Below are 124140 nucleotides of genomic sequence, written 5' to 3'. Positions count from 1 at the left end.
GGCGGCGGGAGGGGGTGACGAAGCTCACGTAGATTTTCGTAAGCACAAGCACCACATAATACAAGTGCCGCCATCTAGGCAGCTAGCGGTAAAGCGTGATCGATCGGGTAGAACCACGCTTTGGATAGTCGCGGTAATTAGTAACTAACAAACTCCAAAGGTGGCGCCATCCCAATAATTCATTAGCATCCTATTACTAATCCGCGCGTAACCAAACTTAATGCCGCTCCTGGGCACTAGGAGTGGGTAATATCGGTTTTGCCGCGTATCGAATCGTATCTATATATCGAGGATCAATATCGGATATTGAATCTATATATTTTCTGAATCTATATATTGATGGATGCTAGTAGATTTTCTCGATTCATGATATTTGAGATTTGAAACGATACGCTGATATAATATCGTAGTAGATATAGATTTAAGTCAACGTTATACGGTTGGTTTTCTGATATCAATTTATAATATGATCATAAAGTAATAAAAAGAACATGAAAATAAAAATATCAAAAAAACTTTCCTTCATGCTTTTACCAGGCTTAGGACTGGCTACATTATTTTCAGTTTTTAGTATTTTGTGTCTTAATTTAAAATTACAAAATATACCAAAAGAGTGTAGATTTCAAAAGTTTAATACAAACACAAGAAATAAACTCAATTATTTGGATTCAACTAAAAATAGAAACTCTGCCATTGCCGGTCCCAAGCCCGGATGCGAAAAGAGGAGGGTTGAGTAGAGCTGGACATTCCTACCGTAAAACGTCAACGCCGAGCACTGGGCGGCGGGAAACAACCCAGCCCCCGGGTACAACCAGAGACCCGGAGCGGGACCAGTTTGCCGTGAAGGACTAAATCTCTTCGAAATACTGATGTGGAAGGACGTGGGAACCCACCACAATTACATCCCAAGAGAGTCATGGACAGAGAAACATTTGAACTGTTTCAAGGCCATGACCACGACCCTCAGTAATGAGGAAACCGACGCAAGGAGGAAAAATAGAAAAACGTGTACTTTAAAAATCAAACACAAAAAACTTTTAAGTATTTATAAACACTTGTCCAAAAATTCTAGTTCAAGGTCAAAGCGCGTGAAATTAAATTCAACGATGCAAATAGGCTATACTGCATTCAAGTTAGGGTCGAAAATTGAAACTTCTTTCCTTAATTGTATCCTGCTGATACGTTAAGAATAATCTACAGACATATGGCCTTAAATATAAGGTTTACAATTGTATGGATAATGCCTGTTTCTGTTTCATTCATCACATGATATCCCTATCGTGCGCTCACTCACTCTGGCCGATTCGATACGAACCAAACGAATATTGCTGATATTAACGAATCGGTACGATATGCCGATGCGCATCACATCGAGCAATATCGTGTATCGGCTGATATCGAAATATAGATTTCGATTCACGAATCGGTCCGATATGGCGATGCGCATCACATCGAGCAATATCGTGTATCGGCTGATATCGATATATAGATTTCGTGCGGGGCGATATCGGATTCAACGATATTGCTGCGATATATAGATATTGAATCTATATACGATTTATATCACCCACTCCTACTGGGCACCGGAAAAAAATCCGCCCCAATACTGGAATTTTAGCTAAACTTATAGTTTATATATTTTATTATTCAAAATTAAAATAACTAATTTATTGCGGAAACTCCAATAACATAAATTAATATTTGTTTTTTTCTAACAATTATAAATTTTGACTAAGGGCGACTTATATTACATAAAAAAAACTAACTAAATTTCTTTAATTACAGAATATAGAAAAATCGATTATTATTTTAAATCTCCAAGGAAATAAATTGATTAAATCATTTTGATTATTAATTTTTACCAATAGTGCCAATATTATAATTCACAAATAATGGATGAATTGAATTTCTTGATTTATCAATTAAAAAAAAATTACTTTCAAAAATTTCGTCGCCCTGGACACTTGCCCCGACTGCCCCTTGTGTAAATCCACCACTGCGTGTGAATTTTTTAACGTTTTCGATAACGTAAAAGTTAGCTCACATTTGTATGGAATGGGATCGTATGCCTACGTTTGCCGCTAGGGGCGCTGTTCCAACTGCATACAAAGTTGGGTTAACTTTTACGCTATCGAGAACGTTAAAAAACTCGCACTAAGCACACAGCTCTGTTACGTATGAACTCTGCTCCGGTGCCGCGTGTGACGATGGTAAAAACGAGATGATGGGGTCATCTCAAACAATTCTTGAGACTATATTGGTCTTTTTTCCAAGTACACATAGATCAATACCCCGGTGGTCACCACACGAGGGGACCGCGCTAGTAGCTCCAAGCTATCCATTGCATAGATAATTCATATAAACAAGTTATAGATAAGCCACTCGAGCCCTCAACAAAAATGTTTACGGACGTCGGCCACTAGATGGCTTTGCTTCGATTAGTTCCCTATTGCTCCTGTAGACAGTGACATATTACCTATCCTAAATTTTATTTTTAATGAAGGATATTGTAAATTTTCAGAAACTACAAATTGACAAAATTTAATCAATTTATCTATAACAAATAAAGACTTGTATGTTTTTTTACTTTTTTTATTTTTGTGTTTAGTTGTACAATAATTAAATGTCTTAACCTTTAACAACATATAAGTTTAGGGGCATCCGCTACAAGATGTCGCAAGTTTCCATACAAAAAAATATTTATCTTAAAGTATCGCAGTTTCAGAGCCCTGATACATTGTATACATACAATATTACAAAACTGTGAGGAGAAACTTTGTGGGTCGCGATTGCAATCTAGTGGTAGATTCTGCGAAGCACTGCTCTTGCTAGGGCTAGTGTTAGCAAATACTCTCAGGTTGAGCCCATGAGCTCACCTACCCGTCCAGGCGTAGCTGCAATAACCTCTTAGGCCACCAGTAAATAGGTAGAAAGAAAAACACAAAGCAAAAATGAAAACACATAAAAAAAAAAACATAAATTATTTATTTATTTATTTCGCATTATAACATTTTATTTTGTCATTAGCACTTATAATTATAATCTGTGACACCGAGTCCCGAACGCTTAAGAATAAAATAAAACTTAACTTAAATAATATATATTTTATAAAATCATATACAAACAAACAAACAAAAAACATTTTTACCGTCAAAATTTTGTCTCCAATAATTACTTATTATATCGAGGGGTGTAAATCTATTTGGTTTAAGAGATATATTTGCAACTTTACAGGAGAGAGCCAATTTAAAGTTTAAAATTTGGAAAAAATATCATGCATAACAAGAAAACTTCTTCAGCTATTTTTTTGAATGGAGTAAACTTAATTGAAGTCCAATTAAAAACATCGAACTGTTGATGCTGATACCAAATAAAACGGACCTTTAATTACAAAGATAAATGTCGCGTATTATATATAGTGCGCGCGGAACTAGTTGGCCACGCCTTAGGGGTGAGGGGGCGGGTTACCTACTACTCGTAACGCATATGAGATTAGACAGTGATGACTAAATAAAATAAATAAATAAATAAATAAATAAATAAATGAAATCTATTAACATAAAAATGAATTGCTGTTCGTTAGTCTCGCTAAAAGTCGAGAACGGCTGGACCGATTTGGCTAATTTTGGTCTTGAATTATTTGTGGAAGTCCAGAGAAGGTTTAAAAGGTAGTTAAATACGAAAATGCTCGGAATTTAATAAAAATAACAATTTTGTTTTCCGTTTGATATGTCCCCCGTCGGACGGATTCCTTTTGTTTATTTTATACAAAAGTTTATTTCTTTTATTTATCGATTGAGGCACTACAAAGTCTGCCGGGTCAGCTATAATAAATAAAAAACAATCGAACTTTTAGAACTTTATAGTGTACCTTAACCTTTATAGTGTACCTAATTATATTGTAATTAATAGTAAAATAAACCAAAAACAAATTAAGTATATATAATTACTCTGACATATCTTCTGAATCACTTGATTCAGAATCATCTTGTAAGATTATAATGATTTCGTCCATCACAATATCAAATCTCTCATCAGTAATGACAGCAAGCGCCCCCGCCCTCCGTCCTACCCCTCACATACCTAAGGCGTGGCCAACTAGTTCCGCGCGCACAATAAGCGAAATGTCGCTTAAAATAAATAGCCCCTCGATATATAATATTGTATTGTATTAATGTATTTGTGAATTCCCTCCAATATTGAAATTAAACAAATTCTCTTTCATATTATTACACCGTAACAAGACGTCTTAGACATAATATATTTGTTGTTAGCGGTTAGGGTGGTAGGGTGAATGAAAAAAAAAAGAGTGAATTTTGTTAGCTTGATATATCGCACCTTTAGAATCAAAGTGACATCAGTTTTATGCTTTGAAAAACTTATAAACGTGTGCTCGGTCAGTTTTTTTTTTTTTTTTTTTACATAATTAAAAAATGTGAAATTTAAATTTTAGTTAGCAAAAGGACAAAGTACACTTTCCGTCTCTTTAAAATCAAACGCATACCTTAAAGTTTAGTCATAAAATCAAATTGATAAATTAAAATTCCTCAATTACCTTTTTGGCTTGTATCAGAAAACAAGAATTTTGGATTAAGCCACAATAAGCCACACAATTGAGCCAATTCTAAAGGTGCGATGTATCTATTTTTATATACTGCAATCCTTTCTATAACGCGGTACTTTTATAACGCGTTTTCATATTACGCGAATTAAGTCCCCCGTATAACACGAGCATTACCCTATATAACGCGGGGATTTCCGACATTCATATTTCTGTACTGTGAAATTAATAATCATTTGTACAGTTTATATTATTACTTCGCGTACCTTTGCACATGTCTCAATTGTGTTATTACAAAAATAAATTATTTTATTAAATTTGTGTATTAAAAAAAAAACGATTAAAAGTTTAACGCGATCAATCCTTTACACGTAACGCGTTATACGAGGTAGTAAAACCGCGTTGTACGGTAATACCCATATAACACGGAACCAATATACCGCGTTATAGGGGGGGTTACTATATATCTCTAAGTGATGGAATCTATGAATGTCTTGACAATTAGCACACGCGTCACGAACTCATGACCGATACAATAGCAAACCCAGGTCCCTTAGTAACAGAAACCGACATAATTACTTCACTGCGCCGCGTAGGACACCGGTGACCTACACCGCAATCAAAGTGTTGAAGAAAGTTACTATTACATAAAGGCGCAAGTGCCTGTGTCTGCTGAAAAGCGTCCCAATACAAATCGACCTCACGTCTCAAGGTCATTATTACTATGATCTCTTTATACCCTAGTACAGAAATAAAAATTACGTTACAATTTTCTATAAATAATTTAGAGATTTAGAGTAAATTTTGTCTAACAACACACGAAGCGTACTTATTCATAGACACAGAGAATCAAACGCGCGATCCGATAGCTCACAAAGCACAAACAACAATGTCCCTTCTAAAAAAATATTAAAAAAAAAAACATTTGTACGATGAAGCAACACGAAGATACAAAAACAAATTGAATAAAAAAAAAACATGGAATGACAGATTCTTTTCGATTTGACAACCGCGGCTGTCAAAATGACGCGTGAAGTTTGTGACTGTCAAACTAGCGCGACCAGAGCGAGGCGAGGCGTGGGCAAGGATGTCTGTACATAAGGCGTAATGAGACGTTTTCAAAATCGAAGATCAGATATTTCGAATTTTGCTCAAGCATTAAAAACAGCTGACGCTGCGGTCAATTACCGGGGAAGTCCCGGCTAAAGTTTAATTTCGGACGGGATTTTAGAGTACCCTGTACATACACGAATTGACCGGGCGCGAGATACCTACGTATTATGTTCAATAATATACAAATGTACTAATATGATACAATAATACTAATATGATATAATAATTATTATAGAATATATTATAAATTTTGAGAAAATTTTATAATATATTCTATAATCTTTAATCTAGAAGTATTTTAGATAATTCATTAAAATTTTAGTCTAGTCCGAGATTGAGAAATGAAAAATTATTTTCCTTGAATATTATGCATAAATATTACGTTTCTCTCTGACGGTGGTACCTGCTCGGAGAAATACGGCGGATAATCTCGCTTCGATATCGGGTCACCGTTTAAGCAAACGGATATCAAAACTGTGGTTACGAAAAAAAAAAAAAAAAAACTAGCCACACCATACCAGCTCTGTAAGCTTAGTGCGAGTTTTTTTAACGTTCTCGATGGCGTAAAAGTTAGCCCCGTATTTGTATGGAGTTGGATCGTTTGCCTACGTATGCCGCTAGGGGCGCTGTTCCAACTCTATACAAAATTGAGTTAACTTTAACGCTAGCGAGAACGTTAAAAAGCTCGCACTAAGCCCACTGGAATAAAAAGTGTTCCCCCCTGTACCCCTGTACTACAATGGTATTACATTCGCTCTGATCGCGCGCGTCACTTCGAAATTCATAGAAATAACGTTGAACAAATTGATTTCCTATTGACACTACTCATCTCTGTTCACACCCTGGGATCGACAGCGGCAACCTCACACTCAAACTGAACGACGAGGATTCCGCGAGGGAAATTGTATCAGAGTACAGATTAGTGGATATCGTGAAGATATTAATCAGTAACTGTGAAATACTAGGTAAGGTATTGTTAAATATCTATGGAATATTAGTGTGCGTTGTAGTTAAATATTAGTGCGAGTCACAGTCACGTACCTGTGATGTACTAGTATAAATCAAAGTATCTGTGATATATTAGGACAAATCACAGTTACGTACCTGTGAAATATTAGAGTAAATCACAGTTACTTATCAGTGATATACCAGTTTATACTGATTTATATCAGAGTTAAGTATCTGTGACATATTAGGGTAAATCACAGTTACGTACCTGTGAAATATTAGGATAAATCACAGTTGCGTATCGGTGATATACTAGGCACTACTACAGTTAAGTATCTGTGACATATTAGGGAACAACATGATGTATTTACCAGACATTATTCTGAACACAACCAAGAGATTTTTTCGACACTAGAGGCCTGGTCCGAACCGCTTTGAGCAAATATCGCTTCCTACGCAAATTTATTTCAATATTCTTGTATTTTCCATGGAATTTAGACTATTATTCTTAGACATAATATAATAAAAAAAAAAATCATATCAAAATTGATTCAAATCATGGTGCTACAACGATTCTGCTGTTGTCATTCATTACGCGCACATACAACGCGGTCTCGACCGAGGCCGAAAGAATAAACTAGTATTACAACACATAAACAAAAATTTACATTCCATTGCGGGCTCGAAGTCTGACGCTGTGACGTCACAGTTGTACTTATAGGTCGATGTTCTCGTGCAAATCATTCAACATTACTTCTACGTTTGAAACACAAAATACAACCGGCTCGTTTAGTTCAGAGGCGACATGTAGGTGATGTCGTCCCACGGATGACGGTACAGAGGCTGCTTCATCCTCTTCTGGTCCAAGTAATGTCCGACCAGACCTATCGTGCGACCCAGGACGAACAGAGCGTTGATTGAGCCCATCTGAATATAATTATTGCCTTCATCTCTGAAATTGACAAAAACAAAAACATCAATATAGAGGTCACACATGGACAACAATATTTAAATTAATACATGAAGCAGCATCATTTTCCATAAAATTAATAATATAAATTAAAATAAGACATGACCTAAAAGTCTTAGTTACCAGGTTATAAAATCCCTAAAAACCTAATTAATATTGTATGTCTTTATTAATATTTGCCATTTACACTTTATGTAGTCTTGGCGAAATCTGTGATTATAGAAGTATAATAGTCTTTGACAATAGAATCATAATAATGTACAAACTTATAATTTCAATTAATTATAGTCAATAAAATTCAATTATTATAAATTCAATTATTATTAAGTTATAAATTCAATTATTTCGACGATTGGGGGACCACTAGTATCATTAAAGACAAACATTAATAACCGATTCGCAATTTGACCACAGACTTAGGCAATAACAAACGTTTGACAATTGACAATAAACAAAGAGTATAAACATATATATATGTATGTGTTGTGTCAAATGTATGATAGTGTGTGTAATGTTTTTTTTTATTGATTTAATATATTCTTATCTATTATTCTCTATAAGTGTGAGATATCTCATACTCCTCCGTCCGCATTTTGCGTAAAAAGGAGTACAAAGTTTTTGCTTCACATATTAATACATATATAGATTACAGTCGTAATCTCGACTACTGCAGATAAGGCGGGGGGTTGGGGGGAATCGTCGAGTACTTACTGCGTGAAGAGCTGGCAGTGCCGGAACAGGTCGACCATGGCAGCGGCCACGATGCCGTCCACGTTCAAGATGAGGTTCGGCTTCTTCCTGGTGGTGATGGCCTCCACGTCGAGCGCGTACCGGGTGACCGGCCACGCGGGCCAGCGCGCCGTCACGTACGCCTTCAGCTCGCGCACGCGGGAGTCCGGGTTGTTTATCGACTTTACCCTGCAACCGAGACAGAACTAGGGATGATCGATATTAGCAAAACATCGATATTTTTGATAAGAAATAAAACTGTTCATTTTATTTTATTTTTTATTTTTATATTGCTTAGATGGGCAGATGAGCTCACAGCCCATTGGTATTAAGTGATTACTGGAGCCCATAGACATCTACAACGTAAATGCGCCACCCACCTTGAGATATAAGATCTAAGATCGCAGTATAATTACAACGGCTGCCCCGCCCTTCAAACGAAACCGCGTTACTGCTTCACGGCAGAAATAGGCGAGGCGGTGGTACCTACCCGCGCGGACTCACAAGAGCTCCTACCACCAGTAAAGAGTACGCGATCTGGAACGAGCAATGCTGGAGGGAGTCAGTCACCTGTGTCCAATGCCCATGATCAGCTCTCCCTTAGCCCTCTTCTCGTTGACGAACTCCTGGGGGTGCTGTCCCTTGTCGTAGGCGGCGCAGAAGTCGGCCGCGGCGCGGTCCAAGGCCCCACCGAACCGGTCGCCCTGAGACACACAGACAATCATGTAGATACATAATAATATAACGATATGGAATACTTCAGAATGAATCACTACATAGCATAAAACAAAGTCGCTTTCTCTGTCCCTATGTATGCTTAAATCTCTACGCAACGGATTTTGATGCGGTTTCTTTTTAATAGATAGGGTGATTGAAGTGGAAGGTTTATATGTATAATAACATCCATTAAATAGTGGAGAATTCAATAATAAATTACAGTTTCCGAAGCGAAGCGAGGGCAGGTCGCTAGTAAACAATAAAAGGCTTATGTAATTGCGTTTTCTGTTTTAAGTATTGTTACGCCGGTAAGGGTAACGCCATCTATCGCCGAATAGCCGAAGCGAATGTCAAAGGATCTAGTAACATCTAGAACGCTCGAGAATTACAACACCATCTATTATCAAATAGCGAAAACAAACATCGAAAATACTCGACTTGTGAGGAATGTTCTCGATAATTCTAGGGATGTGGTATCGACTATAAAAGCGTTGTCGAGATGGCACGCAGTCAGTAACCGGAACTACTCGAAGCGAAATAGCGAAGCGGAAGAAGTGAATTGAGAATTTTAAAGTACTAACGATGGTGAGCAGGCCGCTGACGACGGAGGAGATGAGGTCCTTGCCGGCGCGCGCCGTGACCATGGTGTTGTGCGCGCCGGACACTGCGGGCCCGTGGTCCGCGGTCACTATCAGCACCAGCTCGAAGAACCGGCTCGCCCACTCCGGCAGCTCGCGCTGGAACCTGCCGCGGGACACGAGCACTATACAAGCAACTTCAGAGACGCGTTTCTGGTATGATATACATTACTAGTAAACGATAACTTATTGATATCTGTCACGACCCTTTTGGTGTTAAGGTACCCACGAGTGCGGGCTCACAAGGACAGCTATCCGGTCACATATTGTCATTCTGTTTTTATCTTACCTATTCGTTGGTAGCGTAAGGGGCTATTCCAGATACGCCCGGACGGGTAGGTGAGCTCACGGGCTCAACCTCAGAGAATTTGCTAACACGAGCCCTAGCAAGAGCAGTGATTCGCAGAATCTACAACCGAATCAGAAACGTGACCCACTGAGAAGATCCGGCGAGAACCTCAGTGGGCTACATCGTCTATTTGATGCCAGTTTCTCAGCCAACCACAGAGTCTTCTCCGTAAGTCTCATTCAGAGGACATTTCTGACGCAAGTTCCACTTTATATTTTCTAAGTAAATTCTGTAGCTCGTACCCTATTCGCTTATCATTCATACGCTTTTATAATTATCAACACATGCAACATTATAAATATGTTTACGGTGAGATTAAAATTAATTCTCAATTCATAATAACGATTGCGTTTTGTTATGCGAATAAAGCGTCTACGATGATTACATTACGAGATATATTGAATAATACATATTATTGTTTGTATTGAATTATCAGTTTTGTTTTTCCTAATAAAATTCGTGGTTGGGAGAATGTTCGAGAATTAAACACATTAGGGTTGTACATTGTGCACATTAGTGTAGTTTTTGCGGTTTTCGTAATAACTCGTAATAATTTAATTATGAAGTCGACGTGGATAAGACCGGGACGTAAGTGGGCTGTATCTGTGGAGTAAATTACAGGGCTTACAGGGTGCGTTTTTATGCTTTTTATCGTGATAAACCGTATGGGTGGCAGTAATGTGTTTCGTGTGCTGCCGATGTATTGTAAAAATTGAAACTTTAGACCTCGTGTCTCAAGGCAGTGTACACGTTGTAGATGTCTATGGGCTCCGGTAACCACTTAACACGAGGTGGGAAGAAACTATTGAGTTGCATTGCAAGCAAGTCGTCGTGGCCTAAAGGATAAGACGTCCGGTGCATTCGTGTTGAGCAATGCACCGGTGTTCGAATCCCGCTGGTACCCACCAATTTTTCTAATGAAATACGTACTTAACTATTGTTCACGATTGACTTTGACGGTGAAGGAATAACATCGTGCAATAAAAATCAAACTCGCAAAATTTTAATTTGCGTAATTACTGGTGGTAGGACCTCTTGAGAGTCCGCACGGGTAGGTATCACCACTCTGCCTAATTCTGCTGTGAAGCAGTAATGCATTTCGGTTTGAAGGGTGAGGCAGCCGTTGTAACTATACCGAGACCTTAGAATTCATGTCTCAAGGCAGTAGATGTAGATGTCTATGGGCTCCGATAACCACTTAACACCGAGTGGGAAGAAACTATTGAGGCGGGTTGCGAGCGTCAATGGTCACAGACACACTGCACATAGGACAATGGAAGTAGTTAAACAGTTGGGCCCAGCACTGCGCGAGGGGTCTCACCACAGCAGGCTGATGGTGCCGCCGACCCCGAGCTGCCTCTCCAGCACCTGGGAGATGGGCACCCCGCAGTAGCTCAGCTCCTGGCCTCGCTCGTCGCATATCGTGCTGATGAAGGCGGCCGGCTTCCGGATTATACCCAACTTCTGTAATTCACATTCAAATACGTCATGTAAAGCTATACTATACTATAAAGTCAATAAAAATTATCTAGAACAGTGATTCTCAACCACTGTTCCGCGGTACTTTTGTGTGCCGCCAAATTTCAAAAGTTTTTAAATTGTAAAAGAAAAATATTTTAAACATGAATATATATTTAAATCCACAAGAAAAAAATTATAGTATATTTTAGTTTATTTCGTATATTAAAATTTTTTGATAAACTATTTATGCAGTGTGTTGTAGTAAGTAAATAATTATTATCTTTTTTTTTGTGTGCCGCCAAATTTTGAAATCGTTAAATATGTGCCGCAACAAAAAGAAGGTTGAGAATCACTGATCTAGAAGATTGCACAAAGTGGGAATGAGTTGCTCGCTCCGGGCATTTCAATATTGCAATAATTGTTACGTTATAATACTCATTGTAAAAATGAATATTAAAATAAAATATAAAATAAAAATAAAATATAAATCTAATATTAAAAACAAGACATGCCCGCTGAGTTTCTTACCAGTTCTTCTCAGGACGGAGGCTAGTTCTTGTGAATTGGCGGTAGTTCTTTTGACGTTCAACAAGTATGTACTTTCATTTGTGTTGAATAAATTTTTTTTGCACACCTATCTGCAGGACCTCTTATGAGTCCGCACGGGTAGGTACCACCATCCCGCCTATTTTTGCCGTGAAGCAATAATGCGTTTCGGTTTGAAGGGCGGGGTAGCCGTTGTAACTATACTTGAGACCTTAGAACTTAACACCAGGTGGGCTGTGAGATTGTCCACCCATCTAAGCAATAAATAAAAAAAACTGGACAAATAAACTGGAGGTTCCAACTGACCCGAGCCCAATCGTAGTCCATGGGGACCTTGGGCGGTTCCACCTCCTCCTTGACGATGATCTTGCCCTCGTCGACCAGCCTGCGGTAGACCTCGCCCACGGCAGCCCCTAGGCCGTCGAAGGAGTCTGGGACGGTGGCTCCGTAGACCTTCAGAGCCTCATTCTTGACCGCAGCCTTCTCAACGGCGGAGCCGGCCAGCGAGCCCGCGTGTCCGAACTGGACCTCAGACGTGAACATGTCTGCGGATTAAGGACCCGTCAATATACTATCACTTGGAGTCGAAATATTGAAGTCGTCATGGCGTAAAGGATAAGACGTCCGGTGCATTCGTGTGTAGCAATGCACCGGTGTTCGAATCTCAGGCGAGTACCGATTTTCCTAATGAAATACGTACTCAACAAATGTTCACGATTGACTTCCACGGTGAAGGAATAACATCGTGTAATAAAAATCAAACGTAATTCGTAATCAAGCGTAATTACTGGTTGTAGGACGTCTTGTGAGTCCGCGCGGGTAGGATAGCAATGCATATGCAATAGGTAGGAATGCATTTCGGTTTGAAGGGTGGGGCAGCTGTTGTAACTATATTAAGAGTTGGAACCTTAGAGCTTATATCTCAAGGTGGGTGGAGTCTTTACGTTGTAGATGTCTATAGGCTCCAATAACCACTTAACACCAGGTGGGCTGTGAGCTCGTCCACCCATCTAAGCAATAAAAAAAAAAAAAAAAAAAACTAAATCTAATTAGAACGCTTAAGGTAGACTTTCAATCATACTACCTCCATTTAACTATGAAACGTTATGTCTACAATAATCGAGAACATTTCCGATAGTACTAGTCGTTTCGATATACGTTTTCGCTGTTCAAAAACAGATGGCGTTACACGTCTCGAACGTTCTCGATATTACTAGTTGTTTTGATATTCGTTTCTGCTATTTGATGACTTTTTTACTTCTTGATGAAAGATTAACCAAAAGTTTATCTTGAAAATGTCGTTAGCACAATTCAGGCATCTGTCAGTTTGAAATTTGTCATAGCCACATATCATTTGATCTAATTGATCAGAGAACAATGAGTCTACAGGTTTAAAGGCGCCAAAGATGTGTTAGTTTGTGTGCGTGCGTGTGTGTGTTGAGGGTCAATGATATTAATGAGGCTCAATTATATACTATGATAATGAAATAGGCAACACAATGACGGACTGACCGGAGCAAGTTCCTATGCACCAGGCCACGAGGGGCTTCTTGATGATTCCGTCCCTGATGGCCTTGCAGACGTGGTACTCCTCGACTCCCCCCACTTCTCCAAGCAGCACCAGCATCTTCACTTGCGGGTCCGCTTCGAACCTAATGAGAAATATTAATGTGACAGAACTCATTATTTACCAGGGATGACTCTGTATATACGCGGGTCGCAACGCGTAGTATGGGGGGTTGAATTAAGAAGTACCATCTCAGTGTATTATAAAGTATACGCTAAAAGGGAACCAATTAAGGTGGCGCCACAGTAGCAAATGGAAGGATTTTAAAAACACCCTCTTGCTTCGAAAGCACCACTGGCCATAGTAGAAAAATTGTGACGATTTAAAATGTCATATATGCGCTTACATATATTGTACTAGATGTACCCGCCCGCTTCGCTGTACATTTAAAATTAACATTATTATTTCGGTGAGCCTTTCAACAATAACTTGCTGTTTACAGGACAATTTTTTCAACTTATCCCCATAAACAAGATGGTGCTTCTTAGTTTTATCCTCTATGCTAGCTACATAGTAGGACATTACATGAATCGAACGTCAATGTCACTCGTATGAAGAACATGCAACCTGTCAGTTGTCAAACTTATAAAACGTCAATATCAACGCAGGTTGATTGTATGTAGTCTATGAATAAAGTGAGTGGCGGGAACGCGAGGAGTGAAGTTGTGTGATTTGTCTTATTTTGTCTAGTTAGTGTTTCTACAGGTTTAAATGTATAATAACAGTGGTCTATTATACTGTTTAGTATCTGTGAAAGTGCACAAATGTGGGAAAATGAAACAAAGCCACTTGACGTAGCTTTTCGGGATCCTCCCCAAAAAGTCCACTGAAAAAAATCTCAGTAAATGACCACCATTTTGACCGATTCTATTATATTTGTGTGCATGTGCAGGGTAGGTACGATACCAGGATGACCGTACCTGAGCAAGTGGTCGATGAAGGTGGTCCCGGGGTAGCGGTCGCCCCCGATGGCGACCCCCTCGCACACGCCGTCCGCGTCCTTCGACAGGATGTTGTTCAGCTCGTTGCTCATGCCTCCCGAGCGGGACACGTACGCCACGCTGAGGACGAACACGCACAATATTAAGAATTTCCGAAGTCAAACTTCTTTAGGCGCGTTGAGAGTAACTCCCGGTTATGGAATGAGCTCCCCTCCACGGTGTTTCCCGAGCGCTATGACATATCTTTTTTTAAAAGAGGCTTGTGGAGAGTATCAAGCGGTAGGCAGCAGCTTGGCTCTGCCCCTGGCATTGCTGAAGTCCATGGGCGACGGTAACCACTCACCATCAGGTGGGCGGTATGCTCGTATGCCTACAAGGGCAATAAAATAAATAAAAACTCGCGACAGATTCGTTACGGCTAGAGAGAAAAGATACAATTTAGGACGGGCGAGAGTGAGAAAATAGACAGAGCGTCTCAAGAATCGAAATCGACCGTGGAGAAAGGGAAATTTAGGTCGTTTTTCTTATACACAGCATTCCCTATTACAAGATAAATTTTATTTAAGGGTGAAGAAAACAACAAAAGAAGTTTCACTTCTTTCACGCACACCATTTTTTTTTAGTGTTAAATTTATTTTCACATATTTAGGATGTTTTTAAAAGGGCCCTATAAAATACTTTAACTTAGAAAAATAATATAAAAATCAATGCTAAATTCACAGCACACAAAACGTTATACTTGGCGCTAAGAGGCGTCAGGTGGGCCGTATGCTCGTTTGCCTAGAAGAGCAATAAAAAAAAAGTATTTTTGTAGTACTAAACTTTTGTATATAATATAAGGGGTCGGAAGAGGACCTCACGATACGACATGAGGTCGAAGTCACAACTTTATTTTCACGACCTCACAGTAGGCATGAGGTTCGCAGTACGGTATTAGCTTAGAAGACTCTAGTGCAGGTCACTTACCTCCCAGGCCGGTACAGTTTGCTGTCAATGATATTGTCAATCATGCCAGCCGTGTTGCCGATCTTGAAGCAGCCGGGTTTAATGCCTCCCACAGTGGCAGGCCCGATTATGTTCACCTGAAAAACAATTAATATATTAACATATTAACCCTTTGCACCGTCGGCTCGTCGACTGTACTATATATGAATGAGGCCGTCAGCGCAAAAGTGACCTAGCCCACAATTTATATTCGTGCTTATATATTGCAATTTATTTAAATTATGTAATAACACTTTTGATGTAAAATCTGCCCATCCCGAGTTTCATCCGTAGATAACAGATGATTTTGTAAACCTCATTTTAGCGCGTATTTTTTTGCCTACATAGTATTGTAAAGGTAAATTCGAACCTCATTATCTCCGTACTAACCATGGTAAGCTGAGACCACTTTTGCGCTGACGGCCTCATTGAGAGGCAAACTGATGACGTCATTTTTACATACATTACTGGTGGTAGGATCTCTTGTGAGTCCGCGCGGGTAGGTACCACCACCCCGCCTATTCCTGCCGTGAAGCAGTAATGCGTTTCGGTTTGAAGGGCGGGGCAGCCGTTGTAACTATACTTGAGACTTATATCTCAAGGTGGGTGGCGTATTTAGGTTGTAGATGTCTATGGGCTTCAGTAACCACTTAACATCAGGTGGGCTGTGAGCTCGTCCATCTATCTAAGCAATAAAAAATAAATAAAAAAAACACATCACACACAGTCGAGTGCACTCACCCCTCTGACGTCAGCGAGCTTGATGATCTTCCGCGTCATGTTCTCGGGGATGCCCTCCGCGATGATGACCACGGTGTTGATCTGAGGGTGCTGCATGGCCTGGAGACGGAGACGACAGTGTGCTCGTGATTGATAACTCATTTAATTCGGAGGGGAGGGTGGGTTGGGGGGTGGGGGGTGTTACTGCAGATTTACTCGGGGCTCGTGTGTGATCCAACCCCCTCGTGGTAGCCTAGGTCTCAGGGAAACCAGGAAACCAGCACGAGGGTCCAGTCGAACACGTGCCGCCATTGCGCGACGCAGTGACGTATTTCATTAATAGATTATTATTAGCTTATCCCTCACCACGGATGACCACGTCGCATCGCCTTAGGATTTTTTTAAAGGGATTTTATGACCTGGTAACTAAGGCCTTTAGGTCATGTCTTATTTTAATTTGTATTCTTATTTTTTAGTGAATGAATGATATTCATATTTAGAATAGAAATTTAGATGAAAAATGATATGTAATATGGGATGAAATATAATCTCAGTAAAATGGTGGTCATTTACTGAGATTTTTTCAGTGGACTTTTTGGAGGATCCCGAGAAGTGATGTCCAGCGCCTTTGTTTCATTTTCCCACATTTGTGTGCATTCACAGATACTAAACATTTAATAAACCAACGTTATTACACATTTAAACTTGAAGAAACACTAAATAGACAAAATAAAACAAAACACACAACTTTAATCCTTGCGTTCCGTCAAAAAGTCCCGCCACAGATTAGTTTCGAACAACGCTACTAATGTCGCAGTACCTGCATGGTGCTGTCGTAGGCCGAGCGAAGCGAAGCGAAGTTGACGAGTACCGTCGCCTCCTGGTGCTTGCGCATCGCCACGTCCATGTCCGAGAACACTGGAATCAGAACGAGACTCGTGACGTCGCCGCACGACACGCGGGCACGCGCGCTCCGAACGGGAGACCTAACCCCATTCATTCGCCGTCGTGTTATCATGTAACATATGACGTCATATGTGGGTAGTCTTTGCATATTATTGCCCGACCGTTAAAAGATACGCGTTCAGAATCGAACCGACAATATTACTTTTAAATGACGTTCTGTTTATAAAGTTTATTGTTAACTAACAAACCGCCCAGACTTCGCTCGGATAATAGAAATTTTTTCAACAAAATTATCTATACGAAAATAATCAGCAAAAAAGCTTTTGTTCAATTTAAAGATAAAAAAAGCTTAAAAGCTTTATCAAATGACATTGACTCCGTGGTGCAGTATTTACCATCCCTGACTGCTAGATTGAGGGTCGTGGGTTCGTTACCCACATCCAACAAACATTCCTGTATTAATAACTTTTTTGTTTGATTTTAATTCCATCTTTATTTTAGTAAAGTAAATAAAATCGATATGATAAAAAAACATTCTCAATTTTTTCATGTTAAATTTAATCTTCTTTCGAATTAATCCGTCGATTGTTTTGACCTCAAATGACGTCATTTGTAAGTGAGCAACTTTACGACTTGAGTTAAAACAGGCAGCTTTTTATACTAAAGGCAGGCAGGGCGTATTTTGAGCCCGCGCGGGTAGGTACCACTACCCAGACATCTCCGCTCACCCGGTATGAAGACTTCCTTGTTCCCGAAGTAGTACTTCTGCTTGTGGTCCGCCGTGAACGGGTACACGATGGCGACGACCGAGGGCTCCGAGCGCCGGCAGATGTAGTCGAAGTCCAACATGCCCTGGAAACGAGACGGACGGGTTAATGTTGTCCATGGACATCACCGTACAAACTCCCATAGGGGGCCAGTCATCATCATCATAAGCCTGCGGCAGTCCACTGCTGGACATAGGCCTCTCCCAAAGCTCGCCACTGAACCCGATCTTCGGTTCTAGGGGGCCAGTGCGAGTTGCATTTTACGATTTAGATTTATAGACCTCACGTCTCAAGATGGAACGTGTCTCATTCGCCGCACAGCTATGCACAATGATGGTCTACCCACATTCTATGTCCGGTCTAGGTGAGTTTTCCAAATTGATTTTTATTTCCAGAATCTTCAGGATTAAGCGTGCGATGCTGGTGACGAAGTCAAGTACATGAGAAGCAAATTAGCCGAGCGTGGCTTTTGGGACTTTCCCCTAAAACCTCACCACTAAATATCTAACACAAGCTTTTGCCCGCGACTTCGTCCGCGTGGAATAGTTACTTTGGCATAACGCTAAATTTTACGCCCACTTCATTTACGTAGAAAGTGAAGATATTTTTGAATTATAGAATATTAAGGAGCTATTTAAACCCCTATTTTGAAACATTCTTTATCGGTGCTCCACTTGTATTGGTCTTACCGTGATGCTATATAGCCTATAGCCTTCCTCGATAAATGGGCTATCTGACACTGAAAGATTTTTTCATATCAGACCAGTAGTTCCAGATATTAGCGCGTTCAAACAAACAAACTCTTCCGCTTTATAATATTAGTATAGATTAATCTGGGAAACGTTTAAATTTGATTTAAAAGTCCATAGTTTAAAAAAAAATAACACTGACCTGTATGGCCCTATTCTGCATGCCCCATATGATGGCCTTCGTTCTGTCGCTGAAGAGGGGCATTGAGGTGGAGACACCCTGCCCTAGGTCCAGTTTGGTCGGGGCCTGGGAGCAGATCAGGTCGAGCAGGCTGTGGGTCACGTCAGGCAGGTCCAGTTTCGGAGCCGGCTGCGGAGGACGACAAAACTTATTAATACGCTTTTATTAGCTTGAGACGTATGTATGTTTGTATGTGACGGAATCTTTGAACACGATTTTGAAACCCCTTCAAAACGTCGGATTAACTCGAAATTTGATATATATACAATATTTAGAAAAAATATTGAAAAAATTGAAATTCAACTAAAAAATTATAAAAATAAAAAAGCAAATGTGGTGTCGTGGGACACCAGGTAGGAACGAAGTTCCTTCGGCTAATGTAGAATCGACAAAATTTGCAAAAAAAATAATCGTGCTCAATTTTATGTAGGTTTTCTTGATTTTTCTCTTAAATTTTGCTGATTTGTTTTTATTTAAGTATAGGAAAGTATTTAGGAAATTCAGTATTTTAGGAAATAATAAATTACGTAAAATAAAAATAAAATCGTAATTCAAATTATCAATTAAAATAACAAAATATGTCTCTTTATTTTTGTTTGACAACATAAAATTACATAGAAATAGTTACAAAATAGAGAGAGAAGGGATGAGAGAACGAAAAGAAAGAGGGAGAAAGAGAAAGGTATTATACACTACTCGCTTGTGTATACGACTGTCGCGCCTGCGCACGTCTCATTTAACGGTTTTATTCCACGGATTTGTTCTTATGGTTTTACTATCACATTTTTTTCAGTTCGAACTTCGTTCCAATAATACTTTAAAAACTAACTAACAAAATACGCTTTTATAGAAAATCCAATTAAAATAGAAAATAAATGTTGCAAAGATAATTAATATTAAAAATATCACATGTTAAAGCCTTTAAAGCACTCTCCTGTAAAATTAGTAAGTTTTGAGATTATACAGTTTTAATGCGAGAAGACGATATTAGTATAAATTTAAGTTTAGTAAGTAGTATTGTTGATATAAGTTGTCACCGGGACTCACCGCGGGCTGCGGCCTGGGCAGCTGCTTGGGCGCGTAGTCGAGCTGGTGCTCCTTGGGTATGGGCGAGTGTCCCAGCGCCAGGCCCACTATGGACGTCATGTTCGTCTCCGGACCGAACACGTACAGCGGGATGCGGAGGCGTTGGCCCACTTCGCGCATTTGTCTGTAACCAAGCCGAACGGGATATATGGCTTCATAATGTAATATCGCTTGATTCGCCGCGTGCGGGTCAGTCGCAACAGCTACCTGCGACTGTTTGCCTCGCGGATGGATCTGGACTGTCCAATAATGCAACCTTGGACATGTCTGCATGTTGAGCACTCTGGATCCAAACCAGCTGCTGCAGCTGCAGGTTAGGGTATTTTCGATTTTTTGTTTTGAAGTTGTTGTTATTGTTTTTATTTAATTTGTGTACTCTATGTGAAATGTTATCGTTAATGAGTATAATATGGATGCAAAAAGTGAAATAAATACGTGGCTAATAGATCGGTTCTATTCTTCTTTTTTTTCATTGCCGCCACCTTATCCCACTATGTGGGGTCGGCACAGCGAATTTTTCTTCCATTCTCTTCTATCAGCCGTCATCTCAACACTCACTCCTCTTTCTCTCATATCGTCATTCACACACTCCATTCATGTCTTCATCGGTCGACCTCTTCCTCCTCTATCTTGCACTACTGTTTCCATACATCTCCTAGTCACATGCATCTCCTCTCTATGCATCTCATGTCCATATCACGCTAACCTTCCGCTCTTTAAGTTCATTTCTATTCTACGAATACATTTATCACTGTCGTTTATATTAGCCTCTTATGACGTCACACGTAACGAAATTGCAGAGGTGTGTCAGATGTGATCTCGTCTCGATACTTGCAGGATAAAATACAAACATACATTGACGTAGGGATGATCGATATACATCGATGTTTGGCTGGAAAAAATCAATGTGTAACCATCGATGTTTTGGTTCCTTTTTTACTGGTGGTAGGACGTCTTGAGAGTCCGCGCGGGTCCCGTCCCATCACCACGCCTATTTCTGCCGTGAAGCAGTAATGCGTTTCGGTGTGAAGGGCGGGGCAAACGTTGTAACCATATTGAGACCTTAGAACTTATATCTCAAGGTGGGTGGCGGCATTTACGTTGTAGATGTCTACGGGCCCCACTAACCAATAAGCAATAATCATAAAAACTGTCCATGGAAATCATCACACAAATCCCACCAGACCTTGAGACGTTGGATCGGTAGAGGTTCGCTCACCTGAGTCCCTCCTGGTAGTTCGGTCCCCCTCTCCTCACGAAGATGGTGACGTTGTACTGCTTTAGGGCGTCCTTGTACGTCTCTATGGCGGTGATGATCCCGCGGAAGGTGTCCGCCACGTTGGTGAAGTTGGCGATACCGCCGCCCACGATCAGTACCTGGAGGAGGGAACACACGCTGGAGCTTAAGGACCGATACCCCACCCCCCGGATTCACCCCGGATGGCTGAATTTTAGTGATGATGTCCATGGACTCTTGTGACCGGTAAACGCTTTAGAGCTTACTACGCTAGTCTAGTTCATAAAAAAAAGAAATATGACAGAGACAGAGTCATGAGTTCTAAAGTATAAGTTTTTTTACCAGACAACGGCTACTCCTGTCTCACACTTAAAATTTATTGTTGTAATATCGTCGTAAATTTATTGCTTAATAACGTCGCTTGTTTCGTGTGGAAGCTAGTACGCACCTTCCCGTCGGGATGCTTCTCGCGGCACATGAGGCTGAAGATGGTCTTCGCGTAGTCCGCGGTCTGCGTCTCCGTGGGCGCGCCGGAGTACTCCCCGTAGTTGGCCAGGTCGTGGGCGCCGCCCAGCGCGCACACCGTGTCCGTGTACACCACGCTGGCGCCGCCGCCCGCCACCATCGTCCACACGCGACCAGACTTGTTCAACACCGTCAACTACAAGGGGGAAAAATCATACCACACGATCCAGTATAGTCCGGCCACCGAGAGATCGTTTCAATTTTTTTGTACACACTCTCAGAGGACGGACTATAACAGTTGAAATGCAAAGCCCAAAGCCGGCTAGCGGCACACGGTCATTACTTACAGTCCGTTCACTGAGAAGTCGCGAACTTAACGACAACAAATTAAGATCGTTTGAATTTTGAAGTTTCAAAATTATTTTGATCATCTTTTTTTACATACCCTCAGAAGACGGACTATAATAGTTGAAATGCAATGTACAAACAGAAGATCTAATCATCAATTTTCATCGATATTTTAAACAAACACTATTAAAATGAAACTTCTAATGCGACTTCCAACAAGGTTCCAAACGTTTAACGCTACGCGTAGCGTCCAATATTTTAATGAAGCTTTTTAAAAAAAAAAATTCTTTTTCTTTAAAATATATATTAATAAGATGTTGAAGATGTCGCATCTCTTATACACAGCATTCCTTATTACAAGAGCAATTTAATTTAAGGATGAAAAATGAAGAAGACCACAATACTACACATCGAGAAAGAAGTTTCACTCGCACCGTTTTTTTTAATTAACGATTCTTCTTAAACCGTTATCTAGTTTTAATGTTACAATGCATTCGAAAAATTTGTTGATACTCTCATCGAGTTCCAGTAGTACGAGCAAAGACTAGAAAGAGGGTACACAGATTTATCTGCTCCGAGCATCCTACCCGCAATTTTCAGTCACCTCATGAGCACGACCCTTTCAAGGCGCCAAAATTACTCCAATTAGTTCCAGAACGCCTTCTATCGCACATCGTCGGCACTAACTGGTTTAACTTCGCACAGATTATGAACAAACAGTACTCATGTAGTGTCTATGGAGTCTGATTAACCACTATTAGACATCTTCTATAGCTCTCGATGTAATTTTTTTTTAATTGCTAGATGGTTGGACGAGCTCACAGCCCACCTGGTGTTAAGTGGTTACCGCAGCCCATAGACATCCAAAACGTAAATGCACCACCCACCTTGAGATACAAGTTCTAAAGTCTTAGTATAGTTACAGCGGCTGCCCCATTCTTCAAACCGAAATGCATTACTGCTTCGCGACAGAAATAGGCGGGGCGGTGGTACCCACCCGCGCGGACTCACAAGAGGTTCTACCACCAGTAAACCTGGTTACCACTATTAGACACCTTGACCCCAGGGCATACGAGTCACTCAGGGCTGGACTAACAAGGAACTAATACAATAAACCGTATTCCACCTTCAGACTGGCCCCGCTCTTGGCGTCCAGGTCGGCGATGTGCGCCTCTTCAGGGTAGGCGTCCCTCCCGAAGGGCGGAGGGAACGTGACCTCGCCCCAGTTCTTCGCGCAGATGAAGTCCGCGGTCTGGTCCAGTTTCGCGGCCAGGTCCAGCAGGTATATCCTCTCGTTGGTGACCACCAGCGGATTGATCTCCATGTACGTGAAGTACAAGTCGATGTAGACCCGGTATAGGGACACTATGAACGTCGTCAGGGTCCTGGGAAAGAGATGATCCATGTATATATTGTATACTAGATTTTACCCGCGACTTCGTCCACTTGGAATAGCCCGGTCACAGCCCTCGTCGAACCCGTCGCTTGCGACGAAGGTCTCGACTAGTAAATTAACCCACAGACACAGCCCATTGAGTTTCTCGCCGGATCTTCTCAGTGGGTCGCGTTTCCGATCCGGTGGTAGATTCTGCGAATCACGGCTCTTGCTAGGGCCAGTATTAGTAACTCTTCCGGTTTGAGCCCCATGAGCTCACCTACACACGTTAGGGCGAAGCTGAAATAGCCTCTTAAGGCTATCAGCATAGGTAGGAAAAAAAAAGTGGAATAGTTCACAAATAGTGCTTCATTTTAGAACAAATTTGGTCAACATAAAAAACGTTATCGTGAGAGCCAACCTTAGCATATATAGACATATGCTGTCGCGGACTTTTTTTTGGATCTTTTAAAAGGGGAACAATTCTGTCATACATTATTTTAGCGAAACTTTAATCGTTTCTGCAGCGCACGCAGCGGAAGCTCTCAAAAGGGAAAAAAACTCCGGTTTTTAAACATTCTTTATTGGTGCTCCGCTTGTATTGGTCTTACCGTTATGCTATATAACCTAAAGCCTTCCTAAATAAATGGGCTATCTAACACTGAAAGAATTTTTCATATCGACCCAGTAGTTCCTGATCTCAGGAACTAGTTTGTTTGTTTGATCTTAGCGCGTTCAAACAAACTCTTCAGCTTTATTTTTATTTTTTTTTATTGCTTAGATGTGTGGACGAGCTCACAGCCCACCTGGTGTTAAGTGGTTACTGGAGCCCATAGACATCTACAGCGTAAATGCGCCACACACCTTGAGATATAAGTTCTAAGATCTCAGTATAGTTACAACGGCTGCCCCGCCCTTCAAACCGAAACGCATTACTGCTTCACGGCAGAAATAAGCAGGGCGGTTGTACCTACCCGTGCGGACTCACAAGAGCTCCTACCACCAGTAATAAATAATATTAGTATAGACTAGCGTATCCTTTTTGTTGGTAATTGTTTAGGTGGGTGGAAGAGCTCACAGCCCACCTGGTGTTAAATGGTTTCCGGAGCCCATAGACATCTACAACGTAAATGCGAGCTGTGAGCTTGTCCACGAACCTAATAAATAAATAAAAATATGTCATTGTAATTAAAGGTCCATTTTATTTGTATTAATATCAGTATACAATACAGTTAGATACTTTTTATTGAACTTCAATTAAGTTTACTCCGTTAAAATAGTTGAAAATTTTTTTTTTGTCATTTTTTCCATATTTTAAACTTTAAATAGCTCTCCTGTCAAGTTGCAAAAAAGTCGCTTAAACCAAATAGGCTTTCACTTGTCGATATATTTTATAGGTAACTAATACAATATACATGTAAACATCGTATATTTATCTATGTATGTGCGTGATCAATAACAAAAAACTATACCTTTTAGTAGATGGAGATTTGACGTTCTTCAACAAAACCCTCTCGACTTCTTCTCCCGTCGGGAAGGTGTCCACGGGCACCTGTCAATCAGGCTCCTCGTTAAAAACCTTCCTTAGATAACCAACAACTACCGTACCAAGTATTAAATCGATCAGGCAAACGAATCGATGCACCGGTCGGATTCGATAAATTTTCAAAACATCGATATTACATACTGTATGCGCGCGAGTTCATATCCAACGGGGCCAGAGGCGACGCGCGGGGGGCAGGTCGCCCCACCTTCGCTCGCCTCCCCGCATTTGTCTGACGTCGAGTGTTGTCCGTGACGGTTGTGACGCGCGCTTATCGATATCGAAAATTTACGCTAACGCTATTGTATTATTTAACCATGACTACTCCGCTTCCAACAAGTTCAGGTAGAAAAAAACCCTACTAAAAAAAGATACATACTGATTCCGACTCTGATCTGTCGGTTGTCTTTTCATCTGATAAGTGATTGAATTAGATTTTAATAAATATTTTTCTCTGTTAGAAATAAATAAGTAATTACTTATCACATTTATTTTATTCCACAAATTGCAAAATTACCTTAAGTTACATTAAAACCAAATTGACAGCTGTTGACTAAATCGGTAGTTTTTTTTTCCTACCTAATCTGATAGCCTTGAGAGGCTATATCAGCGTCGCCTTAACTAGTAGGTGAGCTCACGGGGCTCAAACCTGACGACGTTGCTAACACGAACCCTAGCAAGAGCCGTGCTTCGCGGAAACTACCACCGATCGGTAGTTATTATCGACATTACCACAATTAACTAGGTCACAGCACTACCGCATTCCTCAGGACGGGACATGAACTCGCGCGCCTGCTGTACAGTCGCACATCGCTCACCTCTAGTCGAATGGCCAGAGCGTCCACGTCTCCGACGTCGACCCCTCCCTGGTGGTGGAACAGGATGGTGTCGGAGCGCCGGCCCGACTGTATGCACAGGTACATCTCGTCGCTCTGGAAACATAACGAGTTAATTAGAACTACAAAGGGTTCTCTGGAACGGACATACCTTCTTAGCGTTCGAGATGTTAACATATAAAAGACGGCAAAAATTGGAAAATGTGCATATGTGTACTTGTGTGTGCGTGTGTGTTGTGTGTGTGTGCGTGTGTGTTGTGTGTGTGTGCGTGTGTGTTGTGTGTGTGTGCGTGTGTGTTGTGTGTGTGTGCGTGTGTGTTGTTTGTGTGGGCGCGTGTGTGTGTGTGTATGAGTGAGAGAGAGAATGATCTGTGTGTTTGTTTGGAGCATAGGGGACTATTCCAACTTCATGCGGAGCAGTAGCAGAATTGCTAACACTGAACAAGCACTTAGCACTAGCTAACACTTAGCAAGAACAGTGCTTCGCTGAATCTACCACCGGATCAGAATCGCGACCCACTTAGAAGATCCGGCGAGAAACTGAATGGGCTGTGTCTATGGGTTAATTCACACTTCGACTCCTACGAAGAGTTCGACGACCTGGGTCGGATATGTAGTTAGCGGTGTCCACGATAAGATGGTTATCGTGTCACGCTGCTTTTACAAAGTAGCGTTCTGACGCTTCCTTACGTGTCGGCTCTAAGTTTAAGTCGTCGTGAAGATTTTTTTCCACTAAAACAATTAATGTACCACAACACTACTCCATCATTGATTGACCAGTACAGCATGCTTCAGCCGTAAACATCATTAGGGTTGTGCGTCGAGTTAAATAAACAAACAGACATAGGGTACTCTCACCGGTTCGTGTTTGACGAAGGGCTCGACTATAAAGTGCCTCAGCCGCCCGACGCAGGCCCCTATCGTCTGCTCCTTGGCCATGTGCTCGCCGAGCCAACGCCGGACCTCCGCCGCAGTCTTGTTCACGCCGACCAGACCCAGTTTGCCGCGACGTTTGATCAGCTGGTCCGGCTTTACGACCAATTGCTGAAACGGGACGGCGATAGTGTTTTCGTTTCTTTCTAATACTGGTGGTAGGACCTCTTGTGAGTCCGCGCGGTTAGGTACCACCACCCTGCCTGTTTCTGCCGTAAAGCAGTAACGCGTTTCGGTTTGAAGGGTGGGGCAGCCGTTGTAACTATACTTGAGACCGTAGAACTTATATCTCAAGGTGGGTGGCGCATTTATGTTGTAGATGTCTATGGGCTCCAGTAACCGCTTCACACCAGGTGGGCTGTGAGCTCGTCCACTCTACTAAGCAAAAAAAATATTATAATTTCGTAGATGATTTTTTTCACCTACCTATGCTGATAGCCTTAAAATGCTATTTCAGCTTCTCCTTGACGTGTAGGTGAGCTCACGGGGCTTAAAACGGAAGTGTTGCTAACACTAGCCCTAGCAAGAGCAGTGCTTCGCAGAATCTACCACCGGATCGGAAACGCGACACACTGAGAAGATCCGGCGAGAAACTCAGCGGGCTGTGTCATGGGTTAATTTACTCGTCGAGCCCTTCATCGCAAGCGACGGGGTCAGCGAGGACGGTGACTAGTAGATGAATGGTACACACATGCAAACTGCCGACTTGACTTCGCAGGTCCATCGCATGAGTAACCTTCCACGCGGTCTGGTGTCTTCTACTTTGGCCCTAACGACAAGGCGCTTTATGGAGTTATTTCCTCGCTTGAAGAAGTGGCTATTGCTCGTGAGGCACATAGCGTCTGCCCACAGCCATAATACTTAATGAGGACCACGACCGCTCTGACAAGTGATACGGCAAGGAAAAACAAAAGATGAATCGACACGAGATCTAAGTTCTAGAGTATAATGGCGATCGCAATAGTGCTTCAACAGAAATAAGAGGGTTATTTAGTGCCTACCCGCGCGGGCTTACAAAGCATCTTGTGACGTTGTAAGGATACCTTTATTTTGTGATCACGTACATGTGTTATCCTGTTGGAATTCACGCAGGAGAATTATAATGTAAGGGCCAACGGTCTAAATTATGAAGAGAAACGCACTGCGAATGAATGCAGCGGGTAGTAGAGGATGAACCTTGCTCCGATGGCGGGTAGTACGATCGTGAAAAAGACGTCAAAGACATATCCTTAAAAATGCACAAGACTGTATTCAAGATTCCGTAGACTACAATACAAAGACAAGACAAGACAATACAAAAAAAAAACTCGCAGTTCCGTCACGTTGGCATTTCTGTATATAGCACAGATTACATCGCAGTATAGATTAAATACGTAAAGTATATTCTGTATAAGTCTTGGTTTTCATGTCGATTTATTTAGATCGCTGAAACTTTCATTCTATATCGGTGGTAGTCATTACGACTTAAAAGCATCTATAAAAGCTTATTTAAATAAAATAAAACATGATTCAAATTTACAAAAACTGTTATTATTTTATTTTTTTATTGCTTAGATGGGTGGCCTAACCTAGACTGATGTTAAGTGGTTACTGAAGCCCATAGACATTACAACGTAAAATGCGCCACCCATCTTGAGATATAAGTTCTAAGGTCTCAAGTATAGTTACAACGGCTGACCCACCCTTCAAACCGAAACGCATGACTGCTTCACGGCAGAAATAGGCAGGGTGGCGATACCTACCCGCGGGAACTCACAAGAGGTCCTACCACCAACCAGTACAGTGTTAACTTTCTGTTGGAATTATGAACAAAAAACTTAACGTGAAAACGTAGATAACTTTCTTGACAAATATTTTATGTAAAATCGACGTAAACATACCTCCTTCGAGAGCCATGGGTTTTTCCCCAGCTCATCCTCCCACACTGTACTCTGTTCGAATGTGGCGAACCTGCATGGTACCAGAGCCGTACCGGAGGCTATGTGTCTGAAACGTAAAAAAAAAAACAAAACCTCGAGATACGTCGACACATTTTTTTAATCATGTGTGTTGTTAGTGCAAGTTTTTTAACGTTCTCGATAGCGACAGTTGGAACGTTTGCCGCTAGGGGCGCTGTTCCAACTGCATACAAATTTGAGTTAACTTTTACGCTATCGAGAACGTTAAAAACTCACACTAAGCACACTGGTCAGCCCTTTCCCTCAGTCGCCTTTCGACATTCACGAGGTGAGGTAAGGCGATGGGTCGTTTCGGCGGGAATGCGAGAAGCGACGTTGCTTGAATTGTTTTATTTCGATAGTTTAATGTTTCTTCAGATTTAAACGTATAATAACTTATTTTAAACGTTTAGCATCCTGTTAAGTGCGAAAAATGTGGGAAAATGAAACATTACCTCCGGCTCTTCAGCTCCATCCGAAAACTCCACTGAAGTCTCAATAATTAACCACCATTTTACCGAAACATTATTTTAGTCTCAAATATATCAGTTTCTTTTCGTTACGCTCCACTTGCCATATTATGACAAATTACCTATGTAGGTATATGTTTAATAACTGAAAATCTATACAAGCTCGACGTTGGCCAGAATGGCATTACAAGAAACAGATTGCCATATTAAAAAAAAGGAGAAAATGAGGGCGTTATTCAAGACTTATAAGCATTCACATACGTTCCTAACGAAGCCAATGACATGGGCCACTCTCCATACATTGCACGGCTCACTAAACGAAGTTCAAGGACAGTAATGAAATTAAGTTTAAATAACAGACTATATACTTAGTCTGGCCATAAATACTGTTACAAAGGAAAAAAAAAATCTATTGCAAATAACATTTATTACTTTTACAGTGTGTTAGTATAATACATAAATATAAAACAATTTAAAGTATAAAAAGCTTATTCGAAGTTGTCTCCATTGGCTGCAATACAGTCCTTTAAACGTTGAGGCCAGTTATCAATAGAAGCACGCACTCTTTCCATGGGAAAATTTTTCACTGCCAATCGTACGGATTGTTTTAGGGACTCCAAATTATCATGGCGTTTAGAGCAAGCCGTACTCTCTAAAACTGACCATAAATCATAATCCAGCGGATTAAGATCGGGACTAGACGACGGCCAGTCTTCAGCTCTGATGAAGTCCGAAACGTTCGTTTCCAACCAAGACTGCGTAGACCGAGCTTTATGACCTGGCGCCGAGTCTTGCTGGAAGGACCATTCGTGATTATTATAAAAATTTCTCATCCGTAAACAAATTTTTTCTATGACCTCCCTTTGCGTACCGCTTCAGTAGTTGTTTCGATTTTACCACCCTGTTTTCTTTTAAATTATCAGTTAAGAAATGACCAGTACGTCTCTTATAGGCTGCAAGTCCTAAGTCATATTTTAAAATACGCGACATAGTTCTAGGTGCTATCTTCATCTCCCGAGATAAAATATTTTGCTTTCGGACAGGATTTCTTCGAATTCTTTCCCTTACTGCTTTGACCACCTTTTTCGTACGAGCACTACGTGGACGGCCAGATCTTTTTCTGTCACAAACAGAGGAGGTCTCATTGCACCTATTAATAGTCCGGTACACAAACATTTTACTAATACCAAGCGTATGGAGAGTTTTAAAATTTGCATTTGGCTCCATACCTACTTTGTGTAATGCAATCACAGCGATTCGGTTCTCTTTATCACCCCACTCCATTTTAATATCGCAAAATATTGTACAATGTATTGGCGCCAAAATGAGAAAACTCAATGAGCAATCATATAAAAATGACAGATTCCAAATTCAAATGTAATATTTTGTTTATTTTTAATTGTAACTATTTATGGCCAGACTAAGTATATCCCTTTTATCATAAAAACAAATTAAAATCAATATAGTTTTTTTTTTAGGAATGAAGGATTACTGGTGACCCGGTGTCCTTTCCAGTTTCATCAGGACAGGTGGGCGAGCAAGACAAGAGGGGTCGTCGTACCTCCTGACGGGGGCACGGAACGGGCCTCGGGGCACATCCCACTGCCCGGGCTGAAACTCCCTGCCACATAGGGCAGGGGTGAAGTAAGTGCAGGGAGGACTGGGGAGAGGTACGCTGTTCGCTGCGTGTTCGGCGGCAATTTACATCTATTGTTCGGCTGCAATTTACATCTATAGTGGGCGAGCAAAGACTCAGCCTGAAGGGGTGGGATTTGCTAACAGCTGCCTGAGCGCCTCCGAAGAAGACCTAGCAACTCAAGAGTAGCTGCTTCGCGAATGAATCTACTACCGGATCGGAATCGCGACCCGCTGAGAAGATCCTGCGAGAAACTCAGCGGGCTGATGCATGAGTTAGGTTACACGTCGACCTCTTTGTCGAGTTTGACGAGTACGGTTACCGGGGTCCCTAAGCCAGCTCCTAGTGTTAGAGCTGAGGGCGTCTAATGCAAAGGTTATTGGATCTGATGGATCCGTAAGGACGTGTCTAGGGCGTAGACGGTGACTGGCTGGACAATATTGTTCATGGGGATACAGAGATATTTAAAAAATAAGATAAGAATTTTAGGTTATATCATATGATTTTGCTGTCAATATACTGACACTAACATCATCATCAGCTTAAATATTATTTATATTACTATACTTTATGACACAGACCTAATTCAATGAACGCCAAGACTTAATTTTATGCACCACAAAATATAATAAGCAGGTATATCGCAACGAAACACTTAATAAAATCCACAATGCGCACTAGTGCGAAAACGACTGATCAAATGTAAAACGTCAATAAACATTAAACAAGCGTAGTTCTTTTTTTTTGCTTAAGATCAATAATTATTCATCCATTTATTCTACGGATTTAAAAGTATAAAAATAGATTTTTGTTTAGATATAATATTTTATATTAATTTTAAAAGCCATTAACTAAATATGTTAATATATTTTGCTAGTTTTTTGCAATATAATGTTTTTTTAAGAATATTTAATTTGAATTGTTTAAAATATAAAAAAAAATTACCTAAAATTTTCCTTCAATATTATCAATGTAGCTTAGTCACGCTTCTTTTTATTTATGATTTTAATTATCCCACCATTAAAATATCTTTAAATTTTATAATAATTGTGTAAAAATGAAATCTTTTTTTCTATAGATATTTCATTAATGTCCTTGAGAGCACGAGTAGCAGGGCCGAAAATGGCCATGTCCTTTGTCAAGTACGATGCCAACGCTTGGATGGGAGTGATGCTACCCCCCCCCCTTTCTCATCCCCCGACCCTCGCGTAGATCGGCTTAGCTCATAGCGTTATCACTCAGCGAACTACTCACCTGTTGATCAGATCCTTTCCCGTTGCCTCGTAGATAGCTTTCGACGACATCTTTTATTTTTGAAAGAATTTATAAAAATAAATAAACTACCACAATAATAATAATTGTAACCCTTCGTCAGTTTTCACGACATATGGCCGGTCGAGATCTGTGAACAAAAGAACAGAATGACATAAGTATTTATTTTAGTGGTCCCCGGTAGTCGAAAATAAAAAAATACAAAATGTGTGCAATTCACACGTGGTAGAAGTGAAACTTTCCAAAATTAAAATACAATTATCCTAAACGTCTTAAGTATATGTAAAATTTTGTCATTAGTAAATAATTGTAAGGTAGCGCCCTCTGTGAATTGATATTTTAATTTCACGTATAATCCTAAATTAAAATTAACTACAAGAGCTTTCATACACACGTTAGTATTAAAAAATCTCACAGATGGCGCTGTATTAAATAGTATGTATATTTCTGTCTCATTCTTTGCTGGCTTCATCCTACACATTTTTGTATTTGTGTCTCTTACCTGTCGTTTTTTCCGTTGCATCCGGTTTGAAATCACAACGATTCTAAAGAAGTTTTCACTTCAAAATATATTTTTTATTGCTTAGATGGGTGGACGAGTTCACAGTGGTGTTAAGTGGTTACTGGAGCCCATAGACATCTACAGATTAAATGCGCCACCCACCTTGAGATATAAATTCTAAGGTCTCAGTATAGTTACAACGGCTACCCCGCCCTTCAAAGCGAAACGCATTACTGCTTCACGGCAGAAATAGGCGGGGTGGTGGTACCCACCCGCGCGGACTCACAAGAGGTCCTACCGCCAGTAATTACGCAAATTATAATTTGGGGTCATGATTTTTATTACACGATGTTATTCCTTCACCGTCGAAGTCAATCGTGAACATTTGTTGAGTACGTATTTCATTAGAAAAATTGGTGGATTCGAACACCGGTGCATCGCTCATCACAAATGCACCGGACGTCTTATCCTTTAGGCCACGACGACCTGCAAACACAACACGCGACTTTGTAGGAACGTATCTACCGCGTTATAGGAGGATTATCGGTACTTAACTCACGAATGACTTCCACAATGACGTCATGACGTAATAAAAACTAAAACCGCATGACTTATAATCATCGTTATTACTACATATGAGTCGACTATTATCAAAGCCGGCAATCTGACTTTTGGACAATGATTAGTAAATCAGAAAAACGAATGATTGACTTTGTATTCCATTGGCAGTCACAAAACTCTTCGGAACGACATCTTAGATAAATAACAGGTTAACTATTAACCTTTATTTAATGCAGGTTTTGAACCGTATTCTTTGAAGGAGACGATTATATTCAAATCAATCTGTATTGACATATCAATAAATTTTTTTTGTCCAAATGCACAGATTGCCACCTTTGATAATAGACGACTCATATATAGAGAAGCATAATAAATCTCGAACCTCTAAGTGAGTGGCGACATTCACGTAGTAACGATTACACGGATCAACACCAAATTTGACTTTGAATGCAAAACATAAAATTTCGATATTTTAAATCGTAATTAGACGGGAAAAAAATACATGGCATGAAACAATTTACTTTTGAATCTATATATTAATACGTGAAGCAAAAACTTTGTATCCCTTTTTACGAAAACTGCGCGGACGGAGGAGTATGAAATTTTCCACACTTATAGAGAATATAGAGAAGAAGTGCACAATGCTAATATTTTTTTCAAATAATGCATAAAAGATACCTACATTAAATCAATAAAGAAAACATTACACACACTACATACCATGTATTTGACGCACACACGCATGCATACTATTTGTTGTCAAACTTTTGTTCTTGACGTCTGTTGTCAAATTAAGAATAGATTAAATATTGTTTGCCTTTGTTAATATTTTTTATAGTGTAGTCTTGGCGAAATTTGTGATTATAGAAGTATAAAATACAATCATAATAGTGTACAAACTTACAATTCCAATTAATTATAGTCGAATTTCGACTACTGCAATTGACAACATATGAAACAAAATGCTTCAGCATCGTATTTACACTTTCGTGACATTTTATGTTTCTCTGGGCTTGTACAAAACACCTGTCATTGTTTATGACTGGAGTGCCATCTAGTGGCAGTGTGTAAACGTAAACACCCCACTCTCATAGCGCGGTTTTTTTTGCAAGTATTAAAATTAATTAAAAAATTTGAAAAATGAGTATTATTACTATAACTATCACAAAAGCAAACTTTATACCAAAAAAAAGTATTTTATTTTCGTTTTTGTGAATAATTAACCGGAAAAACCTAATAAACGTTAGGACAAAAAACGATATTTTTTTTGTAGAGTTGTGTCGGTAACTAATTATATTAACTCCAGGGAAAAGACGACTCACTCTTATTTGCAACAACAACAAAAAAAATTAGTGATTTTCAGAAAGATGGTAGGTAGGCAGCGGCTTGGCTCTGTCCCTGGCATTGCTGACGTCCTTGAGCGACGGTAACCACTCACCATCAGGTTGGCCGTATGATCGTCTGCCTACAAAGGCAAAAAAAAAACACGCGGCAGTGTGATCAGCATCAATAATATGCTGTCGTCTCTGTTTTACTAAAAAGCGAAACATCCGTTTTCCTTCCGTCATTATAATTATAGATTCCCGCACCATTGTTTTAGCAGGACGCGTAGGTACAGAAAAAAAAAAACATTATAAGTTTGTTTTTAATAAAACAATTAACTACTTTTCGATTTGATATCATGTTTACAATTATCATAATAATTTCAGATTTTTCGCATAATTCAAAGAGTTCTCAACCGTAAATGAACATTTATAAAACACCAAAAAAATAGGGAGTCCATCACGAAGAAAAGTTTGGAAGCTTGTAGTATACATTTAATAGATAATACATTTTTATTTTATGACAACTCAACATAGGTCATTGACACGACATCCAAAATCCAACCCACCTTAAGAATCTCAAGTCCAAATTTAAAAAAAAAATCCAATTTTTTGTAACGCCAAAATTGTAATGAAATATTGAAATAGAATTTTTTTTTTCTTTTTTAATATGTACGTAAATTTAGTGTATGCGCTTGATTTAAAAGAGATGAAAAGAGTACTTTATCCTTTTCTAGATTAAAAGAGATTGTTTAATTTTACAAACCGTTATAAAATACATCGTATCTTTAGAATTGAAGTGTCGTAACCCAAAATCCTTGTTTTTATGAAACGCCAAAAATATAATTCAAGAATTGTAATTTTTTAATTTTTCGATTTGAATACTTTGAAGTACCTACAAGTAAGAGAACGTTCGCGCTTTCTGAAGTAAAAGAGACTTTATTTTTATAAACTGATAGAATACATGTTTATAAATCGTTCAAAGTATAAAACACACTTTCATAAAGTTTTTAGTTATGGCACTACAATTCTAAAGATTTGACTTGTAATAGGTAGGTTTATATTACTGTATAGGTATATATTACTTTTTATTGCAAAAACATTAAGCACAAAGTGTACACATATTTTAACACACTATACAAACACGAAAATACATAAGCGGCTATAATACGAATTCGCGAAATAGTACTATGTAATAAATAATACAAATGAAAAAAAATTAATAAGAACGTGTCGCGCGAATCTCGTCGACGCGCGGCCAAAGCGGAGAGACGCGCTCTGATTGGTCGAGAGAAGTGGTGTGGCATCGGACGATGAAATCACACGAGAGTCGAACACGCTTCGCTCGTACGGCGTTCGAATTTTGAAACAGAGTTCAGAGAAATTACACACTTTTGGAATGTAAAAAAAAAAAAACGCGCGAAAATTTCACTAACTTCACTTTGAATATTTCTTATTTCTATAGGTACAGCGAAGTAAATATATTTTTTAACTACTTTGGCCAAGGATCTCGTTCCCAGAGACATCGCCAATGCATATCTACACCGACTTTGGCACATGAGATCGAAGGCTCACTAGTATTGTACAGTTGTCCCACTATATAAAACTGATAGGCAAGCTTTTTTTCCTACTTATTCTAGTAACCTCGAGGGATTACTCCATATTCACCCAACTAGTAGGTGAGCTCACGGGGCACAAACCGGAGTGTTGCTAACACTGGCCCTAGCAAGAGCAGTGCTTCGCAGAATCTACCACCGGATCGGAAACGCGACCCACTGAGAAGGTCCGGCGAGAAACTCAGTGGGCTGTGTCTATGGGTTAATTACTCGTCGAGCCCTTCATCACAAGCAACGGGATCGCCTCGCGTGAATGGGCCCTACATACGTTTTTTTAGCACTTAGACAAAGGAGGAAAGCTAAAAAATGCATCCCCAAAGGAGGATTAACATCTTAAGGGTAGCTAATTCGTGCTGCCAGCAAATTGGAATCGCGACTCACTTATAAGACTGAGAAACTCGTCAGGCTAAGTATACTATAGTGCAAAGTGCCTTAGCACAAGTAATTTATTAAGATTTATTAATCTTTACGGTAGAGTTGTAATTAACAGTTGTGCTAACACATCTCTGTTGGCTTAAGTGTATGAATGCACTCACACGGCTAATGTTAGGATATCGTCACGTTATGGAAGGTCGAGATAAGGAGAATTTAGTGAGTTTCTTACCGGATCTTCTCAGTGAGTCGCGATTCAGATCTGGTAGTAGATTCGGCAAAGAGCTGCTTACCTTTTAGGACGCTTAAAGAAAAGCGGCTCTAAATAAAATAACAAAATATTTATTTCATGTATAAATGTACAATGCTTTTCGTTAAAGGGGCGGGGATCATGGCCTCCTAGATTTCGTCAGTCGCGCATGCGCGTGACGTAACCAAATGTTTAACCACATTAGGGCTAGTGTCAGCAAATTCGTCAGATTAGAAACCCGTGAGCTCACCTCCTGGCTTATAGCGTATGTAGGAAAAAAAATAAGGTGTCCACTTGTGAGCTGCAACATACACCTTAAAAATCCACCAAACTATAGTAGCGTAGCAAATAGTGTGATATGTACCTTATGTAACGGATATACACGGAGTTAGTCTGGCGAGTTGAGCGACTGAATATAATAAATTTTGACATTAACATTGACATTACCTCACCTGCTACAACGGTACTACCCTATAATATACGCATTAATCAGAAAAAGTTTTTATTTAAATATATTTATTTTAGACCGGTATATGAATATATTAACTCTACTTTCGGAGACTTATAATGGAGAATACTAATTAGGACTTTTTACTCGGATTACTGACTAGACGGATTTGAAAAAGATAAATGAAGAATACTAGAGTTGGCGTTTTTTGCCTCGAACTATAAAACTAGATACGAAAATGTGAAAACTTAAGATTTGGCTGTATGGCGTAGTTCAATTGCCTTTTTCTTCGAGAAAAACCCTACTACTACTACTTAATTAAATTTATATATTATTATATAGTATGGAAAATTTAGACCTGTTTAAGAAACTAATTTAAATATTTTCAAAATATTCAATGTAGTTAATTTTTGATAATCAATTGGGAATGCTATCGCTTATCAAGGTGATGGTTAGTGATATAAAGAAAGCGGAACCGGATAAACTTATTTTGAGCCTTATACAGAATATATAAATATATAAACTATAGTATAGTTATTATTATTATTAAGGGATTTTATGACCTGGTAACTAAGACCGTTGAGTCATATCTTACTTTAATTTACGTTTTTTTTTTTAATGAAAAATGATAATATGAAGTGAAATGAAATGAGATTCGATGATACGGGATGAAATATAATCTCAGTAAAATTGTGGTCATTTACTGAGATTTTTTCAGCGGACTTTTTGGAGGATCCCAAGAAGTTAGGTTCAGCGGCTTTGTTTCATTTTCTCATATTTGTGCACTTTCGCAGATACTAAACAGTTAAGAACCACCGTTATTACACAATTAATCCTGAAGAAACACTAATTAGACAAAATAAAACAAATCACACAACTTCACTCCTCGCGTTCCCGCCAAAAGTCACTATAGTATAAAATCTGTTTGAATATATAGATTATAGACTGTTTAAAATATAGTCACATTAAAAATTGTACTAATTTTCAATAGAATATTCTACGTTACAAGTCGCGCCATCATTCACAAAACGAACGAACAAACATTCATTAATTCAAATAACAATTTCAAGAAATCCGTTTAATATTATGTATTTTCAACTAAAGTAAAAACAATAGGACGGTGGCCTTCGTTTGACGTTTGCGTTACGTCAACAATCAGACTGTTTGTTTGTGATGCCGTGGCCAGTGTTACATCAAATCCGGTAAGATGTCTTTTGAGGCTTATTATGCAAGTTAACTGCATAATTTCAGTGAGAACGTTATTAATACGCGTGAATTGTTTTTGTTGTGATGTAAACGTGAAAGTGGAGTAATGGATTAATTGACTGTACATTGCGGGTTGAAAATATTAAAAAAAAAACCAATTAAATCTGTGTAAGCTGTCGCCGTTTTAAGATTTATTATCAAGATTTACTACTAATAGAAGCGCGATGCTTACAGCCACGCCAGAAATAGCTAGGTACATCAGCAGTAGTTTTCGCGCTGATAAACAAAAAAAGTGCGTCATGTACCTACGTAAGCTGAAGTTGTTAAATCACACAGCCACAACTTTTTGAAGTTATACTTCTTTAGGCGCGTTATGAAAAATTGATGAGAGTGAAATTTTACGATGCGCGCGCACCGTGACACAAAATTAACAGAAATGAAGTTGCCCACTAAATCGCTCATTAAGGTGAGGAAAAAATGCTACCAACAAAACAGAAATGGAACCTCTGCTAGTGGCGCATGTCGGCACGCACGCCGCCTCTGTTCACTGTGTATTTATATTTATAATATTTATCCACATGCTTTGAGTTTCTACATTTAAAACACGTGTTTTCATTTTGATTTCATTATACAAGTGCGAATTTTACATGTGGGTCTGAATTATAATCAGAAGTGATTTAAATTGAATATTTAAATCAATACTAATTAATATTAGAAAATATTTGTGAAAAAGCTGTGCTCATCAACCTTCCTGAGTGCTCCAATACAATTGAGGTTAACTATCCGTATGTATTATTTAGTAATATAAATGATAAAATTATTATTTGATATAATTCATACTAAATATTAATAAATTATTAACGTTAAATATTTATTATTAATTATTTAATATTTAAAAAAAAAAGAAATAAATGTAATAAAAATAAAGTATAACTTTTTACGCGCGTACACAAGTACACGCACCCTTTTTTTGTACATACCCAATTTTACGTGCATACTCTGTGCACTAATATCTGTTGTTTATTTTTTTGTTATTGACACTTGTTATTTGGCCAGAGTTACATAAGCAGTCCTAATTAATTATAAGAGTATCGATTCGTTCGCCGTCGGTAAATAAATAACAAAATTCACAATGTGTGACAATTGAAATTGAGTTTAACTCGATAAACATTAATGATTAATTTCGACAAACAGTTGTCGTATTGTGTGCGTCTTGCGATGTTGATACAGTTGTCGCCTATAAACTGTTGGCTTCTCGCCTAATTCATAATTAGCTTCGCTCGCGACTTCGTCCGCAACAGAATGCAATTTTATATCAAAACAAAAACCATAAGACGATTCAGAGAGTAAAGTAAGATCAGTTGGAATTACGCTTACTAGTGGTCCCGCAGTAGTCGAAATTCGACTATAATTAATTGAAATTGTAAGTTTGTACATTATTATGATTCTATTTTCAAAGACTATTATACTTCTATAATCATAAATTTCACCAAGACTACACCTATAGAAAAATATTAATAAAGACAAACAATATTTAATCTATTCTCAATTTGACCACAGACGTCAAGAACAATTTGACAATAAATAAATAGTATACATGCGTGTGTGCGTCAAATACATGGTAGTGTGTGTAATGTTTTTTTTTATTGATTTAATGTATTTTTAGGCACAATTTAAAAAAAAATATTAACATTCTGCACTCCGTCTCTATATTCTCTATAAGTCTGGGAAATTTTATACTCCTCCATCCGCGCAATTTTCGTAAAAAGGGATACAAAGTCTTCCCTTCACGTATTAATATATAGATTACGCCAAAAAATTTTAAATGTCCAAATTTCAGAGACGAGTAAAAGTAAAAACAGATTTCCTTTGAAAATGAGTTTAATTTTTATTTTTACTGCTTAGCTGTGTGGACGAGCTCATAGCCCACTTGTGTTAAGTGATTACTGGAGCCCATAGACATCTACAACGGCTCAGTATAGGTACAACGGCTGTCCCACCCACCCTTCAAACCGAAACGCATTACTGCTTCACGGCAGAAATAAGCAGGGTGGTGGTACCTACCCTCGCGGGCTTACAAGAGGTCCTACCACCAGTAATTTATAATTTTGCGGGTTTGATTTTTATAACACGATATTATTTCTTCACCGTGGAAGATTTATGTCCCTTAGAAATAAGGTGACACTCTACAAAACTTGCATACGCCCCGTCATGACCTATGCAAGTGTAGTGTTCGCTCACGCGGCCCGCATACACTTAAAATCCTTCCAAATCATTCAATCCCGTTTTTGCAGGATAGCCGTCGGAGCCCCGTGGTTCGTCAGGAACGTCGACCTCCATGACGACCTGGACTTAGAGTCCATCAGTAAGTATATACAGTCGGCGTCCATGCGCCACTTCGATAAAGCGGCACGACACGAGAACCCTCTCATCGTGGCCGCCGGTAACTACATTCCCGATCCTGCGGACAGAATGGAAAGCAGTCGACGTCGCCCAAAACACGTCATCTCGGATCCTCCCGATCCACTAACGGTGCTTTTAGGTACTTCAAGCACCGGTCACCGTTCTCGTCGAACCCGTCGCTTGCGACGAAGGGCTCGACGAGTAAATTAACTCTCAGACACAGCCCACTGAGTTTCTCGCCGGATCTTCTCAGTGGGTCGCGTTTCCGATCCGGTGGTAGATCCTGCGAAGCACGGCTCTTGCTAGGGTTCGTGTTAGCAACATCGTCAGGTTTGAGCCCCGTGAGCTCACCTACTAAAGTTAGGGTTACGCTGACATAGCCGCTAGGGCTATCAGCTTAGGTAGGAAAAAAAAAAAAAAAAAGTAAATCGTGAACATTTGCTAAGTACGTATTTCATTAAAAAAAATTGGCACCCGCCTGCGGGATTCGAAAATCGATGCATCGCTAGATACGAATGCACCGGACGTCTTATCCACGTCAACTTCATAATTAAATAATAACGAAATTACGAGTAATTACGAAAGCTACATTTTTTGCGGTTTTTTATTACGACACATACCGTAATTCCTTCACCGTAGCAGTAATTCTAGAACATTCCCCCAAGCTAGAATTTCATTAGAAAAAAAAAACTGATAATTCATTACAAACAATAACATTATCCAATATGTCTCGTAATGTAATCATCGTATGTAATACGCTTTATTCGCATAACAAAACGCAATCGTTATTATGAATTGAGAATTAATTTTAATCTCACCGTAAACATATTTATAATGTTGCATGTATTGATAATTATAAAAGCGTATGAATGATAAGCGAATAGGGTACGAGCTACAGAATTTTCTTAGAAAATATAAAGTGGAACTTGCGTCAGAACTGTCCTCTGAATGAGACTTACGGAGAAGACTCTGGTTGGCTGACAAACTGGCATCCAATAGACGATGTAGCCCATTGAATTTCTCACCGGATCTTCTCAGTGGGTCGCGTTTCCGATCCGGCGATAGATTTAGCGAAGCACTGCTCTTGCTAGGGCTAGTGTAAGCAAATTCTCTCAGGTTGAGCCCGTGGAGCTCACCTACCCGTCCAGGCCTTAGCCTTAGTGAATAGGTAGGGGAAATAAAGGAATGTGTGCTGCTGCTACGGTGGTAATAAAAAAAAAGCAAGAATGCTTTTACGAGGTTAGAACAAGAAACATAGGTTAACCATTGTCGAGGACTTTTTGGCGGGAACGCGAGGAGTGAAGTTGTGTGATTTGTTTTATTTTGTGTATTTAGTGTTTCTTCGGGTTTAAATGTGTAATAACGGTGGTTTATTAGCTGTTCAATATCTGTATAATATCTGTGTATCTGAAAGTGCACAAATGTGGGAAAATGAAACAAAGCCGCTGGACGTAACTCCTCGGGATCCTCCAAAAAGTCCACTGTAAAATCTTAGTAAATGACCACCATTTTACTGAGATTATTATATTTCATCCCATATCATCTCATCTCATTTCATTTCATCCCAGTTGATTAATGTCTCAAATTAATCATCCTCATTTCGTTTCATTTCACTCCATATTATCATTTTTCATAAAAATAAGAATATCAATTAAAATAAGACATGACTTAAAGGTCTTAGTAACCAGGTCATAATTACCCTTTAAAAAAAAAAAAACCATTCTCGAAAAACTCATGCGATCGTATACGCAGAGTAGAAGATAAGAGGAGTAACACAAAAGCAAGAGCGGAAGTCTTTGACTCGTCATCATCACAGTCGGTTACTTTTGGCAGTGCAGTCGCGGTCATGTGGCATCCTTGTTTATTAAAGCCTTGACAGCTGTTCTCAATAGTCTGCGAACTGGGGCTTGGCGCACGCACTTGTTAAACGGGGTTTTGTAAGGATTTTCACTTGATCAGTCCAGCGTATGGGGCTTCGTCCACGATGTCTTTTACCGTTGACCCTATCCTGAACAACAAGTTTCTCGATAGACTCTGCTGGCCGTCGCGACGCGTGTCCAAGATATCGGAGAATCTTGGATTGCACATTAAATACTATAGTCCCATAATCCCATGCCTTTGATGTTTGAAGTGTGAATATGAAGTCAAATATATGGGCGGAGGTTGTGTTGGCACGGGAGAGTATCGCAGAAACCAAGTCTTTGTTTTAAGAGGATCGCGTTCGTAGCCTAATCATTAAGACGTCCGGTGTAGCCTCTATACGAGTGATGCGTCTATCTAGACGTTAAAATATAAAAAGGACCGGCACCAAAATTCCTCCATCGGTACGACCCCGAGACGTAACCAAACATAACATAACAAAATTGAATCTGGAAAATTCATTACGCAGCAAGAACGACATGAGGTCATTTGGGGGTTAAAATACAACTACGTATGTATAACCTTAAGCTTCGTGACGTAAAAAGTATACGCGCTATCTTAAACTTTACTAGCTTTTGCCCGCGACTCCGTCCGCGTGGAATAGTTACTTTGGCATAACGCTAAATTTTACGCCCCACTTCATTTACGTAGAAATTGAAAATATTTTTGAATTATAGAATGTTAAGGAGCTATTTAAACCCCTATTTTGAAACATCCTTTTTTGTATATTTGTATTGGCCTTTCCGTGATGTTATATAGCCTATAGCCTTCCTCGATAAATGGGCTGTCTAACACTGAAAGATTTTTTTAAATCGGACCAATAGTTCCTGAGATTACCGCGTTCAAACAAACAAACTCTTCAGCTTTATAATATTAAGTATAGATTTACCGATTTAAAAGATTAAAAAATACTCTGGCAACAAAGACTTTATTTTGGGATTTATTACTGATGTCTGCCTACCTTCAGACACAGGATTGGCTCCTCGATTTCTCTCTTACAGTGGAACTATGATATGAAAGCTGTATAGCATCAGGATGATTGATGTAAAGCTTGTTACAATGCAATTAACTAATCTCAAATCACGGTTCTTTCAAATAATCGAGGCAATATCTTATCGACAAATGTAAATACGAATGTAATTAATTGAGGACAATAAAATAATACAAAAGAGAACGATTATCGTTAACTAAAACACTGATTTCTATCAAATTGATTTGAATCGATTAGTTTTGTAAACTGATTTTTTTATTTTTTAGAAATGTCAAGATCTCTGAACCAAAGGAGTATTTTCTTTAATTTTCGTGTGTCGTAGTTTTTTTTTTTTTTTGAAGAGCTCTGATCCTAAGGAGTGTTTGTTTGATTTTCGCGTATCGTATTTTTTTTTTAGAGGTTGTCAAGGACCAAGGTTTTCTTTTTTTTCTTTTTCGCATGTCGTAGGCGTAATTATAACTACTCTTACGGTTAAATCTCGTATTTTTATTGTAATTATTAGTTTAGTCATTGTCTTTATTAGTATTGTCATTATTAGTCATGTCATTGCGTTTCTTGTCATCAATGATGACGAAAACTGTAGAGTATTCCGAAACTTCGGAAATAATCTAAAGACAATTAAAAAAATATCGAGAGATTGAATATAAATCAATTTAAAACTACAGCGGGTGGTCCTCTAAATGAGAGTAAGTAAAGTCCAACACTACATGACGATTACGACCACTCTCATCAAGAAGAAAACTACTTACTATCGTTTTTTATAGCCACATAAGACGTCATACTTAATAAGCAACCGTTCCACATTGTGTCGTTACAATTTTTTATTTTTTATTTTATATTATTTATTGGGTACCAACATGTTATACATGAGCACAGGACGTTACAGGTAACATATACATTGATCTCACACTAAATGCTAAATAAAAAATAAAAATTACAGGTACCGACTGCAAGCATTGATAAAAAAGCGGCTCGTTGTATATAAAAAAAAAAAAACCTATATACATATAACAACACATGAAAATCTCACATCATTACACATTTACTACCAAATACGCAATTGTTTAATTGAAAAAGCCCACTGAGCAAGGCTGTTAGACTTCTCGTCTTAAAGTTTTAACATTCCAATCGCCCGAATTAAGCACATACATGTCTAGAACAAACGGTTCTCAGACTCGAATAACGAATCCGATTCAATACGTACTACTAACAGAGCCCGTTGAGAACGTAAATTCAAGTTCAACAGAAAATAACATAATATAATTTTACAAAATGAAAAAAATATATTAAGACACCATCAATGTAACCAATTAAAGATGCATTATTAATAACTCAATGACTATAGGTCATATCTTGACTAACAGAACATAATTTAAAAAAAGATTTAAGAAAATGTGCGTCTTGGGACGCCAGACAGAAATGATAAGTTAAACTATTTCAAATTGAAATTGTTCAACTGGAGAAAAGCTTAGGATATTACTTAAATGTATATATTTTATCTATATATACAAAAATTAATTGCTGTTCGTTTGTCTCGCTAAAACTCGAGAACGGCTGGACCGATTTGGCTAATTTTGGTCTTGAATTATTTGTGGAAGTCTAGAGAAGGTTTAAAAGGTAGATAAATATGAAAATGCTCGGAATTAAATAAAAATAACAATTTTGTTTTTCCTTTGATTTATTTTGTTTGTTTTAAGTTTATTTTATACAAAAGTTTAGGTATTTTATTTATCTATTGAGACACTACGAAGCCTGAAGATTTAAGGATATGTGCGTCTTGGGACGCCCAACAAAAGTGATAACTTAAACCAATCTAAGTAGAACCATTTAATATTGAAATTGCTCAACTGGAAAGAGCTTAGGATATGTATATTAAAGGATAAGACAACCGGTGCATTGGTATCGAGCGATACAACGGTGTTCGAATCCCGCAGGCGGGTACTAATTTTTCTAATGAAATACGTACTTAACAAATATTCACGATTGACTTTCAAAATCGGTTCACCCAGAATAAATACTTACAAATTAACACTCGCATTGAGAGAGAATCCCTCTGTTCTTTAGTCCCGTAGATACAAATATCCAACTCTGACCCGCTTTTTTCGACCGAAAATCCAACAACCATTAAATATTTAATCGGTAAACAAACTCCGCGTTGCTTGTTGTGAATTTACATAGAATTACGTCCGGACCGTCCGTCGTGGGGTCAAATTCTTGCACCCGACGACAACTCTGCGCGATATTAATGAAAATTCTATAACGTCAGAACCGAATATCGTACGTAGAAACAGCAAGGCAAATAAAGACCCTTTTAATTAGACATGTGTGGTCTCTAGTTTTCTGAGCGGACTTCGAGAAGTTTCTGAATTCGATTGGCTTTTAAAGTGAAACTTCTTTAGGCGCGTTGAGTGTAAAATTTAACTCGCATCAGATACGTTACGGCTAGAGAGAATACGATAACTATACGTTTTTTTTTTGTTTTTTTTTTTATTGCTTAGGTGGGTAGACGAGCACACAGCCCACCTGGTGTTAAGTGGTTACTGGAGCCTATAGACATCTACAACGTAAATGCGCCACCCATATTGAGATATAAGTTCTAAGGTTTCAAGTATAGTTACAACGGCTGCCCTACCCTTCAAACCTAAACGCATTACTGCTTCACGGCAGAAATAGGCAGGGTGGTGGTATATACCCGCGCGGACTCATAAGAGATCTTACCACCAGTAAAGATCCTACCACTAGTAAAAAATGATGGTAGGAAAAACGTCTGCGACTGCTAGTCGAAGACGTAATATATCGTCAATGTGAAGTCAGAGTATGACGTCACTTCGTGATGTCATAATGACAGTTTTCTTTTTTAATACGCTTTTATTAGCTTCATACGTATGTTATTACGTAACGGAATCTTTGAACATGATTTTGACGCCCTTCAAAACGTCGGATTAACTCGAAATTTGGCATACTTATTAAGGACTGATGACAATTCAATATTTTATCCGTTAGCCTTAATAGGATAATCAAGATTAGCGATTGTCTGCCGATCACCTATTTCTCGAATATGTCACCGACTGATTCAGATGAAATTTTTGAACCATTGCAAAAAAAATTGGATAAATTGAATTTCAACTAAAAAATTAAAAATAAATAATAGTTTAAAAAAACTAAAATATACGCTTTTATAGAAAAACCAACTAAAAATAGAAAATAAATTTTAATAAAAAAGCGGATGCATGGTATCAACAATTATATTTTATGAACAGATCGGAGCCCATAGACATCTACAACGTAAATGCGCCACCCATCTTGAGATATAAGTTCTAAGGTCTCAAGTATAGTTACAACGGCTGCCCTACCCTTCAAACCGAAACGCATTACTGCTTCACGGCAAAAATAGGCGGGGTGGTAGTACCTACCCGAGCGGACTCCCAAGAGGCCCTACCCCAAGTAAAAATCAAATCAATCATTCGTAGTAGAATACAATAGTGCCGATTAGGAGGCCACTGAATTTGGAACGTTAAAATACGTAATTAATACTACTGCCGCGATTCGAATCTCGCTTCTGTTACAATCATTATTTCTTTGTAATCAGAGGTGCCTTTTATTTAGTACTAGCTGACCCGGCAAGACTTCGTAGTGCTTCAATCGATAAATAAAAGACGTAAACTTTTGTATAAAATAAACTTAAAACAAACAAAAGGAATCCGTCCGACGGGGGACACATCAAAGGAAAAACAAAATTGTTATTTTTATTTAATTCCGAGCATTTTCATATTTAACTACCTTTTAAACCTTCTCTGGACTACCACAAATAATTCAAGACCAAAATTAGCCAAATCGGTCCAGCCGTTCTCGAGTTTTAGCGAGACTAACGAACAGCAATTCATTTTTATATAGATAGATAAGACTAGCGGCCCGCTCCGGCTCCGCTCGGTACTTTAAATAGAATAACACTTATTGCAGCATAACTATAATAGTTCGATATAAATGCTGTCGCGACACTTTTAATAATGTGTTCTACAAAGTCGTAGTACATTATTCTATTCTATCATCAATAGTTTTCGCAGGGCACGCGAAGTAATATTTTAGGTAATTTTTTTTGCTCCTTGGGTTTATTGGAGTTTTAGTAAGGATCCTTAATTTTTTTCAGAAAAGATGACATAGCCTATGTCACTCGGGAATAGTGTAGCTTCCAAACAGTGAAAGAATTTTTCAAATCGGTTCAATAGTTTCGGAGCCTATTCAATACAAACAAACAAACAAAACTTTCCTCTTTATAATATTAGTATAGAAGTATAGATAAAGATACGCATCAACAGTTCGATGTTTCTTATTGAACTTCAATTAAGTTTAATCCATTCAAATAGCTGAATTAGTTTTTTTTGTTATGATATTTTTCCCAAATTTTAAACTTTAAATGGTTATCCCGTAAAGTTGCAAGCATTTAGCTTAAACCAAATTGCCATTCACTCCACGACATTGTTTCCAAGGTTTCGAATACAATAAGTTAAGGTGGTATACGTCATAATTTTATGGGATTTCATGACCTGGTAACTAAGACCTTTAAGGTCATGTCTTATTTTAATTTATATTCTTATTTTTATGAAAACTGATAATATGGAGTGAAATGATTATTGAGATGATTAATTTGAGACATTAATCAACTGGGATGAAATTAAATGAAATGATATTGGATGAAATATAATCTCAGTAAGATGGTGGTCATTTACTGAGATTTTTTCAGTGGACTTTTTGGAGGATCCCAAGAAGTTACGTCCAGCGGCTTCGTTTCATTTTCCCACATTTGTCCACTTTCACAGATACTAAATAGTTAATAAGCCACCTTAACCTGAAGAAACACTAACTAGACAAAAGAAAACAAATCACATAATTTCACTCTTCGCGTTCCCTCCAAAAAGTCCTATACGTCATAATTTGTATAATATGCGAACTACTGTCATAATCTGTATTGCGTATTCGGACATGATGACAACAAAAAAAACAAAAAAGGCGCGAAATTGACTTGCCAAAGTACATGAAAAAACTATTGAATATACGAATTAGTGAGGGGCCATTGAATTTTGAACGTTAATATAATTGAATACAGTTTAAATATATTTTCTTGCGAATCACAATTATTGACATCTTAAAGCTTTCAAGTTACGAAGAGTGTGCGCGTTTCGTCTCAACAATTATCCGTATTACTTGTGTTCAGCAATGATCTCAGCGAATCACACATTCAAGAATGTCCTTGAATGACCGCAAAAACTGTTTAACTCATAGACACAGTCCACTGAGTTTCTCGACTTATCTTCTCAGTGCGCTGCGATTCCGACACTCGATTGCTAGGGCTAGTGTTAGCAAGTTCTTTTAGTCTGAGGGCCGTACAGTGGATCATTAGTAAAGGTGAAATCAGAATAGCCCTCAGCGGCTAATGGCTAATGGTCGACAAAAAACAAGCGAAGACTGCAACATTCGAAGCTTTATCCGTTGTAGTTTTAATTTTTTTTGTACTTTTTGCCGTCTAATTCATACGACGATGGCTTTAAGTTAAAACAATGAACTTCGATCCTCAAGTGTGAATTAGCATTCACGTGAACGTATATACTTTCTATCAGTTCGACAAAACGAAATCACGACGATATTAAACCCAAAAACTATCAATTCAAAATCTACTTTCGCATGTAAATTAATAAAATGCTATAATAACACAAGTCATTGAACTCGATCTAAAGGTGAATTTATAGAAGAAAAAACGGGTTATCATAGAAAGTATTTGAATTGCGAAAAAAAAAAAAATACACACTTACATTTAGTCAATAACTCGGTCCTCGATTGAAGATAATCCAAAATAATATTTAAATAAAACAAAAATCAAATTAAAGACACGCGCGCAATCACTCGCGTACTCAGATGGATATTCGCTATACGTTTTGATTGAATCCGTCCACTCTGGTCGGCTGCCGGCGGTCGACTGTTTGAAATACACTTGAAGTCGTCCGGCCAATCACGGATTCAAACGACCCAGCAAAATTTACCTTTTAAATGATAAAAAAAACATACATAACTCTATGGGTTATCATTGCGCACGCGAGTTCCGTGTGAAGTGTGATAGTTGACACGTCTTTGTATGTGTATCACACATCAGAGTGCACGAAACTTATCGTGGGTCGCTCAAGCTATCCTTGGGTGATGTTATATTGGATGCCGAATTTGATTAAATATGTGGCGTTTAAGAACGCACCTTTTTATGATGCGTAAGCCGGAACGCACGAGAGGTGGGAAAAGAAGTCTGTGACACGGGACCTTTTTACCGCCAAAAAATTTAAATCGTAAAATAATTTATAATGTGTTTAATAACTAATATAATATAATAACTTAGAATTGTTTATGCCGCTTCAAGAGGTCACAAAGTTTACTGGTGGTAGGACCTCTTGTGAGTCCGCGCGGGTAGGTACCACCACCCTGCCTATTTCTGGCGTGAAGCAGTAATGCGTTTCGGTTTGAAGGGTGGGACAGCCGTTGTAACTATGCTGAGATCTTAGAACTTATATCTCAAGGTGGGTGGCGCATTTACGTTGTTGATGTCTATGGGCTCCAGTAACCACTTAACACCAGATGGGCTGTGAGCTCTTCCACCCATAAAAACAATAAAAAAAAAAGCAAAACAAAACAATACCAAGCGACAATCAAATTGAACCCCAACAAGTACAATTTGAAAATATTTCGTAACAATGTTAACTGAGAGTGTCTATTAGGTAACTCCATTAGGTTAATGTAAATAGAAATTTTATTGCATAACACGTTTATTGCGTGGTAAAATATTTTAGTGCGATTCGCGTCGAAATAAACTATTATGCATTGAATTTTGACTGACTCGGTGGTGCCGTAGTTAGCGCCTGTTCACTGTTCCGCCAAGGGTCGTGGATTCGATTCCCACATCGACCAAACATTTTTACAGTACTTACAGTAAAACAGTAATAAATTTTTGCTCTATTTCTGGGTTTTTATTATCTATATACATGCGTATATATTATATTTTTTTACATGCTTCTTTAGTATGTTTGTACGTTGCTCTTCAATCCTATTCTTCACGGCAGAAATAGGTGGGGTGGTGGTACCTACCCGCGCGGACTCACAAAAGGTCCTTCCACCAGTAATTACGCAAATTACAATTTTACGGGTTTGATTTTTATTACACGATGTTATTCCTTCACCGTGGAAGTCAATCGTGAACATTTGTTAAGTACGTATTTCATTAGGAAAATTGGTACCCGCCTGCGGGATTCGAGCACCGGTGCATCGCTACACACGAATGCACCGGACGTCTTATCCTTTAGGCCACGACGACTTCAGTATGTTCAATTTGTCAAAAAAATACGCCGAGAATTTACGTAGAAACTAAAAATTATTGGTTGTTTGTTAAGTCGGTATATATATGTATATTTTCTATAATAATGTATTGTCACACACATTACACAGTACATTCGTGTTGCGCACCCCCTCTATATTTCTATTTCGTATTAAAAACTAAGTTCTCGAAGTTTCCTTCTGATGGCATTCGTTGACGCGTACAAAATTATGTAAAAAAAAAAAAACAAACATTCAACGGGTCTGAGATACGATCTGCTATTGTGTTATTAATTTTGTATTTCCAACAAATAATATATTTAATGCAGATTTTAATAAATACATCCCGCAGTAGCAGTACTTACACACACACATAGGTAACTAATCTAACACCAAGGATTTACAAGGAATAAAAACATAAGCATCATCAACAAACAATCGTCTAAAATAGAAATCGACTCCATTATAGCCGTAACAGTTTATTTACAGTTAACGAATCTAATTAACTACATCAGGAAAATAGTCATGGAATTAAAAAAAAAAAAACGAACCATGTTAATTACATATTTAACGGTGTGTTCAACCAATGATTGAAATGCAAACGTAATCACTGAAAATACGAAATCTAGTTTTATTTTGTACTAGAGGTCCCGCAGTAGTCGAAATTCGACTTTAATTAATTGGAATTGTAAGTTTGTACACTATTATGATTGTATTTTCAACGCCAAGACTACACTATAGAAAAATATTAATAAAGACAAACAATATTTTTAATCTATTCTCAATTTGACCACAGACGTCGAGAACAAAAGTTTGACAATAAATAAATAGTATGCATGCATGTGTGTGTCAAATACATGGTAGTGTGTGTAATGTTTTCTATAATGATTTAATGTAATATTCATTATTTAAAAAAAAATTTGCATTGTGCACTTCTTCTCTATATTCTCTACGAGCGACCCGCCCTCGCTTCGCTTCGGAAACATTAAAACACACATGAAACCAAAAAATAAAATAAAAAAAAATTAAAAAAAAGTAGCCTATGTTCATCAGGGACAATGTCGGCTTCTAATGGAAAAAGAATTTTTCAAATCGGTCCAGTAGTTTCGGAGCCTATTCGAAACAAACAAACAAACAAATCTTTCCTCTTTATAATATTAGTATAGATATAGATAAGTGTGGAAAATTTCATACTCCTCCGTCCGCGCGATTTCCGTAAAAACGGATACAAAGTTTTTGCTTCACGTATTAATATATTGATACCTACATGCTACATTCGCTCTTTTTGCTGTAATTGAATCGTTCAAGAGAGGAAAAAAACAAAACTGTATTTTTTCCGAAATTATTTTATTGTAAACACAAACACTCGTCACCCGTCGCTTAACTAACAGAATAAAAAATGGTATTTTATCGTTTTTGTCTTGACTTTTCTATGTAGACCCTAGAGATTCCGGAAACACATATACGATACTAACACATATACGATACTAGCACTCACTCGGAACACGAATACCTACCAAATATATTTCGCAAAGACAACTCCAACCAACGAATAAAACGAGATGGCATCGTTTCATAAAAGGATAATCCGTTTGTAATGACAATTACACCAGTACATTTCTAAGTGTTTCGGGTCCCCCTCACATGTCGGTCTGGGGACCGGCGAGGGGGGCCTAAGAAGACGACGTGCAAGCTGCTCTGCACGCGTTTTACGCAAGAGCATCCGGGTGATGGAAGGCCGGCTATCCTCGCCTATGGCGCCGACGACCGCCAGTCCGGCGTCCCGAGGGGGAGGGTGATGGGAGAGATGTGCTCCGCACTAAACGCTTCACTTTCCCCCCTTTGCCTTGTCATGAGTTCTGTCTCATGCGAGGTTTGGACGTTGGTTGTTGAGCGACAAAAAAAAAAAAAAAAAAAAAAAAAAAACACCAGTACATTTAAGCTACATTTCTATACTTAACAACTTCAAGTTTTCTGTTTTGAAATATTAAACGAATCTGAAAATAAAAAAAAAACAACGAAAATAATACGTTGTCACAGATCACACTAATAAATCTTTTAATTTTTATGGCGGTATCATTTTTTTTTATATGCATTTAGCCTAAAGCGTCTACTTTCATACGGCCACAAAAAACTTGTTAGTGTTAAACTACCAAAACAAATTATAATCAAATTTAAAACTTTAACATTACAAAAGTGAATGTAAGGGGGTTAATAGTATGCGAAGTTAAATTTTATACAATAGACAGACAGGCAAGGTAAACGCACTCTTGACCCAGCAGCGATAGTCGCTACCTATGATCATTCGTTACAGAATCGATTCGCTATGCTTAGATAATATATTATTTATTTCTCTATTAACAGCATACTCAGAAAATCAATCTTATGTCTCAAAATCGCAATAATAATTATTTTATTGTGATGGCAAACAGGTATAGTCGTTTAGATATTATGAAGAATAGCTTAAAATCAATTGTACTTAAAATGCAGAATGACTTTGGATTCTAAATACGTAAATAAAACTAAATACGTCCTTGGAGCGGTCTCCAATTTGAATAAAAATAATTTTCGATGAATTAGATAAGTATCAGATATTTGTGCATTAATTATTAACCTACAGTTTTCAGGTTGATAATTAAATGTAGTTTATTTAATTGCCATACCTAAATTATTTTTCATTGGTAAAACGCGTCTGTAAGTGTAATTTACTGCAAATGTCAACCGATATAAAAATTTAGATAAATTTTATAATAATTAAAGAAAACAACATACCGCAAGTAATACCTTCCTTATTTTTTTTAAAGTATGTACTGTTATCGATGCTGTTTTTATTAATTGAAATATTACCTCTGTGGTACTTCCATTACATTCTTAAAGGCGGTTCTTATTATTTTTAATTATGAATTTGCAATCGAGCTATCGATAAGACAACTCCGTAAGATATAATACCTTCAGAAAAGTGAATGTCTTCTAAAGGTGAACTAGATACAGTCAATTTAGGTCATTTGGTTAATGTCAAGTGTGACATTACAGATATTCCAAGTTAAACGTGTGACGGAGTGCAGGATGCGTGAAGGCTGTGTAAACAGACAAACCTTAGCCGACGAAATTAGTATGAAAAAAAAAAAAGAAGTTGCATTGCATCTAATGACAGCTGAAACTAAAGTCGTCGTACCTACGGAAAATAGGGCTACAGCGCCAGTGCATTCGAATCGAGTATGGGAGTCAGAAGTAAGAAGAATAGGGGAATTGTATAGGGGAATAGTTGAAAACTATCCACTTGTAAACTGAACGAAAAGAGCAAGTTTTTTTTATTTTTATTTATTTCTTAGATGCATGTGAAGGAAATGGAAATGATGTGAATAAAGCAGTTTCAAACAGATTGAAGTGTGCTGGGTTGAAAAATTTAATATTTATCGTTATTACATAAGTTTTTATTTATTATTTTATTTATATTAAATTTTATAGCTAAAAAATATGCAGTATTTAAAATCTCAAATATTTATTTTTATTACTATTTACGTATGACGTGTTTCTTTCCTTCTTAAGTTACTATTTTACTCTAATAGTTTATGGCTGTTTTTTTAATCTTTCCACGTGCTACTATGGCGCCATCTTCTTAATTGATTCTTTTTCAGCGGACACTTTTTAATACACTGAGCTGGCCTTTTTTATTGCTTAGATGGGTGGACGAGCTCACAGCCCACCTGGTGTTAAGTGGTTACTGAAGCCCATAGACATCTACGACGTAAATGCGCCACCCACCTTGAGCTATAACTTCTAAGGTCTTAAGTATAGTTACAATAAAAGTTAGTGGGTGCCCCACCCTTCAAACCGAAACGCATACTGCTTCATGCCAGAAATAGGCAGGTTGGTGGTAAATACTAGCGCGAACTCACAAGAGGTCCTACCACCAGTAATTACGCAAATTATAATATTGCGGGTTTGATTTTTATTACACGATGTTATTCCATCACCGTGGAAGTCAATCGTGAACGTACGTTAAGTACGTATTTCATTAGAAAAATTGGTACCTGCCTAGGCGCTTGCGGGATACGAACACCGGTGCATCGCTACATACGAATGCACCGGACGTCTTATCCTTTAGGCCACGACGACTGTTTTTGCAAAGTTATGACTTCCACCTTGCGCGAGATGGGTATCATCCGTGCTTTTGCACGCCAGCAACTACAGTCCTGGAGAACCGTGGTCACGTCTCGTGAATCAAACCATTTCGTTAATTCAGCTTCGAAGTCGTCTCTAAAAACGACTTTAAATAAATACTTCGTTTTATTATTCGCTTAAAAATACTAGAGGTCCCGCAGTAGTCGAAATTCGACTATAACTAATAGGAATTGTCAGTTTGTTCACTATTATAATTGTCTATACTAATATTATAAAGAGGAAAGATTTGTTTGTTTGTTTGTTTCGAATAGGCTCCGAAACTACTGGACCGATTTGAAAAATTCTTTTTCCATTAGAAGCCGACATTGTCCCTGATGAACATAGGCTACTTTTTTTTTATTTTTATTTTTTGGTTTCATGTGTGTTTTAATGTTTCCGAAGCGAAGCGAGGGCGGGTCGCTAGTATTTTATACTTCTATAATCACAAATTTCGCCAAGACACTATAAAAAATGTTAATAAAGACAAACAATATTTAATCTATTCTCAATTTGACCACTGACGTCAAGAACAAAAGTTTGACAATAAATAGTATGCATGCGTGTGTGCGTCAAATACATGGTATGTAGTGTGTGTAATGTTTTCTTTATTGATTTAATGTAGGTATCTTTTATGCATTATTTGAAAAAAATATTAGCATTGTGCACTTCTTCTCTATATTTTCAGTAAGTGTGGAAAATTTCATACTCCTCCGTCCGCCCAATTTTCGTAAAAAGGGATACAAAGTTTTTGCTTCACGTATTAATATATAGATTTAATTTGACGTTTTCGGTAGTGCTTGCAGCGATCATAATGTACCTATTTCTTCTTCTAGATGTACCGAAGTCCTGGAAACGCGATGGCGAGAAAACTCAACGCATCGTTGGACGATACTTAGATATGCGTTCCGCTCAAACCCTTCGTTCGAAGCCAAACATCAAGTTCGATACCTACGTAACTGATCAGCCAAAGCGACTCCAAGGTCGCGTGAATTACGTTAGAACAAACATAAAGAACGTATTATCCGTAAAAAAAATACCTATTATTTCAAAGTGCAAAGTACGGTAGCCTTGACACCGCGCGCGAGAATCACATAATATTAATGTATTTGGCGATAACAAACAATATAAATTGATGTTACATCACGAATCCAAACCTGAAGGGTATATAGAACAGCCGCTGTACCGATAAATCTTTGATAAGCGCTGGCTTTTTTTCTTTTTTTTTTACAATTTTGAGAAACCTATCCAAATAATGAACATAAAATTCGCTCAAACCATTCATTGACTTCGAGTTAGCTGACTTGGCGATGATAGAGCTGTATCATACAGATAACCCATGATATTTTACAACATAGTTCCACTTTAACACGAATATAATAATTCGACAAAATCCGCAAAAGTATAATTTGCGTAATTACTGGTGGTAGGAACTCTTGTGAGTACGCACGGGTAGGTACCACCACCCTGCCTATTTCTACCGTGAAGCAGTAATGCGTGTGAAGGGTGGGGCAGCCGATGTAACTATACTGAGATCTTAGAACTTATATCTCAAGGTGGGTGGTGCACTTACGTTGTAGATGTCTATGGCCTCCAGTAACCACTTACCACCAGGTGGGCTGTGAGCCCGTCCACCCATCAAAGCAATAAAAAAAAATCCGCTTATAACACGCGATACTTCTACAGTACGATAACGAGATTTTCGTTTAAAATTATTTATAAGATATTACATTATGCACCATGAACACTCAATATTTAGAAATAACCCAAATCATACTACTTCTTTTTTATGTGTAATAAAAAAAAACATACAAGCATAGTTGAGATATTTCATTCAGAAAAATTATTCGTCTTTTTTGTACTGGCTTCTAGTCTCATATAACAGGATGTCGCACAGCACGCGAACGTATCTACCGCGTTATAGGAGGGATAGGGTAAAGCCGAGATAGATGCCCCACTTTTTGAAATAGTCATGTAATTTTGAAAATATTAATTTTATACGAATAATTTCTATTAATGTAGTTAGCTCAATCCTTTATGTTTAATTAGTATAATTTTTTTTTAACCTATCAAATACAGATTTTGCAGAAATTCGTTTTTCGTAGAACCTTTTTTTGGAGGATAGATGCCTACCTGTATGGATAGTTGCCCCACCAAGAAAATACTGAGTAGGATAGATGCCTGCAGTGCAGGATAGATGCCCTTTATATCGTGTAAACGAAAAAACCAAACCAAATATTAAGAAGTTCTATTCCTAACAGAGCAATAATTGTCTCCAAGAAACATAGGTCATAATAATAAAAAATATTTTGTATTTTTTAAGTCTTTGAATGTTTATAATTAAAAGATAATTGTCATATCACACAAATGATCATAATTAAATTTTTAAAGCGTTAAGTAAGCGTAAGCTAAATTACAATTTTTTTAGTTTCAACATGCATTATCCTATTTTTTTATTAAATTAAATTTTACAAATATTTATTCAACAAAAATATAAACTCTTAATTGTTTATAAAATATTCACATTAAGTGTCAATGTGTACATTGCAAAATCGTATTTTTTTTATATTAAATTAACACAATAAAGGTATCTTTATTATTTTGTCCAATTGAAGTTAACTGGATAGTGCTTTAAATTTTTCACATCTTCTACATCATTTCTGAAAAACACGTTTCATGTAGCTAGTTCTGAAACACTAAAGATTGAATCCAGTCGGATTGCGACTTCGTATTTTTATAGTTTTCAAAACATTCAATGCAGATATTATTACATGCGTTTTAGGTTTATCCCTTAGATTTCTTTAGGGGCAAATCTATTGTTTTATTTCCTTTTATTTTATAGTTAAGTGGATTGTCTTCATCTTCGCTTCTTGAACTGTAAATCAGTTGTTTGTGTTTTATGTTTTCGTGGCATATTTCAGCTATATTCTGAAATGGTAGAGTATGGAGGGATAGATGCCTCTAAAGGCACCTATACCCCAAAAAATCAGGGCAACTATCCTTTGTGATAAGGATAGATGCCCAAATTTTTTGTAAATAAATTATAAACTTAATAGCATTTATTTACACCTAGATGCAGACTCAATGAACCAATATATTCACGTAGTAAAAAATATAATGGAATTTTACACTAATTATAAAGTTATACCACGCTAAATACTAACCTTTCAATCTTTTACGTGTTCGTGAAATTCCGCGCGGAGAAAATTACATGCACGAGGAAAACACTTCGTCACCACGCGATTTTCAAATGGTAGATAAGGTATAGGGTGACTGTGGTTCCTACTTATTAAATTCATTTTTTGTCATGAGTGCGGGAAGTAAGGTTTTTAGAACATGAGGCATCTATCCCGCTGCGGCATCTATCCAGGTTTTACCCTACCTGTATTAAAATTGTCCCGTGGTTTAAAACGGAACACACGACTGCTTCACGTCAAGAATAGGCATAGTGAGACATCGCATCGCATCAAGTTTGTATAATGCCTTAACAGCTTTTATAGAGCCGTGACTAAGACCTTACACCTCAAACTGTGTGATAACGGTAGTAACACTTTACAGTTGCAATAGCTATGGACTCCGATAAAGACTTACCACCAGGTTAACAAACATCGGTAGATACAATATATTTATATTTCGGGGATTCGACGATTTAAAAAAAAAAAACAGTATTATTATTCTGGATCACCTGTAATTATTAAGGACTACTCGACTCGAAAAACTACTTATCAGATCTTAGATCAGATTTCCTCCTCCTCGAGTCGTGTTCCTCATGTCTGAGGGTCGTGACCACCATCACCCATGAGCTTCAATCTTAGGATTTTTTTCCACTCTCCCCTGTCCACGGCGTCATGCAGCGTCATCAGATCAGATTTAATTTATTGAAAATTATATGGGACCACACGAGAACTTCTCGTCGAGAAGCACCATTTAGATTTAACTACAAAATAGAATTGAGAATCGGCACAATTTTTTTGGAGTCTATGAAAATACACCCTATATATTACTAGTAAATACATAGATTTTTTTGGAGTGTGTTAAAATACACCCTGTATATTATTATTCAATTAGTTAATCATATTGATAAGCGACGACACTGAATAAGTACCCACTGAGTTTCTCGCCGATCTTCTCAGCGGGTCACGATACTGAGCCGGTAGTAAATTCAGCGAAACTGGTTTTACTAGGGCTGTTGTTAGCACATTCTCTCAGGATGAGCCCGTGAGCTCACCCACCCATCCGCGCGAAGCTGAAATAGCCCCTTAGGCTGTCGATCGAATACTACCTATGACCCCCCGATAAGGGTTTTAAAGACTGCCCTTTCCTTGTGAAATTCTGGTGGTAGAACGTCTTTCGAGTCCGCACAGGTAGTTACCATCTACCCGCCTATTTCTGCCGTGAAGCAGTAACGCGTTTCGGTTTGAATTATGGGGCAGCCATTGTCCTGTAAAGACTGCGATCTTAGAACTCATATCTCAAAGTTGGGTGGCCGTATTTACTTTCCTGATATCTATGGGCTCGGCTAACCATTTAACACCGGGTGGGCCGTAAGCTCGTTCAAACTTCAAAGTAATAATAAAAAAAATACTTCTCCGTCCACGCCAAATAGTCGAAAAGCTATTTAAACGCAATTCGTATAAGATAAAAGAATCAAAAACCAAAACACATAGAGACGTGGCAACAATTAACACAATCGCTACGGGCTGATCAATGCGTGAACAGATACCGTTCCGAGGGTCGCGACCCGGGCAATGTCAGTGCAATGTCAACGTGGCGACCAATCACGATTATATAACATTTGAATTATACGTATGTCTTGCGCGTTCTCTGTGTGCTTAGTGCGAGTTTTTTAACGTTCTCGATAGCGTAAAAGTTAACGCAAATTTGTATAGAGTTGGAACAGCGCCCCTAGCGGCAAACTTTATACAAATTTGATTTTTTTATTGCTTAGATGGATGGACGAGCTCACAGCCCTCCTGGTGCTAAATGGTTGCTGGAGCCTATAGGCATCTAAAACTTAAATGCCGCCACCCACTTTGAGATGAGTTCTAAGGTCTCAGTATAGTTACTTTTACTTTTAGTTTACATTAAGTTTACTTCAGTTAACTTTTACGCTATCGAGAACGTTAAAAAACTCGCACTAATCACACTGTTTTTCCTGACAGCCGTTGACGCTTCAAGGGAATGCTTTTCCGACCGTATGTTGTTAATACGACAAAGGGCGCTGGGGTAGTCCTAATTCAGTTCGTGATTTTGTGACTTTGATTCGATGGCGCAATAGTAAGCGCACGTGATTAGCGGAGTCGGGGGTTGTGGGTTCAAATCCTACATCGAACAAGCATTCTTTTTGTCTGGCTGCTTAATATTTATAATATCGACAGAAGGCTGTTTAGTTTAAGTGACATTTCACTTTTACTGGTGGTAGGACGTCTTGTGAGTCCGCACGGGTAGGTACCACCGCCCTGTCTATTGCTGCCGTGAAGCAGTAAAGCGTTTCGGTTTGAAGGGCGAGGCAGCCGTTGTAACTATACCAGCTTTAGCCAGTTATGGCTCCAGTAACCACTTAACACCAGGTGGGTCGTGAGCTCGTTCACCCAATTATGCAATAAAAAAAATAAAAATATTGACGCACAGTTGAGATGTTTCATTCAGAAAAATTACTCGTTCTTTTTGTACTGACTTCTAGTCTCATACAACACGATTTTGCACAAGACGCGACTTTGTAGGAACGTATCTACCGCGTTATAGAAGAGTTTCCTGTACAGCCAAAACAACACCATGACAATACCGACGGAGCAAAACCTATAATCGACTCGTAGAAAGAAAAGAAAAAAAATAATTTAATATTAGATCTTTACGATACTGGCCATTACATTCGTAACGTAGTTTATGTATGGTCGACAATAAATTCTAAATTCAAATTAATTTTTATTTTTAAAATATGGAATGCTATTTTCAAAATCAGCCATTTGTTTATTCATTAGTATTTTGTTTTCATTACATTTCGCTCTAAATAAAAAAAAAAAAAACTACCGTGTTACCGTCTCAAGTTCCCATAGTAGGGGGAACCTAGTTTGAGGCCACGTCACTCCAAGTGATTTGTCACCAATTATAGATTCATAGCTTACCAGCTTTTACCCGTAACGTGATTGTAACAAGAGCGTGGTTATAATGACAATGTAAACGCATTTATATTCGAAGAGGAGCAACCAAACGAACACCTGAAGCGAAGCGAAAAATTGCTTTGCGATACCAAGTCTACCTTAAGACGTTCGCGTGAGCAACCTTTTTTTTTAAGGGATTTTATGACCTGGTAACTAATTCCTTTAGGTCAAGTCTAATTTTAATGATAACTTTTTTATATGAAAAATGATATTATGAAATTAAATGACATGATAGGATGAAGTATAATCTCAGTAAAATGGTGGTCATTTACTGAGACTTTTCAGTGGACTTTTTGGAGGATCCCGAGAAGTTACGTTCAGCGGCTTTGTTTCATTTTCCCGCATTTGTGCACTTTCGCAGATGTTAAACAGTTAATAAACCACCGTTATTACACATTTAAACTTGAAGAAACACTAAATAGACAAAATAAAACAAATCACATAACTTCACTCCTCGCGTTCCCGCCAAAAAGTCCGTGAGCAACCTCATTTCTGAATGTTGCTACTGTAGCGCACCTTTTTCCCATACAAAGTTTAGCAACGTCTAAAAACGTCCCGCCGTAATACGTACATCTTAATATGAATTTTTTTAGGGAACGCCGCGGTATAGACTATGATAATCGAATGTGTTGCAGCGCTAAGAAGATGCGCCATACGAATTTGCCCATAAAATAGACGTCCAAAGAAGTTCTGATAAAATAAATATGGTAACCTAGAGGCCGTCATATGACGTCGCGCCATTTCATAGTTTTAAAAACACGACCATCCAGATTTAAAAACACGACCGACGAGATCCAGTAACCCTTGCATTAGACGCCTTTAGCTCTAACACTAGGAGCAGGGACCCCGGTAACCGTACTCGTCGAACTCGACAGAGATTTAGGCGTGCAACCTAACCTAAATATCAGGCCGCTGAGTTTCTCGCCGGATCTTCTCGGCGGGTCGCGATTCCGATCCTGTAATAGATTCATTCGCGAAGCAGCTGCTCTCGAGTTGTTTGTCCTCCTTTGGAGGCGCTAGGGTAGCAAATCCCACCCCTCCTGGCTGAGCACTTGCTCACCCACTTGTCCCGGTAAAATTGGCAAGGCCTCCAGTAATCTCAAAAAAAACTTGTTTTTTATTTTATTGCTTAGATCGGTGGACGAGCTCACGGCCCACCTGGTGTTAAGTGGTTACCGGAGCCCATAGACACCTACAACATAAATGCCGCCACCCACTTTTGAGATAAGAGTTCTTAGATCTCAGTATAGTTACAACGGCTGCCCCACCCTTCGAACCGAAACGCATTTTGCTTCACGGCAGAAATAGGCAAGGTGGTGGTACCTACCCGAGCGGACTCACAAGAGGTCCTACCACCATAAAAGTGTCTTAATAGCTGAGTTCTAATTCTGTATTTCGTTGAAGTTTTATTTATCCTCAGTGTAACTGTGTCGCTTGTCTCGTACTAACACTCAATTAAATAATACTAGCTGTTATCCGCAGCTTCGCCTGCGTAATCAAGGCTTTTTCGGAATCATAGATACCCTACGCCATTCTATTGACCTAAAACTATCACTTAATAAATAATGTAAATTCATTGACCGTTTCGACGTGAAATAAGGACAAACAAACACACACTTTCAATTTTGATATTAAGTACGGATTTATTAATTATAACTGACCCGGTAAACTTCGTAGTGCCTCAATCGATAAATAAAACACCTAAAGTTTTGTATAAAATAAACTTAAAGCAAACAAAAGGACATATCAAAGGAAAAACAAAATTGTTATTTTTATTATATCCGAGCATTTTCATATTTATCTACCTTTTAAGCCTTCTCTGGACTTCTACAAATAATTCAAGATCAAAATTATCCAAATCGGTCCAGCCGTTCTCGAGTTTTAGCGAGACTAACGAACAGCAATTCATTTTTATATATATAGAAGATAGAAGAAGAAGATAGAAGATAGATAGATGACATTTTACACGAATCTTTGGTTTTCAATCAAATCAAAGTTTCTTATTACAAAAAAGTGAAGATAAGTGAAAATTATATTGTAAATATATGAGTATATCGCATCATTAGAATTGAAGTGATTTAATACACAATTCTTGTTTTTTTTTTTTGGTAAGCGCCAGAAATGTTATTGAAGAATTGTAATTTTTTAGTTTTTCGATTTTAATACTTCAAAGTAATTAAAAAATATTTTATTAATTATTAATATTATTTTTTTTATTGCCTTTGTAGGCAGACGAGCATACGGCCCACCTGATGGTGAGTGGTTACCGTCGCCCATGGACTTCAGCAATGCCAAGGGCAGAGCCAAGCCGCTGCCTACCGCAATAATTTAATACTTGCGCTTGATATAGAGCAAACGGAAATAGTACATTTGTCTTTATCTAAACTAAAAGAGACCATTTAATTTTATAAGCTGCTAGAATACATGTCTACAATTCGTTCTAAGTATTAAAATTTTCTAACTTTTTCTAACTTTTTCTTAACATTTTTGTTAAGCCACCTCAATTGTAAAGGTGTAATTTTTTATTTATTTATAGAGCCATACAGCTATTAGGTTAAGTCGGCTAAGGTGTCATTTAAAGAACTAATTTCGATATGAATATATTTTAAGTAGTATAAGTACCTAATAACTTTAAATACTTCTGTTTTTCTCAGCTTGTACAACTGTTTTTATGGTTTAATCTCATATTTATTTTTCTCATTGTTTTATTTCTTATGTTTTAATTACTTTAAAGTTTTCTTCATCGCAGGTGATATAATTTTATAATAATTCAATTAATTAGACAGAGGCACATTAGGGTTATCGCGATACAGATAATATTATTTTTATGAAAAATGTCTTGGCTAGAGGCCAAAAGTAAAGTAAACTGACCAAAGAGTATATCCAGTATTGAATTAAAACCTCAAATACTATTGCTATCCGACTATATAAACTAGGACTATTTATTGTAGACTCTTCGACTGCCCCAATATCGTATCCCCTCTTTATGATATCCTTCCAAATGACATCCCCTGGCTTATTAATATCAATTCTCTATTAAGTTTAGTCTATTCTAAGCATGTAAATATTCTATGTAAATTTTGATCTGCTAATAATATTTATCTTTAAAACAGTTAGTCTAACAAATATTTGTTTGTGCTGTTCTTAAAATCACAAATTTCCATATGGAAAAACTGACCAAACTTATTTGTATTTAAAAAAAAAAACTCTCTAAGCACAGGTCATTTTTGTGCATACTGTGACATTGGCAAAATCAATGGCAAAGGCATTGGAGCCAAACTTCTTTATAAAAAAAAAATATTGTAGACAATACACCTATAAGGCTTAAAATACACTCTACCATTTGTAGAAAACATTGAGTATTTAATCTGATATCAGAAAATGAAGTTTTTTTTCTGCGCATTGATGAGCATTATTTTATCGTGCAATAGGACGTTATGTACCAGATCTATAAGTGGATAAACGAGCCCGTTTTTATCTCCACAAAAACAACATTATATCTAAATTACAAAAGTAGCATGAAAAATATTTATTTATATACAATGCATGTCAGATTGAGATTTCTATATGGATTTTATAGTTATGAGCTTTAATTGATACTTTTTTTACTGGACCTCAAAACATGATATTCTACAGATCTCGTAGTCTTCTTTTTCTTGCCTTTATCCCACTATGTGGGATTGGGGCAACATGTCGTCTTTTCTCATTGAGACTTATCATCTTCAAATTCCCACTTTTCTCTCAAATATTCCCTTTCGAACGGGCCATCTAGTCTTTTAACCTTAACCATCTTTACATTAACGACTACTCAGATCCCATAATTTTTTCACTAAATTAATTGGCAAAATTTTCTATACGAAATAATGAGTTTAATTCAAGCAAAACCCCCAATCACACCTAATCAGAATTAGTTCAGGGGTTTATTCAATTTTCAAAATCATTAAACATTTTTTTTCACTACCTGTTCGCTGGTCTATTCCAGCTACGCCCGGACGGGATTAAAATATATATATTATTATATATTTCGGTTGAACTGTGTTTCGAAAACAAGCACTTCAATTTTATTAACAACACCGAATAAATTAGAAATACAATTAGAAAATCACAGCCTATAAACGATCGATTTGTATATGCAAATCATGTTTCCGTCGTACCATAAAAAATTAAAATAATTAATTGTCCCTAAGTATAATATTTTTCCGACACGAACACTACGCAACATTGCGTAAAATAAAATGTAATAAGCTGTCCCTATAAAGGTTAAGAATCGTAGCTTTGAAACAATCCGGCAATCATTGCTATATAATATGCTAATCATTAAATGAGTGCTGATATAGAGTCGAATTGACGAGCGAAAGCGACTTTCACCCGTTTAAAACGCTTCGCAATCGCTCACTAGACTCGACATTACTCGGCAAACGCTTAACATGTAACAACCGGCTTATCCAATCACTTCTTGTAAAATCAGTAATAAACAGATAACATTATCAAATACTTTTAAATTCTATTAATAAATACATTTACTAATACTCACTGATTGCAAAGCGGCGGGACGGCTGATGTCTGTAATCGATAGCTTATTGATAATTGTGAAATGATAATAAATTATAATCGTCGCGACCCGACGAACGCGTTATTAATCCGAATGATAGGAAACAGTGTGTGACAGAAAAATCTCCTTGTTCTGTCAATTTCTTTTTATGACGTTCTGATTTTCGTCTGTTAGTGTTGCAGCTTAAAAAAATTAAATAGAACTATTTTTGAATTTCATTTGTAGTTTCTAGGAATTATAAAGTCACCTTCAAAGCTAAATTCTTGAAGAAATCTATCTTCAAACTACCTTATTTTGTTTAATATTTTAATCTGATGAATATCAAAACTAATTTGATAAGAACTGAGCATTCAAACTTAATCAATATATGGACCAAATTAACTATATATGGATGAAAATCGATATTTTAACTTTTAAATCAAACACGATTAAAAATGCTTTAGTGCAGAAAAAGTTACACTTGGCTACTATACTGTTGTAACTTAATTTAGAAAAAACCTAAAAACTTTTTTTCTTTCATAACAATAATGGTCTAAGGGCTGGTAATACCAATGAGCAAGTTTCGTTCAGAAACTGGTCCCTTCCTTACTTTTTCAAATTCTTCATTTTACAAAATATATTTCAAGACATAAATTACTCGCAATATTTAATTTCTAAAATTACTCTTGAAAAAAATTTCTAGATGCAATTAATAGTTAAAATCTTAATGGAATTAACCTACCTTGCTATTAATTACAAGAATCGAATGCATAGGTTTGGTTAACCCAAAATTTGAGGTGGAACCAAGATTGCTTTGTTATGCTTCAAATTCATTTTTTAAATGTTCAAATGTTTCGTGTTAAGTAATGTAATAAAGTATGGCAATCCGGCAAGGGCGCATATTGTCTACCGCGTTGGGATGAATAAAAAGAGGCCACTAGGATATAAAAACCATTAAACACCACTTTATGGCACTGATTTCGCACGCAAGTAAAATTTTGCGGCACGTCATGAATTGTTCGGCAGTTATTTCTTTTGAAGGAAATTACACCCGAACAGGCCTGCTTTGTAAGCGCAAAAGGTACTGGAGAACTTATCGCCACGTCGTCGTCCTCGTATATACTTATCGTATCGTTTAAGACATTATCGCCTCAGTTACGGTATTCGACAAGGATGTATGGCATCACCGATCTTAATCATCACCTACACAGAGCTCTTAATGAGAATTACTTCCAAGAACGGTAATTTAAATTTAATCGAAGTATTGTCCATCACTAGCAGCTACTTTTTCCCATCTCTCAGGCAGAGTTCAGATTCCACGTCTGAAGAACTCCTCGTCTTTTGAGGCTATCCACGAATCAAACCAATTTTTGGTATCTTCATATGATGTAAACCGCTGCTCCGACAGAGCATGTGCCATTGACCGGAACAGATGATAGTCAGACGGGGCAATGTCTGGTGAATACGGCGGGTGAGGTAGTACTTCCCAAATAAGTGTTTTTAAATAATTTTTTACCGGTACCGCTACGTGCGGACGAGTATTATCATGGAGCAGAATAATTTTGTCATGTCTGGAGTAGTTATTGAGGGCGTTTTTCCTTGAGAGCTCGACTCAATCTTATCAACTGCGTTCGGTAGAGAGCTCCAGTGATTGTTTCGTCAGGATTAAGCAAATCGTAATACACCACACCCAGCTGATCACACCAAATAGACAGCATGAGTTTTTTTCATGAATATTCGGTTTTGCTGTGGATGTTGACGCGTGGCCAGGTAGTCCCCATAATTTTCTTCTTTTCGGATTATCATAATATATCCACTTTTCATCACCAGTGACGATTCGATGTAAAAAACTTTTTTTTTGGTGCCTAGCTAGCAGCATTTCACTCATGCATAATCGGCGTTCAACATCTCTCGGCTTTAATTCGTATGGAACCCAATTACCTTGTTTATGAATAATTCCTAACGATTTTAAGCGATGTGAGACTGCTTGCTGAGTGACTTCTAAAGTAAGTGCAAGTTCTTTTTGTGTTTGAGACGAATCTTCCTCCAATAATTCCGTCAATTCTGCATCCTCATAAATTTTGGCCTTCCACTGCGATCTTTGTCTTCTACGTCAAAATCACCGTTGTTAAACTTTTTAAACCACTCACGACATGTTCTCTCACTCAAGGCAGCCTCATTATATGCTTTTGTGAGCAATCGATGCGCCTCGGCTGCAGATTTTTTGAAATTAAAAAAGTAAATTAAAAGTTCCCGCAAATGACGCTTATTTGGTTCAAATTTTAACATTTTTGGATAAAAAAGAATATGATGCTAATACGGAGTTAATAATATGATAGGGTTAAGTTGTTCTTAAATGATCAACTTAATTTTCAAGCTGATTATCATCTATGAATTCGAACGTAAGCCTCGTGCCACACCATCTTTCTCAAAACGGCGGAAACTTATTTGTACACCTTTATATAATCAGAAACAAACAAAAAGGTGGAAAAAAAATCTTCATAATAAAAAGAAAAGTAGGTACTCAGTCTTGACTTTTGAAAAAAATTTATACTTTTTAGCAACTTTGAATTTTTAGTTGATTAGTATCGATGTCGCGATATTCTTTTTTACATTCATAGAATTTCGTTCCTTTGTCTATAAATTGTGTAAGACCTGAACTACAGAAGTATGAGAGCTAAATGATGATAGCTTAAATAGTATGTTAAATTAGAACAAACACAGAAGACACACACAACACAAAAGACTTTCAGGAACAACACTGTGGTAGGACCTAGGAGGGTGGTAGGTGAAGCAGTAATGCGTTTCGGTTTGAAGGGTCGGGCAGCCGTTGTAGCTATACTTGAGACCTTAGAACTTATATCTCAAGGTGGGTGGCGCATTTACGTTGTAGATGTCTATGGGCTCCAGTAACCACTTAACATCAGGTAGCCTGTGAGCTCGTCCACCCATCGATGCAATAAAAAAAAGAAAAAAAAAGCTGAAAGTCATTATAATGAATGGGAACATTGCTCTGCAATTAAATAACTCGTGGCATCTTATATAAAATAGTCTGCGGTAGCATAAGCAGTACTTTATTTGATAAAGTATTCAAAATAAAAAATATTAGTAATTATCTAGTATAAATAAGAGAGAGATGTTAGTAATGATAAATATAGTATTTCCGAACGTTTTAACTTGTATGGAAGCAGATCAGATGGTATAATGCACAGATTAGTTAGTAACTACTGTGGCACACAGAGTATTTTATATGTCGAAAGTAATGTGGAATAAAATTAATTTCAAATTGATAAGAACTCTAATTAAATGCTTAAGTTAATTCTGAAAACTTAAACAAATATTTTTTATAACAAGATAATGTTAAGAGCTACTTACTATAATCTATGAAATGATTACCTACTGAAACATAACCTAATAAGATTGACAGCTTAGTACAAAATGATAGAGGAATATGACGGAAATTTGCATAATAAAATACAATTACTATCAATAGAGAAGTCTTGTAGAATCTGCATTACCTCTAGTTACGAAATGAGCAACATATTTAACGAGAAACATCCGGAGATACTTGAAAAAATCGAATTCTGCACTGGTATTTTGGTATGCCTCTGTGTGTTTACAAATAATAACTTTTTTATGGTAGGACAAGGTGTTCATAACCAAACATAAATAAATTTGAAAAACATATCTAAATTTAAACTATATAAAAACTACACTAAATATACTAAAAGATAATCATATTCGACACAGCCTCCAAAGTGTTAAAAACTGAAGTGGGGTGGCAAGTGGTTACTTGGGTCTGAAGTATTAAATAATGACATTTTATTAATAAAAAAATCAAATTTTTTATTTATTATCAATATAATTAAAATTCTTACAACACACAGAAAGAAACCTGATTACGAATATTTAGTTTTTTCTAATGCATTCAATTGGTAGTTGGAAGGATCCTTCCGGTAGTTGTTGGTGTGAGATAGTGTCTACAGTTCTTAGACAGTAATGTGAATGTTACCTAAAGCAAAGTTTTAATTTTCAAATGGCTACCTCACCCTTCAAACTGGCATGTATGACTTGGCGGCAGAAATAAGGCACATATGGTGATGTTTGAATATAAATAATAAAAGTTATCTTCTGCTGTCCGTTTCATTGCTTCTCCTAAACTACACTACTGATTTGGACATTATTTTTCATTAATTAAATGTGACAAGCATGCAAGATCTGAGTATAAATACATATTTTTGATCTTGATTTCATTGTGATCTGTATATTTGTAAATATTTTAAACAATTGGTTGAATCTTCAGAAGTTGTCTTGGCCTAAGGGATAAGACGTCCGGTGCATTAGTGTTGAGCGATGCGCCGGTGTTCGAATCTCAGGCGGGTACCAATTTTTCTAATGAAATATGTACTCGGCAAATGTTCACGATTGACTTCCACGGTGAAGGAATAACATCGTGTAATAAAATTGAAACCCGCAAAATTATAATTTGCGTAATTACTGGTGGTAGGACCTCTTGTGAGTCCGCACGGGTAGGACCACCGCCCTGCCTATTTCTGCCGTGAAGCAGTAATGCGTTTCGGTTTGAAGGGTGGGGCAGCCGTTGTAACTATACTGAGACCTTACAACTTATATCTCAAGGTGGGTGGCGCATTTACGTTGTAGATGTCTATGGGCTCCAGTAACCACTTAACAACAGGTGGGCTGTGAGCTCGTCCACCCATCTAAGCAATAACAAAAAAAAAAAAAAAACTATCCATGCATATTCTGGAAGTCTGTGATGCAGTAAGATGCTGAGAGTCAGAACTCATGTCTGTATATGGGTGGTACTGGGCATGAATGAGTCTATGGGTGACGGTAACATTTTAACAATTAAAAAAAAACTAACTGTGTTATGTCAGCAAAAGTGTGTTTATGCATTTACATGAATGAAAATGGGCAATTAGAGAGAATAGCAAGGGTAGTCGAATGTTATGGGATCCCAGATCTTGCAAGAATATATACTTGCGTCAATCATTTTGAAACTACTGTGATAAAATTGTAATACGAAAAAAATCAGTAAATTTGTAGCATGAAGTTATTTATTCTCCTTATCATAAAAAGTATTACTAAGTGCGGATAGTATAAACACAGATATATAGAGAACTGACATGTTACCTTTTTTTTATTGCTTAGATGGGTGGACGAACTCACAGCGCACCTGGTGTTAAGTAGTTACTGGAGCCTATCGACATCTACAGCATAAATGCCGCCATCCACCTTGAGATATGAGATCTAAGGTCGCAGCCTATCGACATCTACAGCATAAATGCCGCCATCCACCTTGAGATATGAGATCTAAGGTCTCAGTATAGTTACAACAGCTGCCCCACCCTTCAAATCGAAATGCTGTGCTGCTTCATGGCAGAAATAGGCGGGTTGGTGGTACCTACCCGTGCGGACTCACAAGAGGTCCTACCACCAGTAACCTAACAAATATGCTTAAGTTTATAATTCACTAAATAAAATAATAAAATTGTTTCTTCATTAACGTCATTGACAGACTACAAACTTCCTTCTTTCAACTTACAGTTAAAACCAGAAGATGGTCTTCCGGCACACATATGCGGAATGTGCAGTAAGAACCTGACAGTTGCTTTTGATTTCAAAACGAAATGTATATTCAGTGACAAAATCTTAAGGAAACTCTGTACGGCGGTCAAAGAGGAACACAACTGCATCAGTGAAATCGACTATGAAGATGACAACAATGACTTCTTCACCAACAACAATGCAACAAAGAGTAAATCAAGCAACAATTGTGAGGTTGATGTAGCCATTGTTAAGACGGAATGCGTGGATGCTCAGAATGACTTTAAGAAGATTAATTTGAAAACATTTAAATGGTTAGCTTAGCTTAAAATGACTATAGTTTTTTTTTAATACTGATTGCTATGGCTGTAATATTGAAGTTGCCAATTCCAGTATGTGCTATATTTTTTTTTTTATTGCTTATGCGAGCTCTTAGCCATGGTTTTACGTGTTTACTAGAGCCTATAGACATCTACAACGTAAAGGCCGCCACCTACCTTGAGATATAAGTTCTAAGGTCTCAGTATAGTTACAGCGACTGCCCCATCCTTTAAACCGAAAGGCATTACTGCTTCACGGCAGAAATAGGCGGGGCGGTGGTGCCTACCCGCGCGGACTCACAAGAGGTCCTACCACCAGTAATTACGCAAATTATAATTTGGCGGGTTCGATTTTTATTACACGATGTTATCCCCTCACCGTGGAAGTCATTCGTAAACATTTGTTAAGTACGTATTTCATTAGAAAAATTGGTACCCGCCTGCGGGATTCGAACACCGGTACATCGCTACATACGAATGCACCGGACGTCTTATCCTTTAGGCCACGACCATGAGATCAATGATTTCTCTTTTGCAGCAAAACCGTAAGACGGAAAAAGAAAAATAAATCTATACTGAGGAATCGGGAGGTAATTAAGAAAAAGAAGGTTGTGGAAGAATCCTCTGAAGCCTTAGAACCTAAACCGCCGATTGTATTCCCGTGCGGTATATGCGATTTGAATTTCGATAACAAAAAATCTCTAGTGGCGCATCGAAAAGAAAAACATTCCAGTAAAGACGGACTTATATGCGAGGTAAAGGCACTTATTTATTTGAGACAAGCGAACGACCTCACGGAACGTCTGCTGTTGCTGAACGTTGATGCTACTACCCACCTTGAGGCTTGAGGTTTATTATTATTATCATTATTTTTTAATTATTTTTCTTAGATGGGTGCACGAGCTCACAGCCCACCTGGTGTTAAGTGGTTATTGGAGCCCATAGACATCTAAATATATACATATATATTTATAAATGTGATTCTGGCAGATATGCGGTAAGCTGTTCCCGCGCGCTTCGTACAGCACTCACCTGCGTACCCACAGGACGCCGAACTATAAGTGCGACCATTGCGATTACGGGACCGTTTACAAGAGCGACCTGGTCAAACACGTTCAAAGGCACTGCGGTATGATGTTTGTACGTGTATTTTATTATAGAAGTGAAACTTCTTTAGGCGCGTTAACTCTTAACTTGCGACAGATTTGTTACGGCTAGAGAGAAAAGATACAATTCAGGACGAGCGAGAGTGAGAAAATAGACGTCTCGCGAACCACTTGACCCTGGAGAGGGAATGGATAAAGCGAGCTAGGTCGTTTCTCTTATACAAAGCATTCCCTACTACAAGAGAAATTTGATTTAATTACGAAAAATGATGAAAACCACATTATTACAAAAAGAAGTTTCACTTCTTTCACACACACTATTAGGTACACTTATGAAACACCGAATGCACAAAATATAACAATTCACACAACATCGCGCCAAAAAGTTATTGTGGAATTCGCTCAGGTACATGAGTTAGTACGTGTTTGTTTAATAATCGTCATTGTTATTTCGATTCTATTTGATTTAAGCGACATTTCGCTTACTACGCGACATTTATCTTTGTAATTAAAGGTCCATTTTATTTGGTATCAGCATCAACAGTTCGATGTTTTTAATTGGACTCCAATTAAGTTTACTCCATTAGAATAGCTAAAGAAGTATTTTTTTGTTTTGATATTTTTTCCCAAAATTTTAAAATCTAAAAAATCTTAAAAAATCTTTGGTCTCCTGTAAAGTTGCAAAAATGTCGATATGAATAGTGCTTACTAAGTAATAAACTCTCGCTGGTAAGTACCACTAATTACTTAGTTAGTCACGCGAGCCAATTTGAAATGTGGGACAGCCGTTTTATAATCAAAACTTAGTTTTCGACCTCACGTCTCAAAGCCAGCGAGCGACATTCTTGATATCCACTGCCTCCCCTAAACATCTTACAATACGGACGAATATGGCAATTTTTTTTATTTTCCCTAAAAAAAACAATTCCCCAATTTCCAGGCAACACCAAAACGTACAAGTGCGATTCCTGCACGTGCTCGTACTACACGTGCTCGAGTCTGTACGCCCACCGGCGGCTCGTGCACCAGGGCGAGAGGCGCTTCCCCTGCACCCACTGCGAGAAGAGATTCAACGATAGAAGCAAACTGCAGAGGCACATCGACACCCACTTTGGCGTGAAGCGGTAAGAGCCAACAACAGAGTTCTCTATCTCTTTCTCTCATAGGTCTAATTAAATAGTGCCGTCTCACATGCACTCGAATGTTTTTTTTTTAATGGGTTTTTATGACCTGGTAAATAAGACCTTTAAGTCATATCTTATTTTAATTTATACTCTTAATTTATGAAAAATTATAATATGGAGTGAAACGAAATGAAATGAAGATGATTATTTTGGGACATTAATCAATTGGGATGAAATTAAATGAGATGAGATGATATAGGATAAAATATAATCTCAGTAAAATCGTGGTCATTTACTGAGACTTTTTCAGTCGACTTTTTGTAGGATCCCCACAAGTTACGTCCAGTGGCTTTGTTTGATTTATCCACATTTGTGCACTTTCACAGATACTAAACAGTTAATAAACCATCGTTACTACTCATTTAAACCTGAAGAAACACTAAATAGATAAAATAAAACTAACTGCCGTCTGGTGTAGTGGTAAGTGACATAGTCACTACACAAGGGGGTCGCGGGTGCGAATCCCGCCAAGGGAAGATATTTGTATGATAATTATTAAAAAAATCTTACATTTATTTCCGTTATCTGGTACCTGTAACCCAAGTTTTTTACGACCTTAGCACGGGACCAGTTAACGTGGCATGATTGTTAATAAATAATTATTTATTTATTGTTATTTATTTGTTAACTAGCGACCCGCCTTCGCTTCGCTTCGGAAACTGTAATTTATTATTGATTTCTCCACTATTTAATGGATGTTATTATACTTATAAACCTTCCTCTTCAATCACTCTATCTATTAAAAAAAACCGCATCAAAATCCGTTGCGTAGTTTTAAAGATTTAAGCATACATAGGGATACAGGGACAGAGAAAGCGACTTTGTTTTATACTATATGTAGTGATCACACAATTTCACTGCTCTCATTTCCGCCAAAAAAAGTCCCTCTCACCGATCCCCTGTCGGCAGATACGAATGCGAGATATGTCATTCGTGTTACACGCGGCGTTGCTATTGGAAGAGGCATCTGCTGAAGCAGCACAACATCGAGACCCCCCGCATGAAGCCGGGGCGGCAGCGCGCCGGGACCCTCCCGGGGGACCACCACAGCAAACGCCTCAAGTGTAACTACAGGACGTGATGGGGGTCGACGGAAGGCGATTAAAAATCTTATTTATTGAGTGTAAATTATTGTTATGGATGTTTATTAAACGTTTATTATTGTGTTGGTGTTTGTTTTTGTTTTGATTCTTACTTCTTCATTACCGAAGAGAGAGTATTCTTTATTGTACACCAAAAAAAAACACAATGCGAAATATTAAATACAAAGAGAAAATTACAATTGGCGGTCTTATCGCTAAGAGCAAACTATTCGAGACAACCATTAGTTGGAAAATGAATGAATGTCATGAAATTGTTAGGATCATTTTATTTGAATTACAGTAATAAGTAAATTTAAAGTCAATCGTCATGCCCGATATGTCAATCTTAAATAAAGTAAATAATTAAAAACAGTCAGACTATTGCCTTGTAGGATAATTCATGACTTCAATACTAGTTTTTAGACTATCCTAGACTTGGTACACTTCCGCCCTGTTGGTAAGAACACTGACAAACGTTGACACAACTGAACCCTTAAGCCGAATTTACATTACGAAATTAGTGGCGTGAAATTAATTTCGTGACATTAGTTTTACTAACAGTTTCACGTGTAATTTAATACTTTCGTAATGCATGCATTAATTTCATGCATGGGAATTAGTTTCGTGCCCTGCGCGATTTTTTGGTGAAATTAATGTCATGCAACTAATTTCAAAGTGTAAACGCGACGTGAAACTAATGTCGCGAAAGGGCCTGCGCTGTGCGGACGTGTGTATTGTTAGTTCGGACGCGCTTCAAGCGTTGAAAATGGCAAACCAATGATGGAATACAGAAAAAAATATAGATCTTATTAATGAATATCAATGACAAGGGTCCCGAAACACCTATAGTAAAAAATCAAAATTATCTTCACTCATTCGAAAATAGTTTTTATAACTTTCAAGATCTTCATCTGCTAATTCAGAGACTAACTTCATTGCACCTAAATGCCTTCTTGTTGACCATCCTCGAATCTACCAACTTTTTTTTTCTTGATAGTCTTTTTTTAAGTTTATAGGTATATAAGCATTTCTTTAGTTACATTGAATATAGCAAATTATAGCTTTGATGCTAACGGCGCCATGGTTACTGCGATACTGTGGATTTCGCGACACTAATTTTTTAACGAAATTACTTTCGCGTATATCGAAACTACTTTCGTGAAACTGAGCTCAACATGCATGACACTAATTTCGTAATGTAAACTCGGCATTATGTCAACGAGTTTTCGACCTGCATTATACTCATACATGTAGGAGTAATGTCAGATACTTTTTGGCGGGAGCACGAGGAGCGAAGTTCTGTGAATTGTTTTACTTTGTCTATTTAGTGTTTCTTCAGGTTTAAATGTGCAATAAAGGTATCAGTAAAAGTGCACAAATGTGGGAGAATAAAACAAAGCAACTGGATGTAGCTTTTAAGGATCCTCCAAAAAGTCCACTGAAAAAGTCTCAGTAAATCACCGTTTTACTGAGATTATATTTCATGCCATATCATCTCATCTCATTTCATTTAATTTCATGCCAATTGATTAATGTTTCAAATTAATCATCTTCATTTCATTTCACTTAATATCATCATTTTTTATTAAAAAAAATGATAAAAGATTAGACTGTATGGTAAGATACCTTTACTTTTCCAGTTGGATAAATAGGACTACTATCTACTTACTACAACCTACTTACATTCAACTACTTACTTGTACCTACTACCGTGTAGTTGACAGCTTCAGTTGTCAGCTATCAAATGTCACCGTTCGATTGTTGCTATAGTAATCGGCAAACTTCTTGAGCAAATGACCTTGACTGCGCAGAACCGAATTTTAGATCACTTTGGTGGTGAGGGTGAGGCGCGACGGCAGGGGAAATCGTATCGAGCGCGTTATTGGTAGATCAGTCGAACCTTGCGTCCCGCACCGCGCCCTCATTCCGCTTGCTTCCAAAAGTACGCTTGCGTACAGTGGAAAGTCTATCGTTATTAATCGTTAAGTTATTTGTTATAATTGCTTGTGGACTTTGTTGCCATTGCTATTTGTTGAGTGTTTGTTGATTTTTTATAAAACATACACTATGCCGTGACAAACTGGTGTAGTACTTAAAAGAAAGGGTAGAAAATTTGTGTACGACGTATATTGCTTCATTATAAAACAGGGGAAGAATTATATGGAAAAATTAAAACAGACTTCGGAAGCAACAAAAACATCAGTGAGTACTGTTAGGTGCATTATTAACGAAGCTAAAGGCTCTGGCTTGCTCGCCGTGCTTCGGACTCCGGGTAAGAAAAGATCAGGGAAGAAGAAAGTTACCGGAATGGATAGTTTCGTTCAATCTGTAATAAAAAGATGTAATCATAATAACTACATAACAAGCAGCGAAACTTCGTACTGTAGAAAGGCTTCGAAAAATTTAAAGAAGATATAAATTTTAATGGCTCGGAATGAAGCTTACGACGAATTATGAAAGAGCTAGGCTTCAGATGGAAAAAAAGAACAGAAAATAATCGGAAGCTGGTAAATGAAAAAAGTAACATTCGATTACTACGAATCGAATATCTTCAAAAAATAATTAATTATAGACAAAAAAGAAGACCGAATCGACCGAGTTGTAAACTACGCCGATGAGCCCTATGTCGACTCATCACGATGGTATCGACTCTGGTGATGAAAACAGTGATGATGATGATGGTCAAGATTATGATAACGAAAAAAAAATTACAAATACCAGCTTTGCTTCAACTGAACCAAGACCTGGCAACAGCTCTAGTTTTGACTTAATAGAAGGAATATCTATTTTACCCCAAGAAATAAATTATTACAATTATTAACCTATATGTTTTGTTGATGTTCTAATAAATATATAAATAAATACATATGTTGATTTTAATAATTTAATAGCATTATGACGCAGAGTAAGTAATGTTTTTGCACGTGAGTGTACCATGCGCAAACTTACCCCCACTACGTCAACAAATGCTCAAGAAGTTTGCCGGTTATTATACTGTCATTAAAATTCAAAATTTCGATGACGTTCCTTTAAGTCTTATAAAAAGGGTGTTCAAAAATAAAATAACAAAAAACGTTTTTTTTTTTCGTTTTTAATGCTTTCTCTAATGCTCAGTCGGCTCTGAGACATCTGTCCGCGCACCTCTTGAGGCAGTCCGCGTCGTTTCTGCAGTGAGCTCGGCAGCTGGACTGGCATCGCGTCACCGTGCGCACGTTGGTACGCGAAAGACGCTCTTCGAACATAATGCTGAAGTAAACGAGGTGGTGGAATTAGAATTTTTTTAAACCTGTTTGGGCAAAGATTTCCAATCGATTGTTTTCAGTTGGGCATTGTATATGAAGTATCGGTAAAGCCAAGAAGAGGTGCCGCCATTAGCCTTGTGATCGACGCCTTAATTTTTATTTATTTATTGCGTAGATGGGTGGACGAGCTCACAGCCCACCTGGTGTTAAGTGGTTACTGGAGCCCATAGACATCTAGAACGTAAATGCGCCACCCATCTTGAGATATAGGTTCTAAGGTCTCAAGTATAGTTACAACGGCTGCCCCGCCCTTCAAACCGAAACACATTACTGCTTCACGGCAGAAATAGGCAGGGTGGTGGTACCTACCCGCGCGGACTGCCAAAAGGTCCCACCAGTTACCACCAGTAAAAACATGGATTCATGGAACAACAGCTGTCTCGCCCCTCAAGACAGAACTCTGATTGGAGGCAGAAATAGGCAAGTTAGTGCTCTCTATCAGGGCTTATATTACGCCCTATTAGCAACCTCTCAGCAATTGAAGATACGAGGGCGAGATGATAAGTAACTAGCTCTACTATTTAAAATGTTAAAATTAAAAAAATATGTATCTCATTTTTAAATTCGTATCTCTGGCCACCTGTGTTCTAAATTTGAATTCGGTGGCGTGAACATTTTATTGATTTTTTGTCATTTGAAAATATATTTCGTCAAGTGTTTTCAAAATGGATAAAATTGAACAAAGAGCCGTCATAAAGTTTCTTCATATGAAGGGCATAAAGGAGAAAGATGTCTATGACGAGTTAAAGAATGTTTTGGGTGAATGTGCTCCTTCTTATATCACAGTAAAAAACTGGGTGGCTGAGTTTAAACGCGGTCGTTCATGTGTCCAAGATGAAGCCCACCCCGGACGTCCAAAAAGCGTCACGACTCCGGAAGTGGTCGTGAAAGAACATGATATAGTTTTAACAGATCGACGATTGAAGTTATCTGAAACAGCTATCACTACAGGTATCTCAAAAGAACGGGCACATCATATCCTAAGTGAGGAATTAAATATGAAAAAGTCTTCGGCCCGTTGGGTGCCGCGATTGCTTATGCACGATCAAAAAAGGATTCGGGTGCAAAACTCTAAAGAATGTCTGGACCGTTTCAGAGTAATAAAGCCGATTTTTTACGTCGATTTTTACGTCGATACAGATGAAACATGGGTTCATGATTACACGCCAGAATCAAAAATTCAATCAAAACACTGGACGCAATCGGGATGCCCGGTTCCAAAAAAAGCCATGGCTGTAAAGTCGGCTGGAAAGGTGATGGCTTCCGTCTTTTGGGATGCAGATGGGATCTTGATGATAGATTACCTTCCTAAAGGTCAAACGATTAATGGAAAATACTACTCTAATCTTCTAGATAATTTTCATCAATGTATTCAGCAAAAACGACCAGGTTTGGCGAAAAAAAAATCATCTTCCACCAAGACAACGCTAGGGTTCACACATGTCCGGGGGCCGGAGGCGGGAATACGCCCGTACGTCCCGGCCCCTGTAGGTAGCGGCCTCCCCCCGGTGAAGGTCAAGGGGCGACCTGAGGGGGTGAGGCTGCGCGGCGCGCTACCAGCACTCTAGCGCGCTGCCGTGGAGTGAATAGAGCGACCGGTCGACGGTGTATCGCGTCCCCACCCGGCAGGCTGGTTCTGGTCCAGCGGGGTATTCCGGGACACTAGCGGCACCGTCTGGGCGGCCCGACGGGCTGCCATACCGAGACGGCCGACGTTTCAGAGCCTTCGATTCGCCTCGAAGGCTCCGTCGGCTGGGCGTCCTTGGGGTGAGCCGCGCCGTCTGGTTGTAGTGTTGACCGCGGTAGCCCCCCTACCTCATCCGGGTTCTGACCTCGGAGGGGATCGGACGTCGGGTGTAAGAGTGCAGGAGAGTTGTTTAGTGGGTGGGTCCTAAAATCCTTGGGCCCGCGGTCTGCTCACAACACCATGCAGATCGTTGAGTCTCACATACCCCGCGCGCCCCTTTTGCGCGGGGACCTCGTAGGAGGTTCGGACCTCTACCCGAAAAAAAAAAAAAAAAAAAAAGGTTTCACACATGTGTTAAAGCTATGGCAAAAATCAAAGAATTGAAGTATGATTTGCTGCCCCACCCACCTTATCCGCCTGATCTAGCGCCATCAGACTTCCACTTATTCCCTAAGCTTAAAACTTTTGGGCGGACAGAAATTTGCCACAAATGATGAAGTCATAGCCGCTGTAGAGGAGTATTTTTCCAGGCCTCGAAAGAAATCATTTTATGGAAGGCATTACTGCTTTAGAACGAAGATGGAATAAGTGCGTAGAGGTTCACGGAGACTATGTCGAAAAATAAAATTAATTTTATCACGGAAAGTTAAGTGTTTTATTGTTAGGCTAGTTACTTATCATCCCGCCCTTGTAGTAGGATGTTAGTTTGATACTTAGAGAACGCTACTGCTTGCTCTCCGGGGAATCCCTATCGACATCCATTAGAAAAGAGTTGGGGTGCTATTATAGGACATCACATAGCCAATGATGAGGAGGAAGTATGGTTCTCATAAAAAAAAGGTGAAGTAACCATTCCAGTTTCATTAGGGCAGGTGGGCGAGCAAAGACTCAGTCAGGAGGGGTGAGATTTGCTAACAGTTGCCTGAGCACCTCCGAATGAGACCTAACAATTCAAGAGCAGCTGCTTCGCGAACGAATCTACTACCGGTTTTTTTTTTCCTACCCAAGCTGATGATCTAGAGAGACCATGTCAGCATCGCCGAGCTAGTAGGTGAGCTCACAGGGCCCAAACCTGACGTTGTTGCTAACACAAACCCTAGCAAGAGCCGTGCTTCGCAGAGTCTACCACCGGATCGGAAATATGACCCACTGAGAAGATCCGGCGAGAAACTCAGTGGGCTGTATCTGTGGGTTAATTTACTCGCCAAGTCCTTCGTCGCATTGACAGGTTCGACGAGAACGATGATCGGAAACCGGATCCGAACCGCGACTAGCTGAGAAGGTCTGGCGAGAAACTCCGCGAGCTGATGTTTAAGTTAGTTTGCACGTCAAACTCTTTGCTGAGTTTAACGAGTACTGTTACTAGAGTCCCTAAGCCTAGTGCTAGAGCTGAAGGCGTCTAATGCAACAGTTATTGGATCTGATGGATCCGTGAGGACTTATCTCATAATATTACCTGTCGATAAATGGCACAGACGTGCATGTGGCTGCGTCGCAGTGCAGGACCGGGGGCGCCACGGCGGCCATCAGGGAACTGTCCTCGCCCACCACGTACGGAATGTGGTCAATGTAAACATTGTCGAACAGGCACATACGCTTCATGTACTCTTCGGGGTGAGTGAACAGCGTCGGCGGTATTCCTGGATACAAAATTGAATTAAATCGTTGTCCCCGTTTTAGTATACATAATTGGACTTAGTTGCTTGGATGATTGAAGACCAATAGTGTTTGTGGCGAGTGAGTGAGTGTTCAGTGAGATGGACGCTAGTTTCGTGCGAGGAGGGTAGTTTAATTCTTTCATTTTGTTAATTTAGTGTATCTTCAGGTTTGAATGTGTTTTGAAAAGCCTCGCCATGTGTTAAAAAGCCACGCTACTTGTTGAAAGCAACGCCACGTGTTGCTAAGCCACACCACGTGTTGAAAATCCAGGCCACGTGTTGCTAGGCTACACAACTTGCTGATGTGTAACGCCACGCGTTCCAAGGCCACGCCACGTTTGCAAGCCTCGCCAGGTGTTGAAAAGGCATGCCACGTGTTGAAAAGCCACGTCATGTGACGTCATGTGTGTCACGTAAAATTAAAATTAAGAGTTATAGCTCGGCATGATTTTTTTTGACCGATGACCGAAACCGATTTGGGGCTATAGTGAAATAAAAATTCGGACAAACCCTAAATAAGGACCCAGGGCGGCGCCGACCCCCGGCAGCGCCTGTGTGTGAAACCCATGAAGTGCCTCCTATTTTTACGAATCTTCACTTTTCAATGTATTTTTTAAATTATTCGTTAATTTTGACTTATTGTTTTGACGTAAATCTTGAGATGCTTGTACGAATACTATAAATGCATTATATGTTTTGTTATTTACAAGTTATATTATTATGTTGTGCCTATTTGTGCCTACTTACTTATCGATAGTCCACTACAAAGAATTTGTTGTTGTGTAAGTGTAACGTAAATAATTTCGGTGGCGGCGCCCTTATTGTCTTGGCGCCTGTGTGCACCGCACACTGTACACACGGGGGTGGCGTGGCCCTGTAAGGACCGCCCTAATATATACATACATACACATGACTTACATGAATTAACAACTCCTTAGCCCGACTCACCGACTGCGTAGTATCTTGTGTTGCACATGTGCTCCTGTATCAGCTCGGAGCGGTTGTTGAACCAGCCGATCAGCCACTTCAGGTCCTCGAACTTGGTGATCTCATCGTTGATAACCTTCCGGGTCAGACGCAGATACTCCACGTCGGCTTCTATCACAGATTCGTCTTTGTCTTCGCCGTAACTGAAGATTGTTTTTTTTTAAAGCTTAGATTGGTGGACAAGCTCACAGCCCACCTGGTGTTAAGTGGTTACTGGAGCCCATAGACATCTACAACGTAAATGCGCCACCCACCTTGAGATATAAGTTGTAAGGTCTCAGTATAGTTACAACGGCTGCTCCACTCTTCAAATCGAAACGCATTACTGCTTCACGGCAGAAATAGGCAGGGTGGTGGTACCTACCCGCGCGGACTCACAAGAGGTCCTACCACCAGTTATTGCACAGACGTGCGCACGAGCATATTAAGTGGCTACCGAAGCCCGTAAACGTAACAACGTTAAGGCCGCTACTCGCTTTGAGAGCTGTGTGCTTAGTACGAGTTTTTTAACGTTCTCGATAGCGTAAAAGTAAACTCATATTTGTATGGAATGGGATCGTTTGCGTACGTTTGCCGCTAAGGGAGCTTTTTTTTTTCTTTCGGGCCGGGTGCCGAACCTCCTATGAGGTCCCCGCGCCTAGGGGGCGCGCGTGATATGTGGGACTCAACGATCTGCAGGTGTTGAGAGCAGACCGCGGGCCCAAGGAATTTTAGGGCCCACCCACTAAACGACTCCCCTGCATTTTTACACCCGACGTCCGATCTCCGTCCGGGGTCAGAACCCGGTCAGAGTAGGGGGGTTCCCGCGGTCAACACTACAACCAGACACGCGGCGCCACCCCGAGGACGACCGACCGACAGGTCGTCGAGGCGATAGTCGACGACCAACGACGTCGGTCTCCGCGGTACGGCGGCCCTGCTAGGCCGCCCGGGCGATGCCGCTGGTGTTCCGGGATACCCCGCTGGGCCAGAACCAGCCTGCCGGGTCGGAACGCGATACACCGCCGACCGGGTTGCTCTTCCACAGTATGTTCGGCGACGACAGTCCCGACAGGGCCGCTGTTCCAACTGCTTACAAAATTGGGTTAACTTTTACGCTATCGAGAACGTTAAAAAATAATAGTTTAAAAAAACTAACAAAATACGCTTTTATATAAAATCCAACAAAAAAAAAGAAAATACTACTAGATGCTTTTCAGGATATTATCAAAATAGGTAACCCTTCTACTACTATATCTGTTCATAAAATATTTATAACTATGCACCCCACGCTTTTTTTACAGTAAAATCATTTTTTAGTTGAATTTCAATTATTCAATTGATTTTTTAAAAATATTTTTTCTCTATTGTATTGTCATCGGTCCTTAATAAGTATACCAAATTTCGAGTTAATCCGACGTTTTGAAGGGGGTCAAAATCATGTTCAAAGATTCCGTTACATACGTACGTACATACGTCTGAAGCTAATAAAAGCGTATTAAAAAACACGCACTAAGCACACTGAGGTATTAAAAACAGTATTTATAATATCAAGTATATAAAAAGAGCTAAGGGTCTTCAACGCTAGTCAATGTCTGGTTCTGCCCTTAGCATTGCTGACGTCCATGGGCGATGGTAATCACTCACCTTCAGCTGAGTCGTATGTTTGTCTGCCAATAAAGGCAAAAAAAAAAACCCAACGAAATAATATATTATAATATGATAATTATAACGAAAATTCAACATTTTTCGGATTTGATTTTTTATTACGCCATGTTTTTTTTATATCGTTTCTTTTTATCCTAGCTATATAAAAAAAAAAAAACCTTAAAAGACACTCTCAACTTATATGGATACTAATATTATAAATGTGAAAGTGTGTTTGATTGTCCTTCTTTCACTTCGAAACGATGAAATAAATTAACACATTAAGTTTGTTTTTAAAGTGATACTTTTACATCAGTGGAGTGAGGTAGGCTAATTTTTAATTCGAAAAAAAAAACTCGTTTTCGCAGGAAACTGTTTTATTGTTTTTAGAGAATTTCGCTATTTGACAACTAATGCTGTTACCCGTATGTACCGTACCGGCTCATTAATTTTGTTAGCCAGCGCGAATGTATACCGCCATCTTGTTTATTTTTGCCTCGCGAAAAAACATTTTATAATGCATTGGGTAATGGAAATGGTTTCGACTTCAGTGTCCATAAAATCACTAATACTTTATAAACAAAACAAAAAAAAATCGATATAGAAGCAAGTCGAATTAAAAAAATCAATACTGTCGTTACCGATGTCAGGATGTTATAGCGAAATTAGCGAAGTTACAAAACTATTGTATCATCATCGGCCCTCGACGCGCGTGCGAATTGTCATGTCAATAGGACGTCTTTAATGTAAGAAAATTACTTTCAAAAATTCCGATATAGATATGTAGATACAGGACAGGAGCTGGTGGTAGGACCTCTTGTGAGTCCGCGCGGGTAGGTACCACCGCCCTGCCTATTTCTGCCGTGAAGCAGTAATGCGTTTCGGTTTAAAGGGCGGGGCAGCCGTTGTAACTATACTGAGACCTTAGAACTTATATCTCAAGGTGGGTGGCGCATTTACATTGTAGATGTCTATGGGCTCCAGTAACCACTTAACACCAGGTGGGCTGTGAGCCCGTCCACCCATCTAAGCAATAAAAACAAAAAAAAGATACGGCTTAATAAGTACACATCGTATATTATAGGATACTAGCGGACCCGACAGACGTTGTCCTGAAAAAATTCATTCAAATAGGTACCGACTGCAGCGCCATCTGCCGGGCTGATTTGTGAATCTAAACCATCCAGGGCGCCACCCAAACGCATACAAAAAAAATCAATCAAATCGGTCCAGCCGTTTAGGAGGAGTTCAGTGACATACACACGTATAGTAGAATTATATATGTATATAAAGACTAGCTGACCTGGCAGACTTCGTAGTGCCTCAATTGATAAATAAACCTAAACTTTTGTATAAAATAAACTTAAAACAAACAAAAGGAATCCGTCCGACGGGGGACACATCAAAGGAAAAACAAAATTATTATTTTTATTTAATTCCGAGCATTTTCATATTTATCTACCTTTTAAACCTTCCCTGGACTTCCACAAATAATTCGAGACCAAAATTAGCCAAATCGGTCCAGCCGCTCTCGAGTTTTAGCGAGACTAACGAACAGCAATTCATTTTTATATAAATAGATAGATAGATATCGAATATCTTCTGATCAGAGCTCATAACTTCCAGGCAACTAACAAAAGTAGTTCTTACTTTCGGTACTGCATCTTCAAGATCGCTTCGGCCATGTGGATTCTGAAGATCACTCCCGGCCTCAGGTGAGCCTGGTAAAGATCCTTAGGCATCTCTACAAAGCCGGACTCCCATTGCTGAAACATATTATTTTAACATGTTTAATAACTAGTGAACAAAAATTCATTCGAGTCAATTTTTCTCAAACAACAAGTTATTTTCCGGAATCAGTCTTTAGTTGCCGAACAACGAATTCCATTATTTAGAATTGAATTAGAATTGATTAATGAAGTTGCATAATACAAAATTCTTATTTTTTGGTAAATGTCAAACATTTAAATAAAGAATTGTAATTTTTTAGATTTTAAAATTGTACTTTGGTTAGCGCCTGATTGAAAAGAGACGGAAAGAGTACTTTTTCCTTTTATAGACTAAAAAAGATTGTTTATTTTAATAAACTTAAAGAACACATCGCACCCATTTCGAAATTTTTAGATTTTGACTTTAATTCAAAGTGTGCAGCTAGAACGACCCTTTTCAGCGACTCTTAATAATCAAAGTAGCATAGAAAGTAGAGTAAATAGTAAAGTACCAAAAGTAGTTTAAAGAGGGACACACTTATCTATCGATCTCTTTCACTTCGTTCCCTTTCTTTACGGCTTTTAGGTTCGAAAATTGTATCACATATTTTTTAAAAATCACATTTTTTAGGTTGGGTTTCTATAGTTCTAAAGGTTCGACAGGTTCATAGGTCGTTCTAAGTAGAAAATTGATTTTCTTAAAATTTTTAGTTAAGCCACTTCAATTCTAAATGTGCCCTATATATCAACATTTAATTTAAATTCACTAGTAAACCTGATTTTACCTGATCACGCTTCACTGTATTGTGCATAGTTGTATGAAAAATATCAATTTATTAAAACTATTCACGCGTCATCTGTTGTACATTGATACTATAACAGGAACTTTTCTTGGAGCGTCAATCACATTTCCGGAACGCATTGAGGGCAAACATTGATATTTATTTGAAGAAATAAAATATACACAAAAAGCTAAATATGTAATTAAGACGTTCAGATTTTGACTACAGCGCCATCTATTAGACACTTATCCATCTCAAATATAAAATATATATATCGAAAAATTGACTTGCAGCGCCATTTGTTACAAACTTCGGGAAAGTAAAACTTCTTTGCAATTTTACATTAAAATATAAAATAAAAAATAATGTGATTATAAATTAAGAAAAAATATGCTCTCAAGTTGAACTCATAATAAAAAAAAACTACGAGAAAATCGGACAATTAGAGTCGGAGATCATTCATTAAATTCATTTTAATATTATTTAAATTCGTTGTTGGCAGAGACTTAATTGATTTTAAGCCTCTATTGTTGTTAATTTATCATAATAATATTCATAACCCTTTGACTGCTATGTAGGTCACCTGTGCCCTACGTGGCGTACTGAACTAATTAAACTCCTACCAAACTGTTTAAAAATAAACGATTCCGTTTTGAATCTCAGTAAAAACCACCATTTGACTGAGTTTTTATTTCATCTAATCTCGTTTCATTAAATCCCAATTGATTGAAGTTCTAAATTAATCAACTTTATCGCATTTCGCTTCACATCATTTTTAATAGAACAATTTATGTATGGATTTAATAATATTAATGAATCTATATATTAATACGTGAAGCAAAAACTTTGTATCCCTTTTTACGAAAATTGCGCGGGCGGAGAAGTAAGAAATTTTCCACGCTTATAGAGAATATAGAGAAGAAGTGCACAATGCTAATATTTTTTTAAATAATGCATAAAAGATACATTAAATCAATAAAGAAAACGTTACACACACTACATACCATGTATTTGACGCACACACGCATGCCTACTATTTATTTATTGTCAAATTTTTTTGTTCTTGACGTCTGTGGTCAAATTGAGAATAGATTAAATATTGTTTGTCTTTATTCATATATTTTTATAGTGTAGCCTTGGCGAAATTTGTGATTATAGAAGTATAAAATACAATCATAATAGTGTACAAACTTACAATTCCAATTAATTATAGTCGAATTTCGACTTCTGCGGGATCTCTAGTATGTTTAAATACTCGATACTGACAACAATGGCGTCGGAAGACTCCAATTGCCATACTTATTTTGTGTACTTTATCATTATTGAAGTCGTTGTGGCCTAACGGATAAGACGTCCGATGCATTCGTGTTGAGCGATGCACCGGTGTTCGAATCCCGCAGGCGGGTACCAATTTTTCTAATGAAATACGTACTTAACAAATGTTCACGATTGACTTCCACGGTGAAGGAATAACATCGTGTAATAAAATTCAAACCCGCAAAATTATAATTTGCGTAATTACTGGTGGTAGGACCTCTTGTGAGTCCGCGCGGGTAGGTACCGCCGCCCTGCCTATTTCTGCCGTGAAGCAGTAATGCGTTTCGGTTTGAAGGGCGGGGCAGCCGTTGTAAGTAAGTATACTTGAGACTTTCGAACTTATATCTCAAGATGAATGGCGCGTTTACGTCGTAGATGTCTATGGGCTCCAGTAACCACTTAACACCAGGTGGGCTGTGAGCTCGTCCACCCATCTAAGCAAAAAAGTCGTCCTTGAAATAAGGTCTTATGGTTACTTATTATGAATTCATTGTATTTAATATCTACAGGTTACCTTGACGGGCGGATCGTACGTCTCATATGTGGGCCGGTGTTTTTTGTTTTTTATCTTTTTATTTTTGGTCTGCCGCATGCTGCTGTCGTCGTCGTGGGATCTGCGAGCCTTCGGGCTCCTCGAAGTGGTTGTGTTTCCTGACTGAGAAATGAAGATGGCGGATAAGTTAAATAATACTAGGTCTATGCTTACGTAGCGGCCGCTTCACAATACTCGCCGAAATAAATTAATCCACAGACACAGCCCACTGAGTGTCTCACCGGATCTTCTCAGTGGGTCGCGTTTCCGATCCGGTGGTAGATTCTGCGAAACACTGATCTTGTCAGGGTCAGTGTTAGTAACGTCGTCAGGTTTGAGCCCCATGAGCTCAACTACTAGTTAAGGTTACGTTACGGGGTTTAGCTACGCGTGGACTGGTAGGTAAGCTCACGGGCTTAAACTGAGAGAATTTGCTAACACTAGCCTTAGCTGGCGTAGTGCTTCGCTGAATCTACTACCACCGGATCGGAAACGCGACCCATTGAGAAGATCCGGCGAGAAACTCAGTGGGCTGTGTCTGAGGGTTAATTCACTCGTGGAGCTCTTCGTCGCAAGCGACGAGGACGGTGACCGGTGCTTGAGGTACCTAGCATCGTTAATAGACCGGGAGGAACCGTAATGACGTGCTTAGGGCGACGTCGACTGTTTACCATTCGGTCCGCAGGATCGGGTATGAACCACAGCGAGCGTGCACCGTACTCTCCATACTATTTACAAATAATCTTAATAACTTTGATGTTACTCTATTGTTTTAGAATCGATTGATAAATTACTCCTTACCTCAAACTCATCGCTTGGCGTACTATTATACTTCATTCGACGCCTGCTTTTGCCGCGGCGACGCTGGAATACGATAATGAAATTAAATAATTTTTAGACCGTCGTGCAATGTTCTGAGGAATTATTCTAGGGGATTCCGTTATTTCGTTTTCTGGTATCCAAAAAATCTCGCTATTGTGTTCCAGAGAACATTTTTTCCATGTACAATCTGTCTCTGGAATGAAACCTGGTTTTTCTGTGAATTACTTTTCTTCGTACGATGATTAAGAAAGTGATCTATTGTATTTCTTCCACTAGGAGTCGAGGGAACGCGTTCCCGCCCCCGTCACGTCACAGCCGGAGTCCCGCAAGGCTCCGCCCTCTCCCCGTTACTATTTAGTTTGTATATCAATGATATACCCCGGTCTCCGGAGACCCATCTGGCGCTCTTCGCCGATGACACCGCCATCTACTACTCGTGTAGGAAGAAGGCGTTGCTTCATCGACGACTTCAGACCGCAGCTACCACCATGGGACAGTGGTTCCGGAAGTGGCGCATCGACATCAACCCCACGAAAAGCACAGCGGTGCTCTTCAAAAGGGGTCGCCCTCCGAACACCACGTTGAGCAACCCTCTCCCGACTAGGCGCATCGACACCTCCGCCACCGCCATTCGCCTAATCACGATGTTCAACCAGCCCATACCGTGGGCCCCGAAGGTCAAATACTTAGGCGTCACCCTCGACAGTAGGATGACATTCCGCCCCCATATTAAGACGGTACGCGACCGTGCCGCCTTCATTCTAGGACGTCTCTACCCGATGATATGTAGGCGAAGTAAAATGTCCCTTAGAAATAAGGTGACACTCTACAAAACTTGCATACGCCCCGCCATGACCTATGCAAGTGTAGTGTTCGCTCACGCGGCCCGCACTCACTTAAAATCCTTCCAGATTATTCAATCCCGTTTTTGCAGGATAGCCGTCGGAGCCCCGTGGTTCGTCAGGAACGTCGACCTCCATGACGACTGGAGTCCATCAGTAAGTATCTTCAGTCGGCGTCGATGCGCCACTTCGATAAAGCGGCACGACACGAGAACTCTCTCATCGTGGCCGCCGGTAACTACATTCCCGATCCTGCGGACAGAATGGAAAGCAGTCGACGTCGCCCAAAACACGTCATCTCGGATCCTCCCGATCCACTAACGGTGCTTTTAGGTACTTCAAGCACCGGTCACCGTTCTCGTCGAACCCGTCGCTTGCGACGAAGGGCTCGACGAGTAAATTAACTCTCAGACACAGCCCACTGAGTTTCTCGCCGGATCTTCTCAGTGGGTCGCGTTTCCGATCCGGTGGTAGATTCTGCGAAGCACGGCTCTTGCTAGGGTTCGTGTTAGCATCGTCGTCAGGTTTGAGCCCCGTGAGCTCACCTACTAGCCACGGTTACGCTGAAATAGCCTCTCAAGGCTATCAGCTTAGGTAGGGAAAAAAAAAAGGCAGGGCATCTTTCGGGCTCTTAAGATGCTCATAAGAAAATGCACAAGATGCATAAGATGCTCATAAGAAAACCGCTATCAACGGTCTTTAGTCAGTGTAATAAGACCAAGATGAGCAATTCATTGAAAATCTATAGAGAACGCTACAGTTTTGTGTGTTCTACCAGCTTTGCGTTTTTCATAGCAAGTCGTTTAAACGTCACAGTCGCTATCTACATCTTTAGAGGCTTGGAGGAAACGGAACAGAGAAAATCATCCATCGATCGAGTGAAATTTTTTAGTGTGAATTTTTTTTACTGGTGGTAGATCGTCTTGTGAGTCCGCGCGGGTAGGTACCACCACCCCGCCTATTTCTGCCGTGAAGCAGTAATTCGTTTCGGTTTGAAGGGTGGGGCAGCCGTTGTAACTATACTGAGACCTTAGAACTTATATCTCAAGGTGGGTGGCGTATTTACGTTGTAGATGTCTATGGGCTTCAGTAACCACTTATCACCAGGTGGGCTGTGAGCTTGTCCACCCACCTAAGCAATAAAAAAAAGTCGGTAGACTGACCGCACAGAGACCTTTCCAGCTTCACCAGAACAGTTGAGCAAGCACTGTGAGATTTGCTAACAGCTGCCCGAGTTCCTCCAAAGGAGACCTAACAACTCAAGACAACAACTGCTTCGCGAATGAATCGTTGTTGTTCGGAACTTGTCTATTTGCAAACGTATCTTGAAAATGTCGTTAGCGCAATTCAGCCCTCTAAAAGAAACACTGAAAGAAGAAAGGACTTTTGGCGGGAACGCGAGGTGCGAAGTTGTGTGATTTGTTTTATTTTGTCTATTTAGTGTTTCTTCAGGTTTAAATGTGTAATAACGATGGTTTATCAACTGTTTAGTATCTGTGAAAGTGCACAAATGTGGGAAAATCAAACAAAGCCGCTGGACGTAGCTTCTTGTGGTCTTCCAAAAAGCCCACTGAAAAATTCTCAGTAAATAACCACCATTTTATTGAGATTACATTTCCTCCCATATCTCATTTAATTTCATGCCAATTGATTCATTTGCCCAATTAATCAACTTAATTTCACTTTATATTATCATGTTTCATATAAAAAAAATTGTAAACGATCAGGCTGTATGGTATGATACCTTTGCCTTTCCAGTTAGAAATAATAGGACTACTATTTCTATTTATTTTTATTGCTTAGATGTGTAAACGAGCTCACAGCCCACTAGGTGTTAAGTGGTTACTCGAGCCCTTAGACATCTACAACGTAAATGCGCCACCCACCTTGAGATATGAGTTCTAATGTCTCAGTATAGTTACAACGGCTGCCCCACCCTTCAAACCGAAACGCATTACTACTAAAAGCAGAAACAGAAAAAGTCCCTTCCTAGGGCACGTCGCAATGGATGTACCACCGGAGATATCACCCGAATAGAGTTGACGTCCTAAATCCCTATGCAGCAGATAAAAGACTAAGCTGCGTCGATCCCACGTTTTATCCGATAAGGGTAAAGGTACTATTACACATGCTCTAAAATAGCATGCTAAAAAGCGTGCTATTGAGTATGCTCAATACGAGCATGCTTATGAACAGTTTACATTTGCTAGCAATAGGCACGCTAGTTTTAAGTATGCTATTTATTTATGTATTTTGTGTATGTATTTATATTATACCTGTTGCAAACGACTGATCGATGCTAGCATGTTCAATAACCAAACCTGTTTAGACGAGCGTAAGGCACGCCCCCTTCCACCCGTGCCGCAAAAATCGCACGCCTGTTGATATTTAAGCAAACTCGAAATTAGCATGCTACTTTTGAGCAACATTCCGACACACACGCTACTAAGTAGCAACTGCTCAATAGAAGCATGCTACTTTTGAGCACCATTCCGACACACACGCTACTAAGTAGCAACTGCTCAATAGAAGCATGCTTTCATGCTTGAAATGAGCATAACAGTACCTTAAGACCACCAAGAATTTGGCAACACAAAAAAAACATAAAAACTTCTTAATCCGTTTATTGGTTACTCCTCAAGGTCTCTAGGTTCAGTGATCGAATCCACGAAAACGACAGAGTTACATTCAGCCGCGTCGCATTGCAGCATCGGAGGCACCTCGACCGGCGTTACGGTATACTCATCTCCGATCACGTAAGGGTTGCCGTCTATCCACAGAGCATCGAAGAGGCAATAGATATGAACTTTGATCGTCATGTAGCTTATGAATTTGTAAATCCTACCGCCACACTCCCCTAAATGCTCCTTGATGCTTCTGTCGGTTTTGTACATGAGCAGTAGATTGTGGAACTTGGTAATCTCGTCCATGACGATCTTCTTTATCAGGTTCGTGTATATGATGTCCGCTTCTATATGCCTCTCCGGGTCCTCGTACATTCGCTGTTTGATCCGCAGAATGGCGTCGGACATTCGCACCCTGAATATGACGCCTGGATTCATCTGGTCCGGCAGGATACCCGGTTTCTTTGTGGTGGTCGTGAACTCGAGGATCCTGTCTTTGACCGGTTCCGGGTAGAGATAGTGGTGGGGTCGCTCGCGGAGCTTCGGGCCGCTGACAGTGTCGAAACGCCGGGTGTTCTGCGTTAGAAAGAAACGTTCGTCAGTCTCGTCGATTCTGCGATTGTATCATTTACGCGATCTTTCGTTTCGTTACGTGTGTCGACGTTCTCCCGTCTCTAGGTACATGTTTATAAATGATTCTAGTTTTGTGTTCGAAATGGCGCTCTCCTCGTTTCAATTCGTTTATAAGTTCTATTTGAGCTTCAAAGTTTTACATAAATCACAGATCTGCTCGTGTAGGTTTCGATTTTGCGAAATTACACAATGTTTGACGTAACCTAATTAACGTTACGCATTCTTTTTTTCTTCTTGAGTAAGCTTTCCTAGCTCTTTTCAAAAGCATACGTTTTGTGTTAGTTAAAATAAATTAAGCTATTGCATAGCTTTTATTGCTTTGAACTTGGCTTGAACGCGGGCTTTGAACGCGGTGACCGAATCAAGAAATTCCGTAACAACAATAAAACCTAACACCCCCCACTTCGCCTACCATGTAGCTCGCCTTCAACACATTCACACGTTGCGCTTGTATCGTGTTTGCGAATAAGCGCGCGGCGTGACGTCGCACTGCATACGCATCATGAAAAGTCTGCCCATCTCTCTCTCGCGCGGTCTAGCTTATGAGTGTAAAGGGGACAGTTAATATTTTGCTTTTGTTAATGTTTATAAATATAGCGTGATCTTATTTTATTATTAAATTATTATTGTCTAATTATAATTGCATAACTGGATAAAAAATGTTATGCAATAGCTTTACCGTGGCAGTCCCCGAATGCGACACGTGTTTTTTTTAAATTTTTTGTATCTTCATTTAAAAAACATGCGTTCAAGTTTCACTCAGTAAGGCTAAATTGTTGTTGGATAAACTAACACGGATACTGAGACCAAAAAGTTGTTCCCAGGCGAAATTCTTGACTCATATACGGTCGATTACCACTTGAACGGTCGAAGGATCAGTTGAACGGTCGTTTGTTCTATTGTCGTCTTATATGAGAACGGTCAATTCGTTCTTTTTCGTCTTTTTGTGTCTTTCTTTAAGGTCGTCAAAAAAGGTACAGCGTCGCTGCTGGTCACGTACGCCCTCGTTCCTTTTCTTTTCGAATTCTTGTCAAGTCTCTGTCTTAGTCTGTGTCTATGTCTAGTCATTATAGGTCTTATGTCCTGTCAAAGAGGATGCACGCCACGACAACGTTTGCATCGAATTAAACATTTAATTACGACTGTCTTATAATGAACGTCAGCGACATTTTCAAAGACACGCCCACTGAGTTTCTCGCCGGATCTTGTCAGTGGGTCGCGACTCTGAATTAAGTCGAAGCCAGAATAGGCCCCTCGAAGCCGCTGACAGTTAGGTGGCTAAAAAAATGATACCAGTATCTAAACGGTTGAATGTCAACGTTTTTATTCGATTAAGCCAGACATAGACCATCAGTATTGTTAGGCGCAAAGCACAATGTTGGGATAAACTGTTTTCAAGCCTCAATTCGAAGGAGAAATCTCTTAGCGCTCTTATTGGGATGGGGAAGGTAATTCCAGATGTAGAGGATATGTAGAACAAATCAGTTCTAGGAAAGCACTCTTTTGATTAACAATTAGGGTTGGATTCTGCTTTGGTGAAGGATGCGATAGTTGGAGGTTGGATTTAGATTAAATGAAATCTTGCAATCGTTTGCGTATTCGCAAAAAAAAATATATACTCGGCACGTCACTAATTCGCGTGCGAAGGAAGGAGGTCGGCTTCTGGCCCATAAAAAAAAACGCACACATTACAGGGAGCAGAGTAAAAATATATTTCGGTTCTCGAAATTTGAAATAAATGACATGACATCCTCAAATATTAAGTGTATAATCTATGATGATATCTATGTAGATGTTTGGCTCTATGTATCTTAAATATGCTTCGTTCAAACTTGTAGTAATTTATAGGTACCTAATAGTTTCGTCTTTGTGAAGTGGAAACGGTCACTTTTAATTACTCATCTCATCATAAGAACATATTGAACATATTATAAAACGACCTATATTTTTTTTATTTTAAACTCTAAACTGTAAAGTTACATCGACATCATTAGGAAAAAAGAAAAAAAATGATCGCTTAAATTATGCATCACTAATTAGGCATGTTAGATATAAAAATATTCTTGGAAATATGACCTTATGTATTTAATTTCTAATATATCTAAACAAACATAATTATGTTAATTACAGTAATAATCTAATCGTAATAATGAGGTCAAGTAGAGTTCAAACATATAGAGGGTATTGTCCACAGACAAAATTATTTATTGGTCCTTCATTATAATGTCACATTTTCCCGTGTTAAGGTTGCAATCTGTATAAATAATTTAATATGTATTTTCTCGCAAAATGAAACAAAGCCGCTGGAGGTAACTTCTCGGGATCCTCCAAACAATCCACTAAAAAAGAGATAAATATTTCATCCCATATCATCTCGTATCATTTCATCTCAGTTGATTAATTTGGGTTACCTTCGTTTTTTTATTATTAATAAACGGTAAATAATTAAAACGACGAATTGTAAGTATCTTATTATTTGCTGTTAGCTAATGCGCAAACCGTGCCGGAGCCAAAAAATAAGGAAGAACAAAATACTTGTAGTTCACTGAAGTATTGTAGTTTTTGGCGGGAATGTTAACTGTCATGTCGTGTCAATTATTTTGTCTGTCAGTCAGCTAACGGCCAGACCATAGACTTCACAATGTGCCGCCTTCTTGAACCATTAGTCACATGTGGCATTATTGTCAATTTTATGTAATGTATGTAGTAATGTAATCGACAGACTACATACCTTAGCTTTGCGTTTTATTCTGTTGCTGCCTTGGTCGCCGTCGTTGTTGAGATACGACTCGAATTTGGAGAAGTCGAATGTTGGCCACGTCTCGTCGTTAGCTTTGGTCGCTTCCAAGGGATCGTCCTGTGGGAATTAAATAATATTGTTATAACAATAACATTAGGTATATACATAGGAACAAATCACGCACGGTCATCCGGCCTCAAATTAAGATTCCCTGTGCTATGGGTACTAGAGAATAAAATAAAGTTAACACTTTCGCTGACAGTACGTCGTTAGACGGGAAATTAACATATTGCGGTATAACAGTACGTCGAAGGACGGGGTAATAACTTTTATGAGCATTGGCAGTACGTCGTCGGACGACAACTTCTAATAGAAGCAATATGAAGAATAGCATTCACTGTCATATTGTAAGCAATCTCACATTTCTTACTGTCGTAACATGATTGTTTTGTGGGTAGTTTAATATTGCTGTCTCAGTTGCTCACGCACACACGTAAACAGTTCGTATATAAGTACTACGTCCACCGGCGTGAGCGCACGCTAATTTCTCGATCAATCAGTGCGGCCAGTGCCATTTTGTGAACAACCACGTGTTTACGTCACTCAAACAGTAAGTAAATTTTGCAAAAATGATATTTTATGTGTTTATTTGTATTGAAACATCGTTATGTTTATGTATTTATAAGATTTTGTGATGTTAGTATTTACTTAGGTATTTTTATTTACTAAATAACAGACTTTCCTTGAAATACTTGGGTCAAAGTAGTATTATTATAGTGTCGGATTAGAATAAAATTCATGACCTTACGTGTAATTAGCCGTTGCTAATTTACTCCTCTAATGTGATAAAGCTTGTGCCCAGCTTGGAAATTTTATAGGTTGTTGATTGATTTACCAATTGAACAATTTGTTAATTTTAGATGTCAGCAAAAAGTTCAAAGAAACGTCCAAAAATACGCTTGTTCGACGATTTTTCATCAAATTCGCCATCTGAAGCAGATTTAGATCCCTTCGAGGATAATGACGGTGATTATGGTTCTGACACGAACTATGAACCACAAAATATAGAAGAAACTGGTGCATCCAGTTCATCAGAGGAAATATTTTCTATAAGACCTCGTCGAATTATATCTGGAGGCCCTGTGGCTTCATCGGATTCAAGTAAGTCTGATATCTCAATTAGAAGTTCAGATTCTGATCAGGACGATAGAACTATCGAAAATGCTGAACCGATTTCCGAATCAGTAGACGACTTACCATCCCTTCTTATATCTCAACATGACAATGATATAGATTCAGAACCAGTGCAAAATCGGATAAGATCTCCTGTACCAGAGGAGATACCGTGGTTACATAGCACAGAAGAAATACCTGATTTTGAATTCGATGTCGAGTCATATGGCGTTCAGTTTGACGTTACCTCTCAGACTAGCATTGAACAAATTTTCGATCACGTGTTTCCAAAAGAGTTACTCGAGTACCTGGTCCAGTGTACTAATAATTATGGTACAGCTTTGTGTCAGTCAAACAAACCGTCAACCCGATATTCCCGGTCTCAAAATTTTCGAAATACTACGACTGTTGAGATGAAAAAGTTTCTTGGACTTTCGTTATTACATGGACATTTTCGCACTCCTAAACAACAAAAACTATTTACTTATGATGATCCACTATATTATCATCCTGTGTTCTCATATACAATGTCTTCGCGGCGATATGAACAGATACTTCGATGTATATGTTGTTCAGAACTGGATGCAAAAGGCGCAGAAAAGATTAACAAATTTGTTGATTTGTTGACATTGAATTTTAGAAAGATATACAAACCTGATAAAGAGCTTAGTTTAGATGAATCTTTACTATTGTATCGAGGCCGACTTCACTTTCGGCAGTACATAAAGTCCAAAAAAGCAAGATATGGGATTAAATTCTATGTCTTGGCAACGGCTGATGGTTATGTTCTTAATATAATAATGTATAGCGGAAAAGACGAGAATACCCAATTGAGAGGTGTAACGAAGCTTGAACGGTTGGTAATGCGATTGATGAGACCGTTTTTATTGAAAGGACATCACCTCTTCATGGATAATTACTACAATTCGGTCACTCTTTCTCAGAAACTTTTTGATTTGAAAACCCATACAAATGGTACTCTTCGTGTTAATAGAAAAGATAATCCAAAGGAAGTAGTGGACAGAAAATTAAAAAAAGGTGATCATGTTTGGGTAAGGAAAAATAAAGTGTATGTTAGCAAATGGGTTGATAAGCGACCAGTGATTATGTTGACCACTAGAGAACACCCCCGTATTATAGAAACAACAAACAGGTTTGGGAAAATAGTTAAGAAGCCTATTGAAGTAGCAACATATAATAAATACATGTCCGGTGTAGATAGGTCTGACCAGATGATAAGTTACTATTCTTCGCCGAGGAAAACTATACGCTGGTACAAAAAAGTACTTTTTCATCTTTTGGATACCGCTGTATGGAATTCTTATTACTTATACAAGAAATTTGTACTGAAAAACCCAAAATATGAGTTATCTTCATATCGGGAGGAGTTAATAAAAAAATTAATAGATTTGAAAGAAAACTGTAAGGGTAAAGATTTAGTATTAGATTTAAAAAAACACAATAGCAGAAAACACAATAACCCCCAAAAGAACATATTTGCAGATCAAGAACGAAAATTTTGGGGTCATTGGCCCAAACGCCAACCTGCACCTGAAAATTCTAAGAAAAAATACTCATTTCTGATGTGTAAAATGTGTTCCAAGAATAAGAAGAGGGTCGAAACTAGCTACAGGTGCATTGGTTGTCCAGGACTTCCTCCATTATGTCCTGAATGTTTCCAGGATTATCACCAAATTCTTGAACAGCAAGAACAATAAATCGTAGTCTGACTCTTCAAAACCTTATTTTGCAGATTTACTTTAATTTTTTGAGACTTTATACGTTCCTATTTTTATAATTATTTACTAGGATATGTTGACCTATTTTTTTATTACTTTGGTACTTATATGTTTAATATGGTTTTCTTTTATTGAGTTAATTATATTAGGGCTTTTTATTGTTTGTTAGTAGCGTTGCCGTAGTGTCCAAACTTTGTATATTATTTATTATGTACAAAGATTGTTATAGAAGATCCTAATTTATAACTTCCGATAGCGTATTAAAATATTATAATTTATAATAATTTAAGCGTTTAACATATGATATAATCATTGGAATGTTCCTAATTACAATACCAAATAATTTGTAATTATTGTGTAAGAAATATATACCTATATATAATATGTATCTATTACGTGTATTTGAATAAGTTTCAGACTATATCTGTTTTTCATCGTACAGATATTGAAAAATACCATACCATTTGATGTTATAATAATTAATATATTTTTTTGTTTTTTGTTGGGAAATTTCGATTATTTTATAAGTCACAAATTATTGTAGGAGGTTTAATATTTGAAAATATTTGATTATTTTACAAATATTATGTGTTTTATTATCTTTCCTCAGAAGATCCCAAGAATATAAGATATTTTTCGACGTAGTGTCTCACTTAGGCAGGCGAACATATGACCAACTCGAAACTACGTCGACAGACGTCCACGTCTTAAAACGTAGTGCCAGCTTTAGGCAGTCCAATATGTGGCCAATATGACACTACGTTGAGAAACGTTCACGTCTGTGAACGTAGTATTGTAATAAGAGTGGCAAACATGTATTCAACACGAAACTACGTCTACAGACGTCCACTTCTGTAGACGTAGTGCTTGTTTAAGCAGTCAAATATGTGGCCAATATGACACTACGTTGAGAAACGTTCACGTCTGTGAACGTAGTATTGTAATAAGAGTGGCAAACATGTATTCAACACGAAACTACGTCTACAGACGTCCACTTCTGTAGACGTAGTGCTTGTTTAAGCAGTCAAATATGTGGCCAATATGACACTACGTTGAGAAACGTTCACGTCTGTCGACGTCGTTTAGCTATAAAACAGGCAAGCATGTATTCAACACAAAACTACGTCGACAGACGTCCACGTCTGTAGACGTAGTGCCAGATTGAGGCGATCGAATATGTAGCCATTATGACACTACGTCGTAAAACGTTCACGTCTGTCAACGTAGTGTCACATTTAGATAAGCAAACATATATCCAATACGAGACTACGTCGGGAGACGTTCATCATTTTGTATAGAGAATTTCACTGCCTTTTTGTGATGTCAGGGTAAGTGCTCACTGTCAGCGAACGTGTTAATAAAAGATAAACGCGTCATACTCATTTTTTATTGAACACTCCTAATATTTACATTAAATTTTCGTCAAATAACATAACTATACTTCATAAAAGTAACAGTATTTGTTTGTTTGCTTATCCTTTTTACACGTCGAAAGGAAGCAATTAATTATAGTCGAAGTTCGATCGAAATAATAAGTTTGTACACTATCATGATTCTATTGTCAGAGCCTATATTAACGTTACCCTAGCGTATAGGTGAGCTCTCGGGACTCAAACTGGAAGTGTTGCTAACACTGACCCTAGCAAGAGCCGTGCTTCGCAGAATCTACCACCGGATCGGAAACACGACCCACTGAGAAGATCCAGTGAGAAACTCAGTGGCCTATGTCAATGGGGTCCTTAGTGGGTCGCGATTCCGATCCAGTGATAGATTCAGCGAAGCACTGGCCTTGTCAGGACTAGTGTTAGCAAATACTTCAAATTAAGCCTGCGAACTCATATACCCGTCCGCGCGTAGCTAGAATAACTCCTTAGGTTACCAGCGAACAGGTACAGGATAAATATAGAAAAGGTTGTCTCAGGCCAATATCAAAAACCGGTCCGGCTGTAATTATACCTAATCTATGAAGACAGGTGGGTTAATGTCTTAAGAAAGTACTAATGTACTGTTAAGCGCTGGGGTGCGGAATAAATAAAAATTTGCGCCGTAACGCGTTACGTAATGAAGCGGTTTACCCTCACATATGAAGTTATCACTTCAAAGAATCACATATGAACCTACCTTAGCGTGCGGAACCTTTTTGGGATTCATCAAATTGACTGGCTGCTCGTAGATTTCATCTTTGACCTGAAAAAAAAACCATTGTGATTTATCATAAATTCAAACTTTTTTCTACGTATTTATTAATAAAACTAATTTAAAAAATACTTTTTGGAAGGTACGCGAAATATGAAGATGCGTGAATTTTGTTCTTTCGTTAATTCAGTGGTAATATAATGTTACGATAGTAAGATTAACGCCATCTATCGCCGCATAGTCGAACGAATATCGAAGGATCTAGTAGCACCTAGAACGCTCGAGAAGTACAACGTCATCTATTAACAGACAACGGAAACACAATACCCGAAATGTGTGGAATATTCTCGATAATTCTAGGGATGTGGTATCGGCTATAAGTATAGATAATATAAATTACTTATATTATAATGATATTGTTTAAAATATAAATTTAAATAGAGATATTCGGGGATTTAAATGTTATAGTCTTTACTGTTTATTCATTCTGAAATACTCCATAACATTATATATGTATTATGGGTGTACTACAGGTGAGTGAATATTTTGTTAGATAAATTTATTATAGGTTTAATTTTATATTGTTAATAAACTCGTATTTATATCACAGAAAACGCAGTTAAGTATCTCATTGTCTAGAGTATTTGATATCATTACATTAATATAATAATTAAAGATTTTTATAAAACTCGAAACTGGTATATAGAAATAGTATCGACAGACTTGATTGCCGTACTAAAAAAAAGTATTTTAAAAAAATGTACAGAAATTAAGTTTAGTCTTGGAACGAAAAATAGACATGGCAGAAAAAGCAAAATGGCCGACAGTCGCACCGGATCAAATAAGCTCCCGAGGGCATCGATCTAAAAGGTATGTATTTTGCAAAGATCTGTCGTGTACCTACGTATTGAAAATTTAAATGCAAACCACATTATGTATTTACTAAACGATTATTTTTATTGTACTAATTTGATATTTGCAGTTATAACTTAAAAATCTTCTAAAACGTACATTACAATTTTAAAACAAGAAAGTTTTTTTTATTAAAAACGATCGTGTAACAAAAAATAATAATAATATATCCAATTGTTACATTTACAAAATTATGTAACTAAAGGTCAGTATTTAAAAAATATATATATATATTTCCCAGGCAATATTTACTCGGTCTCTGCTTCTTGGTAATTCTGAGGAACATTTGACAACAAGACCGCTGTTTGTTCGTAGAACAGCACAACAAACTTTGGTGATTTAAATATGAAATTACCGGAAACTAGGTAGGTACTCTCCTGTTGCTTATGAAATAAAACTCTGTGTCTCTTTTTTTCTCACGGATCGTTTGGAACCTCTGGGTCTGCGGAGGGACTTCGGTTCCCTCTGTATTTTGTACCGTATGATCCATGGGGAATGCTCTGAGGAATTGTTCGAGATGATACCGGCATATCGTTTTTACCATCGCACCGCCCGCCACCGGAGTAGAGTTCATCCATACTACCTGGAGCCACTGCGGTCTTCCACAGTGCGTTTCCAGAGATATTTTTTGCCACGTACCATCCGGCTATGGAATGAGCTCCCCTCCACGGTGTTTCCCGAGCGCTATGACATGTGCTTCTTCAAACGAGGCTTGTGGAGAGTATTAAGCGGTAGGCAGCGGCTTGGCTCTGCCCCTGGCATTGCTGAAGTCCATGGGCGACGGTAACCACTCACCATCAGGTGGGCCGTATGCACGTCTGCCTACAAGGGCAATAAAAAAAAAACATTTGTCGCCTTTCTTATTTCCTAACACGACATCTCCTATCTCTCTCACTCAGTCATGCTCTCTCATTCATCCATATCGCTTCGTTCCGTTCCTACATGAATATTAAAAAAAAGTGTCCGAACGATTACCAACGAACTTTTAAAAAAAAAATTAAAATGTGGTGTCGTGGGACACCAGGTAGGAACGAAGTTCCTTCGGCTAATGTAGAATCGACACAATTTGCAAAAAAAAAATCGTGCTCAATTTTATGTTGGTTTTCCTGATTTTTCTCTTAAATTTTGCTGATTAGTTTTTATTTAAGTACAGGAAAGTATTTAGGAAATTCAGTATTTTAGGAAATAATAAATTACGTAAAATAAAAATAAAATCGTAATTCAAATTATCAATTAAAATAACAAAATATGTCTCTTTATTTTTGTTTGACAACATAAAATTACATAGAAATAGAAATTGTAATTACAAAATAGAGAGAGAAGGGATGAGAGAACGAAAAGAAAGAGGGAGAAAGAGAAAGGTATTATACACTACTCGCTTGTGTATACGACTGTCGCGCCTGCGCACGTCTCATTTAACGGTTTTATTCCACGCACTTTTTTCCACGGATTTTTTCTTACGGTTTTACTATCACATTTTTTTCAGTTCGGTCGCGCAGCAAAACCCCTATCCCCTCCAAGCCTGCCGTAAGGAACTTCGTTCCAAAAAATGTGTTCACGACAATTATATTTATATTTATTATTTCTGTAATCTGACGAAGCATGTTGCGGATAATAACATGTACTTTTAGGTTAGGAATATTGTGTTCTTTTTTTTTTATAATAAATAAAGTATATTACTTATATAAAAAAAAATATTTTAAAACATTACTCACGTTTGGGTAATCAAAGACTAATCCAGGGGACGGATCCGACTCCACTATTGTCGTTAAGGCGACCACCTGCAAAATTAATAAGTAACAAAATTAAATGTTGTTTGTTTTTATATGTTTTTTAAATTAAATGCTATTTTTATATTAATACGCCTGCATAAACCCCTCCTATCTATATATCTATATACAATTCGCACGCGCGTCGAGAACCGATGGCGATACAACAGTTTTGTAACTTCCCTGGAATATCTATTTTTTTGGGTCATCGGCCGATCCTCCTAGGAGATCCCTGCTCCTATAGGGCGCGCAGTTTATGTGACAGTCCACAGATATTGGAAGTGACCCAATGATGGTATTTAAGGCCCACTAAATGACTCCCCGGTACATTCTCGCTCACGACTCGGTCGTGCGCGGACGTGCTTTCCGATCCGTGGCCCGCTTGCGAGCTGCGTCTCTGAACTCACAGTTGTGCTCGACAGTGTAGTGACCGTGAATACATCGTGCGTACAATTCGGTAGTGCGGACGTGCCGATCCGTTGGTCGCTTGCGATTTGCGTCTCGGAGTCCATTTTTTTGTGCGCTAAAGTTTTGTAACCGCGAACCCACCTTTTACCAACTGTCTTTTTCAAGACAAAACCAATCGCTACGATCAGGCTTCCTGTGGCACTCACAGGCTAGCGATTTCCTAACCCTTCCCAAAACAACAGTCTTTTTCAAGACTAGACCCCCGCTCGCGATTCTGCCTGCTGTAGCACTATACAGCCCGAGCGGGTTCCTTTCCTTTTCCCCGCCGATTGCCGTTTTCGCGGCATAGGCATTCCCCCCCCCCTGCTCCTTGCTGTCCTGCAGCACAGGGGGGTTACAAATCCTATCCGGGGCCTCGCCTTTCGGCGAGTTCAACAAAAGTCCCGGGGCCGCCCCCCCCGGGCAAGAAGACCGAAGCATGGAAGAACTCAGTGAAAGTGTTGTCAGTGACAGTGATTTTGTCGGGTTCCTCCGGGAAAGGTACCCGACAATTAGGGCCGAGTATGTTAGATATAGGGCCTCTCGTGGCAATCCCTCCCCCCCCGCGTCCGTCGCCGCGTTTCTCAACCGTGCCTCGGAGGCACGCCGCGCGCCCCCCGCCGCCGCGTTAAGTTCGAGCGCACGTTCCGACGATGCGGCTCACATAGCGCCTAACGCTACCCCCACCCCCGCGCCCGCGTCGTTTACGTCATCGCGCGCTTCATCCGTCGCGACCTCGATCATTTCGAGTCCAGGCTCCGATACCGAATCGGAGATGGATTTCGAATCCGCGTCAAGCCCTCAGCCTGGAACCTCGGATGGGTTCCAAACCGTAACGCGCGGTAAAAAGCGTTCTCGCGCCGTGGAGTCCCGGAGCTCCACGACGAAGCAAACTAAATCCGCGACCGCCTCCCGCCCGCAGGTAGTCGTGACACCGGAGTCGGACTCCGCTCGCCGCGTAACCCCGCCGCCGCGTCCCAAGCCCGCGCCCGCTCCTAAAGTAGCTGCCCCGCCCCCGCTGATACTTCAAGAGAAGACAGCGTGGAATCGCGTGTCCCAGGCCCTTCAGGCCAACAAAATTAATTACACCCATGCGCGTAACGTCGCGCATGGGATTCAGATAAAGGTCGCAACGCCGGGCGACCATAGGGCCCTCTCTTCATACCTCCGAAAGGAGAACATAGGTTTTCACACCTATGCTCTTCAGGAGGACCGCGAGCTCCGCGTAGTAATACGCGGAGTCCCTAAGGAGCTAGAAATAGACTACATTAAGGAGGATCTGACCGCTCAGGCCCTCCCGATAGTTAGTGTGCACCGGATGCACAGCGGGCGGGGCAAACAGCCCTATAATATGATACTCGTGGCGTTAGAACCCACCCCGGAGGCCAAAAAGAAGATCGCATGTCTCACGACAATTTGCGGCCTATCCGGGATCTCGATCGAAGCCCCCCACAAGCGTGGCACTCCCGGGCAGTGCTACAGGTGCCAACTCTATGGCCACTCGGCGCGTAATTGCCACGCGCGCCCCCGCTGCGTGAAATGCCTCGGCGATCACGCTACGTTAGATTGCGTTAGAGATAGGGAAACCGCGACCGAACCTCCCAGCTGTGTCCTATGCCTTAAGCAAGGGCACCCCGCGAACTACCGTGGATGTCCCAGGGCTCCGCGAAAACGCCCAACCCACCCAGCTCCGCGAACCGTCGGCCCAAAGACTTCGGCACCTTCAGTGCCGAAACCCGCCTTCGTGCCGGCTGCAGTTCCCACGGTCTCGGCGTGGAAAAAGCCGCTGCCGTATACGAAGGCGGGAACGGAAACCGCACCCCCGCCCCCGCTCGTGACACGCCCCGCGCCCCAGCCCCTGCTCGTACCTCGCCCCGCGCCCGCGTTCCGTCCCCCGCAACCCTCTGCCGTCAACGACTTCGCGCTCGTGCGTGACTTCGTCACCGCGGTCAATTTCGACCGTCTGCGATCGTTCGCAGACGCGATACGTAGGTCGGTAACCCCCGAACAGCGGCTCGCGGCCGCTTTCGATCACATGGACGTCTACGAGTCCGTGTCGCGTACGTTATAAAATCTTTACCGGTAACCAATGGCGCAAAAAGGTAGAGAAAAACCGTATTCCCTTACGTTAGCATTCTATAATGCTAACGGACTCGCGCGGCAACGCGATCAAATTTTTGAATTCCTCCGCGATAATCTTGTAGATATTCTATTAGTGCAGGAAACCTGTCTGAAGCCCTCGCGTCGCGACCCGAAAGTCGCGAATTACGTCATGGTTAGGAATGACAGACTCACCGCCTCCAAAGGCGGGACTGCCATTTACTATAGGCGGGCCCTGCACGTTGTCCCTCTCGATACTCCCTCGCTCTCACATATCGAGGCGTCAGTGTGCCGCATCTCACTGACGGGACACCAGCCGATCGTCATCGCATCCGTTTATCTCCCCCCGGACAAGCCCCTTCTGAGCAGTGACATCGAGTCACTGTTCGGCATGGGAGACTCTGTCATCCTGGCAGGCGATTTAAATTGCCACCACACTAGGTGGAACTGCCATCGTACAAACGTTAACGGTAGGCGTCTCGACGCGTTTATAGACGACCTCACCTTTGAAATAGTCGGTCCCACAACTCCAACATGTTATCCGTATAACATCGCGCTCCGTCCGAGCACTATAGACCTGGCATTGCTTAGGAACGTAGCTCTGCGCTTGCGTTCCATCGAAGCAATGTCAGAGCTCGACTCAGACCACCGACCTGTCGTTATGCAGCTCGGTCGCCCTCACAACCCAGTCACTGTTACGAGGACCATGGTGGATTGGAATAAGCTGGGCACGTGCCTAGCCGACGCCGCTCCGCCAATCCTCCCTTACGGCCCGGATTCGAATCCATCCCCCGAGGACACCGTCGAATCCATAAACATCATTACCGATCACATCTCTTCCGCGATCATTAGATCTTCAAAAGAAGTCGATGTGGAGGACAGCTTCCACCGCATCAGACTGTCCCCCGATCTTAGGAATCTCTTAAGAGTTAGGAACGCGGCAATCCGGGCCTATGATCGTCTTCCCACGCATTCAAACCGGATTCAGATGCGTCGTCTACAACGCGAAGTCCACTCCCGCTTAAGCGACGCGCGTAACGATAATTGGCATAGTTATTTAGAACAACTCGCGCCCTCCCACCAAGCATACTGGCGACTAGCTAGGACTCTCAAATCCGAAACTACCGCTACTATGCCTCCCCTCTTACGCCCTTCAGGCCAACCACCGGCATTCGATGACGATGACAAGGCTGAGCTGCTGGCCGATGCACTGCAAGAGCAGTGCACCACCAGCACTCAACACGCGGACCCCGAACACACCGAGTTAGTCGACAGGGAGGTCGAGCGCAGAGCTTCCCTGCCGCCCTCGGACGCGTTACCCCCCATTACCACGGACGAAGTTAGAGACGCGATCCACAACCTCCAACCTAGGAAGGCACCAGGCTCCGACGGCATCCACAACCGCGCGCTAAAATTTTTGTCAGTCCAACTGATAGCAATGTTGGCTACAATTTTAAATGCCGCTATGACGCACTGCATCTTTCCCGCGGTGTGGAAAGAAGCGGACGTTATCGGTATACATAAGCCGGGCAAACCGAGAAACGAAACTTCTAGTTACCGTCCGATTAGTCTCCTCTCGACGATAGGAAAAATTTACGAACGTCTCCTTAGGAAACGCCTCTGGGATTTTGTTACCGCGAACAAAATTCTCATAGACGAACAGTTCGGATTCCGCTCAAAACACTCGTGCGTACAACAAGTGCACCGCCTCACGGAGCACATTCTGATAGGACTAAATAGGCGTAAACAAATCCCGACCGGCGCCCTCTTCTTCGACATCGCGAAGGCGTTCGACAAAGTCTGGCACAACGGTTTAATTTACAAACTGTACAACATGGGAGTGCCAGACAGACTCGTGCTCATCATACGAGACTTCTTGTCGAACCGTTCGTTTCGATATCGAGTAGAGGGAACTCGTTCTCGTCCCCGTCAACTGACTGCCGGAGTCCCGCAAGGCTCCGCGCTCTCCCCGTTATTATTTAGTTTGTATATCAATGATATACCCCGGTCTCCGGAGACCCATCTAGCGCTCTTCGCCGATGACACGGCTATCTACTACTCGTGTAGGAAGATGTCGCTGCTTCATTGGCGACTCCAGATCGCAGTAGCCACCATGGGACAGTGGTTCCGGAAGTGGCGAATAGACATCAACCCCACGAAAAGCGCAGCGGTGCTCTTCAAAAGGGGTCGCCCTCCGAACATCACTTCGAGCATCCCACTCCGTAGTAGGCGCGCAAACACCTCCGCCGTTAGTCCCATCACTCTCTTTGGCCAGCCCATACCGTCGGTCTCGAAGGTCAAATATCTAGGCGTCACCCTCGACAGAGGGATGACATTCCGTCCCCATATAAAAACGGTACGCGACCGCGCCGCGTTTATTCTAGGACGACTCTATCCAATGCTTTGTAGTCGAAGCAAACTGTCCCTCCGCAATAAGATAACTCTCTACAAAACTTGTATACGCCCCGTCATGACGTATGCAAGCGTAGTGTTCGCTCACTCAGCCCGCACCCACTTGAAATCCCTTCAGGTTATTCAATCACGATTCTGCAGGATAGCCGTCGGAGCGCCATGGTTCCTTAGGAATGTGGATCTCCACGATGACCTGGAGCTCGACTCTCTTAGTAAGTATCTACAGTCGGCATCGCTGCGCCATTTTGAGAAGGCGGCACGACATGAGAACCCTCTCATCGTAGCCGCTGGAAATTACATACCCGACCCAGTAGACCGAATGGTAAACCGTCGACGTCGCCCAAAGCACGTCATTACGGATCCTCCTGATCCATTAACGGTGCTTTTAGGCACCACAAGCACCGGTCACCGTCCTCGTCGAACCCGTCGCTTGCGACGAAGGGCTCGACGAGCGAACTAACTCATAGACACAGCCCACTGAGTTTCTCGCCGGATCTTCTCAGTGGGTCGCGTTTCCGATCCGGTGGTAGATTCTGCGAAGCACTGCTCTTGCTAGGGTCAGTGTTAGCAACTCTCCGGTTGAGCCCCGCGAGCTCACCTACTAACGTTAGGGCGAAGCTGAAATAGCCTCTCAAGGCTATCAGCATAAAAAAAAAAAAAAAAAAAAAAAAAAAAATCCCCGGTACTGAGATCAGAGCCCGGCAAGGAAGCTACCGCGGTCAGCACTGCAGTCCGACGCGCGGCTAATCCCAAGAACACTCGCTGACGGTGCCTTCGAGGTGAAACGGAGGCTCCTATCTTGACTGGCATATCAACAGGATTAGTTCGGTTGGTTGTTATTTAGACGTGGATTTTTTGTTTTTTTAACTATATTTATTCTTTACTAGCTGACCCGGCAGACTTCGTAGTGCCTCAATCGATAAATAAAAGACCTAAACTTTTGTATGAAATAAAATTAAACAAACAAAAGGAATCAGTCCGACGGGGGACATATCAAAGAAGAAACAAAATTGTTATTTTTATTTAATTCCGAGCATTTTCATATTTATCTACCTTTCAAACCTTCTCTGGACTTCGACAAATAATTCAAGACCAAAATTAGCCAAATCGGTCCAGCCGTTCTCGAGTTTTAGCGAGACTAACGAACAGTAATTCATTTTTATATATATTATATAGATAGAAGATTTCAGTCTGCGTTTTCTCTATTTCACGAGAAATAGAAATGCAGCAAATAGGAATGCAGAAAACGCACGTTTCCGGTGGAAATTGAATATTACATCCCCGACCCTGACGAGGGGACAACGAACAGCCAACAACGACAACAGTAATTTTGCATTTCGGATCCTTTTGATCCCCTTTCGATTGAATGAGACGAAGGATAGCTCATACATTGCTTCCTCTCAGGCGGTTACGGTGCAAATATCCGATTAAGATTGCGGTGCGCACAAGAAACATCAGTATAAAACGTGGTTTCTTATATATATATTTTTTATGATTGAAGGATTACTGATGGCCCGGCGGCCTTTCCAGTTTCATCAGGACAGGTGGGCGAGCAAATGCTCAGCCAGGAGGGGCGGGATTTGCTAACAGCTGCTCTAGCGTCTCCGAAGGAGACCTAACAACACAAGGGCAGCTGTTTCGCGAATGATTCTACTACGGGATCGGAATCGCGTCCCGCTGAGAAGTTCCGGCGAGAAACTCAGCTGATGTATGGGTTAGGTTGCACGTCACAGTCAAACACATTTTAGATAACCTAAAGCAACGCAAAGCCGCTATCGCTCATTATATGTCTTGTCGACTCCTCCGGATCGACTCGCGGTGCTTTTAGATTCTCTTTTTTTATTTCTTATATGGGTGGAAGAGCTCATGGTCCACCTGGTTTTACCAGAGCCCATAAGCTTCTACAACGTAAATATCGTCACCCACGTAGAGGCATGGGTTCTAAGGTCTCCGTTTTTACAGTATAACGGCTGCCCTATCGTTCAAACCGAAACGTGGTTACTGCTTCACGGCAGAAATAGTCAGGGCGGTGGTACCTACCCGTGCGGACTCACAAGACGTCCTACCACCAGTAAAAGTATGGGGTTTTTTTCTGGACCGGGAGCCGAACCTCCTTCTTGCTTCGCGCACGAATTGTGTTTTTTTGTGTGAAGCAAGTAATGCGTTTCGGTTTGAAGGGTGGGGCAGCCGCTGTAAGGTCTTAGAACTTATATCTCAAGGTGGGTGGCGCATTTACGTTGTAGATGTCTATGGACTCCAGTAACCACTTAACATCAGGTGGGCTGTGAGCTCGTTCACCCATTTAAGCAATGAAAAAAAAATTCATGGGCGACGGTTACCACCCACAATCAGGTGGGCCTTTTGCCTACAAGACCAACAAAAAAAAAGTTTCTCGCCTAATCTTCTCAGAGGTTAGATTTTAGCGATACACCGCTTATGTTAGGATCGGTATTAACAAACCTCACAGGGCTCGCCCACTGAGCTGCCCCAACAACCAGTCAGAGTGAAGATAATAGTAGTTCTTTGAAACTACTAGCAAATAGGTAGGAAAAAGTGAGGATGACCCAGTTTTAACTTCATCTATCTATATATATAAAAATGAATTGCTGTTCGTTGTCTCGCTAAAACTCGAGAACGGCTGGACCGATTTGCCTAATTTTGGTCTTGAATTATTTGTGGAAGTCCAGAGAAGGTTTAAAAGGTAGATAAATATGAAAATGCTCGTAATGAAATAAAAATTACAATTCTGTTTTCCCATTGATGTGTCCCCCGTCGGACGGATTCCTTTTGTTTGTTTTAAGTTTATTTTATACAAAAGTATAGGTCTTTTATTTAGCGATTGAGGCACTACGAAGTCTGCCGGGTCAGCTAGAGCATTGATAATAATCATTAAAAATAATATTGTTTTCAGAAAACTATTAAAGAACATCTGTGCAATAAAGCTTACTATTAAGTCAATGATTATCTAGATCTAGAAGATTGCACAAAGTAGGAATGAGTTGCTCGCTCCGGGCATTGCAATATTGCAATAATTGTTACGTTATTATTACTCATTGTAAAAATGGATATTTAAAAAAAATCTAATATTTAAAAAAAAGACATGCCTGCTGAGTTACTTGCCAGTTCTTCTCAGGACGGAGGCTAGTTTTTGTGAATTGGCGTTAGTTCTTTTTGACGTTCAACAAGTATGTACTTTCATTTATGTTGAATATTTTTTTTTATTTGATTTGATTTGAATACACGAGGATGATAGCCTACTGGTTGGATGCTTTTAAAACCTTAACCCAAACTGCTAGTTGAATAATTGAACTGATGCAACAATTTGCGCGGGCCACAGTTTCAGAAGAGAAGAGAAGATTGAAGAGAGAAGAGAAGCAAGAAAGAAGAAAAAGCGATCCCACCCAACATCACAACTCCAAGCCTGCTTCACTCAGTCCTGCAGCGCACCACCCCTGCCTCGATAGGCGGGGAGTTAAATGCCTGGGCAGAGGGGTTTCCCCGAGCCCCGCTCCGTGCCCCCGCAAGGGGGTACGGCGACCCCACGACGACGACTTAGGTACCAGGGAATATGATTCGCAGTGAATCACAACCCCCTATACTCTATTCTAATTACGAAGTCCCATTTGACACATGTTATTGTTATATGTTATTGTGTGTGCGAATTAATTGTTTAATGATTTAGATTGATTGTTTTTTTTTTTTAATGTTTACGACCATTACCAAAAAAAAAAAAACAAAATGTGTGCAATTCACACGTGGTAGAAGTGAAACCTTCCAAAATTAAATTACAATTATCCTAAACGTCTTAAGTATATGTAAAATTTTGTCATTAGTAAATAATTGTAAGGTAGCGCCCTCTGTGAATTGATATTTTAATTTCACATATAATCCTAAATTAAAATTCACTACAAGAGCTTTCATACACACGTTAGTATTAAATAATCTCACAGATGGCGCTGTATTAAATAGTATGTATATTTCTGTCTCACTCTTTGCTGGCTTCATCCTACACATTTTTGTATTTGTGTCTCTTACCTGTCGTTTTTTCCGTTGCATCCGGTTTGAAATCACAACGATTCTAAAGAAGTTTTCACTTCAATATTATTATTCAACTTATGCGACACGTGAAGAGTTACGTTCGAAGAAGTGTCAAAAGGGACTTCGCAATTGGAATAGAGTATATGTGTTTGTATTTGCGTGTTTATCATATTCGTATGATATGGAGAATATAACTCTATATTAATATTATAAAGCTGAAGAGTTTGTTTGTTTGAACGCGCTAATCTCAGGAACTACTGATCCGATTTGAAAAATTATTTCAGTGTTAGATAGTTCATTTATCGAGGAAGGCTAGACGCTATATAACATCATGCTAAGATCAATGCAAGCGGAGCACCAATAAAGAATGTTTCAAAATCGGGGTTTTTTTCCCTTTTGAGAGCTTCCGCTGCGTGCGCTGCAGAAACGGTTAAAGTTTCGCTAAAATAATGTATGACAGAATTGTTCCGCTTTAGAAGATCTAAAAAAATGTCCGGGACAGCATATGTCTATATGTTAAGGTTGGCTCACTATTACGTTTTTTATGCTGACCAAATTTGTTCTAAAATAAAGCATTATTTGTGAACGAAGTCACGGGCAAAAGCTAGTCTTCATATAAATCAAATAGTCCCAACCACAATACTAGGGCATTAGCTTTTTATTGATTTATTTTATTTGTATCGATTTAACTCACCAGAATTGCCGATTGTAACATTTTAGCTCACTGCCCTGATCGCTCCGTAACGAATGCGCAGCGTTTGTTATTGCTAAACAGTCGGTGACTAATTGCCTGTTATTTTTATTAAAGATAACAGCTACTAATGATTTTAATTGACGGAATAACTGATTTTACTTTACGGCTATTACTTGTGGTAGACCTCTTGTGAGTCCGCGCGGGTAGGTACCACCGCCCTCCCTATTTCTGCCGTGAAGCAGTAATGCGTTTCGGTTTGAAGGGTGGGGCAGCCGTTGTAACTATACTGAAACCTTAGAAATCATATCTCAAGGTGGGTGGCGGCGTTGTAGTTGTCTATGGGCTCCAGTAACCACTTAACACCAGGTGGGCTGTGAGTTCGTCCACCAACATAAGCGATTTAAAAAAATTTAGCATATTCGCCTGACTGAGCCTCGTGAGCTCACCTACTCGCCCGGTTTCATTCGCGAAGCAGTTGCTCTTGAGTTGTTATGTCTCTTTTGGAGGCGCTCGGGCAGCTGTTCCGCAAATCCCACCCCTCCTGGCTGAGCCTTTTGCTCGCTCACCTGTCCTGGTGAAACTGGAAAGGCCTCCGGGCCACCAGTAATCTTTCAATCATATAAAAAAAAACTCGCCCGCTGAAGCTACTGTAACCCCATGAGGTTACTAGAATAGGCAGATAAAAAAAAGAAGAGCTTTCATCATCGTCATCATCATCAACAGCTCACAGTCGTCCACTGCTGGACATAGGCCTCTCCCAATCCACACCACTGAGCCCAGTCTGCGGCTCTCCTCATCCACTTCTTCACACTTCATCACACTTCGAGAGGAGACCGCGCAGCGGAAGACGTAACGTGGGACGTCCCCTGGCTAGGTGGTGCGATGACCTCCGCAGGGTGGCCGGCAAGAAGTGGACGAGAAGAACTTTCTTTATAAGCAATTCGTAAATCTTCTAGAACCTTTCCTAGGTGCTCCGGTTGTAACAAGAGCATCCTAATTGTCATCAGAAACTCGTCAACATTAGCAAGAGGAATCTAGAACACTCTCGAAAGTTCTAATCGGGAATGTTCTGAAAATTTCTTGGCATAATCGGAAAGGAATGTAAAATCATAACACATTTCATTAGAAAATTGGTACCTGAGATTCGAACCCCAGTGCATCGCTCAAGACGAATGCACCGGACGTCTTATCCTTTAGGCCACGATGACGACAATGCTAACACTAGTCCGCTAGGAAGAGCAGTACATCACTGAATCTACCACCGGATAGGAATCAAGACCCGTAGAGAAGAACCGGCCAGCAATCTCAATGCACTGTGTCTGTGAGTTGGGTCATACACAAAACAAGGTAAAATTTTTGGAAAAAAAAACATCGTTCGTATTTTTACAAAATCAGTTTCATTTATTAGTTATTAATCATAGTATCTAAATTATAATATAAAACGAGATCGTTTTTCAGGTTTTGCTGAAATAGAGGGTTTTTAATTTTTTTCTTGACCACAGAAGGGACAGACTCGTACAGAAAAGAATCAAAATTGAAAAAATATACTTATGTCTAAACAGTAGTTTATTAATATTAAAATAAAAAACACTTTAAAATTTTTCTTCATCGCTATAATCAAAAAGCGACTGACACTTAACTTTTTTTGGGAATGGAATTGAGTCCTCCGTGTCGCTGGTATCAAAGAATGTATGGAATCTGGATTTTTTGGGGGTTGCTGAGTCATCTGAGTCAGTATATACTATATTTTGCTTCCGTGGGGTTAGTGGTTGACGGACTATTCTCGTTGTTAATTCAGGAGACGGTGTGTTTAAAAACGATTCGAGCGGAGATGGTGTTCTTGGTCCAGTGACGGTTGACGCTGATGCAGTATCAATAGAAGATACTGGTCTGGGGGTACCCGTCCTTGATAAAATAGATGATGATATCGTAGGCGAAGATTCTTTTGTATCTCGTGAAATATATTCAATCTGAATTTGCCCAATTTCAAAATGTGTACACCTAATGTGAGGTGCACACAATAAGCAACTTAGTCGCCTGCAGTGAATAATGTTAGGAGATTTTGAGCTCCATGTGATCTGGTGAATTTTTAAGGTCCCTTTGAAGGGGCGTACTTTGTTAGCATCGGCAATTTTTTGTATATCAGATACATCATTATTAATACGAATAATGTCAATGCCTTTACAGGTGACTTTTACGCAATCAACAAAACTGTCAATACCTGATATGTCTTGGCCATTTGCAACAGCCTTGTCACATGTGCGTTTTACACAGCCACGCCATCAGGAGCACCTTTGCCATGTCCAGCCTCACTGAAATGCCACACAATAGTTTCTACATTTGAAATTTTGCTCACATAGTTTGCTAACATATGGAACATTGTTTTATTACGATATTGAGTAGCGGGTCCATCACTTAATATATGCAGCTCTGTCAAATCTGGTGTAATCAATTTAATTTTTTCAATTACGGGTTTCAAGTGGGCGCAAATGAGTACAGGATCGTGTCGTAAGTTCTCCGAGACAGTGCAAATGGATGTTGTTTTTATAAGGTTTGTTGGTGGCTGAGAATCAACAGAATAATAAACGCAAGTGTGTAACGAGAGTTGTGATTTGGATCCACCAAAGTGGGCTGACTGAACTTCTGATCCATATTTGCAGGAATAATTTTCTGAAAAATCAATATGCAGTAAACTTTGTGATGGCGATAAGTTTTGTTTAATATATCGAATAGCCTTGTATTGGTTCATTATATTTGCAAGATGTTGCATAAATGTCGACAAACTTATATTAAATTTATTAACAAGTAATTGATGAGAAGTTCTGACGCATTCTTTGAGTGTTTTTTGACATAATTTTTCATTGCCTTTAATTATTTGGGGCACTTTCTTAGTGACCCATCTTTGGTAAAGAATCGTGTCATTCCCATTGATGACCGTATAGTCCAAAGTTTTTTCAAAACATAGGGTACATGTTCGTTCAAGACAAGAAACCCTCAGAATGTTATCACAGCAAAGCGACCTGGCAACATCAGTGGCGTTAGAAAATGATATTATCTTAGCTTGATGTAGAGCGCTAGCAATGTAATCGTTATTGGCATGTTGACGACACAAACAGGTATTTCTAGAAGTTGTTTTAGGAAATATCACCCAAAAAGGACGATGTCTACGAAATGTCTCATATGATATGTTTAAACCCGTCTTATTGTTAAATATCTTGTGTAGATTGAGAATTGTGTCATTCAACAGACGTATTTGCTTTTTTACTTTACGTCGTGTGATAGTCTCTTTTTTGCCTGCTGTGAGTCTGCTATGCTCATCGTCAATAAAAAAGTCATGTATTTTTCGTTTGACTAGTACAGTGTTACCTCGTTTCTGTCCTTTTTTAATTCTGTGTAGACGCATTCTGTATTTAGCTAGCTTTCGTTCTAAAACAATTAATCTATTTATTAAATATTCATTTTTAGCCTTCAATCTTCGTTTATTCCGTGCACCTACTGCTTTTCCTGACCGAATTCGTGAAAAAGATGATTGTTGTGGTGAAGATGATGGTTGTGGACTTGAAGGGGGTGTATTTTCGTGTAACATTTGCTCAGTCGTTCTTTTTATTTTCTCTTTCTCACGTCTAAGTTTTGCTTTCTCTCGCCACATTTTCCGTAATTGTCGCTGGTCTCGGGGTTTCAAGTCTTTAATGGTCTTAATCAGCCCCTCTTCTTTTTTACGATGATACCTTTCTCGGTCCTTTTTGCGTCTTTCTTCAAGAGCAACAGAATCTAACTTTGATCTAGCTCTGCGCATACTTAGTTTTTTTTGCTCACGCCTACGTTTTTTCTTTTGTTCTTCACTCAGTTGTAACCTAGATCTACTTGAACGTGGCATCATGTAGCTGGAACAAATTAAACTATATTTACTTCTACCTACCATACCATGCAATAGATACAAATAAGCCAAACCCTTTTAGTTTATACGCAAGAAGCGTGTCTTGGAGCAGAGGTCTAGCAGGGGATATAAATCAGCTACCGATGATACACAATGCACATTGTTCACGTTTACAAACAAGCTGCTGAATCAGTTGGAAAACTTAAGAACGATTTTCTGTGGACACTTTCTTTCGTGTAGGCATTGGCCAAAATACAAGACAACCTCTTTTAAAATTCATGTTATGTAGATTTAATAGCATGCACGACCAAAGGAGTCAACGTCATCTAGTTAAGAGATAAGTAAGACAGTGTTTTAGTTATGAAATCAATAATGTGATATTTTCTGCAGACATTGTCTTTCGCGTGGACATTCAAGTCCACATAAAAGGGGTCCACAGAAAGGACATTCAATAAAAAAATCACAATGCTCTTTTAGTTTTTAAGGTTAGAAAATAAGACAAAAACATTTCCGAAATTACTCCATGAACCGCCATACGGCTACGTGATAATTGTTGAAATCAATAATTACTTACCGAAATATATCAGGAACAGAAAAGTTCTACCGATCTTTTACGAAATCACCACTGAATTTATAAAAAATATTCCGAACGATCGCCAACGCTCAGTAGCTGTATCCAAAATGGCCAGTGCTAGCTTTATAATGTGGCCAGTATAAAAAAAATGTGGTGAGTAGTACTTTTAGTAGATATTGATTTTTTTGGCGAAATTTTAAGTCCACAGAAGTGATGCGGTTGCGTGTAACTAAATGTTTATTTAAAATTTTATTATAAATTAATCTATTTATAATAATTATATGCATATTTTTAAATATTTGACATATATACTAAAGATATATTTGCATTTTATTATACGATAACTCTCACCAAACAACAATAAATGATATCGAAATGTAGCAACTGCCTTTGCGAACAGTCCACAGAAAGGGATAATAGGAAACTAAAAAATAAGTTACAAAGGTAATTTAATAATTTTTTGCTTGATTATCATTTGTATTTAAAATGGTAACTGTAATTCATGTCCCGATATAATTTAATTTGAATAAAATCCATTCTTTTTAAACAACATACACCCTGAACTTATGTATGTGTATGACCCAGTTATTTTTACGACCAACCGCAATGTCGCATTCGACGAGAACGATGACCGGTTCTTGAGGTACCTAAACGCACCGACACACAGTGGGTCGATACTATCATTTTAGTGACTTAGGGACCAACTTTGTTTTTTAACATTTTTCTTTACGTAGATAGATAGAGCTCGTTAATCTCAATAATAAGTGTTTTGGGCAAAAATTACAAAAACTTTATAGTTTGGTCAGAAAAATGTGTTTTGTGAAATGTGTGAAATTTTTTTTGTATGGAGCGGGTCACATTAAATTAAATTCCTGCTAAGTACCGTGAGGTCCCGCTTTGAAACTTGATTTTACTGACACCTTGTCTAGTCTACTATCATTTGATGCTATGAACATGTGCATAAAGTTGCAACTCTGCCAAATAAATGGATCGAAAAAAATAAATAAATACATAGAATAAAAACCTTTATTTTTATTTTCGTAAGTGCTTTTAAGTTAAATTTGATATGGATTAGTAAGTAAAAGCACGTAATAATACCCATAATTACATAATACCTAACAAAAATACATTTAGTAGGTCTCTAATTAATCAATCTCTGTAATTATTAGGATAATTAACATTAGTTAATGAGGATATTTAGTTAAGCAGCCATTACTGGGTAGTAGAAAATATAGTAAACATTTGTTTCTCTCTGGAAGCATAAAGTGACCATGTTTATTATATACTAACTAGTGTTCGTTTATTCGTACTACTACTAACATCTCGTGATTGTCGTCGTGATCTTCCTTTTTCCGTTATAATGGATAATTTTGTTAACAATTTAGGATTATTTATGATTTTAAGAGAGCAACTACAGTCGCTGTCTGATAATAAAAAACTCTTTCAATTCCTATAATATCAAATAAATGTGACCGAAGAGAAAAGTGTTGAGCCCCAAAAATTCTGTACGCATTTTTGTTCAAATATAAGTGCAATACATATATGGAAACGAAGTAGTCGCATGTTAGCACAGCTTATAAGTAACAAAAAAGTGATTGGTTAGAATGTGCAATAAACTGGCCCGAAGGCATGATACCTGAAGCTATCAACACTGTACAGGAAAGGCTCGAGATTTCTAATACTGAATATGTTGAAAATGTACCACCCTCAAATGTACTACAGAAGCCTTGACATCCACTTTTACACCTTGAAAACCTTTTGAAGAATTGGGATACAGGCACATTGTACAAATTTACCAATCGCTTTCGTTATCTCCGGATGAAATGAAAGCTTCTACAATTGCTAGTTTGAGAAACACTGGAAATGAAGATGTAGGAGAAATAATGAACCATTTGTCAAATCACCCCGAAGATCTTTTTTTTTTTTTCCACAGGAGAAAATCGCCGATCCCCACCCGCACGGCACGGACGGTGGATCGGGAGGATCCGAAGTGAAGTACTTAGGGCAGAGTCGGGTTCGTAGTTACCGCTGTGGCGTTTAAGAACGCACCTTTTTATGTTGTGTAAGCCGGAACGCACAAGAGGTGGGAAAATGACCATACCATGACATGGGGTAAATTGGGATCCTGGGGTAAATTGGGACAAACCTGCGGAAGATTCTCAAAGTACTTGTAGCACGGAATCTACCTAATTTTGTTTATTTTAATATTTATCAATGTATAGAAGAAAAACCAAGTTAACTATGGAAGTACTAAATATGAGTTAAGTTGGTCCCAAAAATTCGTCAAATTAAATTGAAAATAGTGGTTAAAAAGTGCGTTTTAAAACAGCTTACAGAACTTTTAAAAAAAGTAATATTATCGTTGTTTTTTCAATAAGATCACAGTTTATATAAGTTTTTAATACACCTGGAAATACCACAACAAACGGTAAGTTGCAATATTCTTATTTTAAATACAATATTTCGACAAAATAAAAAATGTATAATTTTTCCTTTCTTTTTGGGGAAAATTGGGACGTATGTAGGGTAATTTGGAACGAGACTGGAAAAATTAGGGATGAGAAAACACAAAATTGGAACGCCAAAAGACAAAATAGGGATGGATTGTTAGGGTTGTCACTGATATCTTATAATAGATTTTTGAAGTGAAACTTCTTTATCGGCGTTGGAAAAAAATTTACCGTCACATTTTTCGGTTACGCGTCACATTTTTCCGTTACGCGCCATCTTTTTTGTATTCATGTCTATGATAATAAAATCCTTTTGTTTAAACTTTATCTAATTTAACTTTTTTGTATTCATGTCTATGATAATAAAATCCTTTTGTTTAAACTTTATCTAATTTAACTTTATTTAACCAATTTCTAGAAAGTTGCATGTAGATCATTTTTCGAAAAATAAGGCCATAAAGAAGTTTCACTTCTTACGTGTGTACACTAGTACACGCACACATTTTTTTTAGCCTATACTATCACTCAATTGCGTGATGTAAAAAAGGTTAATGTGTTTATCAGTTAGTTTATGTAAGTACTATAGGTAAAAGAAAAGTATATATATAATTACATTTTTTCGCGACATTTACCTTGTAATATCTGCCCGCTCGTATGTCCTTTGTAGCAATAAATTAAAATTAAAAATTAAAAAGAACTCAAACGAATCAAAACTTTTGTTATTTCAGAATCTATTCACGCGTCGAATCATGATTTTTTTAACATTCACAACGCACATACAAATAAAAACAGGCCTCAGATTTTAAGTGTAACATTAATTAAAAATCCGAGATATCCAATTATGAGTGAGTGAATTAATTGAGTTTAGTTATTTAGCTGAGAAAGAATTTCTTTTATTTTTGTTATTATAGGCAGTAATCAGATAAATCTGCTTTTTTATCTTATTCACCTGATATCTTACTCTTGCTCAAAGATTATTTTGAAAATGTTGATTAAATAAAATTGTATTATTGCATTTCCAGTCCTTTTGTTTTCTATTTTTTATTCTATTTTATGATTTTGTTTCAGAGTTGTGATTTTTAAGAAATTAAATAATAATTTTCTAAAATATAACATGCACATACTTTTTTTGATCATTGTATTGTTGATTATCATTCACGTCACATCGCTTCGGAATAGAAACCAGCTTAATTTTCACTATGTTGTGTATTGTGCTTAAATTATGGATTGTATTCATCATTTCGGTCCATTTAAATAATTGTATGGCACCTACCTACCTACCTATATATCGCAGTACCGCGAACTGACAACCCTTACAAATAATCCAATTTAACCCTTACCCGTGTCAATTTACCCCGAATGCGAGGTAAATTGGGATGGCCATTATTTTTCCGATTATTTCTTTAAATTGATTAATTAAAATAATGTAACGGTGTTTATCACCTAGGTACGTTCAAGACTCAACTTATTTTTTTGGTTGAGCAGTGACTATTTAATTGGAACTATGGTAAAATTCAATCTGAAGTTCGATTTTGTCCCTATTTACCCCATTTTACGGTAGTCTGTGGCACGGGACCTTTTTTTTTACCGCCGAGGCCTTTTTGGCGGGAACGCGAGGAGTGAAGTTGTATGATTTTGTTTTATTTTGTCTAATTAGTGTTTCTTCAGGCTTAAATGTGTAATAAAGGTGGTTTATTAACTGTTTAATATCTGTGAAAGTGCACAAATATGGAAAAATGAAACAAAGCCGCTGGACGTAACTTCTCGAGATCCTCCAAAAAGTCCACTGAAAAAATCTCAGTAAATGACCACCATTTTACTGAGATTATATTTAATTTTCATCCTATATCATCTCATCGCATCTTATTTAATTTCATTCCAGTTGATTAATGTCACAAATTAATTGTCTTCTTTTCATTTCATTTCACTCCATATTATCATTTTTCATAAAAATAAACATACAAAAATAACACATGACTTAAAAGTCTTGGTTACCAGGTCATAAATTCTATTAAAAATTTTACCGCCGAAAATTTAAAACGAAAAATAAAATATAATGTGTGTAATGACTAATATAATATAATAACTTAGAATTGTTTATGCCGCTACAACAATAAAACTCTTATTGTTTCAACTGTGGTATTAATTACATAAAACACGATTTTACAGCGAAATAAAGAAGGGACTCTATGTGGACTCCCTCACCACCACGATAACAGAGTTAAATGTGCCAGATATCGGAACATCGATATAGGAATAACGTTTTTGCTATTTGACGACAGATGGCGTCGCTCGTAACGGAAAATATTATTATTGATTTTTATCGTATAGACAGGTGAGCGAGTTAGCACCCCACCTTGAGACTTGAGGTCTACGTCTGAATTGTACAGTAATAACGCTAATTACAAACCTTGTGGGATTTGATTTTTACCACCCGATGTTTATTCGTTGGCCGTGGAAATTGTATTTTATTAGAACAATGTGCACCCGCCTGCGGGATTCGAGCACCGGTTCAGTCGTGTCGCTCGACATTAAATACAACTGGCGTCTTATCTTTGAGGCCACGACGACTTCGATCTATTTCTACCCACTGCCCTTCTCTGACCCTTAAAGCGGTCACCCTTATCTAAGCCAGAGACTTGGAGATCGCACTGCCCCACTTCTACAAACATCAGGCAATTATTAATAACTAGTTAATGACCGAGCTTTGCTCGATATTTTTTCTTTTTTGATAAATTGTGTTTTTTAGAAATTATATATATATTTTTTTATGATTGAAAGATTACTGGTGGCCCGGAGGCCTTTTCAGTTTCACCAGGACACGTGGGCGAGCAAGGCTCAGCCAGGAGAGGTGGGATTTGCTAACAGCTACCCGAGCGCCTCCGAAGGAGACCTAACAGCTCAAGAGTAGCTGCTTCGCGAATGAATCTACTACCGGATCGGAATCGCGACCCGCTGAGAAGATCCGGCGAGAAACTCAGCGAGCTGATTCATGGGTTAGGTTGCACGGCGAACTCTTTGTCGAGTTCGACGAGTACGGTTACCGAGGTCCCTAAGCCTGCTCCTAGTGTTAGAGCTGAAGGCGTCTAATGCAAAGGTTATTGGATCTGATGGATCCGTAAGGACGTGTCTAGGGCGTCGACGGTGACTGGCTCCTGCGTGATCAGGATTCGGGGAGTAGTCAGCGGCGGCAACGATAAGGCGATTATCATGACGCATAGCCTTATCGAAGTACCGTTCCGACGCTGACTTCATGTATTTCTGGATAGATTCGAGGCCCAGGTCGTCGTGTAGGTCAACGTTCCTCACGAACCACGGAGCTCCGACGGCTAACCTGCAAAAGCGGGATTGTAAAGATTGGAGGGTGTCTATGTGTGTGCGGGCCGCGTGAGCGAACACCACACTCGCGTAAGTCATGACGGGCCTAATGCAAGTTTTGTAAAGTGTCACCTTGTTCCGAAGGGACATTTTACTCCGCTTACAGATCATGGGGTAGAGTCTACCGAGAATAAACGCGGCACG

At 39.1% G+C, this 124140-nt stretch overlaps 5 protein-coding genes across 10 annotated transcripts; 2 read left to right on the top strand and 3 right to left on the bottom strand.

The window, feature by feature from the left end:
• Nucleotides 1-2968: 2968 nt before the first annotated feature.
• Nucleotides 2969-65940, bottom strand: LOC101741993 (ATP-citrate synthase). 2 transcript variants are annotated; one of them, XM_038019691.2, is made up of 23 exons: nucleotides 65780-65940; nucleotides 31968-32115; nucleotides 28551-28656; nucleotides 26596-26781; nucleotides 25720-25833; nucleotides 24831-24910; nucleotides 23110-23368; nucleotides 21619-21831; nucleotides 21153-21310; nucleotides 19895-20057; nucleotides 18809-18976; nucleotides 17879-18002; nucleotides 17065-17162; nucleotides 16266-16364; nucleotides 15507-15622; nucleotides 14520-14660; nucleotides 13545-13684; nucleotides 12339-12577; nucleotides 11347-11489; nucleotides 9620-9782; nucleotides 8892-9025; nucleotides 8304-8510; nucleotides 2969-7574 (listed from the first exon to the last, which is right to left on the bottom strand). In XM_038019691.2, the coding sequence occupies exons 2-23, from the start codon at nucleotides 32015-32017 to the stop codon at nucleotides 7412-7414; spliced, it is 3264 nt and encodes a 1087-aa protein (XP_037875619.2). In that variant the 5' UTR covers nucleotides 32018-32115; nucleotides 65780-65940; the 3' UTR covers nucleotides 2969-7411. The 2 variants fall into 2 exon arrangements, with proteins under 2 accessions (XP_037875619.2, XP_037875620.2); XM_038019692.2 differs by lacking the exon at nucleotides 65780-65940 and adding an exon at nucleotides 49384-49560.
• Nucleotides 65941-68946: 3006 nt separating this feature from the next.
• Nucleotides 68947-75122, top strand: LOC101741889 (zinc finger protein 585B). 2 transcript variants are annotated; one of them, XM_004933712.4, is made up of 6 exons: nucleotides 68947-69376; nucleotides 71345-71658; nucleotides 72203-72419; nucleotides 72655-72793; nucleotides 73711-73894; nucleotides 74864-75122. In XM_004933712.4, the coding sequence occupies exons 1-6, from the start codon at nucleotides 69215-69217 to the stop codon at nucleotides 75033-75035; spliced, it is 1188 nt and encodes a 395-aa protein (XP_004933769.3). In that variant the 5' UTR covers nucleotides 68947-69214; the 3' UTR covers nucleotides 75036-75122. The 2 variants fall into 2 exon arrangements, with proteins under 2 accessions (XP_004933769.3, XP_062531785.1); XM_062675801.1 differs by lacking the exon at nucleotides 74864-75122 and having other exon boundaries at nucleotides 68991-69376; nucleotides 72655-72804.
• Nucleotides 75123-78111: 2989 nt separating this feature from the next.
• LOC101742037 (uncharacterized) lies at nucleotides 78112-113811 on the bottom strand. Of its 2 annotated transcripts, XM_038020100.2 has the most exons (10): nucleotides 113718-113811; nucleotides 103973-104038; nucleotides 101331-101396; nucleotides 96289-96414; nucleotides 89438-89500; nucleotides 88619-88759; nucleotides 85947-86062; nucleotides 82632-82813; nucleotides 81482-81665; nucleotides 78112-78282 (listed from the first exon to the last, which is right to left on the bottom strand). In XM_038020100.2, exons 1-10 carry the CDS (start codon nucleotides 113736-113738, stop codon nucleotides 78147-78149), a joined length of 1101 nt encoding a protein of 366 aa, XP_037876028.2. In that variant the 5' UTR covers nucleotides 113739-113811; the 3' UTR covers nucleotides 78112-78146. The 2 variants fall into 2 exon arrangements, with proteins under 2 accessions (XP_037876028.2, XP_037876032.2); XM_038020104.2 differs by lacking the exons at nucleotides 78112-78282; nucleotides 81482-81665; nucleotides 82632-82813; ... (1 more) ...; nucleotides 88619-88759; nucleotides 89438-89500 and adding an exon at nucleotides 92909-93500.
• On the top strand, nucleotides 96547-99791 carry LOC119628567 (piggyBac transposable element-derived protein 4-like). Of its 3 annotated transcripts, none has more exons than XM_038011308.2 (3): nucleotides 96547-96907; nucleotides 97218-97458; nucleotides 98974-99791. In XM_038011308.2, exons 2-3 carry the CDS (start codon nucleotides 97218-97220, stop codon nucleotides 99186-99188), a joined length of 456 nt encoding a protein of 151 aa, XP_037867236.1. In that variant the 5' UTR covers nucleotides 96547-96907; the 3' UTR covers nucleotides 99189-99791. The 3 variants fall into 3 exon arrangements, with proteins under 3 accessions (XP_037867236.1, XP_062531783.1, XP_037867235.2); XM_062675799.1 differs by having other exon boundaries at nucleotides 97218-98522; XM_038011307.2 differs by having other exon boundaries at nucleotides 97218-99791.
• Nucleotides 113812-115095: 1284 nt separating the features above from the next.
• On the bottom strand, nucleotides 115096-118741 carry LOC119630980 (uncharacterized). The gene is made up of 2 exons (XM_038021496.2): nucleotides 118169-118741; nucleotides 115096-117601 (listed from the first exon to the last, which is right to left on the bottom strand). The coding sequence occupies exon 2, from the start codon at nucleotides 117595-117597 to the stop codon at nucleotides 115984-115986; it is 1614 nt and encodes a 537-aa protein (XP_037877424.2). The 5' UTR covers nucleotides 117598-117601; nucleotides 118169-118741; the 3' UTR covers nucleotides 115096-115983.
• Nucleotides 118742-124140: the final 5399 nt, after the last annotated feature.

The sequence above is a fragment of the Bombyx mori genome, chromosome 24 (genome assembly GCF_030269925.1).
Source record: "Bombyx mori chromosome 24, ASM3026992v2".
NCBI lineage: Eukaryota > Metazoa > Arthropoda > Insecta > Lepidoptera > Bombycidae > Bombyx > Bombyx mori.
This window is presented reverse-complemented; position numbering and strand designations above follow the sequence as displayed.

Excerpts from the sequence above, each read along its gene's own strand:
- LOC101741993 (XM_038019691.2), bottom strand. The coding sequence starts at position 32,017 with ATGTCGTCGAAAGCTATCTACGAGGCAACGGGAAAGGATCTGATCAAC. Across the intron at positions 28,657-31,967 it reads GGAAAGGATCTGATCAACAG|ACACATAGCCTCCGGTACGG; the intron begins GTGAGTAGTTCG and ends TTTACGTTTCAG. Across the intron at positions 15,623-16,265 it reads AGCTCGCTGACGTCAGAGGG|GTGAACATAATCGGGCCTGC; the intron begins GTGAGTGCACTC and ends ATTGTTTTTCAG.
- LOC101741889 (XM_004933712.4), top strand. The coding sequence starts at position 69,215 with ATGATAGAGGAATATGACGGAAATTTGCATAATAAAATACAATTACTA. Across the intron at positions 69,377-71,344 it reads AATTCTGCACTGGTATTTTG|TTAAAACCAGAAGATGGTCT; the intron begins GTATGCCTCTGT and ends TTCAACTTACAG. Across the intron at positions 72,420-72,654 it reads AAGACGGACTTATATGCGAG|ATATGCGGTAAGCTGTTCCC; the intron begins GTAAAGGCACTT and ends TGATTCTGGCAG.
- LOC119630980 (XM_038021496.2), bottom strand. The coding sequence starts at position 117,597 with ATGATGCCACGTTCAAGTAGATCTAGGTTACAACTGAGTGAAGAACAA.
- LOC119628567 (XM_038011307.2), top strand. The coding sequence starts at position 97,218 with ATGTCAGCAAAAAGTTCAAAGAAACGTCCAAAAATACGCTTGTTCGAC.
- LOC101742037 (XM_038020100.2), bottom strand. The coding sequence starts at position 113,738 with ATGTTACAATCGGCAATTCTG. Across the intron at positions 89,501-96,288 it reads GAATAAAACGCAAAGCTAAG|CGTCGCCGCGGCAAAAGCAG; the intron begins GTATGTAGTCTG and ends ATCGTATTCCAG. Across the intron at positions 86,063-88,618 it reads CGTACGATCCGCCCGTCAAG|CAATGGGAGTCCGGCTTTGT; the intron begins GTAACCTGTAGA and ends AATATGTTTCAG.